Source organism: Salvia splendens, chromosome 4 (assembly GCF_004379255.2).
Source record: "Salvia splendens isolate huo1 chromosome 4, SspV2, whole genome shotgun sequence".
Classification (NCBI taxonomy): Eukaryota; Viridiplantae; Streptophyta; class Magnoliopsida; order Lamiales; family Lamiaceae; genus Salvia; species Salvia splendens.
The window spans coordinates 11,025,476-11,150,059 of record NC_056035.1 but is presented as its reverse complement, the minus strand read 5'-3'; the positions used below and the strand labels follow the sequence as shown (position 1 = coordinate 11,150,059).

Genomic DNA, 124,584 nt, shown 5'->3' with positions numbered 1-124,584 from the left:
TAATGGTATATACTTTTATAAGGGAATAATTTGGAGAGTAGAGTATGGGGTAACTTACAAAAAAATTATTTGATTGGAATCTGAATTGCTCAAGTTATAATTTTGATCACGGGAGGAGTAGGACCTAGAATAATATTTTGAGAGAAACTGAAATCAAAATTTTTTGACAACATGAAGATGCTAAAATAGAAAAAATAAACACTAAACGTACAAAATAGTATCCACAATCGATCGTCACGATCCACCATATATAGTGATTCATTTCTTATTTCAAATTTGAAGCAATGGATTATACTAATATGAACATCCGCGAGATGATTATACTATGTTTAAAAGTGAACCACAAAAAAAGACTTCGAGATATTTTGGATTTAATTCCCACGGTTGTTACGATGGAATATTCGTAAATATCTAGTGTATTTTCATGAATAATTAATGTTCATAAATATCTAATTAGAGATATATGATAATGATATGTAGGGGTTGTGTACTAGGTTTTCAAGGTCGATTTTAGAATACATTGTCTTCTATTAATTTATGAATATTTTAACTCAAAGTTGAGTAGATATTAATTTTGTACATGCATATAACACAACTAATTCTGCTATATTGGTGAGTTCAAAGGCAATTTAGGACTATTTAATGGGTATTAGTGAGTACTCGATTCAAAGAAATAGTGTACTCGATCCCTAAAAAAGTCCCCTACCTATGAACTCGAATTCAGAATTGCTTTGGGTATTCGATTACCCTATTCAAATATTCAGTCCCAAAATTCAAGTACTCGAAATATACGATCCTGTAAAATTCAATTTAATATTTGAATAAAGTGCTCAATGGGGAGGACGCTAATTAAATTATACTAGTAGTTGTAATATTAATTATGTTTTCGTAATGTTAAATTATTTTTTGTGAGTTGCAAGATTCTTTAATGCTCTTCTGAGTCAGCTGTGCTTTTATTGGATTAACAGGTGCACATTAACTTTTGGATGCATATATTCGTATTGAACGTTGCCCTAATACTAACTTTTTTCTTATGGAACGTATTTTTGTCGAAATTAAAATTAGAAGATAAGTAATACTGTTTCTTATCAGATTCATATTTTTTTGGATGTGGAAAGTAAGAGTTCTAAGGTTATGCTTTAGTCTCCAACAAATCTCAATAAAGAAAAAACAACTAGCTAGTGACAAATCGATAGTTTACAGATGAAAAATCAACGAAAAACTGACAACTAACATGTCAAAATACAATGACAAAATGACTATCAGAAGTTAAGTTCGTCATCCCAAAGTTAAGTTTGTCATCCACAATGAAATCAACAATGCGATGGACAAGACACTAACAACAACATGTGGCTAGACGAACAATAAAAAGGTTACCTGCAAAAATAATAGTAATCCATCCACGTTGTAAGCTGGATAGTCACTTTTGTGGAAGCATTGAGCTCATGCAAACCCTGAAGGTGTAGAAATTTTTATTCAATGTCACGATAAAAATGAAATTCCGAGGATCACTTCTCATCCAAGTTATGAGACTGCGAAAATGTCGCTTTTTCTAAACTCCCAATTGAGATTTTGTAGTTATTGAATGCATACCTTATTATGAATGTCCTTTGTCAACCATGATAATGATATAAAACATGGAGGTCTAAATTCTCTTGTCAAGTTATCTGAGGGAGCATTGAGCCAAGCGGGAAGACTAGGTTTGGTTGATTGAGAAGACACGCGACACGTGTTGATGTACTATCATTCTCTTGAAATTGAAAAAGAGATGTTCGATAGTTCTCGTTTTCTCATTACATAGCATAACACACATCGATCATCACTACTCCATGATGACTCCAAACATGTACAATATATATTAGTGTTAAGTCTACGTTGGAGAATAAACTAGTATATACTCCAGACATATGAAATAGCATTTCTCAAAAGGAATCCTCTTCCCATATAAACAATTTTGTCCTCTATTTAAACATGCAACTCCAAAAATCATTTCACAATTCCATATTCTCACTAAGACCATCCTTGATCAGCCTAGATAACTCGAATAGTTTTGGAAACAATCTTGACGCCCCATCCAAATAAGATCATCTTTGTGCCTAGAGGTTATATGTTATTCCATATATTCTTTTCACTTTTAATTTGTTATTCCAAATTAATACTGAAATTTAACCGGTAATAGTAAAAAAAAGTAAAACGCCCATTCAGAAATGATCGCTTATTGTATATACTCATATTTTGATGCAGCATTCTACTCAACACATTCCTAAATGCAACCTTCCACGTGGCCCTCCATCATTGGTGACTAGGGGTGGGTAGGTACGGTATACCTTACCGAAACTACCATACCGTATACCTTACCGTAAATTCGGTATACGAAAAAATCATACCTTTACCTTACCAAAATTTTCGGTATACGGTAAGGTATCATACCGTACCGTACCGAAAATCACGGTATACCAAAAATTCGGTATTTTCGGTATTTTTTCTGTACGATAAGACCGGTATTTCGATATTTCGATATTTTTCCCCAGCCCTATTGGTGACCCCACTCCCCAAGTACACAATTATTCGTCCTACAAGAATTTGGAATTAAAGTTCCACCAATTTTAATATACGGAAAATTTAGTCCGTCGACTTTATTATTCTTATTCTTCAGTGATCTTCACAATGTTAAAATCAGAAATTATCGAAGGTGATTATTAATTGATGTTTTATCAGATTGACATGGGAGCCGATAATATACATTAAAAAAAACTAAAGACATTTAATTCTTCAATGATGTCAATTTATATTATCAACGCTTTTAAAATAATTTTAATTTTAGTATCTCAATCAAAAATATAAAATTATAATTGATAAAATACAAATGAAAGCATTCTAGAAAAATAAAAATATTATAATTTGTCATAACTTGACCGTATCATAATTTTTTTGTTCTTAAAGTTTTTGTTAATGCACACATTTCTTTTTTATTGAAAAAGGAGTCTGCGCGATCTAATACTACGCCAACCTGTTTCTATAGAATTATATAAATAATTAAACAGGGAGCATAATTTATAGAATTTTAAAACTAAAACAAACGAACTAATTAGTAGGAAAACGTGTTGCTCCAATGGAAGTCTGGCGTATGTTAGTGAAGCAGATAGCCACACAATTAGCGATTGGATATTACAAGTATTACAAGCGTTGATATGAATATTTATATAGGTATGGAGTTCGAGTAAAAACGATTAATTTTCTAAAGCTCAATAATTTTAATTGTATAATTAACTTAATGAATTATATATACGATCTAGATTTTTATATAAAAGAAAAAAAAAGTAGATGATGATGCATACATTCCTTTTTATATTGAAAAAGTAGGAGTCAAGATCTAAGTTCATGCTTATAAACGAATAGTGAAGGTGTGAGCTGTATGTTTCTGTTGGAAAATTAGATAAAATCAAAATAAAATAATTATCGCTAGTCTCAATGTATTTTCAGATATATACTCTGTCAGTTTACATGATAAAAGGAATTTAAACAATAGATATATACATTCAATTGTGGAATCATTAAAAAAGACAATTTCTTTTCATCAAGTTAGTGCGTTTAGGTAGGAAATAAAAACACATGCCTTGTCTCACCACGTTTAGGTACGTTTACTAAGTGTGATTCGTTCATGAGAACAAACCAATGATCACATTTCAAATATTTGGGTAATGCTCAAACCGCCTTGGAGATCGGTGAGCAAAGGAACCAAAATTCAGTAACAACAAATTGATTCAAAAAAAATAAGAAAAAATACCTCAAACCAAAAAGCAAGCTAAGCAAAGGAAAAACACCCTCCAAGCATAACAATGAAAACAAAGACTAAACAAACAACAACCAAAGCCACCAAGCAAAAACTGACCAGGAAGCAGGGCGAGCTACATTGCACCTTTATGTTTATCAGAGTTGCTTCTGTAATTATGCTCCGTCCATCTTCTAGAAAAGTTATCATTTGGAGTACTTTTTTACTCAAAGCTACTGTCTATTAACTAATTATGGGTTACTCAACATGGAAAAGTTCACTTTATTTGGGAAATTATAATATCTGGTAAAATAAAAGTTTGGTGTGCACGTCCGCAATTATATTTAAATTAATTAATTAAGTAATTAATAATTAAGAGTAATCTAGAATTTCATTTAGGGTTTATTAATTTTAATTCTAATTATTTATCATAATCAATATTTCATTATAATGGTGTTCTAAAAATATTTAACTCAGAATACAACGTGTATTCGAATCCACAAATGTTTGCCTAATTTGCAGTTATATTTCTATACAACCGTTACTTATGAGAAAAGAATATAATCAATTCCATTATACTTTCAATTTGATCCAACAATCAGTGAAGGAATTAGGTGGATTGGCCTAAGTCCTAATTGAATATGGAGGTGGGGGCCCTTTTTGTATGAATGTATATATATAGTAGATGCCACACCTACACGACCCGTTGTTACTACACTCTATTTTCTTGAAGAGTTAATTATTGACTGAAAAAAAATTAGATGAATTATGAATATGCATTTATTTTCAGCCAGAGGTGTAAGTGATATTCACACTTTTTCATTTTTAGTTAATTAATTCAAATAATCGGCTACATTTAATTCTTAATAAATAAAACCGCATAACAGTTGTTATGCTAAAGTTGAGTTAAGACCAATAATATGCCGACAGCTGGACATACCATTTATTTTGAAGTCATTAATTTAAGGAGACATACTATATATCTTATGGATTTTTAATACTTTGTAGTTTACTTTAAGGCCATGTTTGGTTGTCAGGATTCTGTCTGGGAAAGTAATCTGATTCCTTAAATTTTAAATTCCTGTGTTTGTTTCCGTTTTTAATCAAACTGGGAAAGTAATCAAAATCCTAAAACAAGGAAAGTTAGTACAACTTTCCAGGATTCTGAATCCTAACTTTTCTTAGGTATTCTTTTTCTCAATTTTAGGATTCTTACATATTTAATGCAATATAGTACAGTTTATTATTATTATTATTATTATTATTATTATTATCATTATTATTGTTATTATTTATTACAATGTTTTAAAAATAATTTAAAAGTATAAACCATACTTAATTTCAGGATAATAAATAACTATAATTCAAATTATCATAATTATAACTATATTATTAATATTTATTTTTATTTTTATTATCTTAATAATAATAATTATTTATAAATGATTAAATATAATTATAATTATATAATAATATAATAATTATTAATTTATAAACTAGTAATTAACAATAAAATTGTAGTGAAATTTTAAATTATAAAATTTACTCAATTAAAAATTTAGTAAATATAATGATAATAATAATAATAATAATAATAATAATCTTATTTATTATTATATTATTATATATTATGATGTATAATCCATATTTAAACTATCCATCGTAATAATAAATAAAATAATATAATTATTATCATTTGTAATTAATAATTTATTAAATAATATGTATTATTATTTTTTATAAATAAAAAATTATAAGTATATTTTTAGTTTAGTGTTTAAATCAAATATATACTTTCAAATCTTGATATTTTCCAAACACGGGAAAGTAAAGTTATTAGAAATCATATTCCCGGGATTCATTTTCCTTGCCAACTTTACTTTCCCGTCAACCAAACATGGCCTAAAAGTGTAATTAATTACAATGAGGGATAGTAGTTTTGAGATGATAGGTAGGAGTGCCTCTCATATCGAGTATATTATTATTATTATTATTATTATTATTATTATTATTATTATTATTATTATTATTATTATTATTATTAACTCTATTTTAAAAAATAAACCTGAAAATACATTTTTAAATCCTTTAATGCGTAGTATATTCTACAGCAGCAAAAATATAGACGTTTCAATTAGATATTGACAGTTAAAAACTTCTGAATAGTGATCTGATTTGGAGTTCCCCAAACTTCATATTATATACAGATCAACCTCTCTTTTAAAGAATTTTTTAACGTAATTATGCTAGAATTGCACATGCAATCATCAATTCCCCATCCGCTGGGAATAAATTATCTTCAATAAATAGGTATTATATACAAATAAAAAACAGCAATATATCTATTTATATTTAATTGGAGTTTGATATTGTTAATAACATGTTAAAGTTATCCACCAACTAATACTCTTATGACAAGATCCTTATTTAGGGGAGAACCGAGATCACACCATTTTAAAATTGCAATATTATATGAAAATTCCCATAACAAGATACATAAATACAATAAAATTTAATATAACAACAGAATTAGTATAAAGTATTGGGAAGCCCCTATTCTGTAGACATGTTGGTGCACAAGGAAACAATTGAGTATGTGAACTACTAAAGATTCCCATTTTCTTAAAGATAAGCTTCTCAATTTTTTATCCTTTGTTACTTATCATTCAAATACATGCAATACTAGCCCTAAAATATTGCAAATACAGTAGTGAAGTTAACTCTAAGAATAGATAAACATGATAATGATTTGATTTTAAGAGATGCTTAAAATGACATTAATTAAATTGGGAGTTTTACTTATGTTTTTTATTCCAAAGAAACTTTAGCGAAAAAGAAATCAAATACTCCATCTTCTTGGTGTCAACATGAAATGTCTAGCTTTGTCATTGAATAGACTATTTTTGTTTCAAAGATTGACAATGCACAATTGGTGGATGTGAAAAAGAAATCAAATATCTTCTTGGTGTTAATGTGAAATGTCTAGCTATATCATTGAATAAACTGTTTTTCTTTCGAAGATTAATAATGCACAATTGGTGGATGTGAAAAAGAAATTAAATATCTTCTTGGTGTGAATGTGAAATGTTATGCTCTATCGTTGAATAGACTGTTTTTCTTTCTAAGATTGACAATGCACAATTGGTGGATGAGTTCCAATAACTACACTAGAAAAATTAACGTCACTAAAGCTTGATTTTCCATTGAAATATAAACAAAAATAAAATAGTAAAAATAGAAAAATAAATTAAACCAAGAAGATATGGATAAAATTGATGGGATAAGTTAGATCTGTGGATGAGGCAATCTAACTAACATAGAATTCCATCACAACCTAACTAATCCTCTGATCAAAGTCTGAGGTATTTTCAGTTGCAGAGAGGAGCGCACGTGCCTTCTGCCTAAAACTTCACGTGCCCATGTTCTCAAAATCGTGCAAGCCACAAACTCACTATTATCAACAAATGCCAGCCTCATTTGGGTTGTGTAAAATCAAATTATATTTCACTCAATAATTTTTTTTATTACAAGCTTGTATTGTAAACGAGTCCAAGTTTTTATTCCTAGTGGTCACTAAATATAAATAGTAGAAACATAGTGTAATTCAATTTGTTCTTGTCTTAAAAAATTTAATCATTGAATTCGATCTTCAGTTAATCTTTTTTTTTGTCAAATATAATATGATCCAACTTGAATGATGGAGATGCTCTTTTATATTCTACTTATTTGAGTATCTTGCTATTGCTTTATAATCCCCACTCCCATCTTCTCTCCGTACTTACCCAAATTAATTATGATTATTTTTGGGTTATTATTTATCAACAATCAACTCTATATGTAACAGGATCCAAATAAGATAGGGTCAAACTCATATAATAGTATGGCATTAATTCCCTTGAATTATCAAATGAAAATATTCTACTCGTACGATTAATGATGAAGAATGCACATCAATTTCCTTTCTTTACTTTATTGGCAAAAAAATTTAGTTTCCTTTTTTTGTTGCGTATGTGTGGGAGAATCCAGGTTAGCTTAATTTGGAGGTAAAACTACTTCATGAACAATAATTTGCAAGATACGCAGCACATTTAATTGAGAAACCATTATTTAGAGCCAAATTTTATGTATTACTACTATAACTTAGTATAAGGTGTCTTAATTATCATTTTTTAAATTGTAATTGTAGGGATTAGACCACCATAGCACTAGTTACTAGGACCGACCTCTTTTAATATTACACCGCTTACTGAGTTGGCTAAACTTAGAGATAACAAGCCGCAATACAAAAGAAGATTACAAGATTCAGAAACCCTAAGTACAAGGTACTAAACAGAAAACCCTAACTAATAGTCAATCTTCTACCAGATTGTACATCTAGCTCCAGTGCACATGAGTACCTGCACACTTAGTAACACTATTAGTATAACAAGGAAAGGATCCCGAAGGATCTAATCGACTACTGAAAGTAACAGAACAGAATCAGAGAATTCGGTCACAAATGGCTCAGGTCATAGCAGTGATTGCACTAGGCCTTGGACCTCCCCAATCCTCACATCAAGTCACAAAGATGAACACCATTGAACGGACCACCCAATCAGAGATCTGTGGAACCCTAGATCTCACTGATTCCCGTACACCACGGCCTTCTCAACACACGGATCCACCAACACCTCTCGGGCACAGCCTTGCACACAAGAACCTCTCACACAACGCTTTCAAGCACTCGGGAATTGGTCACAGAAGAAAGACCAAACCCTAGTTCTGAGAAGGAAAACTGAAGAAGTGACCTAGCTCACAAACTACACCGATAGATCTCTTTAGAACTGAGAATCATCGGTGGAAACAAGAGCTTGAAGGAAATCGTCGACTAAAACCGCCGGAAAACTAGAGAGAAGTTAGAGAGAAGGGGAAGAGAAATTTCAAGAGAGTGTGAGAGAGAGAAAATATCTGAATGAATGAGTGAAGGAGAGTAACCGTCTCCTAAACAAGCACAATCAAACAAATCGGACGACCCGGATGCTGGATCCGCGTGGAGGTGTCAGGTGTCGGCGATCCAGCGCATCAGGTAAGTAAGACGCGTCCTCTTGGGCCACCAGGGATTGGGCCCTGTATTAATCCAGTTGGGCTCCAAATAACATTGGCCCAGGCAAATATTAACAACAGCCCACAACTAGAAGTGGTCCAACTTCAACAGTAACGTTATTTTCTAGTTGTGCACATAATATTAATTTGTATTTCTACATCGAACATTCATGATTTAGCACTCCATGACTAGTGATGAAAATACATGTCATGTCTAATTGACTTAGTGGAACTGAACCTACATTTCATGACCATTAAGTTTGACACTCAAACTACTAATGATACAAGTACGACATTTGTAAATGACCAATTATGTCGGAAAAAGCTAGCATTCGAGGACCATAGAATTAAAATTGCATAAGCATTTTCTAAATTTGGAGGGATTGTATATGTTTATTAATAATTGATGAGTATGGACTAGGAAATGGACAGCAAAGTCAATAATATTTTTGGAATTATCTCACAAAAATCAACAACACTGTTTTATGGGATGAATTGAATTATTTGAGTCCCTTTGACTGCAAGATAAGCGTCACGAATATAGACAATACGTAGGCCTCAAATTAAAAAACTAATTTCATAGGTTTGTAACATTACAAAAAAATGTGTCATTGTGTACCAATCAACGGCCATAGTTAGTGATTGCAGATTAGCGAACACAGATTAAATTCAGAGTGAATTTGGTAGAGTAGAAAATGCACAAGTGTAAACAATTAAAGCTTAAAAGTTAATAAAAATATTGAGGGAGAGGTAGTAGGACTAATAGTTTAAGAATTTTTTATTGAGCCCCAAAACTAAATTCTGTGTACTTAATGCTAAATCTATGAAATTTATGCAAATAGAGTTGCAATTTTTTAAAGACTAATATACCCTTAACTATTAAATATTTATGTAATAGTAGAATATATTATATCCGCATCTACAAATATAAATAATATTGGTATATTTGTATTCAACCAATAATACGAAAATATAAATGATATTGATATATTTGTATCCAACCAATAATACGATAGTTGGACTCCAATTTTAGAAACGTAACAGTGGGAATTGGGATAGCCTCGCAACTCGTTAAAGTTGCCCGCAATTTCACATTTCCTATTATTGCCTAATTAGTAGCTAGGAGATATTTTAAACCCTTTACATCTATATTTTTAGGTAGGATAACCAATCACAATAATAAAAGGAGAAAGGGAAATATTAGCATGTAGCTGTAACATTACCATTAAATCTTTATTCGTTTTCTATTACTCAAATAAATGAATAAAATTGCAAATCAAAATTTAAATTACGCAATTTAATTAATAATCTCAATAATAAATTTAAAAATATTAGAATCAAATTGAATAAATAAATAAAATGTTGATTGAATGAGATTTTGTGTTATATATCACGTATTATTATTATCGCTGCAAATTGCAGCTGTTATATATGATACCGCTTTGTTAATTAAATGATACTTGTATAGTGTACATAATTAACACGTATTCGAACCTAACATGACATTACCGATTAAATTTGATTACATTTTTGTTGCTAATTAATTGTGATTTGTATTTTAAATACGGACTCGGTGATGTTTATATTTGGAAACATGGGCCTGTAAATCTAAGATTTGTGCCTCTTTTTAATCTAAGACGGCCCAATATCCTAAATTGCAACACTTTTTACAAATATCACTCTCAAATATTTAGTCCAGTATGATTCTGTAACGTAAAATAGAAATTTATATAGAAATTAAAATGAAACATTCAACTAAATTATACTATGTGTTACCAATAATTAATGACTATTTTTTCTTAGGAGTATAATAATTCAATACAAATATGCTAACTTTCAAGACCGTGTAAAGCCATTTATAAATGACTGAAAGTCGATACCATATTACAATGTTACAACTCTATAGGTAGTAGAACAAGCCTAAAAAAACACTAGCTAGCTTGCTCAAATTTGCGAGATCGATAGGTAGAATAAATGGATTTTTAAGGTTCAAGCCTTCCAAATTAAATATTGTTCCATTGAACTATACTACCATCAGTATCAGATTTTAACATGTCAAATCTTTGATTTCACAAATTAATAAAAATATTGGGCAAAACAGAGCGGATTTAGATGCCAAACATGTAATCCTAGGTTAAAAAATAAAATGATAATCACGATTTGATCAATTCTAGATTTTACGAGGCTGAAGAGACACAGTATGTGTAGCATCGCCAATATAAAGTCCATGCTCTCCCATGGGAATCCGGCGGACGCCTCCACTATCCACCACGCTAAGATGTTTACAAATACCGACACTCATAACAACTCGTTGCTTCCCTCCACTAGGAATGCCCATTGTTTGGAAACCAACGAGTTGCTTCTGGGGTGCCCAATCATCTCCCGGTGGAGAGGCAAACATGAGCAATGTGTGGGTCCCGTCTCTGGACCCCACGTTCTCCACTTCCACGTGAACCTTGAGTGTGAGTCTCTTGCAATTGGCACGAGCCACTCGGACTAACTTATCCGAAAACGTGGAGTTGGCTCGATGGCCGCCTCCCATTGGGACTGAGAAGACTTTTGGTGCCTTGGCAATGGTGTGCTTGAAACTCGTGTAGCTCAAACCGTGCCCATAAGGATAGACGACCGGTCCTTTGTAGAATCTATAAGTCCTTCCAGGATAGTTTTTCGAAGGGTTAGCCCTCATGTCCATTGTTGTCATAGGCAAGTTGTTGAGGTACTCTTGAGGGTACCATGTCATCGGAAGCCTCCCACCTACGAGCATTCATTTAGATAAAAAACTATACTATGTCTTGCCCCAAAATTAAAAAATTACTAATACATACCCGGATTGTGCACCCCAAAAATAACATCAGCAATCGCGGCACCTCCAGCCTGCCCCGGATAGCCGGCCCATAGAATTGCCCCAATTTGTGCATCATTTTGGGCAAATGAAACATCCACGGGCCCACCACTCAGCAACACCAATATGGTGGGACCTTTGGAGGCCGAGGCGACCTTAGTCACGAGCTCTTGTTGCCTCCCAGGTAGCAAGAGGCCCTCCCTATCAACAAACTCGGCCTCAATAGATTGATCAAGTCCCATCACCAAAATAGTCGCATCTGCCTTGCTGGCCGCCTCAACCGCTCCACTAAATAAGTCGTCATTGTCACATGCCACGCCATCACAACCCTCATTGTGCACCGTCCTTGTATACTTGCGTATTCCTTGCAACGGACTTGTATATCCACATGGAACACCTACGCTCAACCCCCAAAACCAAACCAAACAAAATAATTAAATTCAATTCCTCGGTATTTTAATAACAATATAGAAAATCTCACCAGCATAATTCCCAATCATTGTCCTAGTCGCATTCGAGTTAGGCCCAATCACAGCTACCGAGCCCAAATGTTGTTGAGAGAGAGGGAGGACTGGGACATCGTTTTTCAACAAAACGATGCCCAGTCTCGCAGCCTGCAGCGCGAGCTCCTGGTGGCTCGCGCTGCAGACATCTTTAGGGCCAAGCTTGGTATAAGGCTGCGAAGACAGCCCACCATCGAACATGCCCAGCCTCATTTGAACTGAGATGGTGTTGGTGAGCGCAGCATCAACATCCGCCTCTTTCAACAGCTTCTTCACCACCGCATTTTCGGTATGCATAGCAAGAAAAGGCCCACAATCCAAATCCAAGCCTACAAACACAAAACAAATACTCCCATTTATAATAATTATGTAGTACTACTATCTTCAACTTTATTTTTTCTATTTTTAATAAACCTGCTTTGATAGCGGCGGCGGCGGCTTCTTCCGGCGTGCTTGTGTAATGCTGAGTATTAAAGAATACTCCAACAGAATCACAATCCGAAACGATGTAGCTGATAAAAAAAATCAAGAAATTATATATGGTTGTGAAAGATGAAGTGAAGTTTGATAAGTTGAAAAAAAAAGCGAACCCATTTAAACCCCAAGCGCCTCGAATAGTTTTCCGGAGAAGCTTAGGATCGGCACAAGCAGGAATGCCATTGACTTGATTGTAAGAGCACATAACACTTGCAACTTTGCCTTCTCTTACACAGCTTCTAAAAGGAATGTTAAATGTATCTTCCATGTCTTGCACGCTCACCTGCACACATTAAAAGTAGTATTTTTAAAAGTGGAGTATATATTTTGTGAAATGTGTAAAAATATGATATGTACCAAAGCGTTGAAGTGGAATCTATCGACGCCATTCCAATTATCAAGATCGTAGGCGGTGTAATGCTTGCAAGAGGCGGCAACCTTCAAGCGGTCGTTGGGGTTGTTACCTTGTAAACCTTTCACATAGCTGGCCGCGTATTTGCCGGCGACCACTGGATCTTCACCGGGAGTCTCCTGTCCCCGGCCCCACCTTGGATCGCGGAATATGTTTACGTTTGGGCTCCAATACGTTAAGCCCGCTTGCCCCCCGTTGTACATTGCCCGGGCCTCGTCCGACACCACCTGCATATATAATATGCCCTTCATTATGTTATTTCTCGCCCTACTTAACACAATTTTATTCATATACAATACATTTTCCACTATGACTTAATGACCCCAAAAAATAAATTCATAATAATATGTAACTCTTGTATTTTTTTATGTATAGTACTCTCCCCATCTACCATTTAAAGAGCTCTTTTGACTCGGCACGAGTTTGAAGATGACTTTGTGAAGAAAAGTTTAAGGAGAAAGCTATAGTGGAGTGCGAGACTCATTTTTAGTACTCCCTCCGTCCCTGAAATTTTGTCACATTTTTCCATTTCCGTCCGTCCCATAAAATTTGTCACATTTCACTTTTTACCATTTTTGGTAATGGACCCCACGTACTATTAACTTATTCTCACTCATATTTTATTATAAAACTAATACTTTAAAAATAGGACCGACATCCTATCAACTTTTTCAACTCATTTTCCATCATATTTTTTAAAACCCGTTCCTGATCAAACTGTGACAATATTTAAGTGACGGAGGGAGTACTAGTTTTATAATGGATTGTGAGTGTAAAAAATTAATGCACGTGAAATCCGCATATTAAAAGTAGAAAAAAGTAAATAGCTCTATCAATTGTGGATAACTCAAAATAATAAAGACTCTTTAAATAATACTTAGACAATTTTTTTTTAATTTATAATAAAATATGAATATAATGAATTATTACATAATCTAGTATTTATTAAAAACATTAAAAATGAAATAATATACTTTAATGATTGATCACTGGAAATGGCGATGCAAGACATTTAGTTGCGACTATAATTTTGGTTCAGAAACAATAAATTAATTCCTCGCATCTCATTGGTTGCAACTTGTAGAATAAAGTTTCGTGCTTTCCACTTTTAACTGTTTTATCGAAATCTCATGCCGCCTTATTTTATCTTTCTTTTTATCTCTTTAAAATTATACATAAATCTAAAATGCATTCACGAGTTCATCATCTTTTTTGAGTAAAAAATCCTTTAAATTTATCCTCTCTTTTGACTTATGCCAAAACCTTCTTTATTTCGAAACTTCTAACTTGCTAGTGTTTCTTTTTACCAATGAGAAGATTAAAGCATAAAATGACAATTTTGTAATGTGTATACAATCTTATCTACACAACTTTTGTATGACAATAATAATATTAAGTGTTAGTCTATACTACTCCCTCCATCTAAAGATAATCAAGTCGTATTCCTTTTTGGGATGTTCCACTATAAGGGAGTCATTTCCATTTTTAGCAAAAAACATTTCTCTTACTTTATTTTCCATCAACTTTATTCTCTCTTTACTCCTACTTTAACTCTTTAAATATCAATTCTTTAAATCTCGTGCCCAAGAGAAATGTTTCGCTTATCTTGGGAAGAAGGGAGTATGAAATATTGATCTACAATTACTATCATTCATTCTTAGTCAACCAAGAATGATGTTAAAAATCTAATTATGACTAGTAATGTTCTACCATATGCAAACTTGTACACCACAATAATTAAAACAATATACTATTTGAAATGGGTACACAAATTAATCCATGCAAATACTATAATTTGAAAATGATATAAACGCAACTCATTTGGTAAGACGAAAAACGACGTCATAAGTATTCACGAGCAAAGGAATAAAAAAAAGTGTACCTTTCCGATCTGTTCCCACAAGGAAGTATTGAAAGAGGCGGCGGTGGTGATGACCTGCGGGAAGCTGGTGGCGCCGGGGAATTCGCCCCCGAATTTGGTCCCCGGCCCCACATCAGAGACGCCGTGAAGCCCCTCCGACCACCACTCGTACCCCATGATCCCCAGCCTCGGCACCGCCGCGGCATTGTTCACCAGCAGCTTCACCTTCTCCTGCAATGTCAACCGTCCGATCAAATCCTTGGCTCTCTTCGCCGCCGATAAACCGGTTTTGCAAAACGGCAAGTGTTTGGTGTTGGAATCGGAAGGATCGCAGGCGAATGCCTTTCGAGTCTCTGCACCTACGGCATTTGTAAATATGAAAAAACAAATTAATAATAATGCAATAGACGATACTAATCTCCTCATATTTTTTTGGAGACAATATTACTATATTATTAATGTTTTGTGTGTTGTGGAATGTGATAGTGAAGTATAGGTTTTTATAGAAATTTTATAGCTACTGAGAAATGATGATTTGCAAGATTATTTTGATGGAGTATAATAATTCGACGGTTTCAACTTTTTCTTTTTGGGAGGTAAATTCTTTTGCAAGGATGGGAGATTATAACTTTTTTTCTAAAACACTTAGTGATTCTTAATTTTTATATTTGTGCTCTGTTTGTAGGATATGTACGAACAATTTTATTTCAATCTTCAGATCATCAAAATATGAAAAATATTAAGTGAGTAGAAAACTAAGTAATAGGACGAATTGAAACGGAGCTTCCATACGTTGAAGAATTATAAAATCATAGTAATAAAAAAAGTAATACTCCATAAATTCCCCTTTTTTTTGGTGATTGTTAAATTTTATAGTATAAGTTTCCTAAGTTTAATTAAGTGGAGCATCACCTCTTCTTAAAAGTTAATGGGGAGTTATTTAGTTCACCCATTAAAGAACTTTTAAGTAAAGTAAATTTCATTTACCATTGCATTAAGAAACAATGCTTTGATTAAATTCGCTTCCATAACTCTCAACTAATGTTAGTCGTGGTATTTAAATCGGGAAAAAGAATTGAATTGGCAAGCTATAATTACCATGTGGGATTAAAGCAGGAATATTTCTTTTCCACAATTTATAGATCAAAACTTGATAGAACATTTCCTACGTTATTCCTTTTAAATGCAACAACGTTTTAAGGCTCCGACCAAACTCGTGTTAAAGGAGTATGCAAATTAATTATGTATGGGATGCTAATTACTGCTAATTTAATCTTCAAACTCTGCTAGATTGTGTAAGAATTCAATACTTTTGTAACACAAGACGCGATCTATGTGTGTTATGATGTTGAATTAGTAATTAATAATAATAATAATAATAATAATAATATAGTACATTTATCTACATAAAGTAGACAATAAATATGTGTTTAATTGATATAAGAACCTAGAAATTGACAGTGAAATTCGACATAATGGTAAATTGGTGAGACGAAAATAGGATAGAGTGACATGTATAGACATAGTACTCCAAATCATATTTATGCCTTTCTACAAATGAAATCTTCAATGACTTTGCTTGTAAGTGAGAGGAAACATACAAATACAATTATCTCTCTCTCCAACTTGCATCTTTCATCATTGCATTATATACTTTTCATTCCTTAATTTATTAAAAAAAACATTTTGCAAATAATAAAACAATATTTCATTCATCCACAATCAATAATAGTATATTCTTCATTATAACTGTTTTCTCTGTATCATTCATATTTCATTAGTTTTATAATTAAAATTCAAGTTATCCACCAGAATTCAAGAAATTTAATAAATTCCATCGGTTAAAATCGTTGTTTGCAACTTCTGTGGGTTTCGGGAAGATCTTGATTACTCCGTATTTATCTTGCCAAACTTTAACACGAAGTAATTTGGGATTTTCAGATTATATGTTAATGTAGAGATATAATATGATTTGTTTGATATTTGTAGTATCTTACATAAGATGAACTTAAAAGAAGTGGTTTTCTAAAATCTGTAATTACAATTTTTTGGCCAGTGTTTGATTCTATGTCAATAGCAATGAGGTCTTTTTTTTCTTAATTTGTTCTTTGTATATAAATCTCACAATTGGAGTAGTTAACTTATTCAACTAACAACCTTTTGCTATTATATCAACCTGATGATAATTATTGTCTAAGTCAATATAATTGGCGATTGAAATTAGCATAGAAAAAACTCTAATTGAGATGCAATTATATCCCTTTCACCAAACGGCAATAATTAGATGTCAAAATCAATAAGTTTATAATTCGATTAACAAAACGGACCTATGGGGTTTTGCAATTCATTTGCATTTTACAGCTATATATCCAAGTGAGGTTCTATAATTTTTATTTCATTTAGTATCATGAGATATATCTTAATGTGGTGTTAGTATTTTTTTTTGTAAAATTACTTAAACTACAATCTATCTAAGGCGATTTTTATATCCTCGTCCTTTGCAATTGGATTTCCAATATGTTGAGACAATTAATCCCCCTAAAATAGAATTTAAGCAAAATAGTCTACTAAATAAGACTTATATGGATGGTGACTCATGGGATGGGATATGAAATCATTTTGTCAACTACTATGAGAGAAATGACAATATGACATTGTGGGCCGTGGTGAAAAAGATAAGTAGGTTTTTATGTACGCATTTAATTTATATCCATTCAAATTGGTGCCTACTATCGAGATTATCCAAACCCATCTTAATTCTCAAAGTTCGAATCATACTTTAATTTGCTTTTTTTTAATCTACGAAACCAAGTCATATATCATACTTTAATTTGTTTGTTTGTTACATATAGAAAGCTTATTAAAACCAATTTGGTCATTTGTAATGTGCAGCCTAAAACCTATGATTATAATTGATTTGTTAAACAAAATAACAATGAAATAAATACGAAATAAATCAATTTTGTTGATGATGATTAATTTTATTTTTGGGTGATGTGAGATAGACAATCGTGAAATATAGTAAAATCTTATTACTCCAATATAAAAGAATTCAAGATACATTGTCTCGAGCAAAAAAAAATAGCTCATGCAAGAAAAAAGAGTAAACATGTTCTTTAGTCATGGGCAAATATTGAAATGATACTTAAGTAGATACAATACAATATCGACAAAAAATATGTTATTTACATTTCAAAATATACTACATTCGTCCCAAGTTACTTAAATTGCTTATTCTTGGTATGATACAATATCATTATTTATAAAAACCAAAATCTTTTTCATTTCATAAGAGTAAATTTTATTTTCTAAAATCATTCTATCAACCGCACAACATAATACCACTATTATTGAATATCAACATCCTTTTCCCTTCATCAACATAGTATCATTTTATTAAATACACAATAATATCATCACAGAAAACCAATACAGTAGCATTTTTTATGTCACAATCTTGTTTTTCCAACCTTTGGTATACTATCATGCAATTATAATTCCATTAGAATTTTCATAAAATTCTCTATATATTTTTTAAAAATATTTTAAATTAAAAAATTATACATTAGTTATATTAGTCTTTAGAAGAGAGAATGTTTTGCTTAATATTTTGTGAGGAAATAGGAAATAGCTCTGAAAACTCATTCTAAGTCAAAATTAACATTTTTAAAAGAAAAGAACGATCTCCGTCAAATATCAAATTATCAAAATAAGAAATTGTATATTACTACCTCCGTCCCACATTAAGTACCACATTTAATGTGGGCACGAGTTTTAAGAAATGTAAAGAAAAGTGAGTTGAATAAGTTAGTGGACTATGAGTTTCACTTATATATATTAGTTTTATAATAAAATGTGAGTAGAATTGGTTGATGGTATGTGGGTCTACTTACCATTTATGATTGTGAAATGTGACTCTTATTATGGGACAGACCGAAATGGCAAAATATGACACTTAATGTGAGACGAAGGTAGTAGCATTTTAAAAAAGGGGTTCATTTTATTAGTCTCTTTGTTTCTAGTAAGTGAAACACTTCTTAATACTCCTTCATCTCCTTAAGATGACTATTTTCCTTGAGCACCACAAGATTTTATGTTACTTTATTTTATATGTTAAATAGAGAGAATAAAGTAAGAAAAAGAAAGAAAATAGAGATAAAAATATTTTCATTTTTAGTAATGGATCATTTTAGTTGAAACAAACCAAAAAGGAAAGTGAATCATTCTCGATAGAACAGAGGGAGTAGTAATTTGTACCCCCACTGTTAAAATCCTAGGTTCGCCGCTAGTGTCACTGACTGGGACGGAAAGAGTACAAGGAAATTAATTCCTTTTTTTTCTCGAGGATATAAAAAGGGTGGAATTTTGATTACGACCTTTCAGTTGCACAATACATGTCCCCACGTGCAATTTTAAAAGGGAAACACTAGAGTCAAGAAAAAACCATGGGTTTTATAGGTGTAGGTAACGATCACAACGAAGAAATACTATATAGCAAACCACCCACGTACCCACTTGCTTATCAATACTATATGTTAGTCCTCTTGTAGAGTCCTAGCTGCTTTGTTTTCTAAACCCAAAAAAAAGGACTTCTACTATAAAACAAAACTAGTAAGTACATTATACACATCACAATACATATAGATGTGAATAGGTAATCAAAATGTAAATGCAAATCTAATAACGCAAATTTAATTGAAAAAATTAAGGGGGAAAAAGGACTGACTAAATCACCTTATGAACCCTTTCTACAACTACGCAGGTCTACTATTACCCTTGCAAAAAAATCTTAGTTATAACCATGAAACGGCCTTGTTTCCCTGTTTGCTCACCACCATACCCAATTAACATGGTGAACTTTGCCAGCACTTCCAAAAGCTTCTTCAGCTTTTCATCACTCATATGTGATGACCACACATTTATTATCATGAAAACTTCGTCACCACCATTTCAACGTTCAAGCAAGAGGTATTCATTTCAAAACTACATGAACTCAGTGTTAATGACACAAGTAACACTTCTTAAAAGCTATAACATCTAAGGAGGAGGCATCTCACCCAACTAATATACTAATGGATTACTCCATCAACAGCTAAATAGAATGACACCGGCAGCTCAGTGAGTGTTGTTTCCAAGAGGTTTCAGTAAGAGATTCAAACAGAAAAACAACAGTACTTTCTAGAAACAGTCACAAAGATATGATATATTCCATTTATCTAGCATTAACTCCCCATACACACCCAAATTTCAGATAAGAATTGTACAGAGCAGATGCAGAGGATTCTCACCTTACAAATTTGAAGGACAATGTATAAGTTTTAACAACTATCAAATCAAACCAACCTGAAAGAAATAAATCTTCTGTCCATTTCATATTCGATCCTTTCGGAGAGGAGCAGTTCTTCCCATCTTCTTCAAGAAAGAAGAGTTTATGGCAGCAAACTTAATTAATATATTGAGAAACCCATTTGAAACCATCACCATAACCCATTTTGCGCACAATGCTGCACATGAATACCTCCAGAGGGCGCACATTAGAATCTGCAAGATTAACCTTCCCTTTACCAGTTGTTACACCTGTCAAGCCAAGGTGATAACGCAATTCATCTTCAGATGCAGCATACGGTATGTCGATCTTGTTTCCTAAAATGAGAAACGGGACAGTGGCAAGGGCCTCATCAGAAAGTAGTGCATCTAGTTCTTTCTTAGACTCGGCAAAACGCTCCTTGTCATAGGAATCGACTAAGTAAACTACTGCATCAACCTGCAGGACCACAACGCATGTTTGTTATTATATACTAATAGATCTCCTTAAGTTTTAAAGTGCTTGAATCATCAATATTGACGAGAAGAGCAATCTTTTTGAAGCTTAGCACTTCCTTACATGGTAATATAGTGAAATGGTTTGTGCTTTCCTATTCAGTAAACAAGATTTAGATTCACTTACAACTGTAGATCCATAGGTTTCCCATGACCACATTTCACAACTCTATATAAGTAGTGAATTGAGCCTCAACCCCATCACAACTCAAGGCTTCTAATATTGATTAAACTGCACCAAATATGAATAGTCCAATCTCATTAACTAGTTTTGCACTCAGCAGTGTGACCGCTGTACATGTCTTGGTTTCTATCTTTCACTGTACATGTTGAGGTATTACGGGATGTAAGCTTAACAAAGAGAAGCATCTCACGAAGCCAATTGATATATGTCTATAAATTACATCAGTGTAATCAATTTTAGTTACAGATATTATAGAAAAGCCTGAAGGTAAAAACTAAAAGAAGAACAAAGAGCTTATAACTGTTAAATTGACAAATTATGTGTTTCCAACATTTTAGCTTATTATTGTGATAACACGGGAATGAGAAAAAAGACATATCTTAACCTTAGAAGTTCCAATACCAGAGGTATCTTAAATCAGGGATAATCAACTCCACTAGCAAGCAAGGGATAGACAGTTTCAGGTAACCGAAAGTAGAGAACTTATTTCACAATACAAAGCCCAAATATTCAGCAAACACTAGTAGCTTCAAAATTAGGATCCTTCACACCATGGAAATAATAAGTAAATCTTAATCAAATATGACTTGACGAATTCCAGGAAACACAGCTGAAACCTTAAGAACAATCCCTTCTAATTTCAAGCAAAACCTATAAAAATATACCGTTTACTTATTGATCGGAAGATGGAGAACCCTCCCTACTTTAGCATCATAAGCACACTAAGCAAAACAGACTGAATGAAATCTACCTTAGCATAATAGTCCTTCCACACTCTACGAGCGATCTGATGGCCTCCTAAATCGAAAGCTTTGAACTTAATTTTGCCAATACTGAGCTCCTCCGAGGTCGGATATTGCGTAGGCTGATGCTGCACTAATCTCTGAACCAAAGCACAATTCCATCATAAGGATCCATTAATCGAACCAAAAAACCTGAAATAGAAAGAGAAAAGGAATGAATCAAAAAAAGAGGAAGGAAGAAGACCTCATCCTTGAGCATGTGAAGGAGGGTGGTTTTGCCGGCATTATCGAGGCCGAGGAACAAGATCTTAGCTTCCTTCTGCCATAAACCGAGCGAAGCCAAAACGCCGTAAAACCAGTCCAACAGAAACATGGATGATCAGGGGCGGATCTCGTTTGATTGAGGCGGAGAAATTGATGGTGGCGACGGTGGCGGAGGTACTGCCGTAGTGGTAGTAATCTCGTCTCACAATTTGGGGGAAATGAATAAAAATAACTAATTAATTAAATAAATGAATTACATGGTTCACGTGTGACGTGTCCCTTTCATGGGTTGGACTTGGATCGCTTGGTCGGGTCGGGTTGTTTTTCACCAATACTAAGATTATTACTAAGAACATCTCCAATGGCGGCTAGCGGACCGGTTAGCCGATTCCCGACGCTAGCCGGTTCGCTCGCCGAACCATTGGAGTCGGCTAGCGCCAAAGCGGCGAAAAAATCGGCTAGCGAACGCCGATGCGCTCGCCGATCGGCTGGCCGCCATTGTAGGCGGGCGATCGGCGAGCGATCGACCATCACTATTTTTTTTAAACACTATATATATGGGATTTGCAGGCCCTTTTCATTCGCACCGCTTGTTTTAACGAGTTTTCTCTCTCACTTAATTTCTGTACAAGAGCAATAAAGCAAAATGAAGACCAGTGGCCAAACTAACGAGGACTGCAGGAGGATAGTGGAGAAAGCCTTCCCCGTGCCCGGGCTTTATAAGGAGTTCACCTACTGGAAACTGCTATGAGGTCCTGATGGACTCCGAGAAGTTTCGGGTAGGTATCGATGCTGGCTGGCCGAAGAAGCAGCGACTGAACTATGCCAGTGATTACAGCGGCAGCAGCGGCGGTTCCCACGACCTCCCCGAGGCTGTTCAGGAGTTCCCGTCCCCTCCATCGTTTACTCGCCTCACTCGCCCGGTTGGTCAAAGGCGGGTGCAACGGGTAGCGAGGGGGGTCGCCCACAGGTCCCAGGAGGTCCAGTCGGCATCCCCCCTGTTGGCACGTCGCCAATCGAGCTGGCCTTCTTCGCGCGTCAACAAACGCGGGCTCAGATGCACAAGATCTTAGTTGAATGGAGGGCGGCAACTGACCTCGTGGAGAAGAGGTTTCTTCACTCAATGCTTGAGAGTATGCGGGTCGATTTGGATGCCTCCGTGGCACGGTTGGGGGCACAGATGCGGGCTCAGATGCCGCAGAGGTGGGGGCCCGGATAGCGGCGACAACGGCGACGGCCACGGCCACGAGGAGTGAGGCGCGGGCTCGTGTGTGGAAGAGGGGTTTTTTTTAAATTAATGTAACTTTTTATATTAATTTATATTTTTTTGTAATTAATGTAATTTTTTTAATTTTACTATTATTATTGAATTTTCCCGTATCTGTGTCGTAAATTTAATTCCGTATTTTGTGTGATTGTTAATTATTTATTTTTTATAATTTTGTTTATTGTGGCTAGCCTATTGCTTGTCCAGTTGCTTGTCCTGGTGATGTGGCAGAAGGAGTTTTTAGTGCTGATGATGTGGCAGAAGGAGTTGTGACTAGCATGCTTGCCTATTACCATTGTGGAGGCTCTATCCGTTTTGAATCCAATATTTTCCATTTTTATTTACATTTTAATTTCCTTATTTACATAAACCACGTGCTGATGCATTATTAATACCTCTACAATAGCTTCATTATAACGGTCTCCATTACTAATCAATTGACTCCTATTTTTTTAACCAAAATATTTAATTCACATTACATGGGAGTTTTACAATTATAATTATTCGTTAGTGAGTTTTAAAATTTGATAGTTTATGAAAGAAAAATTACCATGAAAATCGTGATTTTTTTGTTTAAGTACTGATTTATTTAACAAATTTGGTTAAGTTCTGATTTATTTAAAAATTTTAAAAATAATTTGTAAAAATAATAAATTTTAACACTTTTCTTAAAATTTTCAACGAATCTATTTTGGGTGATTTTATCTATTTTGGTATCCAAAATATTCTAAAAAAATAATTTTAGTCATTTTTCACAACATACTTAATGAATAACTTAGTCATGTCATCAATTTGAAACATGTGTATGTCAAATCAACAACATATTATAAATAGAAAAATAAGATTTTTGTAATAACATAATTGAGAAATATTAAAATTCATAGTTTTTACGTATGATTTTTAAAGTTGCAAGACGAATAAAAATTTAACCAAAATTCGTGATTTTTCTTTCACGAATGTACAAAAAATTTGATGACTTTCTTTAGATACTCTAGTCACCAAAGTCATTTCAGAACTTTTCTTAAAGTCAGAACACATAGCTATATCAATTAATAAATATTTATTCAGTTGACATAATAAAAACATACTTATTAGTTTTGGACTCAATATTGATTCGATTATTCATGAATATCAATTCCTAACTCAATATAAGTTATTGACTAAATATCTGGAACTGATATATTTTGTGATGTATGATTTTCAATTTCGAAGCTCTCATTAAAAAAAGTTCTTACTGAAATCGCTCTCTAATTCTCAACTTATATATATTAAATTGATATTAAGAAAATTCACAAAACCATCCAATGACTACGAAGTTTAAACGAAGATAGAATAATAGGTTGAAAAGTGACATTGATGCACACACACATTACACACTTAGGAAAAATTTTATTTTTACACTACATCTATATGTTAACTACTTAAGCAATGAATTACACAATCATATAGTAAATTGCATCATGATTAAATATTTTTGCATCTCATACGGTGATTAGTGGTGATATGATATCAGTGATGCAAATCCTACACATTAATTTAGTTTTTTTAAAACTAAAATTGGTTATAAAATTGCACATGAGAAAATGAAGATACTAACTCTGTATTTTCTATTATTTGACTGAAAATAATGATTAATGAGAATCATGTAAAGGGCAGTTTTGGGATTTTTCACTGCACTACTCTCCTTGCATATTTAAGTTGACAACTCTCCCCCTAAGGTGAGAACACAACACACCAAGCACTGTGTGAAACAAGAGTTTGAAAGTAAATATGAGTGGTTCTATGTTATTGATAGATGATGGCTACAAATGTTGTAGAATTTGCCATGAAAGAGAAGTGGAAAGCTGCAAGACCTTGGAATCGCCTTGTGATTGTTCTGGAACACTCAAGGTTTTCTTTATAAACTCAGTCTTTTTTTCTGTGCGTGTATTTTTTTTAAGGTTTAACTGAGTTTGTGTTTTTCTGTTTGCTCACAGATATTGCATACAGAGATGGTGCGATGAAAAGGGCAATACTACTTGTGAAATTTGCTTACAGGTAAAAAAAAACATATTTGCTTATTTTTGTTATTTATCATGATCATAATGGAATCAACCCTACAAAGATCTTTCTTTTATTTGGGTGATTTGGGTTAAAATCATTTTGACTCTATATTTCAATGGGAATTTGTGTGTGTGTGTGTGAGTTTCCCAGCATAAACAGAAGTTGAAGAAGAGAATAGTTTGCTTTTCTATCTACATGTCATGTTAGGTTGCTTTCTTGTAAGTTTTTCATTATTTGCTGTCAAATTTGAAATTAAAGCCTTGTGCTGTTGTGAATACTATATTTTTCATTTACCATTTTTTTACCCTTTATTATTGCTTTTTGGTAAAAAATCCAGAAATTTAAACCTGGTTACAGTGCTCCAGCTAAGAAGCAGCAGGAGATAATCCACACAGCAGAAACCATAAGGTACAATCAATTTAATTTCATCCAATATTTCATTAATGCAGTCATTAAATGTGTTTTATTGTTGAAGTTTGTTTGTTGCAATAAACGACGGCGAAGTGGACAGCATTGAAGAAATATTTGAACCTGAGCACTGCAGGAGATGTGTTGCAGCATATGCTGGTTGTCGTAGATCGTTGGCTCTCGTTGTAAGTCTTTGCTATTATGTCATATTCATGATGTGTTTTTAACCGTTTCGTTTGGTGCTGTTCACAATTCTGCTTCTGGTGAAGAATTTGTTTGATGCAATAATTGGAGGAACACAAGGCTACCCGTTCTCAGTCGTTACTGTGAGCACCTGTGCTATAAAAGCTCGGTTTCTCTGTCTAGTTTTCATGCCACCGACGAACTGTGGTATTTGTGCAGGTGTTTCTAGTTAAGGCCACAGGCATAATTGTTCCAATGTACATGCTATTTTGGTTAACAGAAGTAATCCACAACACCATTATCAACCATAAATACTATTATCAGGTAAAACTACATCTCAGAATCAGAGTGATTGTTCCGAATAAATATTTTTGACATCTTCTGTTTCCGTGTTTCAGAATCCTGGCTCGTATCCATTGAGCTCTAGTGATGAAGTGAGTGAAGATGAACAAGATATACACGAGGATGAAAATGTATAGACGAAAAACGGTATACGGATACAAGGAAAATTGGAAAGAAAGAATGAGAGAAAAAGGAATATGTTTACCTTTCTTATATTGAAAAAATGCTATATTGCTATCAGTTGGTTAGCAATAGATATGGAAAATGAGAGGCTACCAGAAATTTAAAAAGGGGACTTGAAATGCAAGTTAATTAGAGCCCTAAACACTTTCGATTTTCTTTATAACAACCTGTCTGGCACTCAACAAACTGCATGTGATTTCACTTTTATGGAGAATGAAAAATTAATGCTCACATAGGTTTAAACCCTACATATCATCAATAAGTTAATTGTCATTTTTTTTTAAATGTAAACAAATTCCATACATGAATATTTAATCAGAGTTGTTAAACTTGTTAGGGATAGCTCAACTGCATTCGATTAATCTAATTGAATGATTAAGGCTGAATTTATTATTCAACCATCTTTCAATTGATTCAAGTTCTATCAATCTTATCTCCCTCATCCACTAAATCAAATGACTTGTTATAATTCAAGCATCTACAGAACATCAACTTCTGGCATCTACAATACCTATCTAGCCAAGCTTGCTGTTTATAACATTACTGACCAGCAATAGTCAGACAGTTATGTGTAGCAATACATAACAAACTAAGCATCAATGAAGCGAATGTCAAAGGTGTTTGGATGGATCTGCCACACGTTTAAGGCTGCATATTCCTCTAAACATTCTTTTAGATGGGCTTCGCTGTATCCCTGGTTAAACCAAGATTCAAACAATCAGATAGATTAACTGAAACAGTATGAGTTACAAGAAGAGAGAGGCATAATTTCTAGTTCTCATTATAATCAACTCAGGTACTGCAGGTCACATTTAGACTAAAGGTGTCACAGGTTAACTTGTCAAAAAGGAAGAATAAAATGGGGGTGGGGCTTGGACCTGATACTTTTACTGATGTTCTAATTTGGGAAGTCTAAGAGCACATGTTACTAGATTATAGAAACTGACCTTTCTTGAGATCCAGTTGAGGGCATGGGCATATCTTACATCCGTTTTGTTAGCTCGTGCAGCCTCATCACGTAAGATCGAATAAATATCAGATAATGCATCCAGGCCAGACCGTTGGCGGTCATCTGAATACAATGAGAACTTTGACATTTGCATTAATCTAAGAGCCTCGTCCACATCACTCTGACCTACATCATTAGAGAATCGGAGTCTAGCCAGAGCCTGAATATAGAAAAGCAACATCTGCCATGTTAGAGATTATACTAAAGTCTACAATTTAAGTGTTTTAAGTTTGTGGTCTATATTGAAAATATAGTGAAACGAAGAGTTTCTAAGGTTGAAAACTGCATTTTATTAAGCCACAAAACAAGATTAGCAGCAAATATTGTTTATTCATGGGCAAAACTATTCCAAAGATTCCCCTTCTTACAGCATTTCAGCTGTCAATAAAGAAACTTACAGCTGATATCCTCAGAATGCTGAGAAGAGTTCTGATTGTTGTATACGTGTGTGGAGCGTTTTATTTCGCTTCTTCCTGCCTGATACTAGAATATGCACTAGCTATATATTCCTCCAATTCCCTTGGTACAGTAGGAGATAGTTTTCTTGCTTTCAACAGATATGAGTCAGACATATTGATGTCTTTGCATCCTAATGTACACATAACATGGTTTGCAAATCTTAGCTCCAGGTGAGTAACTAACACAACTCATTTTTCATATTTACAACAAAGTTGACTGGAGAAATTAGAACCATCTCCAACAGGGAAGTTACTGCAACACTTTTATAATGTTTATAGCATACTTACCTAAGGAGAGATGGCTCAAGAGGAGTGAACCCAAGATCTGGAGATTCTTTTGCTTGGTGTACATGGAGAACATGCCGAGCCATTTCAAGATCAGTATCCATATCTGCTCGATCTAAGATCAACCACAGAAGATCAAACCTTGACAGAAGAGCTGGAGGAAGATTAATATTCTCAGCAGGTGATCTCCTTAGATCATATCTACCCCTGCAACAAAAAGAAAGTTAAGTTGCAAAACATCGAAGTTAACATCTGGAAATGACTATTAGAAATAACCTGATGATTAGTTCCATATGATTTATTGAACTAACTTAAATAGATTCAATACGGAATACAAACTGCATTGAGTTTACAAATCAGGTACCAGGCAGGATTAGCAGCAGCTAGAACAGCAGTCCATGCATTCAAGGATGTAGTGATTCCAGCTTTAGCGATAGTAACTGTTTGCTGTTCCATTACTTCATGTATTGCTGTACGATCAGATTCCTCCATTTTGTCAAACTCATCAATGGCATAAATACCCACATCCCCTAGTACCTGATAGATATGGTAGTTAGGTAATAACTGTACAATGAAAGAAAGAGATAACCTAATGGTTTCAATGACAAAGCACTCGCCAGAGCTCCGCCTTCCAAAACCATTTCATTTGTCACAGGATCCTTCTGAACAGCTGCAGTCAGACCAACTCCACTACTTCCCTTGCCAGTCGTGTACACACCTCTTGGTGCAACATTGATTATGTGTTTCAGAAGCTGACTCTTTGCAACACCAGGATCACCCATCAAACATATGTGTAGGTCTCCTCTAATCTGCAATATAAATGAAGGAACTTCATTGTACTAAAGCATGATAAAGTAAAAATAACATTAAAATATGCAGACATCATATAAATTTTGATATATATCGGTGACAAGAAGGTTCATACACCCACTTGAATAGTTGGAACATAATGGAATTTAGTAGGTGCAAAGTGCATCTACACTGGTACTACCTTCATCCCATCTTTTAATTTTCGATGAGGAGCACCAACTAGGAGAAGAAGAAGTGCCTTCTTAATATCTTCATGTCCAAAAATTTCAGGGGCTAATGATCGTGACAGTTTGTTATAGATATCACCATCCTCAGCTAATCGAGCAATTTGCTCCTCCTCCTCCTCCCCTCTAAGATCATAGCTGCATTTAAAAGATTAAAATCAACATTTAGATTTTCATGTTCTTTATTGTGCTCACTAGATATTTAACTGACAAATGGAACATCACAATGTTCTTCTGAACAAACTGGTAAGAATGATTAGTAAAATATCTGGTAAGGCAGTTGATTTTTAATTAGATGATTCCTCAAGTTTCTTATTCAACCCAGAATCTGGAGTGAGTCAAGGATAAAAATTCAATAAAAAGAATATTGAATTGCTCTAGTTACTCATTTTCACGGACATGGAATGAAGGTGGCATGACAAGGATCTCTGTTCAATAATGGCTAACCTATTTTCTTTCAATGTCCATTTGGGTTTACTAATTTATAAAAAAAAAACTCAAATTTTAAAGAATCTGTAATTACAGTGCATTGGCTGTACCTGCTACCTATCCGTGTAAACAAAAATAAATTATTGGCCATTAACCTTAAGCTATTGAGAAGTAATTCTTATTTTAATGCGTTCAGTGCACATGCATGCAAGCGAATTACGCTGTACAAAAACATTGAACTAGGACAAGAAAATTTATGAACTTGATGCAAAACTACAAAAACTTACTCTTCATATTTTTTCTTAAAGTGGGTGACAGACATTGCTTCCAAGTAAGTATCAGCAATTAGGCCAGCTCGCATTGCCTAAACCCAACATATGGAATTGGAAGAAATATTCCTGATAACTCTACAACATCACCAGGAGAAACCTGAAGTATTACAGATATTATAGAGTATAAAGGTTAATAAGATGGCGAAAAACAAAACAAAGCTGAAACAAAAGTAAAGCTAAAGAGAAGGATAATATAAAAAAAGAAACAAAAAGGATGTTGTACAGCCAAATCTATCAAATTGTCATTAAAGCGAACAGGGATAACAGAATCTTATAGAAATGGGTCTTAGAACTTATACTTTGAGAGAAAATCTGAAGTGGATAGTCCAGTTTATAGTTAGGCTTGAACTAAACAGTTGTGCTTTTGAACTCTTGTCCAATGTCTTCATTTCATATATAAATATGCCACAGAATGAATATGCCCTCTGTAACACTTTAGAAGACATCAACTAGTATGAGCTGTGATTTCCCAAGTTTACATGCAAAATGTGAAATTCAAATAACCTAGGCACTCATGTCTGTGACAGCTGTCATAAAAAATCCCAAGAAACATATGACACACATAAATAAATCTTGTACACTATGTGCACAAATCAGGCTTACTACTATTAGTCTATTACAATGCATGTCTGATATAAATAGCTTGTAAGTTTCACTTTCTGACCTTTCTGGTAAGCTCTCCTCTAAAATGTATAGTCATTGATCGGGGAATGTGTCCTTTTGGAACATGTTCAGCTAGCTCTTGAATTTTGGCCTGAAAAGTATATTAGAACATTTAGGGGAAGAAATCCCTTCAGAGGAGTATGACACCATAAACCACAATGAAATGCAGACCTCCTGAAACTTCCAAAACTTTGATGCTCTGAGTTGGGGGATGAGCTTCCCTTTTGCATGGTTTGTTCTGCATTGTAAATTAACAAACAAAACAAAGAGACGCACGAAAATGCTAAGACGGGGGCGGGTGGCTTGCCTCTATCTTGCTTGAAGTCAAGTTCGTTCATGACGGCAGCGTCCGCGTTCGCTCGATTGTGCGTGTGAGAGAGAAAGAGGTCGAGCGATGAGCAGCAGTTGGATGTTGGCGGCAAAATGACGAGCGGCAGAAGGTATAGATAGGGGTGGCAAATTGTGCGTGTCGGGTCGTTATCGTGTCGACACGATAACGACACGAACACGATAACAGCAAACACGAACACGACCCGTTAAGAAAACCTCAAACACGAACACGAACACGACACGAAATCCTCAGACACCAACACGACACGAACACGACACGAACCCATTAACGACACGAACCAATTCGGGTCAACACGACACGATAACAACACGTACACGAGATGACACGATAACGACTCGATAACAACACGACCTGATAACGGTTAAACCTATTAAAAATGAAAATAATAAGAATTAATAATATTAAAATATTATTTGTTAACGGATAACACGAACACGACACGAACACGACACGAACACGTATTGTTAACGGGTCGACTCGATAAGGACACGAACCCAATAAGCTCTGACCCAAACCCATTATTTTCGTGCCGGTTCGTGCCGTGTTATCGTGTCGTGTCAAAAATTGTCAGCTCTAGGTATAGACATAGTAATATAGGGCGGAGGTTTTGGCGGGAAGAGAGTGGTAAACAAATTGCAGCTAGGTCCCCATATTACTATCATTTTCTATAATTGCAGTGTTTGTACTACGAAGTCCTTAGATTTCTGGAAATTATAGTTTGGTGCAATTTGTGGGAATGAATTCCAATTCCAAAAAAATTTAGGCATTACATTTTTAGAGCATCTCCAACCAAATAACTAAACTCAAATTTATTAGAGTGTAAATGTCATATCAAATATAATTTTACTTCAATCATTTACACTAAATCAAATCTCAAAAGAATATTCTTTATATTATGCCATTTTTATTCACAAATTTTGAAAAAAAATTTGATTTTAGTTAAGTTTAAACCCAAAGATAGGTACTACGTACTATTTTACTCAAAAATAAAAAATGGAATTGATTTTTGAGTGCCATTGGAACCAATTACCTATCTCATTTTAGATTTTAGTGTATCATTGGAGATGCGTTTTACACCCCTTTCTATCCATGAAAAATAGTCTTGTTTATGAATGAGAAAGTTTAATTGTACAACTAATAAAATATGAAGTAAAAAAAGAAAAGTGGATAAATATGAGATAAAAAAAATGATGAAAAAATTTGTATGAATAAAAATGGATGGAATTTTATTGAAGACCAAAATAGACTAATATGAGTAGTTTTGTTGGATGAGGGAATGATCATATTTATAGAGTCCTCTTGGGGCTAGTGGTTGGATCAATCGGGTTAATCCATAATTAGCAACAAGTGATTATGTGTTCAGTAACGAGCGAATCTTAGTAGGAATTTGCATGCTACTATTATTCCAACCATTCATTTTCATTGTTGTATGAAAAAGTAGAGAAATACTCCAGAGTCCACGGTCAAACAAGAGTAGCGTTGATATTGAATTCAAATAAGTCTTAACGATGGTAATCGAGAGAATCGGAATAGCTACGCATATTGAAAGCTTTTTGGGAGTGAAGAATTTGTTTATTTCTTGTGTATCAATTCCATCGATATCTCTTCCTTTAAGTAGAGAAGAGTACAATGTATTTTAGGTAACAAATCAACCTATTCTAGGGCAATGTATTACAAATCAATTTCATATTAATTACAAATCTTTCTCCTCTAATCATGCCTCTTGCTTTTGGTAATTCTTCAAGTTTGGTATGTTTGACACTCCCCCTCAAGTTGAGCAATGATATCCCCGATACTTAACTTGCTCAATACTTACTTGAAGACCTTTGGATGAACCGCTTTGGTTAGTATGTCTACCAGTTGTTCTTCAAGCCGGACAAACGGGAATTCAACAATGCCTCCTTCCAGTTTTTCTCTGATAAAGTGCCGATCAACTTCTACATGTTTGGTTCTGTCGTGTTGCACCGAATTTTCTGAGATGCTAATGGCAGCCTTATTGTCGTAGAACAACTGACTCTTCCGAGTAGGTAGAAAGCCAATTTCTGTGAATAACCTTCTTAGCCAAAAGATTTCCATGAGTCCATTTTTCATTCATCGGAACTCAGCCTCGGCGCTAGATAGAGCTACCACTTTTTGTTTCTTGCTCCTCCAAGTAACCAAATTCCCCCCGATGAAGGTAAAGTAACCTCCCGTAGATTTTCTATTCACGGGATTGCTTGCTTAGTCGGCATCGGTGTATCCATCAATCTCCAAGTCTTCTCTCTTTGCTAGGAATACTCCGTATCCTACAGTGTCTTTCAAGTATCGCACAATTCTCAATGCAGCTTCCATGTGATTAGCTTGAGGTTGGTGCATGAACCTACTTACAATGCCTACGGTGTATGCAATATCGGGTCTAGTATGTGAGAGATATAAGATTTTCCCGACAAGCCGTTGGTACCTTTCTCTGTCTGCAAGTTCTGCCCCTTCCTCTATCTTCAAACCATGGTTGGGAATCATTGGAGTGTCTGCAGGCTTGCACTCGAGTAGACCTGTTTTTGTCAATAGGTCAAGGACGTACTTTTTCTGCCTTAGGAATATTCCGTATTTGGATCTCAACACTTCTACCCCTAAGAAGTATTTCAATGCCCCTAGGTCTTTCATCTCGAATTCTTTGAACAGATTATCCTTCAATCTCTGGATTTCCTCTGCATCATCTCCAGTGATAATCATGTCATCAACGTATATAATCAGACATGTTACCTTGTTATCGCTCCTTTTTGTGAAGAGTGTGTGATCGGAATGACTTTGTTGAAATCTGTGCTTGAGCATAGCCTGACAGAATCTTCCGAACCAGATCCGAGGTGACTGTTTCAACCCGTACAAAGTTTTCTGAAGTCGACATCCCTCTCCTTCTCCAAATTCCTCGGAAAAACCTGGTGGAACCTCCATGTAAACTTCTTTGTGTTCTTCTAGTTCCCCATAGAGGAATGCGTTAGTCATATCAAACTGGTGCAGTGTCCAGTCTTTGCATGTTGGTACAGATAAAAATGCTCGCACAGTCTCCATCTTACCTACTGGGGAGAATATCTCTCCGTAATCCACTCCATATACCTGTGTATATCCTTTTGCCACGAGTCTTGCTTTGTATCTCTCGATTGAACCATCTGCTCTTCCTTTTATGGTGAATATCCATCGACATCCAACTGGCTTCTTTCCTTTTGGCAACACACACTTCTCCCAAGTGCCATTTTTCACTAGGGCATCTATCTCCTTCTTCATGGCTTCTCTCCAGTGCTTATGCTTATTCGCCTCCTCAAACGTCTGCGGAATATCTTCTTCCTCATTAAAGCAGCTTCGAAAGCCCGAGCCATTTATGATAAGTGACCTTGCGCAATATTGGATACTGCGTATTTTGCCTTTCTCCCTCTCCAGTCTGGTGAGTATCGTCGGGGAGGTACTCCTCTTGTTCTCCTTGGGGGCAATTCGTATGGATCTCGTGCATCTCCACCCGTTCCATAGTCCGCATTATTCCTATCAAGGTTAGTATCAACATCTGAACTGATTACCTCGGGAATCGAAGGCGGGGTTGACGGTTGGGTAGTGTCACTTTGTTCTTCGTTCTGTATTACAGGACTCGACAGCCCGGCGGTGTTGTTAACTTCCTCAGGTGGACCAACGTCTGTGACAGGATTTGGCTGTGGATCTCCCCCTGTCTGTGGTTCCCTTGTGGTTTCCTTGTCTGAGGCTCTCCCCCTAATTGGTGGTTTTGGGTACTTGGCAGCCAATCTAGAATGTCATTGTGAGGACTATTATCTGAAGGCTGTGTCCCCCCCTGACTACTAGATTGGGTGTAGAAATATTCTCCTTCCATAAAATCGCAATTCATTGTGGTGTGTATCCTACGGGTTTTCGGGTCATAGCAGCGATAGCCTTTCTGATTTTTTCCGTAGCCAAGGAACACACATTTAAGGGCACAAGGGTCGAATTTGGAACGGTCTTGCTTAGGGATATGAATAAAGACCGAGCATCCGAAGACTCTAGGTTCAAGAGATAGGGATGATGGGATGTCAAAAAGTTGGGAAAAAGTATCTAGGGGAGTTTTAAATTTAAGCATGCCGGTCGGGAGACGGTTTATGAGGTACATGGCGGTGGAGACAGCTTCGGGCCCGAAAGATTTTGGTACTTTGGACTCAATTAAAAGAGCTCAGGTAATTTCGAGGATGTAACAGTTTTTTCGTTCGGCAACCCCATTTTATTCCGGATTGTATGTACATGAGGTTTGGTGGACTAGCCCTTTACTCCTAAAAAACTCTTGCATTTTATGATTGACAAATTCCCCCCATTGTCGGACCTAAGGATCTGGATTGTGTGTTTATACTGAGTATGAATAAGGTTATAGAAGTATACGAACTTATCAAACACGTCATGTTTATTTAAAAAAAAATAAATCCAGGTCATGCGGGAGTAGTCATCAATAAAGAGAACAAAATAGCGAAAACCTTAGCCCCAGCGATTGGTGCTGGACCCCAAACATCATAATAGACTAAAGCAAAAGGAGATTTTACTCTTGTATTGTTTAACTTGAATGAATGTCTATGGTTTTTGGCTAACACACAAGTATCACAATGAAAAGAGTTCAACGATCTAGCTAATTTAGGAAAAAGGGGACGAAAATATCCCAAAGATGGGTGTCCTAACCGACGATGCCAAAGTCAAGCCTGTCTGTCAGTCGGTCCGGGAGTCAGCATCATTGCGGCACTCTGCTGGGCTATCTCGTCCACATAATACAGTCCGCTTCACTCAGTGCCACGCCCAACTATCGTCCCCGTCTTGATATCCTGTAACATGCAAAATCGATGTTGCATTAGTAATTTGCAGTTCAGTTCTCTAGTCACGTGACTAATTGATAACAGTTTATGGGACATAGGTGGAACAAAAATGCAATTAGAGAGGCATAGTGTTGGTGAAATATTTATTGTGTCTGCCCCCATAACTTGTGTTAGGTCCCCACTGGCGGTTCGGACATAGGATTTTTTTGATTTGGCAATAGATACAAAATCTGAGGCTTCGAATGAAATCCTATCGGTTGCCCCACAGTCAAAAATCCAATGAGGGTCTTTTTGGCCGGAATTGGATGTGGAGGAACAGGCTAAGGCGTCGAAAGAGTTGCGACATGGTATGGTGGGGTTGTTTTCGAGGTTTGTGGAAGACTGGGGTGATTTGCAAAGTTCTTGCAAATGAGGGGTCTATTTGTAATTTTCGTGTCATGTGGGGGTCGGTTTTGATTTGTTGCTTTCTGCGGGGGTGAAATTGGTATATGTGAGAGTTTGGGGATTGAAATTGAAGGGTCTTTTTTCTGTGGGGTAGATTATGGAATAGTTGAGGGTTTGGGGATGGATTGTGAGAGGTATTTCTCCGGTGGGGTGAAATTTGGGAAAAATGAGGGATTTGGGGTGGTTTTGTTATTTGTGGGAGTTGGGCGTATAAGTTGTGACTGGCATAAGTTTTATCGACATATGATGACAGAATGTGAGACGCTAATAATTTAGAGCGTAGATTCCGTCATTTATTTATTAGCTGTCTTTTTCTTAGTACGTATGTACGACGCCACGCCCCACGCACAATTTCTTAATTCACCGACGCCACTTTCTCCTTAAAAATTAAATCCAAATTCAACTCTTCTATATTTTCAATTTTCTAAATTTAATTTCAAAAACCCCATAATCACGTAGCTCTGTACCTATAAATACCACCCTCCTCTACTAGGCTAAACTTCTTTCGCCAGCTTTTGCATCTGCACCTACGGTTAGTCTCATTTCCCCTTTCTTATTTCTTTCTTTTTGTTTGTTTGTTTGTTTTAATATTTGAGTTTCTGGTCGTTTTATTTTTATTTATGCGCCTAATTCAATTATTGAAATCTGGTTTTGATTCTATGATCGGTGTGTAATTTTTGTTTCTCATTTCATCTGCAGATTGGTTTCTCATCGGAGCTTCTGATTTGTGATTTAGAGATTTTATACACTTTTTTTTAATTGGATTTCCAGAATTTGAGATCTTTTTCGATAAGGTTATGAGGGTTTTAATCTAACATAGGCCATGCTGATGCATAAGATTAGAATTCTTCACTCATTTTCGGTAGTTTTTCTCTATTGGTTCTATGAATTTGCACGCTAAGCCCTAATTTTGTTCTGTTGTAGTATCACTTTCATTTCATTTTTTTATTGCTTTCTTCAATCATTCAATTCCCGATATTAGCGGATTAGATCCAGTGAAAACTGCTATAGGGGTTAGTAAAAATTACTCTTTGATTGTAAATAACATTTGAGGAATGGCTTCAAAAAAATTGCCAACGAGCCCGGGCTCTGATTGTGATGAAAGAAAAAGGAAGCGCAAGCTGTCTAATCGCGAATCAGCTCGTAGATCTCGGATGAAGAAGCAGCAACGCTTGGATGAGCTGAATGGAGAGGAGGGCCGGATAAAGGAGGAGAACAAGAAGCTGATTCAGATGATTGATGCCACTACTAATCTGCACTTAGACGTTGCATCCAACAATAATGTGCTGAGGGCTCAGATTTCCGAACTCACTGACCGCCTCAAGTCGCTCAATTCTGTACTTCAGATTGCATCTGAGGTGAGTGGCCTCATGATTGATATTCCGGACATCCCGGATACATTGCTCGAGCCGTGGCAGCTGCCTTGCCCGATTCAGTCTGCCCCTGCTTCTGTTGATATGTTCCAATGCTGAAATGGTTGTGCCGTTGTGGATGAAGTTTCTAATTGTGAAGTTGATGTTGTACTTGCCCTCTTACTATTAGGTGTAATCTCTTATTTTGGTCCTACAATTGTTATCTCAACAAAGATTAGGTTGTGTTTGAATTTGATCATTTGCACTGTTCTTATGGAATCTATTAAATTAAGTTCGTCTTCTTTATGCTACTGATTGATTGATCTTTGTGAAGTTGAAAGATCCAAAAGTAGTAGTATTCGGATAGCTGCAATTTTGTCGTATAGGTGCACTTCTCTTTCGTGTTTTTGATGCTAGCAAGTAGCAATGTTGCTAGCCTACTATAATATGTTTGTGCTTATGATGCTTGATTCTCTCGTTGTGAGAATGTGTTATAAAAAAGAATATGTATAAAAGTTAAATCTAGAGTTTTGATGATAGCAATGTTATTATTCAGATGCAGCAGGTGTGTTGCCTATGTACACTTTGTGACCTTAGCTAAAATAACGTATCTATGGGGTCGATGCTTTCGATGTAGCATTGATAAATCCCAAATCATGATCCTTGTTTCATTGAAAAGCCTTACTAAAATCTTACAACATTGAAGCATAGGTCGAGAAATCAAGAAACACAAGTTAGTCATCATAAGTTCTGCACTCATCTGTTTCAGGATTATCCTTGCAGTAGTTCTCCAATGGATCGGCTTCCTTCTGCTTGTCGCCGCACTCAGCTCCTCCACCTCGTCCCACGCAGCCTTACATTCCCCGCTAACAGGATCCTCCGAGCAAGCCTCCTGTGCATTCTTGATGCTCTCCTCGACCTTTCCCGACAGCTTGTCAGGGACGGCTGCTGCTGGCCGGATGTAAATTTGGCGGGCGGTGCACCTCCTCCATGGGGTGGTTGGTAATGAAAGGTTGATGAGGTGAGAGTTTGATGAATCTGTTGGTTTGGAGAAGTTTTTTGGGGTAGTTGTGATGCTCACTCTAGAGATTTGTGCTGCCATTGCAAGATTTGGTATGAATTGCTATTGTACAATGGTGGTGATCTTGATGAAAAAGAAATATGGAGTATGATATTTAGGTAAAGATTATAATTCGTAAGATACATAAATGAGGCGTGGGAAGAATTGTGAACACTAATTTCTTATCATATCTGCGCCAATCATAGGCTTAGACGTATACTTTGTTGGGTGATAATATTATATAAAAGTGTCGTTTTTAATAGTCAGTTTTCATAAACCTAACTTAGGCTATTCACGGATGGATTTTTCTAGTGGTGACAAATGGGCAACATGAAGTTTATAAATCACGCCGTTATCATTTTTGCTTTTAGATTAATAATTAAATCTAGAGTAAAGGTCAATTTTGGTCCAAAATATATGGCCGATATACGAATTTGATTCAAAATATTCACTTTTTTGAAAAATGGGTCCATAACAAATGAAATTCGTGTCGATCCGGTCCATTTTTAACGGTTCCGTTAATTTTTTACGGTCAACCGTCGATTAGTAAAATTTTGACCCGATTAGGCTTAATCTCAAATTATTAGTCATCTAGTTATTGCAAATGATCAGCACGGATTTGATATTGATATAGAATATGTTGGACTAGTTTGACGGTATTTTGTTCTATTTTTCTGCTTCATCTTCGACTACATTGTAGTCCATAATGCTATGTGATGTTTCAAATCCAGTTTCAAAACTTTAATATGCATTTCAACGTTGTCGGAATTCAGGAACATAGATTTAGGGGCTTACATTCAAGATTCAAAATTCATAATTCAAAAGTCCAAAATTCAAAATTGAAATTCAATTGCTTCGTTAGAAACGGCAACTGAGGTTGACGCTAACGGCTCCGTCTCGTCGATGGGCCGCCGGAACTTCTGCAACAGTCGACCTCTCCATATCCAACAAGTCCGACGGGTTTTGGACCAAGTTGCAGAGAAAGAAAATTAGGTTCTTGATGGTGGGGAAGAAGAAATTAAAGAGAGGGAGAATTAAAAAAATGGTTTTGATTCATGTTTTTATTTAAGGGTTTTCTATTGTGCAAATATTTCAGAATTTTTTTTAAAAAAATAAAAAATTAGCTACAGTGATACAAAAAAATGGCTAATCCGGTCAACAAAATACTAATTAACGGTTGGCCGTCGGAAATTGACGAAACTGTCAAAAAAGGACCAGATCGACACGAATTTCATTTGTTATGGACCCGTTTTTCAAAAAGTGAATGTTTTAGACCAAATTCGTATATCGGCCATATGTTTAGGACCAAAATTGACATTTAATCTTAAATCTATAGCATATACGGTGAAATTATTGCTTTGAGCTTTGTAATATGAAAATATCCATTCCAAATGCCCACCCCAGCGTGATAATCAAATTAATGAAATATGGAGTAATTTGAAATTGGTTTTGTAGTATCCACCAATTGCAACAAATAACTTTTTTATTTTATTTTATCCCTACTAAAACTGAAAATGGTTCAAAATGGTGTAGAAACGATTCAACACATGAACAATAGTAGTACTTTTCTATTCAAAATTGTTGTAGAATCAGCATTAATATTTCTCTTCTACTAATGGTTGTAACTTATAAGTCATTTGCAAATTATGCGTAAAATTTTCTTGAATGTAATCATTTAAAAGGAGGATCATGAGTGAATAACAGAGGAGTATGAACGGATCATACTTTGCATCAGAAGACGTATGATTTGACTAAGTAACTCCTGAATACGAACTAGTGTGTAACAGAAAACGTGGTCTACGTATATCTATCTATGTGATGATGTCTATCTCGAATATTCCTATACGTGTAATAGCTTAGCCTCACAATAAATTTAATTTCATCGATTTAGTCACAACATACGTGTATATCTTGATTCATTCACTATGATTAATAATACAGCGATAACTATCATAGTCCATGGGCTTCATTGTTGTAAATTTGACCCATTTATGATTTGTTCTAATTTCATATCATATGTTTGGTTCTCTTCATCATACCTTCTACTTTGATTTTAGGGATCTAAGTGTTGAATTCACATTAATTCGAACTTTGTCAAGAATATTGCTGTATATTTAATCCTTTTGATTCAAATGTATCATCTGCCCTTGTGTTATTGTATACTGTATCAAAATATGTGAAATTATGAAATGAGAAACATACATCATTTTTCTATACAAGTCCAAAAAACATTTATTCTGAGACAGTGTATTATTAATACACTTATTTGGACAAGGGTGTCTATGTTCAACTTGAAATACACTGAAATTGTAAGATTAAACATAGTATCAGCTGCTATTTTTGAAATTAATAATTGTGTATGGAGTTGTATGTTTTCTGTATGATTGTATTGGTTTCATTTTATACATTATGTTATTATTATTTCATGACACAAATTCCTCGGAACCAATCATGCAAAAGTTTTGGTGGCGGAAACTTAATTAATTGATGCACATGCACATGCACATGAGACGACTTTAGTAAAAAATTTACCAAAACCAATTGACAACATCAGAAATGAATGTGTGTTGGGCTTGCCAAAAATCAAACACAAGCTGGTGGACTCTCAAATTGAATGAACAACTAGCTTGGGACAAAAACAACAACAACAAAAGGCATATGTTTTTTCAGTTGAAAGAAATGGATTGAGCCTATATATACAGTCCAGCCATACATCTTTGAACCACTCTTTTCTTCATTAAAGAATCAGACAAACAACCTCAACAGCTACATCTACTCTCAATAAAAACATTTCCATCACAATCCAATCTATGAAAACTTCCAAGCTGTAACAGACTGTATTGGTGTCCCTTTCCACCCCACAATCAACCCCTTCCCATCAAACTCAAGATCACAACACCTCCCCTTCCCAAACTGCTCCAGCACCAGACTTGCCTGATACTTTGACGAATCACTCAACGCGATCCCCACCATCCCAAACCTCGTTAAAAACCTCCTCCAAACACTCAGCTTCACGTTCCTCGTCACCCTCTCCCACTATGTTCATGATCCCTTCCCCGAAGAAACACCCCTCAAGAATCGCCCTATACTCATTGCCCCTCTCCATGCATTCCTCCAAGCAGTCAAAATATGCGCTGTAGAACAGTAGGGCCTCCATGAAACGGTCTATGAACGACGGGGAGTTGTGGTTGGCCTCAACCTCACTCACCACCATCACAGCTGGCCTAATTCTCGCCAACACTTTCATCACAGTCTCTAACGACTTGGGCTTTGATATCATGGACCTCAGCATCAAGAAGGAGTAGACTGCAACGGTCTCATCAGGTTCGATGCTGAAGAGGTCCTCACTGAATGCATCCATCTCTTGCAAGTAGACAACCTCAAACAAGAAGGGCAGGTTCATAGACTGAGCAAAGCTCTGTAGCCTGCTGCCGGTTTTCTCCATGTATGTTTGATCGGCTGTGCCTACTGCAATTATTCTGAGACGTGCACCTGCGAGTCTGAGAGCCCTTGCATCACAGCCGTCCATTGGATCCCACTCCTGATCTGGAGATCAATCAGGTGGACCTTCCCACCACCTCTCACTTGCTCTATGATGGCCTGCATTACATGGCCAAAGGGCAGCTGCTGGTAGGAGGCCAAGAACGCGTTGCCTGTGCCTAATGCATGCCCTACATGATGAACACCGCCGTCTGTTTTCCTCGTGGTGACCACCATGCCACATTCTCTGCTGATCTTTTGCTCCAGGGCTGCAGAGAAGTAGCAGGCAAGGCGCTGCACGGGGGTGCCTGATACAGACACCATCATCTGACAACGAGCAAGCAGCCTAGCTGCTTCATCAAACTGCTTCATCCCCACATTATCTGCTGCAGAGAGAAGGCTGTGCATGATCTCCACATCTCTCTCATCATCGGAAAAGCCCTGAGATTGAAGAGCCATAAGGGTGGAACAGCATAGACATGCCATCAATTCTGTTGGTGGAAAATTGGATGAATTTTTCCCCAGCAACCATCAAGATCTCCTCCATTGACAATCTCTGATCGAAGCTGTTTTCATCTTTGAGTCTCCTTCTCTAGGCCTCCTCAACCTCTGATTTTCCTTCACATCTTTGCTGACTTCTGATCTTCCTGGCTCCACACCAACCATGTTCATCTTCTGCACCGCATCACAAGAGGCACTTTCTTGTCCAAAAACGGAGGAAAACAAGTCCATGAACGCGCTCTCATCCATGTCTTGTTTGATCCTCCAAATTGTTGAAGTTTGTCAAATTTAACAAATTGTATATCCCACATCGGTGGGTATTGAAACATTGGGGGGGAGTGGCTGCCTATAAAAGGAGCACTCCTCCCTCATTTGTAATTCATCCCAAATTTGTATTCTTTTCTCCGTCTATATATAAGTGGGCTCTGCAGAGGGTGCTCGGAGACGTAGGCAATTTGGCCGAATTCCGTTATCAAAGTTTTGGGTGTGTTCTTTCTTTATTATTTATTTTGTTCCGCATTTATTTCTGGCTTTATTTTCTGTTGGGATATTGTATTCAATATTATTTGCGGGTTTGGTAGTAGTGTTTTGTACGGTTCTTTTGGGTTTTTTTATATTGTGATAAATACACCGACTGATAAATTCTGTTAGGAATCTGGTATTTAAGAGGTCCTCACCAGTCTTTCTAAAGAATTTATTTGGAGAAGTAATTTTATTGAGTAGACCCCATTGGGTTAACTCTGAAATTACTGAATCGGTTCATTTCACTATTTGAGAGAAAATTATCCGATTTTCTCAACACAAATTGCATCGTGATCATGATCACTCTCGTTGGGTTGAAAGACGACGTTTTCCATCAGCCCTTGAGAAAACAAATCAAGGAAATAACAAGATTTGATATTTTTTTGCAGACTTTATAAACAGAATTAAGAAATGCAGAAACTAATTAGGCCAGCTTAGGATAATAAGCATATAATACAATATAACTGTTTAATTATTGGATCATATTAAAGAATTTGACACAGGAAAAGGACAAACAGAAGCTTACAAGGAAATGAAGCCAAAAATATGAAAATGATCTTGTAGAATGTCTCTGGTTTTATATGTTGGCTAATACATTATGCACTATACACGATTGTGTCTATATCTGTAATGTCAACCGATATCGGAGTATGATATTCAATGCGAGCCTGCAGATTTCTCTATGCTTGGTGTACAGTGATGGCTACATATATTTCACAATCAACCTCAAATTAAAAATTGCAGAAATGGAAACACATATATCATTAAAAGACAAGGTTGTGTAATTGATAATAACGGTGAATGACAATAGTAATGGAAATAATGATAAGGGGCAACCAAAAGCACACTTCTTTAACTCTCCTCTTTGTACTCATTCACATTCCAAGAATATACTATGATACTATGTTTTAATGAAATGAAATATGTTACTCCATAGTTGAACTCAAAGTTGGTATGTGACTTCAAATTCACAATACCATAATTATTCTAGTTGGATTTAAGTTGAACTCTCCTCTTTGTACTTTTTGTATAACAATCTATTGATTTTTACGCATATATTATGAAATGAAATAAGTAAGTAACTTGAAGATGTTTGGACTCTAGTTTTTGTTTGCAAGTTTGCAACTCTTTTGGGAGAATTTTTAGTATTACATAAAAGAATAGTCATGTATAATACACTGCATCACTTCAAGTCTTTTAAAGTGCCTTGGATTTTCTTTATAAAGTTATCTTAGTTTTGTGAATGGTTGAAATTTTCGTGACGAAAATTATTCGTAATTTTGGAAACAATACATCACTAAATAATTATTAATAAGATTGTGAAAAAAGTTGACTTAAAGATTTTCACTTGTGCATATCCTTGAAAATCTGGATAAAGTAATCTCAAATATATGTATAGAGATAGAATTTCTCTCTCCCAAAATTCAACAAGACATAATAAAAATAGTCATTTTATCATATGAATCGGTGAATTGTCAACAAAAGCTACTACAGAGCTGAATTTTAATCATGGTGACAAACAAATATCAGTCCTCTAGAAAAAAATAATCAACCATGAGTGTTTTTGAATTTTTCCACGCGTATTTCTTAAGAAATACTAATATTAAAAGAATATAAAATGCATTCTTTTCGAATTAAACTTGAAAGAGATAGCTCATATTTATCCAAAAACCAATCATACTAAAGTAGTTATAGAATTTTTTACTCGTCCGCAGTAATATGAGACAAAAAGTAAATGTCATCTTCAAAATATAAATTTTAAATAACAATTTCCTCATCATAAATTGAATACATCATCAACCTCCGAAATTTCGCAGTTACCATCACATGAATTAATGTGATTATAATAAGATATGACAGCAGAAATTTTCTACAAGCAAAAAAAAAATGAAGCAATAATTGGAGGATGAAATTGAATTTAATTGAGCCACTCTCCCGTGCACCCGCACGGTGAGCGCAAGGAGGCAGGACGAGACACTGTGCGCGCACCAAAGTTTTTGTCTAATTTTATCGAGGCCGGTCCAAGTCAAACCTTCTCGTCATTAGGCCGGCTCTCTCGCCTACGTACCAAGATCGCAACCGTCGAAACCAAGGCTCTGACCATCCTAACCATTCCGACCGTCACCGTCACGTAATACAACCAAAAGCCAAGGAAATCCACCACCCCAACCCCCATCATCATCTCCCTCTTCACCTCCGCCACCATCACCAGCGCCTCCACCTCCTCCCTCAGCCTCCACCACCACAGCCCCCCATAGCTCAGCCCTACCACCGCCTTCTCCACCCGCCCCTCCGCCCTCCACCCCCCGAATATCGTGTCGTCCACCACCGGCTTCACCACCGTCCGCCACCAAAACAGCATTATTTCATGCAGCCCAAAAAAGAAGACCAGTCTGCATATAAAGCTGCCATCCTGCCCGAAATTCGAGCCCTCGACGCTGGCGGCGATGCTGCCTTCGATCCCAACCCCCACGCAGAGTTGCAGGACCACGAGAAACAGCCAAGCAACGTACAGCCGCGCTGGCGTCAGGGGCTCTGCTGGAGACCGGCTGAGGAAGGTGGTTTTTCCGGTGACTGCATTGGTGAGGGATGAGACGCTGATGATTGAAACTATTAAGTGGAGGATTGTGGGGTTTTTGGAGTATATGAAATATGAGGTGATGAAAGAAGCCGGGGGCGGCGGGGGGTAGTCCTCGGAAACGGATAGGAGGTAGTGGGCGGTGGCGAGGCGGGCGAGGAGGAGGAATGATAGGGGGAGGAGGAGGCTGAGGAGGGTGGTGGTCATAATTTGAAATGGCTGCCTCACGACAGCAACGACGGCTGTGGCAGCGCAACGGACTCTGGTGGTGGTGGTGGCGGCCGCATTTTCTTGAACATATTCCGATGGATTGAGCTCCATTGGATTTGGGTTTCTAATTGGCTTTGAACAAGATAAATTTTGGGTTTTAGATATAAACGAGAAATGCATATTTATATATACTACGTTAGATGGTGTGATAATAAAGTGGCGGGCACGACCTGGTTGACGAAGGATGTTAGGACAGGGTCGCATGTATTACTTTTTTTTATTGAATTAGACTTTTCTAGTACCGCTATAATTTTGAGAAAGGCTTGGTACACCTAAATAATAATGGCGAAATCATGAAAATAATAGACAAGTTTAATTTAGGTTAGTGGGTATGGAAATGGGAATCAATATGAGTTTGAAGTATTCCTTCATGATGATATTATATTATGAGACACAATTGACAGGTTATCAGCTGTTAGACAAGAGGATTTTTATATGTCATATATTAGTAGTAATATATTATTGAAGACAAACAAGGTTCACCAATTACTCTATCTATTCGGAATAAGTTTTTCATACCATAAAAAATAGTATAGCATCGAAGACAGTGTGGTAAACTAAAAGTTTGGCATCATTTATCTATATAATTTTAAACTATGGCACTAACTAATTAGGAGAGACATTTTTATTTCAAATATGAAGAGAGTATTACACAAGGACAAAATGTACCCAATGTATCGACTGCTACTTAGGACAATGATAAGTTCATCAAATATAACTAAATAATGATCTTACATGGATGCGTCTGGATAGGAACAATTCATAGAATCTTGTTGATTCTAAATTTTCTAGCTGTATGGTTGAAATCAACAAAAACCCATGTTTTTGGTTATGAAATCAATCACCAACCAAAAAGAGGTGGGAGCTTGAAATAAACCTTATAGTTATTCTGCTACAGCTGCAAGCGGCTGGAGGGCTTTGAGTGGGTTCAAGATAACACCATCTATGAGACCGTACTCTTTGGCTTCTTTAGCACTCATGAAGAAATCGCGATCTGTGTCTTGGTTGATCTTCTCTAGGCTTTGACCAGTGTGGTACGCCAAATATCCATTCAAATTTGCTTTGTGATGCAACATTTCATTTGCCTGCAAAAAAGAACATTGAGGACTAAGGAGTGATTTTCATATAAAAAAAGAATAACAAGAGGTGTTACTGAGTGACTGAGTCTGCAATATAACAGATCTACCATATAATCAGGTTGGCCATGATATAACAGAATCTCTCAATCGAAATGTTAGACAACCATCAAAAAGCTACCCAATTAGAGTGTCTATCAGCATTACTCATAGCTCTAATCATAAAGTCAGGGTTTCTGTTTTAGTGCTTCTTCACATATCGTAGAGCGATAAAGGATATCTTGACAAAGAAACAAACCAATAGTTACAAGCTAATGGGTTGAGTCTCTGGAATCTGGATGGACAGAAAATGAAACATAATTTCACAGTTTCACACCTTGCACATTTCAATCCTAACCTCCAAGCTTTAAACCAAAGTTACAAACACAGAAAGCAAACATCATCTAGCTGAGAGTCAGAATATTGTGATAAGAAACCTTACTTTGTGATACCGACAAAAAGTTGATAAGAAACCAACAAAAAACATTACTTTGTGATACAAACGGCAATGCAGATAAAATAAAGCTTCATGCTTAAATTACTTTGGCATGATTTAAGTTGGGAGCCTTAAACCGTGTACGATCACCCATTAAGAATTCAACCAAACATATAAAATATTCACAACGATTGTAAATATGTAAAGAAACCAACAGAATTATATAACCTTAAAATAATTCACAAATACAAACTAAAAGTGATAAAAGGCAATGTCCATCTCATTATAAGGTTATCATCCACCCAATACCAAAGAAGATGAAATCACCTGAATATCAATATCAGTCTGCCCGCCCTGTGCTCCACCAAGGGGCTGATGGATCATTATCCTTGAGTTAGGAAGACTATATCTTTTTCCTTCAGTTATAAGATCAGAATATAGTACTCTCACTTAAGAAAATGAGAAAAACTGTTGTAGAATCCTTAAATAACCAAAAGAAATGAAATAATCTACCTTTGGTACCACCACTTAGTAGAAAAGCTCCCATACTGCACAAGAATAAAGATACGATATGACTTCATTAGAAAGACATCTAATGGCAATAAGAAAATGCACAAGCAAAATACCCATAAGCAAGTGGAGCATTAAAAGTTTTGGGTATAAAAAGACATCTAGACCACATGATGACAGGGATCAGATGGGTTTGAAATGATATCCTAACAGCTAATCCAAATATTGGTGGTGCATGCAGATTGCTGAAGGCATAGCCAGCCCTCTCTTTCACTACTGCTAAAACCCAAGGGAAAAAGGCATCATCAACATGTAATCTATGAATTCCTCAGTCAATATAACTAAAAATATCTAATCACCAAGTAAAATGACTGTATGCTTGCTGAAGCTCGTTCCTTTCATTGATTATTCCAGAAATGGATAATTAAATGTGAACATTAATTTTGAAGTGATTTCCCAAAAGCTATAGTTGGCCTCACCTAGCTGCCAGCCCAACGCATACGGTTGAAACATCAGGCCTTATGTGCCTCATGGTATCAAAGATAGCCATTCCTAGAAAGTTAAAAGGAAGCAGATAAGATATTTGTACACTCAGCTAACAGGTAATGGGCATTTTAAACAATATACATACCAGCTGTAACTGATCCACCTGGAGAGTTCACATACATGACTATATCCTGTTCAGTACGATATAAATTAAATAATAGATTGTCAGAGGTGAACATAATAGGAATATATTCATTACACTGCAAAGAGGCCAGGAAAACCCAGACTACCAGATATACCAATGGGACAACACATTGCTATGAAATACTTTTGAGTGAGTAAGCTGTAAGCAATCATTATCATAACCGTTCCTTATTCTAATTTCCTAATATCACACCCCAGGGAAACTACTAATGTAGCTAACACCGAACAGACCTTATCTGCTCGTATGTCGCGCAAAAAATACCACTCTAAATAAAAGGACTATATTATCAGATGAAAGTAAAACACACCTTAGTTGGATCAACAGCATCAAGATAAAGCAATTGAGCAACAATGATGTTTGCCATATCATCATCAACGGCTCCTCCACATCGTATTATTCGCTGAAATATCAATAGGGAGTTACAACTATAGCAGAGTAATTGATAGTTAAACATATTCTAAATGAAAATTTCAGCAAATGTCTCACGTATTGGAAAAGCTGGCTAATAACACTCATAAAACGCTCTTGGACCATGGGAGGCGGGCCCTGCCCGCCTTGAGCATAAGCTGGGAAGTATGGCGATGATGGGATATGTAAATCATCCCTAAAACACAAGAGGAACTCAGTTACCACCAACTAGTCAAATACTCGCTACAACAATTAAATAGACTATATTATTCGTTGGTGCTAGAATAGATTTGCAATCAAATTGGCATTGGAAACTAAACCAGGACCAAGGGAAAATCAAATAGCGCACAAACCCCATCGAAATATATAAAAATAATTATTATCCGATAAACAGCAGTAGTGTGTAAAACCCTTACCTAATCGACCAAATACCATCGCGTGAGGTCCTTTCCGGGGCATAAAACTCCGGAGAGTACATAGCCTTCGCCGACGAACTCCGGGGGTTGGAACTCTTCAGCTTCCTGGAACGGAGAGGTTGGAAGGGAAGAGATACGATTTTGGAAGAGGAAGAAAATGGGTTTGGTGAAGAGAGAGAAAGCGATGAGTTGAATCTGAGAGAAGAAGGAGATACGCATGAATGCGCCATTCTGCAAAGGATATGTGGCAGAGGACGAGGACGAGGACGGGGACGAGAACGAGGAGGAGGAGAATCGGAGGCTTATCCGTTAAAACGGCGGCGACAGTGAGTCGACCAGAAGACTGTGGCGTGTTGAGACCTCTCTCCCTCTTTTCTCTTAATTTTTTTAATTTCTTTTTTTGTGGGAGAGTCCAATTAATATACATAAGTGGAGTACTATACTATAAAACCTTCGCCTTCAAATCTGTAATGGTACTCCATCCGTCCCAATTAACTTAATAGTATAAAACTTTTAGCTACATATATTAAGAAATTGGGTTGAATAAATTATATGAAAGTAAAATAAAATAGGAAAGATAAAAAAGTAAGAAAGTAAAGTAAATGATGAAATAAAATAATAAAGTAATGTTGATTGGATGTTTTATTTTTTTGTCAAAAAGAGAAATGACTCAATTTTAATGGGACGGTGGAAGTATCATATTTTACGGAGGACACATTTTTCGTGATTAAAAAGAAGTAGAGTAAATGTTTTTCTTTCTTAAATGTGTAGATGAAACAATAAAATTACTACTACCATCTTATAGTAGTAGTACTCCCTCCGTCCCGGGCTACTCGCCCCTTTCCTTTTCGGCACGGAGATTAAGGAATGAGTGTATAGGAAAGTCAAAAATTACGGCTTTAGGTGAAATTTTTTACTAAAAATGGAAAGAGTGCAAGTAACTTGGGACGTCCAAAAAGGAAATAAGTGCGAGTAGTGCGGGACAGAGGGAGTATTACATTAAGTACAACAAATTTGGTTCCAGATTTTGTTAACACTGTCAATGAAACTTTATTACTCAAAACAATAACAATAATTTTATTTGTTGCGGTTGTTTAGACTATATGGTACCTAAATCCTGATATAAGATCCAAAATTGGAACATTTTTTTCATAGGGTGGAGATCCGATTACTAATGTGGAAATAAATTACTACTAATAAATATTGTTAGGCTAATCAACTATACCAGAACATAAAAAAAATATAGGAGTAATAAGAACTTATTAAATGGTTTAAAATAGGATGAACACCTTAACTCAGTAAAAAAAATTGCAACACTCCAATCCATACAAATATCAACATATAAGTAATTCCAAAGGTAGGTTGATCAGAAACTTGCTGCTAATTTTAAACATAAAATCACAAATTCACCCATAGCACCCGGTGCTGTATATAGTGAAAGATGGGATGAATGTAAAAAACAAAGAATATTAACGACCGGTAGGCATGACAATTTGCGAGAAAATCTCATCTGGATTATCACTCCCGTTTTGTGGTTTCCTTGCTGCCTCTTCATCATCATCATCATCATCATCATCGTCCTCAATATTCAGAATGCTTCTATGCATAGCCATGATGCTATTCTGATCAATCTGTCCTTCGAAGTCGACGCTCCCTGTCGTAGTGGAACCGCCCCTATTGTGATCGGGATTTTCATGCACCTGTAGAGCGAACTCCAAGTTCCACAACACATCGCCCATGGAGGGGCGATCCGTGCCGTGATCGGCCAAGCATTTCTCTGCGGTTACCATGAATTTCTTCAAACTCTCTTGGCCCACTTTCCCCTGTAGTTGTGGGTCGATGATGTCCTCAAGCGTGCCGTTTCTCGCACACCGCAGTGCCCAATCAGCCAGGCTCACTTGCTCCTTTGGCAAGCTAGGGTTCAACACTGGCCGAGCGCATAAAACCTCAAATAAAACCACTCCAAATGAGTACACATCAGATTTTTCTGTCAGTTGCTGCCTTCTGAAATACTCTGGGTCTAAATATCCGAAGCTGCCTTTCACCACTGTGCTGACATGGCCTTTGTTCATGTCCGGGCCAGTCTTGGAGAGCCCGAAGTCGGACATCTTGGCCACCCACTTGTCGTCAAGGAGAATATTAGTGGTCTTGACATCGCGGTGGATGATGGTGTATCTAGCTCCGGTGTGGAGGTAGTGTAGGCCTCTGGCTGCTCCGATGCATATCTCTAGTCGTTGTTTCCATGATAAAACTATTTTATTCCCCTTGTAGAGATGCTCCCTTAGTGTTCCTTGCCCCATGTAGTCATACACAAGAATCATCTCTCCATTGTCCTCGCAGAATCCGATCAAGGAGACTAGATGTCGGTGTCTCAGCCTCGACAACATCTCAATTTCTGTTTGGAACTCGTTTATGCCCTGGTCGGATGAGGGGTTGGATCGCTTGACAGCCACCATTGTGGTGCCGTCGACCACACCCTTGTACACTTTTCCGAAGCCTCCCACGCCTATCACATTGGACTCGTCGAAGTTCTTGGTGGCACTCAAGATCTCCGACAGGCTAAAGTAGCGGCAGTTGCATGCGGCGTCGGATGAGATGCCCGCGCCCGCGCCCTGGCTCCTGCCAGACACGGAAGATTTCATTGTGGTGGAGCTCGAGTTCCAAGAAATAGGCAGCCATGTGGTGGCGCCGTCTCCCTTAGGGTCTCTTTGTTTCCTCTGGTACACGAAGAGACACGCGACAAAGGCGAGTCCCACTGCGCATGCCCCACTTGCCCCGGTGATGATCACCGTTGAGACTGCGGATTTCTCAGAGGCAAACGAGGCAGGCCCATCCTGATACTTCCTCATCAAGTCAGAGATGGAAGGATTGGGCCCTGCCAGGTTCTTCTTCGCGACGTCGCTCAACTTGAAAATTTCTAGCCCGTTAAGCAAAACGTCTACGAACTGTGATTTTGTGGCGTCTGTAGGGCGCAAGGACACCCAGAGCTGCGAGGTCGATTCAGCGACTCGAGCTACGTAGTCCTTCTTGATCGGGGTGGACGTTGCCATGGTCATAGCAAATACGTCAACGTCGTATTCAGCACTTTTATTATTGATGAATACGTCGAAGACTCTTTGATTAGGCTTGGTCATCTCGGAATCGCACCAGTGGAACCTCAACATGTACATGAAATTGGGATCAACTTGGAAGATCCATGTAAGATTTGCATTCTTGTTCACATCCTTGTATGCGCCCATTGATCTATAAGTGGAGTAGACATCGAGTGGGGCCATGAAAGAAGGCATGCTTTTATAAGCAATGCTCGTATTTGCCGCCACCGCAACTCCTACGCCCGCTCCGTACAAGTAAACACTATCATCATACCAACTCCGCATTAGTCCGTTAGAATCATTCACAGGCGACACATATTGCCCGCCTACATTCAACCTAAACATCGTCTCCATGCTGCTATCGCTGATCGGCACCGTCGTCGCCCCCGTCGCGTCGACGCCCGCTCCCACGGTGCCGGCCAATGCAGGATCTGAATCGAAGATTGCAGGAATCGGCAAAACCTCAATCCCGTTCACAAACGCGAAAGCCTGCGGCTTGAACGTGACATCGAGCGTCGGGGATTCCGACGGAGCGAGGAAGAATTCTTTGATGAAGTAAGCTTGGGAGAGCGCCTCCGCTGATATGAAGGCGCTGAAATTGCTCAGCAACGTGACCCCGCCGGCCACGACGGCGAAGTAGGACTTGGAGATGTCGAAATTAGGGTAGGATGAGGGGTAGAAATGGAGGCGGAGCATAGTCCGAGAGGTTGAATCTATGAGGGGGAATTGGTACTTGGCTTCGGATTGGAAGATTCTGGCCGTCATGTAAGGAACCTCCGATGGCAACGATGGATCCTGAACGTCGGCTTTAGCGACGACGAATTTGGTACCGGCAGCGAGGAATTTGTCGTCGGGATCCCAGGAGCGGCCGTCAGCATCTTTGGCGGAGTTTGGGGAGCCACAATTGAGAATAAGAGGTTTGACTTGTGCATGGGTTGTGATAGAGAGAAGGGAAATGATTGCTAGAGAGAGAACAACCTTCTTACTAATGGTGTGGTTGTAATGTTTAACCATGGCTGCGTCAATACATGAGATGAGATGAGCGAGAAACTTTTGGCATACAGGAGACAAAGAGTTTGAATTTCGGATTTTCCTGTATGCCTAGTTTTTCAATTCCCTGTTGTGCTTTTTCTGATTTCTTTTTCTTGTTGAGATTTCACATTATTTTCTTAAATTTGCTGTTATGAATTTGAGGTCGACGTAGATTCATATGATTTTGTGTTTTGTTCATTAACTTCATTTTTGATGGTTTGTTTTTTCTTAGGAAATTGTAGATGGGTGGAGTTGAGTGAATGTCTCAATGTGGGAATATTTACACAAATAAATTACATAATTTTTAAAATTTTAAATTGATTCATTTATTAGCAATAAGTGAAACTCTGGGTAAGTATTTGGTAAGAAATATAGTCACTCAAAATATCTTATTTTTCTCCATTATTTCTGTATCTACTAGAGAGATATATATATAAAGTGGCGTGATAGTGAAAATTCAGAGATAATACGAAGGATCTCAAACTGTAGTTGCAAGTTTTTAATGGGCAAATTGCCTATAAAGTCACAAACTTTTACCATAGTTTAGTTTTTCTGGTGAACTTTAAATGTTGCATGAAAAGTCATGAATTTTACTGGATTGTGTAAATTTCCCATCCGACCTGACCCGATAGATTTCCGACACAAACTTATCCTACGTGGCGGCACCGGGGGCGTGACTTGGCAAATGACAAATTTAGTGTTCAATTCGAATTGTGGAATTAATGCTAGTTTTATGCTGAATTCGATTTGTAGAATTCGATTTGAATGTTTATGTCAATTTGTATGTTGAATTCGATTTGTGGAATTCAATTTGTATGTTTTCATTTATTCTACTTGTATGTTTGTGATTAGCCCAGAGTCGGAGATTGCAAAGATAGAAGAGAAACAATCAGAATTAGTGGAGTTGTCAAGTCACGCTTCTGGCGCGCCACGTAGGATAAGTTTGTGTCGGAAATCTATCGGATCGGGTCGGATGGGAAATTTACACATTCCGGTAAAGTTCATGACTTTTCATGCAACATTTAAAGTTTAAAGGAAAAACCAAACTATTGTGAAAGTTCATGACGGCAATTTGCCCTTTTTATAATTAATCATCTACTTATTTTATACTTTTAATTCAAATATTATTTAGGGTTAAGTTCTTTTTATTTTTAAAAAAGCTACTCCTTTTTTCCTTAACAAATAAATAATATATTAAATAGCACATATTTTAATATACAATTGGTAGAGTAAGAGACAGATTGAAAAACAAATTATTGGATTATTGAACTGGTGACATCTCAAAACGATAAATGCAATTTATTTTTAAGGGAATTTGTGTTCAAAAGTTGTGACTACACATGTTATTGCAAAATATCCATGTTGCCATGTACATACATGGAGTTGCTTAATTAGAAGTAATTTTAATAAATTGATCTTCCAAACTAAACTACTACTCCTAGTTTTGTTTTGTAATAAGCTGGTCTCATTATGGATCTGTTATCTTATTTATTTGTGCTTCTTTTGCCCAAATAATTACTTGCTAGTTATAAATAGCTAATCTTACTATCTTTTCTCTCAAATTTTTCCTTTCACCTTTATTTGTAGGTTGTCTTCTCCTCTTATTACTTGCCAATTTTCTTTTTTCTTTTTTATCTTCATTTTTTTCTTTTTAACGTTATTTGTGTATTTTGCCAACAAAAGGCATTATGTTCTATTTAATTTTTAATTTATTCTTTTTGCTTATTTCTTTGCATAGTAGTACCTAGTTTTCCATTTTCTCAATGCATATAAGACCATAAAACGAATAAAATAGAATTCAACATTGGATATACGGAGTATAATTTATTTTGTGTTGTCTGAAAGTTTTTAAAAATTAATAAAATCATGATAAAAAATTACAATGATCATAACATTGCATTGACTTTTTTTTTCTCTATATACATCATGTTGTTTTTTTAACCACTTCAACATTGGATGTACGGAGTATAATTTATTTTGTGTAGACGGAAAAGTTTTTAAAAATTAATAAAATCATGATAAAAAAATTACAATGATCATAACATTGCATTGACTTTTTTTCCCTATATATATCCTATATTTTTTAACCACATGTGTACCGAATCCGCCTTCGGCAGAATCTGACTAATCCTACTCGATCGGTTTGCCGATTAAGGGCAAAAGTCTCTCAGCGGGTTGCCGGATTTGAACCCGTGACCTCAAGGACATCACAGTTCCGCGCTGTCTACTATGCCACGACCTGTTGGTTTGAATTTTTTTTCTTACTACTAGTGTTAAAATTTTCATACCTCATATGGAGTAGTGTTTAAGTATTATTGTTTGATGAATAATTGTAGTTAATTGGTACTCCTTCCGTTCGATAGTAGTAGAGTCATTTTGTCATTTTGGTACGTTCCATAGTAGTGGAATCATTTCTTTTTTTAGTAAAAGTCAACACAATTCTTCTTACTTATTTTACTCTCTCTTACTTTATTCTCTCTTCATCTCTCTACCTTTTTCATTTCCTGATTTATTCTTCATTTACTTACCTCACTTAACACAATTTTTCTTAAACCGCGTACTGAAAATAAATGTTTCTTTTTTTTATGAATCCATGAATAAAATAACGAAAGGAAACATACAAGCATTACTCGGGCAAACCCGAGGGATACAACCAACTAGCCTAGACTAGCGAGCTGGGGAGGGGGAAATAACGAAATACACACAAACTTGGGCATTCCCAAGGGCTTGTACTTAGCCACATTACAACTGCAACATGAAGACCTTGAGGTTTAGAGTAGGACCCAAGCCAGCCTAATGGCTTAGACAAACGTCTTTGCCATGTAAAGATTACACAAAAACATAGGCATACCTATGTGAGATAGTCCGGGTCTATCCCGAAACCACAACAAAGACCCTCCAACGGTGGAGGGCGGGCCTCGTTAAAACCTCTTGAGGCAAAACCCAAATGGGAAAAATCCCCAAGAGGAAAAATAGTACCCTAAATGGGGGGAATGGGTTGGTGGGTCGCTTGAAGCAATTATGAGGCTCACAAGCCTAGATCTTGAGAACATTTGTTAACCATACAAGGCATTGCCAATCCGACTTCCAAGGGTTAGAAGGGACTCAAAATAGCGGGGGTGGCTAAGAGATGGCTCGGTAAAAATGTAAAAGGATGTCCAGTGGCTCAGGTCATGCACATGGTAGGGATACGGCCGGGCCATTCAAGAACCAGTTTGTGCAATGCTTAAGCCTTTGGTCAAGAATTATCCCAGGATGTCCCACGGCTCGAGCCATGCTCGGAAAAATGGTTCTGAAGTAGTTGGGGAGAACTTAAGTTTATCGTGCAAAATGATTGTCATACCGATAGAGTCGGAAAACTAGGGATATTCTGGCTTGGGGAGACCGAGACAAGGAAAAGAGTGGGGCGCCATGGGCTGAGCCAAGCACTCATCCTCGGGCATAGCGACACAAAAGATGAAAGAAGGAAGCATTGCACGGCCAATCGGTCGGAAGGGTTATCTTTGTGTGGACTAAGGCACGTGTACATGGCCGGAAATCGAAGCTGCTTCTCGGACGATGAACTTTTGTTTATTATATGAAGTAACCCCATTAAGATTGGCATGGGATAGTAGGGACAATCTGGCTTAGGAGGTGTCAGAAAAGGAGAGAAATGTCGGGAGGGACCCATAAGGATACACAAGTAGCCATCCTACCTCGGGGTAACCCCGCGCAGGCAGTGGCAAACACACCGAGCCAAGGGAAATCCCTTGGTGCCATTTTATAATTCATCATGCATCAATGAGCTGAGGTACAAACATAAGGAAAGAAACGTAATACATAGAGGAAAGAAAACCTTGCTATCTCTTGTTGACCCCTCACGTCCCAAGGTATCGCTGGTCAAGCTCTTGCGGGTATATGGAATATAGTATGGCATAAGTGGTCTTCTTGACTTCGAAAATAATGTGTCTTGGTTCGAAGGTTGTCCCATCATGGACAAGGGCATTGCGAGCCTTCCAAATTAGACTCATTGTCGCCATAAGAGCTAGTCCCCTAGCCTTGCGCATAATCGCTGCTCCGTGCCTCTCCTTTGTCATCCACTTAATCGCCATTGGGATGGAGCTCAATAATGTACGCATGCCCACCCATCCCTTAATAACATTACATACCTCTTTTGTCTTATGACATTTGAAAAAGAGGTGGTCCGCTGATTCGAGGTGCAAGGAGCATAAAGGGCATTGTTGGTCAATGTTCAGACAACCAAGTCTGTCCCTAGTGGATAGCCAGCCTTTGATCGCTTGCCAGGTCGTGAAAGAGAACTTCTATGGCACGAAGTCTTTCCACACAAATCGCAGCCATAACTTGCGCTCGCCTTTTGGCCTGAACCAATCATATGCCTCTGTTGTTCCATTTGCAGTGTACCACTTGGCCAAGAGGGCCACGACCTCACCCTGTGGATGATTGATGAGCAGACTGTCCCGAATCTCCAAAATTCTCTTGAGCAAAGGTGAATCTCGTGGCTTTGCTATCCACTCCCATAGCGTCTTGTCTCGAAGGAACTCACTGTGAATCCACTTGATCCATAGGGAATCTTTTTTTATGTGAATGTTCCATAGATTGTGTCCAATGAGGGCTTTGTTCCATGCACCTAAGTTTCTGAATCCTAGGCCCGTATTCGTCCTTCGGTAGGCAAAGGTCCTTCCATTGCAAGGGGGTATTTTGTTTCCCAAATGAATTGACGGCAAATTGAGGTGATGCGGTCAATCACATTTGATGGGAGTGGGAAAATTTGTAGCCAATAACATTCAACACCCTGTAGAACCGAGCGAACAAGTTCAGCTTTACCGGCATATGTGTGATTTTTACCTGTCCACCTGTTTGTGATCAAGGCAATCTTTTCAATTAGCGGGGAGTAGTGCATGATGTTAAGCTTCTTCGATTCGAGGGGGTGCCCAAATATTTGACTGGAAGGCTTTCAATTGGAATCCCAAAGACTCCTTTGATATCCTCCAATTCAAGGGTTGGAGGAATTCCGCAAGTGAAGAGTTGGGACTTATCCCGGTTGATATCCAGACCCGAGCATTTTGTGAACTCGTTCATCGTGTCGCTCAGGATCTCCATGGACATCAAATCGCCCCTGCAAAATAGCATAAGGTCGTCCACAAATGCTAGGTGGGTGATCTTCTCTTTAGTACATTTTGCATAATAGTTGAAGTTGATGTTTGAGGTGCGTGCTGCAAGTAGCCGCAACAGATATTCCATGCAAAAAATGAAAATAGTGGGTGACATGGGATCACCTTGGCCGATGCCTCTCTTGCCGGCAAAGAAACTATGTGGGCTAACGTTAATGGCAATGAAAACCAAGGTGTGGTGACACATTGCATCACCCAGTAGGTAAACTTCGGGTGGAAGTTTAAACCCATGAGGACTGCTCGGATGAATTCCCAGTCTACAGTGTCATATGCCTTGCGGAGGTCGATTTTGATGGTACATCTTGGAGAGTTCTTCTTGTTAGCATAACCACGCATCAACTCTTGAGCCAAATGGATGTTATCTGCAGCTTCGACTTCATTCATAGTTTCGACTTTGATGATACCTCCGCTTGACTTCAACCTTCTTCTTTGATGCTCGTTGTAATATCCCAATCTTAGAAGAATTAGATATTAGAGATTAGGATTTATAGTTTAGTTAGTGTTTTTTTTTATGTATATGTTTTTGTTAGGAATAGAATTGTTAAATATAGGAATTAGAAATTAAGAAAAAGAATGAGATAAAGAAAAAGAAGAAAGAAAAAGAATAGAGGAATGTTGATGTGTAAGTAGGGAATTTACGTGGCTTGTGGAGAAAAATTAGGAGGAAAATTTAGAAAAAAAAAGAAATAGAAACTTAATATTCATCCTCATCTTTCTCCTCTCTCTTTTTCGTTCCCTCTCTCTACGCTACTCTCTCCCTCTCTGTAAATTTTCATCAGCCTCTGCTTCCTCCGTTCAACCACCAAGCTTCCACCGTGACAGGTCCGATCACTCCATCGTGTAACATGTAACACACTTCATCAATTCAAGCTATCAATTCCCTCTTTTTTCTCTCAATTTTAGAGCTTAGGTTGCAAACCCACATCCACTTATCTTTGGAAAATAGTTGAAATTAGAGGTTAGATTCCTCCATAACCTCTTCAATCATGTTTCTAAATATAGTAGTGATGTTAATTTGATGTGTTTCTTTTTGGTTGGTTGAAAGTTAGGGTTCATAGAATTGGGGATTTTGTTGTTTTGATGCTTTGGTGTAATTTGGCTATTGAATTATGCAATTGGAATTATGATATGATTGTTAAGCATGAAAGTGATAAAAAAAAATCTGATTTGTTTTGGGATTTCTTTTGTTGGATAAATAGCTTGTTTGTAGGCTGTTCTGGTGTTGCTGTACTGATCAGTTTCGGCCCCTTTAACATGCTAGAATTTATGTTCTAAAAATTTTAATGCATACTATCAGGTCTCGGGAAGATGTCTGCAAAATTTCAGATCATTTCGTCAACGTTTGCTATTTTTAAAAATTCATGCTAAACAGTCGCCAGAATCTGCCACAAACTGGCAGGCTGTAGTAAAATGTTCATAACTCCCTAATCCCTTGGAATTTTGAGGAAAACCTTTTTTGTAATTAAAATAGACTCTTAGAGGTTTATTTTGGTGTAGGCTCGACCCCTAGTTATCTCCGAGCTAAGTCAGTTTATTATATGAAGTTGATGTAATGCAGTCAATATTTTTTTAAAGCTTTAAAAGTTGGGAATAAAGGTTTTTATGCTAAAAGGGAGATAGATAGATGTGATATTTGTGCTTTAAGTGTTTATTTATAATTTGTATATGTGATTGTTTGAAAAATTAGGTGAACCGAGTGCAAGCACAAGCGATAAGGGAAAAGGGCACCTCCAGGGTTGACTAAGCAAGTAATAGCGGTTTTTTTTTACGTGTACAGGTAGTGTACGCGTGTTCTAGAATTTAACTCCTTTAACTTCGATAAATATTACTATTTGTTTGTGTGATTCGTATGCTTATGCCATAGAACTTAAAAAAAATGGTTGTGTTGAATAATGTGAAAGTTGATATGAAATAGTTGCGTTGTGCCCCATTGCTTGAGTGAACCACAGGGTATAGTTGGCATGCCATAGGACAACAGTACTGCACACATGTTGATCACTCGTCTTCTGGATAACCGAAGCGATGGTCTATATGATATATCGATTGTTGAAATGTACCCTATATGGGTAATATATGACAGTTGCCTTGCATAGGCCATATGGAAGATTACAGTGTCTGATACGGACTAACATGATAGACGCCCTCATAGGGCTACAGATAGTGTCCGTGTACCCGTGTCCATCACTAAGCATAACTTGGGGGCTGAATGTGACTTTCTATTTTTTTGAAATAATATGGTTGTGCTTTGAATTCTTTAAACAGTTATATTTTCCTCAGGTATTATGTTATATATTGTTTCTGATTGATACGTGATAGATGACTATTATTGAAAGTATAACATGATTAAATTGAATATGTGTTGTACGACATTCCAGGTAATAAAGTATTTACTTGTGATAGTGATATGGTTTGAAGTTGTAGAGGTTTTATTCTGGAATGCGATTACACTACGAGCTTTTCGAAGCTCACCCTCTTTCTTCTCCCTCTTGCAGAGTATAGAAGCGAGTGAACTCGCTAGTTGGCAGCAGCACGTGTCAAGTCACCACCTCCCTTTTTGCTGGTACAGTCGTAGTTTACACGTGGCATGCTTAAATTATCTTTTGGTTGTAAATAGTTGATTACAAATGTAAGGTTATAACCTTCTTTTTGCTAGTGGAGTTGTATATATGTCTATATAAACAGGTTAATGTTATTTTGTTATGCATAGTAGTAAATAGTTGTGTTATCAGGTTCAGTTTCTTTTATGATAGTATTGTATGTTGAGTGTTGCAAAATGGTTAAAAAAAATAGGCAGGTTTTGTTTATCGATCGTACCGAAAGGTAACGTCACTTATTTGGTTAAAACTAACCGAGTAAGGGGTGTTACACTCGTCCCTGTCTAGTTGATGCTTCTGCAACTTCGACTTCATTCATAGTTTCAGCTTCAACCACGATCTCGGATGCTTCTGCCTCTTTGTCCGTTGGCGGGTTCAGATTCTCATTCTCATTTGTCTTGTCGCCATCTGCTGGGTTGTCTTGTGCTATGTCCTCATTCAACACATCGTCCTTCTCCTGATTTTGGTATTCAATGGGAAGGGTGTCTTTGGTTGTTGCTGGCCCTTCCCCTGTCGGTGTAACTACTCTTGACGCAAGTCTGGGGTCTCGATTTTTACTTCTTCCCCTTTTCTCATGAGCTTCCTTCACTGCAAGTTGGAGAAGGACATTGACGCAGTCATTGAGAGTAGCGGGAGGGGCTCCAGGTGGTCCATCTCATTTTCGATCGTGAGGGCATCGAACTTATTTGGCATATTAGGGAAATTCCCTAAAACTAATTTGCCCTTGTCAGCTTGGTGATACTGAGATCTTGGTGTGTTAGCTCCCTTTTGCTTCCACTGGTTCCTAGGGCGGGACCATGGTCCGTGGCTAGGGCCTGGTTGATACGTGGGGTGAGTTGGTTCTCGCCTTTGGTATGGTGGAGCATATGGTTGGACGGCTGGACCCTTGTCACACTTCTTGACCGACCCCGAGACTTGGACCTCTGGATTGTCCCATTTTTCCCAACAATCTGCCAATCCTCCTTTCCTAGGCAACAATCCTCTTCAAGGTGACCGAAGTTTTTACATGTTGGGCAATAGTTCGGAAGGAACTCATACTGGATCTTCAGATCAAGGAACTCCCCAGATGGCATCTTGATGCTGATTGCATCCCGGGGTCTCTGAGCCTTGTTCATAATAACTTGGATGCGTGGTCCGTCCAATGATTCTTTTCTAAGCTTACGGAAATCTGTAGTGAGCGGTGTCCTGAGGTATGATGCGATTTTGCAAACCGCCGTTAGATTCCATAACTCCACCGGAAGGTCTACGAGCTTGAGTCATACCGGGACTCGGACTTCAGGCTCCATGTCGGAGTGAAATTTATCAGGCATTGATTGGAGGACAAGTTGTGTACCAAAAACGTCAAATGATCCTTTTTTGCCTTGTTTTCTCCATATCCTCCTCATTGCCGAATTGGAAGAACATCCATCCACGACTATGGAACGTTACTATAGCTTTGTACGGCCACCGTTTCATGAGCCCATACGCTGCTTCCTTCCCGGGGAAGCGGCCGACGAACCGACCAAGAAGACAGTGTCCCCAGCCTCGGCGGAAAGGGGTGATGTCAGTTTCCATTCTAGTGATAGACTACTATGTAATGGAGGAAGAAGAAGTAGTATATACCATATAGTAGTACTCTAGTATTATGTAAAGTAGTAATTTGTAATTAAACGTAGTATTACCATTCCGTCTTTGTTGTTTTTACTTTTTGTATTTGTAAATTGTTTGTGCACATTTTACTGACATTGAAAGGATGTTGCATACCAAATCATTCCAAATAGCAATATTGAGTAGATAAGTTTTTCCAACAATTTTATCCTCAGTCTCTTTGGGAAAGAAATTCCAGCATATAAACAATAGTTAAACTCATCCAAAATTATATGCGAATAACAGATTAAGCAAATAAGTTATTTTAATACGGAGTATATACTATATCGCCTTCTCAGCCAGAACAATATGCCCAACCTTCTTTCCCAAGATTTGGCATCTCTTTCTGTTCCAGACCAGTGTAGTGATGCGTTGTCTATGATCCACAACTTGTAGAACAAATTATACCTAAAAAATCTAATAAGTAACAATTATTAATCTGATATAAAATTGTATAATGTTTTTTATACCTTTTAATAGCAATGTCCTGTTTCTTTTAGCATCTGCTGCATTCATATTCTGGCTTTCTCATGCGTCATGCAAGAATAATAAAACCATTCCCCAAAATAAGGGTGAATTGAATGTATTTTGCAATACCCATTTTTGTCCGTGCTGTTGAATACAAGCACCAACAAACTTTGTTTCAACAGTTTTTCACTGCCCACTTATATTTTTATCACTTATAATGATGCACTAAATATATATTATATTTTTATACTATAATAAAATCTTCAGGCAAAATACATCCTCCAACATGGCTAGCTTCATATTATCAAAATTATTATGAACCTCTTGATGATACTTCCAATTTTGGACATAGAACAATCAAACATAGAATCAGTTGAAAATGTTTAATGAAAAATATGAAAAAAATCTAAGCATGTTATGTATCAATATCTAAATTATGCAAAATACAAATATAATTACCTATTGTTTAAATAGTGCACCTTAAGTATCTCATAGTTCAACAGAACCTTGGAAACACCATGGTATGTCCTGCAACTAACCTCACCTTTATATGTATAAAGAGAGAATATGAAATCAGGGTTGCGATATAAGTAAAACTAATTCTTAATGCCGAACCGCAAAACTAAAATATATTAGCTCATTACTAGACAACACATAATTAATCTTAAGATCATTTTAGTTTAGTCTTTTCTGCAATGAAGTAGAACGATCAAATAATGGAATTCGTATAAAACGAATAAAACTATCTAAAAATGAAGTATATATATATCCGTTGCTTGATTTATTTTACCTACTAGATTAGAGAAATGGATGGCTGAAATTTGGTTTCTAGTTCGGTCTTAATTATAGTGGTACGAGTATTAATATTTTTTTAAAGAAAAAACTGAATCTTTTATACCTTGTGTGAAGATAAGAGTTTTGATCTATGCAAAATGTAATGCATAACAAAATCATACGTAGGACATTTTTAGGTCATTGTTAGTTTATTTTTAGGTAATTCTAACTAAGGATGACCTAAAATGATTTTAACATGACATCAAATCTGAATTTTATAATATGACCTAAAAGTGCTTAATAATGACCCTCCCGTTTTTTTAGTTATTTATTGACCATTAGATCACTTAATACTAGGACCAATATTTGAGCTACATTTATGAATTTAGATGCATTCTTGTTTTGATCATATCCTATAGATAGTCTTGGCCCGAGACATTTTTTCAAGCCCTCATTTTTTGTGTTTTGATATGTTAAATGAATCCACCAAATAAAAGAATTAATTAATCTACATTTTATAATCCAATCATGATGGATAACTCAAATTACATGATTGATCTCAAACTTTTTAGTTTTCACCCATCCTAATTTTATTGAAATTTACTGGAGGTATTTGTGGAAAATTACAAACTAAACAAATACTACAAACTAATACTATATCTATTTATTTATTTAATATACCAAATACCCACTCATGTCAATTGGTTCATATAAAATTAAATTAACTTATCTTATTTATTAACTAAAATAGTTAATCTAATCAACTATCAAACGGGGTTTATTCTAATAACCATTTCGATAATACTCTGAAAAGGGTAAAATGATAATCATCTTTATCAATAAATTAATGATGCATCATATCGTGTATCATATACTAGTATCATACACATATCATAGATAAAAATACATTGTTTTATTAATTACTCTGTTCAAGGATGCTAAATTTTGACAATAAATTTTTCATCTCGCAAAGAAAATGCAAATTTTACGTTGACTGGTCTTGTAAAATACAGCTATATTTACATTAGTGTGACCTAAATTATTAAAGCAGAAACAGAACCATAATATTAGAAAAACCATAAACCCTCTCATATATAGTAGTGCCCAGAACCAGTCGATATTTTACCAAAATCCAAAATCATGCGCCATTGAGATCTGAGAGTCTTTGATTCTAGATCTCTCCGATCAAAATTTCGAGATGCCTTCCGCCATTTACTTTCTGCTCTTCGCAACTGCAATCCTTCACTGCTATCGATTCAGCGTAGCTGATTCTATCCAAGGATGCGGCGGATTCGTTGAGGTTTTTGATCCAGGATTTTTTGCCTTTTTTTTCTGCAGACTTTTGTCTCAATTCATTGAGAGCGTGGCTGTTTCTAGTTCAACTAGTGAAAGATAGTAGTAATTTGGAAGTGGATTTTTCACCTGCAGGCAAGTTCGGAGTTGATAAAGTCGAGGAAGCCTACTGATGGCAAATTGGATTATTCTCATGTTACGGTAGGAGAGCATTGTTGGTTATGATGCATTCCGGATTTGCACCTGCAGCTTTTCTAACTATAGCTACATAATTTGACATAGGATCTTGGTTAAAATGCAGGTTGAGCTACGGACAATGGATGGCTTGGTTAAGGACCGGACACAGTGTGCTCCCAACGGCTACTACTTTATTCCTGTTTATGATAAGGTTGCATAATAGATTGCTTTCTTCTCCTTTCACCTCTATGATTCCTCGGTATAATGTGTAACTGGTGTCGTTGCTTTGGATTTCTCAAATCAAATATACTGTCTCCACAATAACTGGTTACAGACGGTACTTCATGATAGTTTAAATGGCTATTCTGAGGATGAATACCTCATTGTTTTCGTTCCATCAATAAACATAAAATCTTGAAGATGAAATGGGTTTGTCAGTCCAACTTCTGGCTTTGGGAATCAACTCTAGGATAGAAACCACGGGGACGGAAAAAAAAAACTCTGTTGTTTACACATCCTTCCTTATATCAAGATAAAGAGTGTCTTTTTTTTTCATTGCACTTTTCTGTATATATACTTCAACTCCTTCACTTGCAATCTCAAAACCTACAAAATAGAAGAAATTTGTCCATGATATTGGCTTAGAGATTTGCAAGCCATATCATATCAAAGTATAAGAATGGTTTCTATTTTAAGCAGTTGTTTTTTATATCTCGAGCTGCACTCGGGTCCTTTCTGTTCATTTTCAAAGTCTACTGTTGTTGCTCTTGTACATATTCTTGTCATCTTGTGTTATCTCTCCTAATTGTTATGTCATAACATTTTGGCAAACTTGGTATCATCTGGTTTTAGGGCTCTTATGTGATCAAAATCAAGGGCCCTGAGGGATGGATGTATGCCCCGGAACAAGTTGAGTTTCTTGGTTACTCTAATAATGTCCAACTTCTAAGTTAAGATATCAGACATTTTGTTTCACATGCTAACTGCAACTTGCTTTTATAGGTTCCTGTCGTTGTTGATCACACTGGTTGTAATGCCAATGAAGATATTAATTTTCGATTTACTGGGTATGTATTCTCAATTTCTCATTAGAATATTATTTAGACAACACAAAACTTTTCTGTGAACCATATCCTTTGTTCAACACCTCAACCTTTGTTTCACTATCTTACTGCTACTGCAGCTTCACCTTATCTGGAAAAATTGCGGGAGCAGTTTCAGGCGATAGTTGTTCACATAAAGGCGGTGGTCCATCAAATGTGAAAGTTGAGCTCATATCTCAGAGTGGAGATGTTGTCTCTTCCGTTACAACAACGTCAACTGGAAGCTACTCATTCAATAATATTATTCCAGGTCTAGTCACTATTTCTATTGTTTTACAGTGCACTTAGCATTTAAAGCCCTCTCAAATGCCCTGCATACTTGGCTGGTCAGCTGAATCCCTTGCAGAAGTTGCAATATATTTAACACTTCCCCTGTATGGCTTGCTTCTCGTAACATACATTCTTGTTTACTGTGCAATGGAGTTTTCCTTTTTCTTCTCTTAACATTTGAACTTTTATGCTATACAAATAAGGATAGAAGTGGAAAATGATGCCAAATCTGTTATTCTAATCTACTTTTAGAACAATATGCTTATTATATATGGCGTGCAGAATCTATGGTGTAAAAATTTTCATTTTTGTGATGTGGATGTGGTAACAGATGATTACGTTTTGGCTCTGTGATGGGGGAAAATGACCTTAGGTTTCAATTACGTCAGTGGAATCCTTACTATGTTTCATTAGGCATGATTCTTCACCAGCAATGTTACCTTTGCTGATTTACTAACAGTGTCTGTACTTGAATGCAGGAAAGTATAAAATTGTTGCTTCACGCCATGATTTAAGTATTGAGATCAAGGGTTCTCAAGAGGTTGTTGATTAATATCTTTATATGTTCCCCCTTTTCAATTCATATGATCGGTCAATTGTTTCTTTTTCGTAGTGCGGATTACCCAGTTTTTTCTGATTCACGTATGGTGAATTGATTCGAGTTTATATATGATTATTGATTATGCAGGTTGAATTAGGGTTTCATAATGGCGTGCTCGATGATATTTTCTATGCATCTGGCTATGATATTCGTGGATATGTAGTTGCACAGGTAATATTTGGCAACATCTCAAATTCGCAATTCAATTCTTAAACAACATCAATTTTGCTTCCAAAGAGTTTAAAACCCCGGTTACCGCTAAGAATTTGTACTACAATCTTTTTCATGATTCCATAATGCCTCTTGAGGCAAATTATTTTGCTTATCTAACTTGGACTATATTCTTTTGAATTTCTGTTCGCTTTATCCAGTTACAAGGTCTGAGATTCTAGAATAAATTGTTTTTGACACTATGCAATAAAAACCAATATTATGACAATTTTAATGCTCTCTGATGCAATAGGGAAATCCCATATTGGGAGTTCACTTTTATCTGTATTCGGATGATGTTTTGGAGGTGAATTGCCCAATTGACTCTGGCAATGCTCCTGGGCTGGGTAAAGCTCTGTGTCATGCTGTATCTGATGCTGATGGGATGTTCAGATTCACATCAATTCCATGTGGTACATTATCTATTGCTTGCTTTGTACGCCCCCTTTTGATTATTTGAAGTTTGATAAAACTCCTGTATTCTACGTGAGAAAGGCCACTGTCCTATATTTTATGTATAAAACTTTACCATGAGTTTTTCCATAAAGCCATGCCTTTGTTTGCTTAAAATAGTATATACGATGGGAAAACTGTCTTTTTGAGTCTCCTTCCACCTATTCTACGTAATTGCTGATGTTACGAAGAGGTTTTAATTTTCATTTCTCAGCAGCATTTCTTATGCTATAAGAGTTCTGGACGTTCAGTTTTGGTACTGGACAGGAATCCTCTAGGCCTCCTCCATACACTGGAATTGCTTAGATGGGTCTCATATCTTTAAATCAAAATCTTCGTATCAGGGGAGTAAATTAAAGATGATCTATTCAAATCCTCAGTCTTTGTGTGTTGTTCAGACCTTCTACTTAGTATCAAATGAATACTACAAGAAATTAGCACACCTTTCTTATAATTCCTAATAAATTTGTTTCTACATGTAACAATTGGAGACTTGTTTGCTTGTACCTAGGTGTGGTTTAAGTCCTCTCGCATTCTCTTAACTATGCAAAGTTATTGCTTGAAGAAGATTTTTCATGATACTTAGTCAATGATGTGGTGAAATGTTTCAGGAACCTACAAGCTCATACCTTTTTACAAGGGTGAGAATACTGTATTTGACGTATCACCTCCTTCACTGGTGGTGTCTGTCCAGCATGATCATGAGATAGTTCCTCAAAGGTTTCAGGTAGGATATTTGGTGCTTTGTTGCTTGCCATGTTTGCTTCCAGCTAAGAATGCTGATTAAGGCATGCTTCTATTTGTGGATTCTAAAAAAATCATTCATCAGTGATTGTGATTTTATGTTTTTGATATATCTTCTAGGTATCACACCTAAAGGCTAAAGCCTTTTGTGGTATCTCATTTTCGAACAAGATATTTAACTGGAAGCAGTGTCTAGCTAACTTCTATTAGTGTTGGTTATAGTTTATGGCTTGACCTTTGGGCCGAATTGTAGAAATGGCCACTTTTGAATAATCGCAAAAATAGCATGAACTTTGGGGTTGAGTTGCAAATATGGCCTGAACCAGAATTTTTGGATGAAAGTCAGATATGAAAGGCTTGAAATCAATGAGCATATTCTAATTTATTATATTATATTTCATGGAAAATATCTTTTCCCTTGAGCATCAAAATAATGTTGTTTTGATGCCCGGATTGTCAGCTTGAGCATCAAAATGGCGTATTTTTGGGCATCAAGTCGAAAATATATTTTCCATGTAAATTAGTAGTATGAAATAAATTAGAATATCCACATTGGACTTGAGCCTTCCATGTCAGAATCTATGTTTTGAAAACATAGACCTGGGCCATATTTGCAACTTCCACCCAAAACTAACACTATTTTTGCAATATTTCAAAAGTCGGACCAATTTTGCAACTTAAACCAAAGGCCATGTCATAAATTATAATTAACCATTCTATTACTCCCTCCGTCCCACAATATCAATAAGAGTCCTGCTTTGCCATTTTGGTCCGTCCCACAATAAGAGTCCTATTTCACTTTTTCCATAAATAGTAAGAGGCCCCATATTCCACCGACTTATTCTACTCACATTTTGTTATAAAACTAATATATATATAAGTGAGACCCATATTCCACTAACTTATTCAACTCACTTTCTTTACATTTCTTAAAACCCGTACCATAACTAAATAGGACTCCTATTATAGGAATCCACAAAGAAACGATCCAATTAATCAAGATACACAACGAGGATTCCGGGACGGATGGAGTATTTTATAATAATTCTTCTATTTGCTGCTTGAATAGAAAAATTGAGTTATAGAAAGTTGTTTGTTTCTTGAAAGGGATTCTTTATATATGAATATTACTATATCAACTGACAGACTGTTGTCATTTGGTGCTGTTAGTTTTCCCCCCTCTTTTCTTTGGTTCATGGGAACCGCAACCACTAGCTTCGGTGCGAACTGGGAAAACCCATGTTCCTGTGTACTAGCCTACCAACCACACAAGATGGGTAAAGCACACTGTGTGACAGGTCCAGACCTTTAGAGGCATTAGTGGGATCCGAACCTTTGGCCTCAAGAATATGCACTTTACCAATAAATCGGCCTGGGGGCATTTATCCCTTTCTTGTCCTTAACCCTTGTCTTTGCTGAACATATCTGCTGTTTATATAGTCACTGGGAATGTATTGCTGAGGATGACTAAAGTACTTAAAAGATATTTTCTTGAGTCAATAATCTGTTTTTCTTGTAAGAGTACTTTGAATTGTATCTTTATTTTTTGGTCACTAAGATCTGAAATGGAACCACAATTTGTCATCTTCATATGACTTAGGTTACTGGTTTTTCTGTTGGGGGTCGTGTTGTCGATGGTAATGGCGTTGGAGTGGATCATGCAAAAATTATAGTTGATGGCCATGAACGATCAAAAACTGATAGAGAGGGCCATTACAAGCTTGATCAGGTAAAAATGATGTTATTCTTTATAGTAGCAATTTTCGTGTTAAGTTCCTATTATAGCATGTAATGAGAATTATATAATCACAAGCCTACTTCCAAGGCAAAAATATATTATGAGCTAAACTGATCATTGATAAAGATGTCGATTATGAGCATTCAATTCAAAGGTGCCACAATCCTTGCATAGGACTTTTGGTAATTGGCATCATGACTCATGAGACAATATTCATGTGAACAGTGGATGGAAGAATGAACTCTGTTACTTGAAGAAATTATTCTCTATGATAAATATATTAAGCTAATCTCAATATCTCATACAATTTCACTGTTGCTACTGTGTCATCACATTCTGAAGTTTTGCGTCAACCTTCTCTTGAAACTTTAGAAGAGGAAGTTGGTTCTTCCATCGCCTTCTTGTGAGTTCTGATTTATGAATGCTTGATCTTCTTAGGTAACATCAAAAAGATACAATATTGAAGCTAAGAAGGAACATTACAAGTTTGAAAGGCTGAGTGATTTTTTGGTGAGTCAAACTTTAAGTTCTATTTTGCTATTAAGATCCTTGTATAAATTTTAAAAAAAAGATGAATAGAGGGAGCTTAACACCAAAGCCTTATCGGCTTTGGATGTTCACATCCACCTATATCTTTCTTGTGCTGATCCTTTTCCTTGTAGGTCTTACCAAACATGGCTTCAATTGCTGATATCAAAGCAGTTGCATACGATATTTGTGGCATGGCTCTGACAGTTGATTCTGCTTACAAGGCTAAGGTAATTGTCTGTCACCTCATTTAATTTCTCAACAGCCCTGGGAAGCCTAGGAAGAAGAAACTTGCTATGTAGCAATATGGCTGTATCAGAGATTTGTGACCGTGGCCCAATTAATATGTTATCTTTATAAATTGATTTTTGATGGTTTATGTGTCTTATTAATAATAATAATGTGGAGGAGAATCTTTTAATGGAGACCTAACAAATTTAATTGCCTTGGATTGGTAGTAATGCTGAGGGTATTAGCCCCAAATAATTAATGGTTGGTGGTTGATTCTAGACGTATATAATCCAAATCTTTTTTGAACTGCTTCATGAGTACCTTTAAGTGGCTTTTAAGATGCTAACGCCCTTTATAATTGTTCTTTTGTGTCCTCCAGGTTGCTTTGACCCATGGGCCAGAGAATGTCAAACCCCAACTGAAACTAACTGATGAAGGTGGCAGGTTTTGCTTTCAGGTAAGATCTCAAATGATGGGTTTCCCCAGTTGATGGGATTTATTTTCAGTTTAACTGTCCCTTGTACGGCTGTTTTATTTCAAACCCCAACTGAAACTAACTGATGAAGGTGGCAGGTTTTGCTTTCAGGTAAGATCTCAAATGATGGGTTTCCCCTGTTGATGGGATTTATTTTCAGTTTAACTGTCCCTTATACGGCTGTTTTATTTCTAATATGATATAGAACCAATGTGTAAATAAAGCCATGAGGTGGTACAAAGTGCAGATTTCATTTATGAATTATAATTTGGTTCTTTAATGTTCTTCAGGTTCCACCTGGTGGTTACCGCTTATCTGCTATTGCAGCAGCACCTGAGAGTGCCCCAGAATTGCAGTTTTCTCCGCATCATATTGATGTCGTTATTGATAAACCATTGCTAGATGTTAAGTTTTATCAGGTATGAGATCACTATTGGGAAGACTGTTCATTTTTTGTCTTCTGTACATTAAAAGCTTTGTAAATAAGTAGTATTTGATTTCTGGCAGTTGACAATTGCCCCTTTGGCCTGTCCATTCATCTGGGGGATGTTTTAATTTTATTTGATTCTGAGGACTTCCTACCAAGTAGTTGTTCAATTTCACATTGGATGCTAGATGCGGTATGTAAGATTTTCTGAAATCATCTTTGTAATTATGCCCTTTTTAAAAACTCAGGCACAAGTCAATATTCGTGGATCTGTGGTATGCAAGGATACATGTGGGCCTTCTGTTTCTGTTAAGCTCGTGAGACTGGATGGTAAAAGCAAAGAAGAGAGGACAGTTAATCTAACTGATCAGAGTAGTGATTTTTCATTTTCCAGTGTACTCCCTGGTAAATATAGAGTTGAGGTAATGCATTGAGGCTTATATTCATTTTTCCTTTTAATGGAGAAGCATGCTCTTGGTTCTCTGTTTCTATTGCGCTACCTTGTTTCTTCCATTATTATGTTGCCTAATTCTGTGGATTTCTCATGATTTTCAACTGCTGGTATTGGTTGATCATGGATGTGGAAGTTTGGCATACTGGGTTTTTGTGTCCTTATCATATCTTGTCTTGTCTTTTACTAATTGTTAATCTTGTAACCACTACTTACATGCATGAGCCTTTTACCTGTGGTTACCTGGAAAACTAGCGATCTTACCATCTAAAGCAGTCATTACTAGAGATTAGAGACTGAATATATCCTATGGTCCATTATTTATTCTTGATGCTTCTGCAGAATATAGGTGGTCCTTTTCTTCTTCGGAACTTGTCCTAATGATAATTATTTTGTTCCATACCAGGTCAATAACTATTCCCCTGGAACCACATCGGGAGAAGATATATGGTGCTGGGAACAGAACTCTATAAACGTGAATGTTGGTGTGGAGGATGTTGAAGGGATTACTTTCATTCAAAAAGGTTATTGGGTCAGGATAATCTCCACCCATGGTGCAGATGCGTACTTGGTACAAGTTGACAGTTCTCGGATGAACTTGAAAATTAAGGTCATATCATCATCTCATTGTTGAAATCTCACCTATCATTTTTCATGAAACCATTGTTATAATTGCTTTCAACTTGCAGAGAGGTTCCCAAAAGATTTGTGTAACGTCTCCTGGTGTCCATGAACTCCATTTTGTCGACTCATGTATTTCTTTTGGGAGCTCCAGTGTAGGAGTTGACACGTCAAACCTATCAGTATGATATTTAACAAGGCTACCCGCCTCCCTTTGCATTTCCTTATCTTATTTCATCTTCATTTTCTTTCTTTTCTTTGTGCCGTTGGTGGTTAGAGTGAGTGGGAAGAGATGCTGGGAGGGCTACTTGATTCTCTGTTTTTCTCTCCTTAGGATTAATATTATTTTCCTGTTTCTGCAGCCTATTAATCTAAAGGGTGAAAAATACCTGCTTAAAGGACATGTGCATGTTTTGGATAAGAACTTGCCTGATGACATACTTGTTGATATATTTGACAATCAAGAAACATTGGTCGGTAGTACTCCTGCCAGACTTGTCTCCTCTGAAGTTGATCCATCAAGAGATGCCGTCTATGAGTATTCTGTTTGGTCTAAGTTTGGAGAAAAACTCATTTTTGTTCCTCGGGATTCACGGTAGGTATCTTTTGATTTTGGTGCTTATAGCTCATCTTGTTTCAGCCTGCTTTTGTTATGTTGAAGTTCTCCTATCTGGAAGAGTATGTCTTGCCTTTTTATTGTAGCATATATTTTTTTCCTGAGATTTGATCTTTTCATGATTTGACATCTATCCATATTATCTTTTAATTAGGTCTATGTATTATCTTGTTCTATATGTTTCTTTTTCGATTTGCCTATCTGGAAGGGTAGGATTAATTTAATTTTCATTTTCTATGTCAATTGCATTGAAAAGGTATACTATTTTATCTTTCCTAGTTTCTGCATGTATTAGAAGCTATTTTACCACAATCATTACAACATATAGAAATTAGAAAAAGAAGGAAAATCTAATAAATGAAGTGGTGTTTTCTACACTTGAGAGTTTTTAGACTGGTGATGTTTCTGCAATTGATATTTACATGAACTTGTAATAAGTTGATTCAGTTCCTGTAGCTTAGTCAGTTAAGACATGTCATCACTGCTGCTGAAATGAAGGTTAATCGGGATATAATCCGATTTTTCTAAACATTAGTGAAGAAAGCAACTTGCTTTTTTTTCACGTGTCAATGTGTCATCATGCTTGCAGTGATGCGGAAAATGCAATATTGAGCAGACTATTCTCTTTTAGGATGCTAAATTTTTATGTTACATCTCTTTCAGAATATAAAGATATAAGCCTATATTGTCATGTTTTATTCAATTGCTGCTATGGATTTCGTGTGCTCAGTTTTTGTCATGTCTGCTCTGCTGCAGGACTGGTATCCAAAAGAAGTTATTATTTTACCCAAGAAAACAGCATGTAAGAGCTTAAGCAGTTCTTCCAACTAAGATCTTGTCTGCAAAAATTTAAAATTTCAGTATGTTTAAGGCTTCCATTATATTTGTTTAGGTCTCAGTAGAACAAGATGGCTGCCAAGCTCCAATTGCTTCGTTTTCTGGTCGTTTGGGACTATATATTGAAGGATCAGTTTCACCCCCTCTTTCAGATGTTAACATACGAGTTGTTGCTGAGGGTGACAGCCCTGTTTCTCATCTCAAGCGAGGGGACACAGCACTTAAAACCACCACGAGAACAGATGGTTTATTTGGCGCAGGACCTCTCTATGATGATATAAGTTACAGTGTGGATGCATCTAAGGTTTGAACTTTTTGTAGATTTAGTTCAAGAATTTGTGCTGCTTATATTCAGCACCTTCCTTCGATAAAATATTAGTCTGTTTGTTGAATAATATTGATCTTGAATGTTCAAGTGTGATCGGTTTTTGACTTAATCTAGAAAAAATTAGCATTTGGAGCGTATTAAAGTTAGCATTTATTAGATAGTCTATGTTTCTTGAGTTCTCTTCTGGGCATATTGAAGTTAGCATTTGTTAGGTTTTGGATACTAGAACGTGCATTTTTTCCTGACCTTCACTTTCTTTTGAAAGAAAAGGAGACTTCTTAGTTGTCCCTGCATTTTTATTTGCCTTTGCCTGGAGGAGATTCTCGTAATAATCAGTTCCTCTTTATGTCTGCATTCCGAGAATAATACTTAATAAGTGACCTACCTTATATTTTTCCTTTACGGATGCGACAAATGTGTTTTTCAACTGAGTAGATGGAAGCAATAATCATCTTCAGATTAAAAGTCAGCTGAATAATGAATATAAAGTTGCTAAGTTTGCTTCTAGGTTCCAGTTTGTGCAATCATGTTTGTTCATCAATGATATAAACAGAAAAAATCCATCTCCCTATTAGTTTTAGCTAATTCAAAAATAATATTTTGAAATTTATTTTTAAAATACATACGGGAAGCATTTTTAGATGATTCCAGTGTAGTGTGCTCTCTTGCAATCAACATTCTTGATCACTGATTTTCTCTTCCTTGCAGCACGGTTATCATGTGAAACGAGTCGGACAGTATTCCTTTTCATGCCAGAAACTGGGTCAAATTTCTGTACGCTTATATTCTAGAGAAGACAGCAATGAGCCTTTTCCATCCGTTCTCTTGTCATTAAGTGGTGAAGATGGGTATAGGAACAATTCTGTTTCTGGAGTTGGTGGAGCTTTCATTTTTGATAGCTTATTTCCTGGAAGTTTTTACCTTCGACCTTTATTGAAGGTACCTGACCTTGATGCTATTTGTTACGTGCACTCGGTGATTCCTTAAAAAATTACCCTAATTAACACGCTTCCCCATTTGTGCATCAACATATGTTAGAACTTCTGACAACTTTCCCATCATATGCATTTATGGTTATGCTTTCACATTCCTGGGATATACTTAATACTTTTTATTTGTATTTCCAGGAATATGCTTTCTCCCCTGCCGCACAGGCAATTGACCTTGGATCTGGGGAATCAAAGGAAGTTGTCTTTCATGCTACTCGTGTTGCTTTTAGGTACCATTACCCAGAAATCTTCGTATATGTTTCTGCTAGTTGCATTTCCATTTCTCCAGCTATATTCTCCATAGCCTTTTGTTCATTCTTTTGAAGGTTTTCAGCTGTATCGTCTAAGGCTAAATATATTTTAGTTGAATATTCAGTCTTTTCCTATGTGGCACGTGTGTCAATATTTTTCTGTTGTATTGGAATCTGACACTTATTTACTCATTTATTCGCTTTATTACTCTTATACAACTTACAAGTGACCTAAAAAATCTCTGACAACTTCATGTCATGTTAAGAAAAAATGTGCAGTTCAGTGGTGTATCTGGGGTAGAAATCGTAGCATTTCTCTGATTTTTTTTTTTGTTTTGTTTTAAAACCTGACTTTCAATGTATCCCTGTTTATGAAGTTTCTAAACACCTATTAGCTTTAAGAGGGCCATGGAACTCATTACTCTCTGTGCAGTGCATTAGGCAAGGTAACTCTGTTGTCGGGTCAACCAAAGGAAGGTGTTTCCATTGAAGCAAGGGCTGAGTCAAAAGGATTTTATGAAGAAACAGTAACTGATTCATCAGGAAGTTACCGGCTGAGGGGACTCCAGCCTGACACTACGTATGTAATAAAAATAGCAAGGAAGAGTGGGCTTGATGGTGCTCTTATAGAGCATGCATCTCCCATGTCCTTGACTGTTAAGGTTAGATTTACTTTAGATGGGAACTTCAAAATTGCATGCAATTTCTTCATATTAAATGTGACCTGCAGATGGATACTTCATGGTATCTCTAGCATGGGTTAGAATTGTATGTCTGTTTTTCACATTGTTGTTGGTCTTAAGACGCTACATTTTTCTCTTGCATATGCATTCTGACTCAAACAGAGTAAACCATAGAGTTACAAGAGACCCAAAAAAAAAATAAAAAAATAATACTAATAATATCAACATTCCTCCATAAAAAGATGACCAGTGTTGCTGTTTATTAACTTCATACTCTGTCTCCAATCTGAATATTTTTCTGATATATGTCGTGCTAGGTTGGCAATGAAGACATCAAGGATCAAGATTTTGTGGTCTTTGAACAGCCAGATATAACTGTTTTAAGTGGTCATGTTGAAGGCAAGGATATCATGGAACTCCGTTCTCATATCCGGGTGGAAATTATATCACTACCATCGAAGGTTGAGACCGTTTTTCCATTGCCAATTTCAAACTATTTCCAGGTGAAGGACTTACCCAAGGGTAAGCACCTTGTCCAGCTTCGATCCACCGTGCCATCCAGTACTTATAAATTTGAATCTGAGGTTGTTGAGGTCGACTTAGAGAGCCAACCACGGATCCATGTTGGTCCAATAAGCTATAGAATTGTAGAGGACAACTACAAGCAGGTATTTTCACCTTGTTTTTGCAGTTGGGATGCAACTATATTGTAACTCCATTATGGCAATGCTGATGTTATTGCCCTTCAGGAACTGACTACTGCACCCTTGTATCCTCTGGTTGTCGGGGTTTCTGCCGTTGCTCTGTTCATAACCATGCCAAGGTAGCTGACACACACCTGACGTTTTCTGCGAGTTTTAGTTGTTTATCTAATATGTTGATGAGGAATTTTGTTGGCTTGTAGATGGAAAGATCTTTATCAAGCCATGGCTGGGATGTCCACCGTAACCGCAAAGAAGGATGTGAAGAAGCAGCCTCTTAGAAAAAAGACATATTGAAGATGTTGCGCATAACTTATTAATCACTAAACTCTTGTTTATTTGGCCATGTAGTCTTCATAGTCTGTGAAATAGTTGGAATAGTTTTTGACTAATACTTCTTGACATAAGTTTTGTAGAAATTCTTTCCAAGTGAGAAATGAAATAGATAAGCTCAAACAAACTAGAATGATTATCATGAGAGGTTTGATGCTTAGTCAGAGAATATAAACCTAGTGAAATCTTGATAGCATTGGAAAGTGGATTGACAAGCTCAGTTAGTTATATCCCTCACTTCATTTTATCTTATTATATACTTATTGCACCGCCAGTTATTTGTCATGATTTCATTTTCAGTCTGTCTATACAAGATTTTTCATGCCCATTTCATAATTGTAGACACTTAAACCTATTTATCTCGTTATTTGCAAAGTATGCGATGCATTAAAGAGATTACAACATAACACAATGTTTGAGGTGCAACTGACATAAATGACAACTGAAAACCCAATTAATTAGGCTTCAGTTTCATTTTGTAACTGTAAATTCGAACAGCCTCCCAAAAGCCTAGATACAGCTTACATAGAGAACACAACAGTCGGAAAGGAATAATAAAATGAAATGAGGTCTTCAGAATCAGAAACATCTATTCACAAGAAATTCATTCAAATCCAGAAAAAAGAAAGCAAGAGCATGATGACTACTCTCTTAGTCAAATTCGAGGGTAAAATCATCGAAACTACTGTGACAAATAAGGCCAATGTGGCTGATGATTGGATACAGAGTATCAACAGGTTGTTGAAGCAACATCAAGGTCATAAAATAATTGGAATGAGCTGCAAATTCATCCATCATCCAATTCTGTCTATGAGCAACAAAACTGCACTCTTGCAGCTATGCTTCCAAACAAAAGCCCTCATTCTTCAACTCCTACACATTGATTCCATTCCTCAATCTATAAGGGATTTCTTCAGCGATTCTAACACTACGTTTGTTGGCATTGACATTCAGAACAACTCACGAAAACTTCTAGAAGAGTATGCAGTCCGCGTGAGCCGTATGGTGGACATTCATTTTCTTGCTAAGAAATGGTTTCCTGTGAGCTATAGAGGTATGCCTAGCTTGAGGGCTCTAGCTTATTGCATTGTTGGATTCTCTGTGAGGAAATGCAGAAGCAATGCTAACAAAAAAGGAGATTGGGAATCGAGAATCCTTGATACAGAGCTGGTTGAACAAGCATGTGTTGATGCTTACACGTCTTACATCATTGCTCACAAATTGCTTAAACATGGCTAGCTATAGCATCATCAATGTAGTATTCATTTTTCTTTTATTATTTAAAAATATGCAGTTTTAGTTTTGGTTGACATGGCTACAAATGTTGCAAACACATAATTAACTCAAAAACAAACCTGAAATATAAATCCAACAGTTGTGTTTAAAAAGTATACTGTTAATAGGAAACTAAGGGAAATAAGTTAAAACAGAGATGTGTATATATAGGTAGGTACCTACTGCCTACATCTCAGAGACCTTTCTCGAGCATAGCACGGACACGCATAGGCAATCCGTAGAGGCGGATAAAACCAGCGGCATCTGCTTGATTGTAGATGCTCCCGCTCTCGAATGAGGAGATGTCTTGCCTGTAGAGACTGTTGGGACTTTCTCTGCCTGTCACTGTAACAGATCCTTTGTAGAGTTTCAGAGTCACGGATCCAGTAGTTGTCTTCGTGACTTCCTTCATGAACGCATCTATGGAGTCACGGAGCGGATCAAACCACCGGCCAGCATATACCAACTCAGCATACTTCAACGCGAGGAAGTCCTTGGTTTGGATGGTCTCACGGTCAAGTGTTAGAGACTCGAGTTCCTGTGCTGCAGTGAAGAGGATAGTCCCGCCTGGAGTTTCATACACACCACGGCTCTTCATCCCAACGAGGCGGTTCTCAACCATATCCACACGGCCAATCCCATGCTTCCCACCAATCTCATTCAGCAATGTGAGTAGAGAAGCAGGAGAGAGCTCCTTTCCATTTACAGAGACTGGGAGACCCTCAACTATACCGATCTTCACATATCTGTATGGAAACTAGAAGGATAAGCATATCTCTGAAACAAAATAATTTGCAATTGCAAACAGGAGTTAGTCACAGCAGTTTACTCTGGTTTGTTGGGTGCCTCTTTCGGGTCAACAGACATCATGTACATGTCCTCCTTTGGCTCATTTGCTGGGTCCTCCAAAATGTCTCCCTTTAAGTTTAGATATTACAAGCTTGTTAACATTTGGTAGCCGGAGAAAACGTTCAAGTTCAAACCACAATGTGCCCACACAAGTGTAATCATGTAATAAGCAGACTTTAGGGAAATGTCCCTTTGGTCCATATATTCATAGCTCATCATTCAATCAAGTCCATATTTATGACATGTTATATAAATCTGATAACCACAAAAATAACACTATATAGAGCATTGAAACAGAAAATTTGTAGAAAATTACTTCATGACTGAGATGCCAGAGATTCCTATCTCTGCTGTAGATTGATTTCTTAGTGACAGGAACAGGCACATTATGCTTTTTAGCATATTCAATTGCATCTTCTCTTCCAGTAATTTCCCATTCCCTCCAAGGAACAACAACAGTGAGCTCAGGATTCAGAGCAAAGAAAGTGAGCTCAAAGCGAACCTGCAACCGGTGAAGGTTAAACAGAAAGTGCACAAATGAATAGGCAATCAACTATCTCGAAAAATTCCAAGCATACCTGATCATTTCCTTTCCCTGTACATCCATGAGCAACAGCATCAGCTCCTACCTCTTTGGCAACATCCACCATTGCCTGCATTGTTTCCAAACACACTTCACTGCCTAAAACAATTGCCTAAATTTGAAGCTAAAATCTTCGAAGAAATGCTGTAGGAATAAACCACGTCTCATGAAAGATAAGCTAACAATGAGGAAACACAAACATTTTGAAACTCAATGACTAAACTTCATCTGACAGCAAGGAAAACTAAGACTGAATATCCATCATTAGACTACACCTTAGCAATAACTGGACGAGCCATTGAAGTCCCAAGCAAGTACTTCCTCTCATAGATAGCACCAGCCCGCAAGCATGGAAAGATAAAATCTTTGACGAATTCTTCCTGGAGATCCTTCACCACTAGTTGACACGCGCCGCTAGCCTTGGCCTTCTGTTCCAAACCTTCCAATTCTTGCACCCCCTACAGAATATCATATATCCAAAGGCAGAAAGGACCACAACAAACAACTAGTTACAACAATAGTATCAACAAACTATTTCACAACTGAATAATTAGGGTACTCAGTTTTGATGAAGGCGTGCAATTTTTTCAAAACATACTTGGCCAACATCTGCAGTGAAGCAAACAACCTCACAGCCATAGTTCTCCCTGCAATGGACACAACAAAAATCAAGATAAAACACAATGAAAAAAATTAATGTAATGCATTGGAGAGAGAGAGAGAGAGAGAGAGAGAGAGAGAGAGTAAGACACCTAAGCCAAGGAACAATCACAGAGGTATCCAAGCCTCCACTGTAGGCCAGCACAACCTTGTTCAGTTTCTTCCTATGCACATTTCCATCCACACTAATGGAAGCCATTGATCTTTAATTACTGCATTCGATCATATTAGATTATATTAATGTGATGTGCAATTTGTTTGTATGCCTATTCTATACAAATGAATAAAAGCTTGCAAGTTTTCACACAACACATACAACAAAGTTTAAAAAAAAGTGATGGCATGAGCAGCAGAGAATTACATTCGAACAAGAATAATAGGAATGCGCGAGAGAGTGGGCGATTGATTACCGGTGAAGGAGCCAAACAGTGACGGCGGAGAGTGAGAGAAGCAATCCACACTGGGAGAGTGAGACGATTTGCACAAATGAAAATAAGGGAAAATCGGGTTTCTAGGCCACTTGGCCTTAGAAATAACGGAAATGTACCGTTTTGTTATCTGTTCCATATATGGGAAAAACGCCAACCGTGTTGGCGTTTCTTTAAGTAAAACACGCCAACCGTATTGGCGGGTTTTAATTTAAAACGCCAATCACGTTGGCGTCTTTTAATTTCAACGTATTTTAGTCGTATTTTTATAAATACAGTATTTGGTGTAACACGCCAATGGGATTGGCGTTTATACTTTAAAAGACGCCAACGATATCGGCGGGTTTTTGGCAGAAGACGCCAATACCAGTGGCGGGTTTTTAAAGATCTGATATATCCTCTTCTCCTCCCCCAAATCGCAAAAAACGCAGCTCCCACACACACACAATCGCGATTTCGATTTTATTTGCTCCACGCGAATTCGCCCTCCATCCATCTATCGGTGCTATTTTCCCCCAAATTTGTATATTATTTTCAGTTAGTATGCTTATCTTTTACATTATTTGAGTAATTGTTGGATAGTTAGATAGGGTTTGTAATTGGTTGTGAATTGAGTTGAAATATTGGGTTGAAATATTATGTAGATTTATTATTTAGCATATTTGATTGTTTGGATGACATTATTGTTGCTTAATAGTTGAGATATTGGTGTTGAGTTAGGGTATAAATATGGATTAACAACCTAAACCCTAGTGTTGTTCTTGCTTAAAATTCGGGCAACTTGTTATGATTTATATGAGTTTTAAAGTGTATTGCATTATTTGGGTTCAATATTAACAAATTATTGAAATTGTTTATGTCGATGTATATTGGTTAGTTTGTTTTGTGTAATATTGTGTAGGCGAATTGTTATTAATTTTGCGTAACTTTGTGTAGGCGAATTATGACATCATCTTCTAGTGCTCGCAGAAGACTATTATGTGGTCCTGAGGACCCATCTGTACTATATTTTCAGAGACAACACGTCTCTAACAATATATGGGCTGGAGAACCCTCACAAGACCTACGCTGCAGAAGGTACGAAGGTATCATTTGGGATGTTCCCATACATCCTCGTGTCTTGGCGGTTGTAGACAGGATGGGGTTTGGCGGGATGTTGAGGTGTGGTAAACCGAAAGATATTGACCACCATCTCATCACCGCTTTGATTGAACGCTGGAGGCCAGAGACGCACACGTTTCACTTTCCAGTCGGTGAAGCGACTGTGACATTAGAAGACGTGGAGGTCTTGTGGGGCCTCAACACTGACGGTGAAGCTCTGACGGGTTACATCCCACTAAGGATGTAAACCATTGGAAGGAGGTTTGTCTGGATTTTCTTGGCTTTATTCCAGATCAAGTTGATTTGAAAGAAATGAACTGGAAGCAGACAGCCTTATCAGCTCAATTGAGGATTGAGTTGAGTGATGACCACGAAGAGTACATATACGCGCAACGTGCTCATGTGTATTGTCTGTTGTTACTTGGTGGTCTGTTGATCCCTAACGCATCTGGTAATAAAATTCCATTTTTCTACATTCAATTTTTCATGGATATAGAACGATGTAGTACCTATAGCTGGGGTGGTGCGACTCTTGCATGCTTGTACCACAATTTATGTGAGGCTGCACTTGGTAAGAGGACCGATGTTGGGGGTGCTCTTACATTGTTACAGTTGTGGGCTTGGGAGAGAATCTCAATTATTAGGCCGAGAATGCTAAATCCCGTGAGTATCCATCCTTGAAAGAGCATTCGGGCAGTTGCGCCTGTCGTGACCTGGTTGACGGCAATGTTTACATCGGCGTCGGGCTCGTGGCTCGTCAGCTTCTCGGACATCCATCTGATTAGGAATCCTAGTAGTACGGTATCGACCGCGACTTTTAGGCATTAACTGAGCTCGTGAACATTGCAAAGTCCATTCAGGAACGGCCCAATAATCTTGGTGTCTTAGTGGATTGAACACCGTAGAATATTGGTGTACACTTGTGCGGTACTCTTACCGAGTAACATGTCAGATCCAGGCCATTCCACAATTGGATTGACTGGGATCGTTTCTAAACCGCGCAACTGCCGCTGCATGTGAACATGGAAGTCTCCACATCTGCCACTTTTGACATTTGCACTTCGACTCCAAGTACTTTACCTTCCACTTGTTATCACCCTTTCCACCAAGTCGACGTTTTGTTCGAACCACATAAATCCCTGCAATTGCGTTTGTTGCTGTACCAAGCAAAATCTGTGATGACCTAAAGGTTCTTCCTTCCATATGGGAGAATTCATTGCATCTATGATTCCCACATGCCTATCAGATATGATACATATTTCATGCTTTGCTACATGAAGTCTAATGCGTTCCATAAACCAATTCCAACTTTCTTTGGTTTCCTCATCAACAATGGCATATGCAACAGGCAAATATTTCTTATTAGCATCAAATCCAACGGCAATAAGAATTTTACCTCGACATCGTCCACGTAGATGAGTTCCATCAACCGTTAAAACTGGTTTGCATAGTTGAAAAGCCTCCACAGCTGGTCCAAAAGCCCAGAATACGTACTTGAATACCTTGTTCATTCCTTATAGTATTACTTGGGAAAGATATATCTTAATTATGATAATTAAATTAAGAGAAATGATTTTTAGCCATAATAGTAATTGTACACAATAATTTGTTTTTAATTAAATTCATATTTTGTATGTTTACTTTGTTACCCTTTACATTGAATTGTGCATATTAATTAGATCTATCTAACGGTACAGCTTAAGCCTTGGAGTTATGTACGAGAGTAATTTGCTTTCTTGAGATCCACATTGTTTATGATCTACACTTTTAATTTTGTTGCTTCCTTATATTGTATTTATTTATGAATATATATTTAAATAAAATAGTATAATGTCATTGTGTTTATATATTTTATTGTACATTTTGTTTACGAATAATTTAATGACGTACTATCATCTAGCAAACGAATAATGATGATAACACTAGTCTTCATAGATTTTAGTTTAAACAAATTAATATTTAATAAAAAAATATGGTTCTTAGTTTGCTCTAGTTTTTCACTTCCAGTTTGATTTCATTAATTTGTTACTCTACTATTTATGAAAATTTTTTATTCTTGTGTCAAGTTTTATGTATACCATAAAAACTGTTAATTTCTTATTAATTGATAAATCAGGGTAATTTAAATTTATATTGAAATATTTAAATAATTATATTTTATTTATAAAACAATAACTTTTATGTGTTATACGGAGTAGTTAAAATTATTATCTACTATCAGAAACTAAACGTTTATTTTCATGAATTCGTAACCTTTATTTTAAAAAAAAAATTTATTTTATTCGAAATAGCAATAAATTTATTCTGAATAAAATTAATTTTAAATTATAAAACTAACTCTTTAGCAAGAAAAATATTTTTTATTCTCAAGATCAATGACTTTCATTTATTACAACAGAATTTTATACATAAAAATAATAATTTTATAAAAAAATTTGTAGTAATTTTTATTCACATAAACTTTAGTTTACAATAATTGTAAAATTTTTTTTATTAATTTGAACGAATAACCTTTTTTTTTATTATTAAAACACCAACTTTATTTACAAGAAAAAGGACGTTTCTAGAAAAAAAAGTAACTTTCGTTAACATCTTTTATTCACAAAATTAATACCAACATTTTATTCATTAGAACAAAATTATTTATCCATAAGAATAATAACTACTATTACAAAATAATAACTTTTATTTGCAATAATAATAAATTTTACTCACAAAACCTTAACTTTTATTTACAATTACAATAAATTTTACTCATAAGAATAATAACTTTACTTATTGGAGATAAAATTATATTTTACTAGAATTATAACTTTTGTTTGTTATAATAACCCTTTTTTGATAATAACAATAGTAACATTTTATAATTAAAATGACTATTTTTTTCGCAATGATAATAACTCCTGTAAAATAGCAAAAATAAATAACTTTATCCGCAATAAAATAACTTTCGGTTGCAGCAAACTATATTAGAGTAATAAATTTTATATATTAAACACTATGATTATTCATAATAAATATAAATTTTATCCCCAAAGACAATACTCATGATTCGATGATGAAGTGCAGTTAAGCAAGTAACAAACTCCATATCTATCCAATAGATTAAATGGTTTGAGTCATATCATGTTTAATACAAAACCATTATCGATCCTCTGAAACAATAAATTTTTTGATTATAATAATAATTTTTATTCAAAATAATAATAACTTTTTTGAAAATAACAATATTTTATTAAGATAATAAATTTTATAAATAAAAGAAACAATAACTTTTATTATTTAAAATAATATTATAATTTTTATTCACAAGATTTATAAATCTTATAAATAAATTAGTAAATTTTTATTTATAAGAACAATCATTTTTAATTTATATTTTTTCAAATTACATGAGTATTATCTCATAAAATTAAATAGTATGTACAAAAGTACTCTAATTATAATTTAAATAATCTAATTAAGATTATTTAAATACTTTAATTAAAACCATGATATAATAAATATGTGCATAATAAGCATGCTTTAATTTAAGGGTAGTGATTTAGAGACATAATGTCTCCATGCCATAATACCCCTATGTTTTTTTGCCATAAGTATAGTTTATATCTTGACTAATATATCCTTCACAATACAATTATGGATGATTCTAATTTATGGGATTTTAATGTAAAGAAAACTATAATTAATATGGTAATTTAAAGTGATACTTAACTAATGTTACTATATAATTTTTCATTTTCTCTATATTCTATAAGTTAAAACAATTATTCTCCTTATTTGAAATGTTAAGAATTAAAAAAATCACGATTAAAAAATTAAATTAAAGTAATGAAATTAAATTTAATTTGAGTTTACTATATATCACTCAATTAGAAACTGATCTGTCACTAATCCGTCACAATTAATATTACTATATATCACGACTATAGAATTAATTAGAATTAAAAAAAATCACGATTAACATATCATAAATGTGTTGCATTTTATGTTGAATTGGGCCAGAATTCTAATATTTTATAACAAAAAAATATAACATACGAATTATATAGTTTTAAAATATTAAGTTGATGAGTTAAGAACATGTTTATTTTTTTTTATCGAAATTCAACTATAATATTCTAAAAAGTTAGGAATTTAAAGAAATTGTAGTTTTGGAAAGTAAAGAATTCAAATCAAAATTATGAAATTCTTAAATCAAAGCTAAAAACTCAAATAGGATTAACACATCGTATATCAAATTTTCAGTTGTTTCATAATATTATGAATTGACCTAAAAACTGTAGAAATCATGGTATTAAATATGCCCGGTCAATGGATTTTGACCAAATAATAAATGTGACGAGACATTTAATTTTGTGAAATTAAATGACATAGCGTCGATCTACATTTTACGTAGATAAATGTAGTATATTCACTTTCTCAAATCCGATTTCCGGTGAGTGAGAAATAGTGGATTAAAGTTGGGCATAATTAGCTTTTATTAAAGCTTGGAGTTGGAGCTTAGGGAATAATTAACTAGTGTTAATTATCCCACATTGGAGGATTAACACATCTTTTAATGTGTATAAATTAAGTGATTTTATGTTACTTAATAATTATAGTGAACCAAGATGGGTGAAAGAGCCCACACGCGCGCCGCCCGCCCGTGCTCGCGGTCGCGGGCCCGGGCCCGGGCCCGATCTTGGATCTTGGTCTTTGGGTGGTCTTTGGGCTTGGGGCTTGGCCCAAACTATTCTTTTTGGACCACCGCCGAGTCAGCAATCCAAGTGGCTTGACACGTCGTCAAGCGAGGCACAGTCACGGCTGCCACGTGAGAAATCCACACGCTCCACACACGGATGGCACACTCCTGCCACACGCTCGTAACCGTCGGCGGTTACAAATCTGCCATGATGAGCCTTCTTGGTTGTTGACCCACAGCAGTGGACTGAGCCTATAAATAGGCTAGCCACTCCATGCATTACACATCATCATTCACAAGCATTACAGCATAAGCTCTCTCCCTATCTGCATTGTCTTTCTGTCGAAGCTCTGCCCTCTCCTACATCCAGTTCGCCGGAGCTCTACTGATTGCGGTGCTGCATCAATAGTGACGTAGCCGTTTTACCTTTGGGGACGACACGCCAAACCGAAGAGCACTACCGGGGCGTATCTCGTCTTGCGGGAAGAGGCCTCCTCGACTCGGCTCAAACTTTATTCACGGTTACTGTTTCGTTTTTACATTTGTAATCTCATTCTAGTTCAGTTTCCTCTTTTGTATTCCTTCTTTTGGGTTGTATTACGCCCGGCTTTTATCTCTTGTAATCCCAGAAACCATCAATCGCAAGACGAGATAACTAGCCTTTGAAGGGATTTGGACCTCCTAAACTGAACTAAAACTTTCGAAACAATTAAAACCTTTGCTGGAGATGTCGACTGAATCTAACACCACTGCTGCCGCCACCACCACCGCCATTCCCTCCACCATGGCGACCACTGGACCGGTCAATACGTCGTCAATTCTGACGATGATGCCCACTCCCGGGCGCTATCCCTCTTCATCAACAACCCCTTGGGAGTTCGTTAACCCCCTTGGGCTCACTGGTGGATCCACCTCGAGTGGATCGGTTGGTTCCACTTTTAGTGGTTCCTTCGGTTCCTTTAATGGATCGAGTGTTGGGGCTTTCGGGCCTCACACGAATGCTGGGGCCTTCGGGTCTCATGCGAGTGCTAGTCCCTTCGGGGATAGTACGTTCATGGCGGGCTCTATGCCTAACGTGAATGGTGGGGGCTCTATGCCCAACCACGTTGTTGGCTCCTTCGGGGGCAACGGAATTGGTTCCTTCCAAGGACCAACTGCGGCACCTTTGGCACCAAGAATGATGCCACCGGCCGAGAAACCACCCAAGTTTGGAGGATCAGTCTTCAAGAGGTGGTACCAAAAGATGTTGTTCTACTTGACAACATTGGGCGTCGCCAACTTCCTCACGGAGAACGAGCCGCCCGCGCCAAGCGACCAAGAGACTAGGCTCGAAGTTATGGCGGACTATGAGGCTTGGAGAAAAGGGGATTATCTATGTAAAAACTTTATTTTAAGTGCATTAGATGATAGCCTCTATAATATATACTCCAATGTAACCACATCTAAACAAATGTGGGAAAGCCTAGAGAAGAAATATAGCATAGACAATGCTGCAGGGACTGAACAGGTTGTAGCATCCAAGTTTATGGACTACAAGATGGTCGACTCTCGACCCATCATGGAGCAAGTCCAAGAGCTCCAAATGATCATCCACTCCTTAGTGGCTGAAGGGATGACCTTGCCCGATAAGTTCCTAATGTGCACGATCATTGACAAGCTCCCTCCAAGTTGGAAGGACTTCAAGAGTTATCTCAAGCACAAGTGAAAGCAGATGACCCTTGAAGACTTGATCGTGAAGTTGCGCATTGAGGCCGACGTGCGCAAAAGTGATCAAAAGGCTAAGGGCTTCACCCCAAATGAAGCCAAAGCCAACCTGTTGGAGCGGGGCGGTCCCTCCAACAAACGCCCTCGCCCAAACCGTCCAAACGACAAAGGGAAGGGAAAGCAGCCTTCAAAGAAGTTTGAAGGCGACTGCTACAAATGTGGCAAACCGGGCCACTTTGCCAAAGATTGCCGCAGCAAGAAGAAGAAGCTGGCAGCCCACGTCGTTGAGAAGGAGTTCAAGGACTGGGATGAGAACGACCTCATTGCAGTGGTCACTGAAGAGGTTAACCTTGTTGATAACAAGGGAGGCTGGTACATCGACACCGGCGCTACTGCTCATGTTTGCTTCGACAGGAGCAAGTTTGCCTCCTACACGGCTGTTGAAGGAAGGAAAATCAACATGGGGAATCAAGCATCGTCTGAAATCCTCGGCGTTGGCAACGTGATTCTCATGATGCCGTCTGGCGTCACAATCACTTTGAAGGATGTGCTGCATGTCCCGGACATCCGCAAGAACCTAGTGTCAAGATCAATACTAGTTAATAAGGGGTTTAAACTTGTATTTGAGTCTGATAGGTTTGTCTTGTATAAGTTTAGAAAATCCCTCGGAAAAGGTTATGTAACCGATGGGCTTTTCAAGCTTAGTGTAGCAACTCGCAGTGTTGCAAAGCCATTGGCTAATAATAATAAAGCATCTACTTCCTCTTATTTGACCGAGTCTTCAAATTTGTTGCATTGTAGATTGGGACATGTAAATTCAAAAGCCATTAAAAGATTAGTAAATTTAGACTTACTAAAGGCTAATGAATTGGATATCCAAGATAAATGTGAAATTTGTCTTGAAGCAAAAATGACTAAGTTGTCGTTTCACTCGGTTGAACGAAGCACAAAACCCCTTGAATTAATTCACACGGATGTATGTGATTTAAAGATGGTGCAAACAAGAGGTGGTAAAAAGTACTTTATCACTTTCATAGATGATTGCACAAGGTATTGCTACATTTATCTTTTAAGAAGTAAAGATGAAGCAATAGAAGCGTTCAAAAATTATAAGAACGAGGTTGAGAATCAACTTGGTTGTAAAATTAAAATGATTCGAAGCGATAGAGGAGGCGAATATGTAGCCCCGTTTGAGGAGTTATGCAACGCAAGTGGTATAATTCATCAAACAACTGCTCTATATTCACCACAATCTAATGGTGTTGCAGAACGCAAAAATCGAACTCTAAAAGAGATGATGAATGCACTGCTTCTAACTTCAGGATTACCACATAACATGTGGGGGGAAGCTGTTTTGACAGCCAACTATATCTTGAATAAGATCCCTCTCAAAGGAAAAGATGTCACTCCTTACGAGTTGTGGAAGGGAAGGAAGCCATCCTACAAATACCTCAAAGTGTGGGGGTGTTTGGCAAAGGTGATGGTTCCTCCGCCCAAAGAAGTTACAATCGGACCTAAGACGGTTGATTGCATCTTCATTGGGTATGCACTTAACAGTAGTGCATATCGATTTGTTGTTCACAAGTCTGAAATATCGACTATCACAGTAGGAACAACAATTGAGTCGAGGAATGCTGTATTTCTCGAAAATACATTTCCTTGCAAAGACAAGGAAAAAGTCTCAACCAATTCTGAGACAAGAATTGAAGAAGCCACTAGTTCTAAACAAGTGGAAGAAGAAGCCACTAGTTCTAAATCAGCAGATGCGGAACCTGAATCGCGCAAGCGTGCAAGGCCCGATCCAAAAGATACAGTACTAAGACGTGGTAATAGAGTCAGAACACCAAAAACTTTTGGTCCTGACTACATTGCTTTCATGTTGGATGAAGAACCAACATCGATAAAAGTAGCCTTTCCTGGCCCAGAAGGGCTGCATTGGAGAGAAGCTGTTCAAAGCGAAATTGATTCAATTTTGCTAAACCACACATGGGTGTTGGTTGATTTGCCCGAAGGTGCTAAACCTTTAGGATGCAAATGGGTTCTTAAAAGAAAGTTTAAGGCCGATGGAACAGTTGATAAGTATAAAGCCCGATTAGTAGTAAAGGGTTTTAAACAAAAGGAAGGACATGACTTCTTCGATACCTATTCACCTGTAACAAGGATTACATCTATACGAGTGCTTCTCGCTATTGCTGCATTGCACAATCTTGAGATTAATCAAATGGATGTAAAGACCGCGTTTCTAAATGGTGAACTAGAAGATGAAATCTATATGGAACAACCCGAAGGGTTTGTAGTACCTGGACAAGAGAAAAAGGTATGCAAGCTCGTAAAGTCCCTATATGGATTGAAACAAGCGCCATTGCAATGGCACTTGAAGTTTGATAATGTGATGTTATCAAATGGGTTTAAAATCAACGAGTGCGACAAATGTGTCTACATCAAGAGCACTAATAACGGTCATGTTATAGTGTGTCTCTACGTTGATGATATGTTAATCTTGGGTAGCAACACTCAAGTAATTAACGATACAAATGCCATGTTAAAGAGAAACTTTGACATGAAAGACATGGGTCTAGCCGATGTAATTCTTGGAATGAAGATTCTAAGAACGAATGATGGAATCATCTTAACACAATCACATTATGTTGAGAAGATATTGAATAAATTTAAAGCCTATGATGGCGCGCCGGTTAAGACTCCAATTGAACTCGACGTTCACTTGAGCAAAAACAAAGGCGAGCCCGTTGCACAAGAAGAGTATGCACGGGTCATCGGGTGCATTATGTACTTGACTAATTGCACTCGACCTGACATTGTTTGTGCCGTGAACAAGTTGAGTCGTTACACGAGCAATCCAAGCAAAGAGCATTGGAGAGCTCTTATGAGGGTTTTGAGATATTTAAAACACACTCAAAATCTTGGGCTACACTTCTCGAGATACCCCCCGGTACTTGAAGGGTACTGTGATGCCAATTGGATATCCGATAATAGAGACTCACTTTCAACAAGTGGATATGTCTTTACTATTGGGGGTGGTGCTGTATCGTGGAAATCCACAAAACAGACCTGTATAGCCCGATCAACAATGGAATCGGAGTTCATTGCCTTGGATAAGGCTGGTGAGGAAGCCGAGTGGCTTAAGAACTTCCTTGAAGACATTCCATGTTGGTCTAAGCCAGTGCCACCAGTGTTGATCCACTGCGATAGCCAAGCAGCTATTGGAAGGGCAAACAATGGCTTCTATAACGGCAAGTCTCGACATATACGTCGACGACATAACACCGTGAGACATTTGATCACAACAGGGGTGATTACAATTGACTATGTGAAGTCAATAGATAATCTAGCGGATCCGCTAACCAAAGGGTTAAACCGTGATCAAATAAATAAGTTGCTAGAGGGAATGGGTTTGAAATCCACAAACTAAAGAATTATCATAGTGGTAACCCAACCATGATGACTGGAGATCCCAAGAACTTGGTTCAAAGGGACAACTAAGCTATGAGAGTTCATGAGAAACACTCAACTATATCTATTCCCTAGAGAACAATAGAGTGTTGGAGAGCTTGCCTAGTGGTAAAGGCTAAGTCTATGACTTTTAATGGTTCTTAAGGATCTCAAAGAGATGGAATTCTCAAAGAGATGGCAAGGTACTTTGACTAAGAATCACCTATGTAAGTGCGAAGTGTGGTCGCTTCATAAAAAACGCACTTATGAATCCAAAGTGGTGTCCAAGACCGCAATGGACACAAAACGTGAGAACGGATGAGGTTGAGGTGTTTAAGCGTTAACACCATTGTCTCGGTGCACGCCGTGGGGGATTAGTTCAAAGCATCGTGCTACTAAGCCGCCTGTGTATCCGATGGTGTCGACTATGGAGGGTTCAAAGTCAACAACTACCTATCCTTATGCTTATATACCTCTCGAGGGTTGAGCTTGTGTCTGCATGCATATGCATTCGGCTATTTCCACTCATGTGGGGGATTGTAGAAATCATGGTATTAAATATGCCCGGTCAATGGATTTTGACCAAATAATAAATGTGACGAGACATTTAATTTTGCGAAATTAAATGACATAGCGTCGATCTACATTTTACGTAGATAAATGTAGTATATTCACTTTCTCAAATCCGATTTCCGGTGAGTGAGAAATAGTGGATTAAAGTTCGGCATAATTAGCTTTTATTAAAGCTTGGAGTTGGAGCTTAGGGAATAATTAACTAGTGTTAATTATCCCACATTGGAGGATTAACACATCTTTTAATGTGTATAAATTAAGTGACTTTATGTTACTTAATAATTATAGTGGACCAAGATGGGTGAAAGAGCCCACACGCGCGCACACGCGCGCGCCGCCGCCGCCGCCCGCCCGTGCTCGTGCTCGCGGTCGCGGGCCGCGGGCCGCGGGCCCGATCTCGATCTCGATCTCGATCTCGATCTCGATCTTGGACTTGGACTTGGACTTGGACTTGGATCTTAGCAATTGGTCTTTGGGTGGTCTTTGGGCTTGGGGCTTGGCCCAAACTATTCTTTTTGGACCACCGCCGAGTCAGCAATCCAAGTGGCTTGACACGTCGTCAAGCGAGGCACAGTCACGGCTGCCACGTGAGAAATCCACACGCTCCACACACGGATGGCACACTCCTGCCACACGCTCGTAACCGTCGGCGGTTACAAATCTGCCATGATGAGCCTTCATGGCTGTTGACCCACAGCAGTGGACTGAGCCTATAAATAGGCTAGCCACTCCATGCATTACACATCATCATTCACAAGCATTACAGCATAAGCTCTCTCCCTCTCTGCATTGTCTTTCTGTCGAAGCTCTGCCCTCTCCTACATCCAGTTCGCCGGAGCTCTACTGATTGCGGTGCTGCATCAATAGTGACGTAGCCGTTTTACCTTTGGGGACGACACGCCAAACCGAAGAGCACTACCGGGGCGTATCTCGTCTTGCGGGAAGAGGCCTCCTCGACTCGGCTCAAACTTTATTCACGGTTACTGTTTCGTTTTTACATTTGTAATCTCATTCTAGTTCAGTTTCCTCTTTTGTATTCCTTCTTTTGGGTTGTATTACGCCCGGCTTTTATCTCTTGTAATCCCTAGAAACCAACAAAAACTCTATTTTTCAAACTAAGCAACAATATTTACTATATAGCATAAAGGGATAACTGTCTTAAAAGTCATCAACTTTGCCCGAATTCTGGTTTTTCTCACGAGCTTTAAAATTGGCGTATAAAGTCACGAACTTTGCATTTAGTCGCCGATTTCCCATGATTGTTTTTCCGGCGAAATGGTGAGCTGACGTGTCGTTTTTAAATGATGTGGCGTCTCGTGGTAGCTTACATGGGCATCATGTAGTGAATGTGAAAAAAATTAAAGAAATAAATTTAAAAAACAAAATTCAAAAAATAGAAAAAACTTAAAAAAACTTAAAACACAAAATTAAAAAACTTTAAAAAAACTTAAAACACAAAATTAAAAAATTAAAAAACTTAAAATTTTAAAAAAACTTAAAACACAAAGAATCATACAGTAGTATATTGTTTTCAATTTTTATAGATTGAAGTAAGATTAATGAGAAAACTCACCAGCATCAAAGCCACTACACCGCAATTGCGCCATTAGCCGCCGATTGAATTCCGGCGACGAATCCTCACCGCCGACGACTTCCATCGCCGCTCTCGAACGACCTATCTCTCGACATATCGGCGGAGTGCTCGCTGCCGCCGCTCTCGAACGATCTATCTCTATACATCTCGTCGAAGGCCGCCGCCATCCTTCCGAACCTCGCTGGAATATTCACCATTTCTGCGATTCCGATTACCCGCTGAATTCAAAATTGTGTCTGTCTCTAATTTTTTTTACTGATTCTAGTAGAAATTTTAAGAGGGAGAGAGTGTTGGAATAGAAGAAGACTGATGAAGCTTTTATAAAGAGAGAAATATGTAAATATGGAGTTAAAGCGAATGGTGAAGATGTCGTGATTATGTTACGATAATGTTTACACCTTGGCTACGAGCGGGAGCCCGGAGGTACGATTGGCTGAGGAACGTGGCTGGGAGGATTCAGACTGCGGTGGGGGACTTGGTGACACAGGGAGAGGGACAATGGCAGATCCAGGAATTAAAAATGGTGGGGTCGGACGAGAAAATTAATATAAAGAGTAATATTTAAATATATAAAATAGTAATAAAAATACATTGCAAACGAAATATCTCTATTTTATATTAAACGCGATAATTGACTTCTACAAGTATTCATGTTTTGAAGCTAACTTAAAGTTATTTCATTGGAAATAGCTATGAATATATCTTTTAGTCGTTGTTCGTGTTCAACATTAGTGCTAGAAGAACAGATGAAAGCGCCAAATCTTTATAAAAGAAATGTATCCATTAATCTAAATGAAAAGTAATTAAAATCAATGATCAAAAGTAATCATTATATTTATTAAAACTAGATAAAAATTTTATTAGTTACTACTCCTACTAGTTTAAAATAAAAGTAAAATATAATAAAACAAGATTAAAAGATAATCATTAAACTACTAAAAAATAAAACTAAAAAGTAATAAATCATGATTAAAAGATGATCAATAAACTAGAAACCGAGAATTCTTATTTATAAATAAAGTTTAAACACTTATATAAGATAAAATTGTTAAAAAGAAAAGTATTGATTGTATTTTTTTAATTAATAAAAAGCTCAAACCTAAGCCAAATACATAAAAAGAAGAAGGGAAAAGCTGCGCTGCTGATGTCATCGTAAAAGCTGCCTTTATAATTATTTGTGGTAAATGAAGGAGATGTTTTATGTTGCAGGAGTTTGTAGTGTATTGTAAGATAAAGTGAAGAAGCGCGGTTTAAACGCTTTAATTTCTGATGTCGCTGAGGATAAAAACAGTTGTAGACAAGTTGTGCAGGAGTTGAAGGAGGCTCTAGATGCAGATATACAAGATAGGATCATGAAGGAGAGGGAGATGCAGAGTTACATCGAGGAACGTGAGCGTGAGGTTGCCGAGCGCGAAGCTGCTTGGAAAGCGGAACTCTCACGCCGTGAGGTACCTGATTCAATCGTCTTGTTTGTGAAATGGGGATGACTAGTTGTTGGTTTTCTTTGCGCTGCTTGAGGTCTGAGGATGAATGGTGGGGCGGAGTTCCGGATGCCGTGGGGTCGGGGGCTGTTGGGAGGAGTCTTCCGGCTGTTCTCCGGGGATGGTGGTGGGGTCGGCCGACCCCGCGCGACCTCACCTGCATCCGCCGTTGGAGAGGGGTTTCAGGCGTTGCTGAGCTGGTGGTGGCGTTGTCGACGATGAAGCTGGTGGCGGTGCTGGGCGGCGGAGGAAGAGGGCTGGCGGAGGAAGGGAGGAAGCAGCTGCGTAAAACAACGTCGTTTTAGGTGTTAGAAATGACGTCGTTTTACGATTTTCCGATGCCGGACACGTCAATATTCAGGCATGCCATATAGGATTTTGAGTTGCCGGAAAACACATGGTCGGGTCTAGTTGGGAAATACCAGACTAAATGCAAAGTTCGTGACTTTATACGCCAATTTTAAAGCTCGTGGAAAAAACCGGAATTCGGGCAAAGTTTGTGACTTTTAAGGCAATTATCCCTAACTTAAAATGTTAAATACATGAGTTAAGAACGTGTGATTATTTTTAGATCGAGTTTCGACCGTTACACTCCAAAAATTAAGAATCAAAATATCATAAGTTGGACAAAATAATACTCCATATTTATTAAAAACTGCTGCAGAAGCTACATAGAAAAATGGTCATGTTAGCCTATTAGGAGTATTGTAATTGTAATTTACATAGAAAAATTTAATTGAGAAAAAAAAACAATACAAAGAGAATTGATCATGCATATTATATAAATGTACTATGAGACAAAAATGTGTTGTTATAAAAAAAATCAGAATTGAACAAATCGAGACATAATTTATTAAGACCATCCACAATAGGCGCCCAGCGACCGCCCAGCCGAGCGCCGGCGCTGGGCGGTTCGCTGGGCGGTCTATTGCAGCCGCCCAGCGGCTGAATGGAGAGAGAAACCGCGCAGCGCTGGGCGGTTATGTGGCGCTGGGCGGTCGGCTGGGCGGTCCGTTCGGCGCTATTGCAGCGCCCGGATCGCCCAGCGCACCGCCTAGCGCGAAAATTAATTTTTTTTCCGAAACACTATATATACGTGCTTTGCTCGTCATTTTCATTCGCACCACTTTTTAAAATTTTAATAGTATTATTAAACTTTTCCCGTATATGTCTCGTAAATTAAATTTCGCATATTGTGTGATTGTTAATTATTTCATTTTGTATATATTTGTTAATAGTGATGTGGATAGTATTATTAATGTTTCCCGTATATGTCTCGTAAATTAAATTCCGTATATTGTGTGATTGTTAATTATGTCATTTTATATAATTGTTATTAGTGATGTGGCTATTGATGTGGCTGGGCTATTTATGATGTGGCTAGGCTATGGCTGGGCTATTTATGATGTGGCAGGAGGATTTTTAGTGCTGATGATGTGGCAGTGGCTAGGCTATGGCTGGACTATTGCTGTGCTATTCCTATTGTGGATGGCCTAATGGAGAATCATAATTGAAGAAGAAGAAATACAGGTTAGACAATAAATAGTAGTAAGAGATAATTCTTTTGGAAATAGAGTTAGATGCTGGCGACGCAAAGTTTTACAAATCCTATAAACCTTAACTAAAAGAAATAAAAATATTTATATAGAGGGGTCAAAAATATATGCTCCAAAATATAAATTTAATAAAAATACTGCTTAAAATCAAAATTATGAAAATTTAAAATCAAAATTATCTACCCAAACAATATTAATTGTTATATATTCAATTTTAGCTTGTCGCATATTACTATAGTGAATTGAGCTAAAAATTCTAATATTCTATTAAAAAATTACAAAAATATTAATAATATATCTTTATAATAAACATACAAATAGAAAAGAAGAGAGAGAACTTGACTACTAATGAAATAACAGTCTTTAAAATGTAATTAAATGCTAGGGACTTAATTCAACAAATCTCATTACACAGTCACATTCCTTTATTAAAAGCAAGACAAACGTTCATTACCATAAGGGTAAAATAGTACTTGAGTAAAGCATATATTTAATTATAAATATAAATATAATGTAATTACTATTCTAACCCTATTATTGCAATGCCATTATGTCTCTAAATCATTTCTCTTATAGTACTCCTATACTACTTTCCATAAATTGGTTAATGAAACCGTTAGATTAGTGAATTGATGTTAAATAAAATGTGGTATGTGGACCATTTTATCAATGAATTATTGGTGAGGTATACCAAATCATCATGTCACTTGGTATGGAAGGACCACCAAATTTTTACTCGAAAAATAGAGATGATGTTATTTCTATTTTAGAATTGTTTCATTTTTAATAAGATACTCAAATAGGAAAACGTTATATTTTTTATGGGATAGATGGAGTATATAAAAGTGACATCAAATTACATTAATTTTTTTAACTCATTTTCTTTTATATTTCTTAAAACTCGTGTCTGAACCAAAGCGTGACAATTATTGAGTAATAGAAGGAGTATAAAAAAATATCATGGACTATTGGGGTCATCCATGAAAGATTAGAGCATCTGTAATGCGCTGGGCCGGGCCGCAAGTCGCGAGTCCCCGCCCGTCCCATGCATTACACGGAGGCGAGTCACGGCCTAGACCGGTCCCGGGGCCGCGTTCCCGGCCTGGCGAGCGTCCCGCGTCCCGGCCTGGGACGGCGTTGCACGGTGACGGGCCGCAAGTCGCGAGTCCCGGCTCAGCGTTACACGCTCTTTGGGCCGGGCCGCAAGTCAAATTTTTTTTAATTCGATGTCTATAAATACAAGCCTTTGTTGTGCATCAATCTTACGTGCATTCCATTTCAATCCTCTATTATACCCTTTGTTTCGGCGTCAATGGATTGGTTCAACAGCGATGAACGTCTAGTAATGTAATGTTAATTTCGAATGAACAATGAATTTTCCCGGTTTCAATTGTTCAACGAATTGCGTTTTCGAGTTAAATAGGTTGGAGTTGTGAATAGTGTCATTTATTAGTTGCGGCCTGATGCGAAGCATATTTCCTATACTTTTCCCCCTAAACTACACACTTTTATGTTAATTATAACTCATCAAGTTGTATTCGTATTGAAGTTCAGGAGGGTTGGAAGCTGGAAGTTCGCCGGGTGAAATTGGCAAATCAAGTAGAGATCAGAAACTTCGCCCGGTCGGGCGATTATGAGCTTCAAAACGCCCGGTCGGGCGAAACGCGTAAAAGCATGAGGAGAGTCCAGAAAGTTCGCCCGGTCGGGCGATTCTTCAAGACACTAAACGCCCGGTCGGGCGTTTCCTGCGAAACCATGCAGCAGACTTTCGCCCGGTCGGGCGATTCCATCTTCTAATATCGCCCGGTCGGGCGTTCGGAATGTCAAGCAGTTTTCAGCAGTTTCAATCGACGGTTGAGTATAAAAAATAAGCGAAAGAGGGAGAGAAGGGAGGAGACATAGAAAAAGACAGAGGGAGAGAAAGGAGGAGAGGAAGAAGAGAAGGAAGGCATTCCGACCATTATTCCAACCATCAATTCCCGAATCCCGACTCTACTCGAAGAGAGCATCACACCTATGGTTTTATTTCTACATTCTACTATGTGTGTAGGCTAGGCTCTCTTCGTTGCTCCAAGTTGTAATCTAGGCTTGTGCATTTGTTTTAACACCTTGAATCGTATGTTCGATACCAACAATGTGTTTGATAATTAAAATGCTACGTTTTTGGCTAATGATGTAGTGTTGTTAAATCTTAACTATCGTCTCTTTAACATAGCTTGGGATTGATCGTTTGTTGGTATGCTATCGATTTAGAACTGTTCAGGGGATAAATTGATAGTGGATTAGGTAAGTAATTATAGTAGACGACGTTTGTTCCCGCGCGTCTGCAGGAATTAAATGTCGTTGAAAGCTGGTTCATGGAACAAGTGTTCAGCTGACTGTGAACTATACGTCGTAGACATGTTCAGTGCACGCGATTAGGTTGATAATTCTAATCCCGTCATAGGGTTCGTTGTAATGGTGTGTAACAACGCAAGCTTAGAGAGCAACTTGGAGTGACTTGTCTTTCTCGTGTTAAAAATCTCATTTTAGTAGCTTAAGTTAGTTAACCATTTCAAAATCAAAACAAAATCTTTATATGCTTTGTGTAGTCATATTAAGTGTAAGCAATCTCGACAACGTCAACATTCCACCTCACTACATTAGTTTGGTGAATGGAGGAAATCTTTTCCACGGACGGGATGAAGAAGATCCGGTGAGCCACCTCAATGCCTTTTATGAGCTGACAAACTCGCATAGACCTCCAAATGTGGAGCATCATCGGATTAAGAGGGCCCTATTTCCGTTCTCGTTGAGGGAGAACGCAAGAGCGTGGTATGACTCACTCCCGGGCTACAACATAGCAACGTTCCAAGAGTTGAAGACGTTGTTCCTCTTGGAATACAACTCTCCAATGAAGATTGAGAAATTGAGAGAGGAAATCACTTCATTCCGCCAGAAGTATGACGAGTCCTTCGCGGAAGCTTGGAAGAGATTCACAGAGTTGATAAGGAAATGTCCAAGTCACGGACTAGCTCCGGGGCATGACCTTTTGAAATTCTACAAGGGACTCAACAGTGAAGGCACGGGATTGGTGACTGCAGGTTCGGATGGGAACCTAGATGATCTAACTCACGATGAGGTGAGGGCTTTGTTTCAAAGGCTGGCCAACAATCAACGGAATTGGCACAATCCAAGGCGAGGGGCTGATAGAGCAGGAGATACATTTGGTGCTACAAAGGATGCGGAAAGAGTGACCGCAATTGAGGCTCAACTGGCGGACATTAGCACTCAAATGTCGTCGATGACAAAGGCAGTTAAATCCCTTCAACTGACTCCTCAACCCAAGCTGTGACGGTGATGAGATGTGGGTTGTGCCAAGGCGGGCATCATACTGATCAGTGCCCAAGTCTTCAAGGACCACCTGTGGAAGATGTGAACTATATTGGCAACAATCGCCAAGGGTTCAATCAGGGTAACCAATACAACAATCAGCAAAATTGGAGGCCTCAACAAACGGGATGGAATCAGGCTGGTCCTAGCAACAACTCGGGAAATCAATGGAGGAACAACACTCAACCACCGGGTTATGAGAAGAAGCCAACCGTCGAGGATCAGTTGGGGCAGATTCTCTCTTTCATGACTAAGAGTCAAAAGGAGAACGAAAATTTCAAGGAAAGGACGGTGGAAAAGTTTGGGCAAATGGATGCGACAATGAGGAATCTTGAGACTCAAATTGGGCAGCTTGCCACGGCATCACACACGAGGATTCCTAACACTATCCCGAGTAATACTGTACCTAATCCGAGAGGTAATGAACAGTGCAAAACAGTGGTCTTGAGAAGTGGTCGTGAGTTGGATTCGACACCATCAATGGACGGCCAAGGTACTTCCGGCATCTCACACGCAGGGGCGGATGAGATGTTAGGCTTGCATTCCTCGCACGCAGGGGCGGACGAGGCATGTAAGGGAAGTCCCGCGTTGGTGCAGGGTGCCCAACATGGTCAAGAACAGGCTGCATCCGGCAGCAAGGAAAATGGTGTAGAATCCGAGTTAAGCGAGAAGTTTTTGGCAGAGAAGAAGGGAAAGCAGAAAGTAGAGATGGGATCAAAGGGACAGCTGATGACAAGTCCGGCATTAGACCCGAAAAGCAAGTTCAACTTCCCTGATCACATTCCTCCTCCACCATATCCACCGAAGAGGAAGAAGAGAGCTCCAAAGGAGAAAAGCTTCGAGTGGATGATGAACGTGATTCGAAAAGTGAATGTGGATGTATCGTTGGTGGACCTCTTCACTAATTTCCCCAAGTTCTCCAAATTTTTCAAGGATATGATGGCAAATAAGGAGAAATTGCAAGATGAGGGGATAGTGGCTTTGAGCATGAATTGCTCACAACTGATTTCGGGAATGATGCCCATGAAGAAAAACCGTCATCATTGACTCATCAAGCACTACTAATCACATAGACTCGCAGATTTCAAACCGAACTTCTTTAACTCTACCAAGCTATTTACACACATCCACAAACATCAACGATTAGGTCCAAGGTCTTATTTCAAGGTTGTAATGGGGCTAGGGACGAGGTAGGATAAGTATGGATAGTGAGCTCAAAGGCTACACATTTGAGTGCCAAAATCTTCCCTCCTACAACATCCTTCCAACGATCGAACAACCAAAATTTTACAACCCAACTCACACTCCCCCAAACTTGAGATCTATTCCAGACGAGATTACACAAACAAACATAGAAGCTCTATCTTTACTTCATCAACTTATTCTTTTTTTTTTGTTCTTGTAAAGACCTCGACTTTTGTGAATTTGGAGGTCGTCTTTTTCTTTTTCTTGTTTTTTTTTCTTCTTAGAACTTCATTCTTTTCACCTTCTATCAAGTCTAGAAATGTCTATTCTTTACAATCCACCACCTCACACTCACAACTCAAAACACAAAGCTCAACTTGTATTTAGCACCCAAATAGTAGCAAGGTCTATTGATGAGGCTAAAATTAGGCTTATTTAAGTAGCTAAGTGTTTGGCTAAGTGTTTACACAAAGAATAGGTAATTAAGCTCAAGGTGGCATCTAGGGGATCATTTGATGGACTAGGCATGTGATCATTTGGCCATAGAGTTCATCCTAGTGCCTTATCCTCCCAAATCGTTAACACAAACGAACGCACGCACTTCACTCGATAAAGCAAATCAATCCAAGATAATTTCCACAAGTCATGCGATTTTCATACTCTTCTCAACTTAAGAAATCGGATGTAATCACAACATGCTCTTTCAAATAAATTCATGCACCCATTCCATTCATCCTAAGCTTCAAAGTTCAAGTAAAATTAAGTAAGATGTCCTAACCAGAAAGCCGAAGATAAAGCATGCACCCGTCAACTACATAGATTCAAAACATCTTTATCACGCAAAACACCCAAAAACATACATCACAAATCATTCATAACCCCCCCAAACTTGAATGCATCAGTGTCCTCAATGCATGCAAAGAAGACAAATAAAGTAAAGGGAAAGGAAACTCCCCCAAACTTGGCATGACGTCCATAGTGCATTCGGGTGGGAGGGTGGGTGTAAAAATCCTTTGCAGGTGTGCTTCCTCCTAAGCTCCAATCCTAACTCCCAGTTGCTCCTACAAAAAGAACAAAAACTACAAAAAGAAACACTCAATTCAAAAAAAACGTTAGAGGAAAGAATTGAGCAAACAAAACCTCCAACAAAAAAAATCAAAAATAAAAACAAAAAAACTTGGGTTGCCTCCCAATCAGCGCCTTTGTTTATAGTCGTTGGCTCGACCTTCTTCATCCTTGGCTACCTCTATCCAGGCTCCAATAGGCGCTTCCCCGCCTTCTCTTGCTTGATCACCACATTCTCTCCATCTACTCGAAACATGACCGTATTTGTCTTGGTCTCTATCACAACATCACCGGTTGCTAAAAATGGCCTACCAAATAGGATAGGCATATCCTTGTCCTCTTCCATCTCTAGGACAATGAAGTCAACCGGGAGTACAAATCTATCAACCTTCACCAAGACATCCTCGATGATACCTTTTGGTTTCACAATTGAATGATCCGCCAATTGTAGGTCAATGTCGATTGGTTCAATCCTCGCTTCTAGACCGATTGACCGTGCGGTTTTCAGAGCCATCAATGATATTCCCGAGCCTTGATCAAGTAGGCACTTTGGGAACTCCTTATCTCCCATCTCACATGGGATCACACAGCTTCCAGGGTCTCTTCTCTTTGCCGGCATCTTTCCCTTCACAAATTGTGAGCAAAATGCGCTCAATATCACCACACCATCGTCTTGTATCTTCTCCTTTTTCGCAATAAGATCCTTAAAAAACTTGGAGAATTTAGGAAAGTGTAGGAACAAATCCACCAGGGACACATCTACATTAACTTTCCTGATAATGTTCATCATCCAATCGAGTCCTTTCTCTTGAATTATTTTCCTACCCTTCTTCTTATTCTCGACTGGGAAAGGTGGTGGCGGGATAAAATCTGGAAAATTAAATGGACACTTCGGGTCCATTGCCGGACTTAGTGGATTCTTCTTGTGGATATCACTCATGGTTGACTCTTCTTTTTCTTGTTGACATTCCCTAGCTTCGGTAGTAGCCCACTCAATCCCCTCGTCCGCCCCTGCGTGCGAGGTTTGTGAGCCAAACAACTTGTCCGCCCCTGCGTGCAAGATGTTCGAGCCATTTTGTGCATCTAGCATGATTGGAGACTCAAATTGGGCAGATTGCTACAACATCTCACACAAGAATTCCTAATGCTATCCCGAGTGATACGGTGCCCAATCCTAAAGGTTTTGAACAATGCAAGGCAGTGTGTGTAACAACGCAAGCTTAGAGAGCAACTTGGAGTGACTTGTCTTCAATGACAAAAGCAGTGAAGTCTCTTCAACTGAATCCTCAACCTCAAGCAGTGACTGTGATGAAGTGTGGACTGTGCCAAGGTGGACACCATACGGATCAATGTCCAAGTATTCAAGGGCCACCAACGGAGGATGTGAACTACATTGGTAACAATCATCAAGGGTTCAACCAAGGCAATCAATACAACAATCAGCAGAATTGGAGGCCTCAACAAGCAACCTGGAATCAAGCTGGTCCTAGCAACACTTCGGGGACTCAATGGAGGAACAACACTCAACATCCGGGTTATGAGAAGAAGCCATCAGTCGAGGATCAATTGGGACAGATTCTCTCGTTTTTGACTAAGAGTCAAAGGGAGAATGAGAATTTCAAAGAGAAGACGGTGGAAAAGTTTGGACAGATGGAAGCTACAATGAGGAACCTCGAGACTCAAATTGGGCAGATTGCTACAGCATCTCACACAAGAATTCCTAATGCTATCCCGAGTGATACGGTGCCCAATCCTAAAGGTTTTGAACAATGCAAGGCAGTTAAGTTAAGAAGTGGAAAGGATCTTGAGTCTCCAATCATGCTAGATGCACAAAATGGCTCGAACATCTTGCACGCAGGGGCGGACAAGTTGTTTGGCTCACAAACCTCGCACGCAGGGGCGGACGAGGGGATTGAGTGGGCTACTACCGAAGCTAGGGAATGTCAACAAGAAAAAGAAGAGTCAACCATGAGTGATATCCACAAGAAGAATCCACTAAGTCCGGCAATGGACCCGAAGTGTCCATTTAATTTTCCAGATTTTATCCCGCCACCACCTTTCCCAGTCGAGAATAAGAAGAAGGGTAGGAAAATAATTCAAGAGAAAGGACTCGATTGGATGATGAACATTATCAGCAAAGTTAATGTAGATGTGTCCCTGGTGGATTTGTTCCTACACTTTCCTAAATTCTCCAAGTTTTTTAAGGATCTTATTGCGAAAAAGGAGAAGATACAAGACGATGGTGTGGTGATATTGAGCGCATTTTGCTCACAATTTGTGAAGGGAAAGATGCCGGCAAAGAGAAGAGACCCTGGAAGCTGTGTGATCCCATGTGAGATGGGAGATAAGGAGTTCCCAAAGTGCCTACTTGATCAAGGCTCGGGAATATCATTGATGGCTCTGAAAACCGCACGGTCAATCGGTCTAGAAGCGAGGATTGAACCAATCGACATTGACCTACAATTGGCGGATCATTCAATTGTGAAACCAAAAGGTATCATCGAGGATGTCTTGGTGAAGGTTGATAGATTTGTACTCCCGGTTGACTTCATTGTCCTAGAGATGGAAGAGGACAAGGATATGCCTATCCTATTTGGTAGGCCATTTTTAGCAACCGGTGATGTTGTGATAGAGACCAAGACAAATACGGTCATGTTTCGAGTAGATGGAGAGAATGTGGTGATCAAGCAAGAGAAGGCGGGGAAGCGCCTATTGGAGCCTGGATAGAGGTAGCCAAGGATGAAGAAGGTCGAGCCAACGACTATAAACAAAGGCGCTGATTGGGAGGCAACCCAAGTTTTTTTGTTTTTATTTTTGATTTCTTTTGTTGGAGGTTTTGTTTGCTCAATTCTTTCCTCTAACGTTTTTTTTGAATTGAGTGTTTCTTTTTGTAGTTTTTGTTCTTTTTGTAGGAGCAACTGGGAGTTAGGATTGGAGCTTAGGAGGAAGCACACCTGCAAAGGATTTTTACACCCACCCTCCCACCCGAATGCACTATGGACGTCATGCCAAGTTTGGGGGAGTTTCCTTTCCCTTTACTTTATTTGTCTTCTTTGCATGCATTGAGGACACTGATGCATTCAAGTTTGGGGGGGTTATGAATGATTTGTGATGTATGTTTTTGGGTGTTTTGCGTGATAAAGATGTTTTGAATCTATGTAGTTGACGGGTGCATGCTTTATCTTCGGCTTTCTGGTTAGGACATCTTACTTAATTTTACTTGAACTTTGAAGCTTAGGATGAATGGAATGGGTGCATGAATTTATTTGAAAGAGCATGTTGTGATTACATCCGATTTCTTAAGTTGAGGAGAGTATGAAAATCGCATGACTTGTGGAAATTATCTTGGATTGATTTGCTTTATCGAGTGAAGTGCGTGCGTTCGTTTGTGTTAACGATTTGGGAGGATAAGGCACTAGGATGAACTCTATGGCCAAATGATCACATGCCTAGTCCATCAAATGATCCCCTAGATGTCACCTTGAGCTTAATTACCTATTCTTTGTGTAAACACTTAGCCAAACACTTAGCTACTTAAATAAGCCTAATTTTAGCCTCATCAATAGACCTTGCTACTATTTGGGTGCTAAATACAAGTTGAGCTTTGTGTTTTGAGTTGTGAGTGTGAGGTGGTGGATTGTAAAGAATAGACATTTCTAGACTTGATAGAAGGTGAAAAGAATGAAGTTCTAAGAAGAAAAAAAAACAAGAAAAAGAAAAAGACGACCTCCAAATTCACAAAAGTCGAGGTCTTTACAAGAACAAAAAAAAAAGAATAAGTTGATGAAGTAAAGATAGAGCTTCTATGTTTGTTTGTGTAATCTCGTCTGGAATAGATCTCAAGTTTGGGGGAGTGTGAGTTGGGTTGTAAAATTTTGGTTGTTCGATCGTTGGAAGGATGTTGTAGGAGGGAAGATTTTGGCACTCAAATGTGTAGCCTTTGAGCTCACTATCCATACTTATCCTACCTCGTCCCTAGCCCCATTACAACCTTGAAATAAGACCTTGGACCTAATCGTTGATGTTTGTGGATGTGTGTAAATAGCTTGGTAGAGTTAAAGAAGTTCGGTTTGAAATCTGCGAGTCTATGTGATTAGTAGTGCTTGATGAGTCAATGATGACGGTTTGAGTTGTTTGATCATATGCTCGGACTTACTTTGAAGTGCATATTGACTTGAAGTTCTAGGGGGATGAGTGATTGTTCTTGAGAGTGGGAAATCTCGATTGGAAATGTCGGGGGTTTAGATCTTGTCACTCACGTCCCTACATGATTCTTGTTGATGAAAATCTCTTTGCGGGTTAGACTTGGTTGAGTTTTTTGTGCTTAAAATGTATCTTGCTCGGGGCGAGCAAGAGCTTAAGTTTGGGGGTATTTGATGCAAAGCATATTTCCTATACTTTTCCCCCTAAACTACACACTTTTATGTTAATTATAACTCATCAAGTTGTATTCGTATTGAAGTTCAGGAGGGTTGGAAGCTGGAAGTTCGCCGGGTGAAATTGGCAAATCAAGTAGAGATCAGAAACTTCGCCCGGTCGGGCGATTATGAGCTTCAAAACGCCCGGTCGGGCGAAACGCGTAAAAGCATGAGGAGAGTCCAGAAAGTTCGCCCGGTCGGGCGATTCTTCAAGACACTAAACGCCCGGTCGGGCGTTTCCTGCGAAACCATGCAGCAGACTTTCGCCCGGTCGGGCGATTCCCTCTTCTAATATCGCCCGGTCGGGCGTTCGGAATGTCAAGCAGTTTTCAGCAGTTTCAATCGACGGTTGAGTATAAAAAATAAGCGAAAGAGGGAGAGAAGGGAGGAGACATAGAAAAAGACAGAGGGAGAGAAAGGAGGAGAGGAAGAAGAGAAGGAAGGCATTCCGACCATTATTCCAACCATCAATTCCCGAATCCCGACTCCACTCGAAGAGAGCATCACACCTATGGTTTTATTTCTACATTCTACTATGTGTGTAGGCTAGGCTCTCTTCGTTGCTCCAAGTTGTAATCTAGGCTTGTGCATTTGTTTTAACACCTTGAATCGTATGTTCGATACCAACAATGTGTTTGATAATTAAAATGCTACGTTTTTGGCTAATGATGTAGTGTTGTTAAATCTTAACTATCGTCTCTTTAACATAGCTTGGGATTGATCGTTTGTTGGTATGCTATCGATTTAGAACTGTTCAGGGGATAAATTGATAGTGGATTAGGTAAGTAATTATAGTAGACGACGTTTGTTCCCGCGCGTCTGCAGGAATTAAATGTCGTTGAAAGCTGGTTCATGGAACAAGTGTTCAGCTGACTGTGAACTATACGTCGTAGACATGTTCAGTGCACGCGATTAGGTTGATAATTCTAATCCCGTCATAGGGTTCGTTGTAATGGTGTGTAACAACGCAAGCTTAGAGAGCAACTTGGAGTGACTTGTCTTTCTCGTGTTAAAAATCTCATTTTAGTAGCTTAAGTTAGTTAACCATTTCAAAATCAAAACAAAATCTTTATATGCTTTGTGTAGTCATATTAAGTGTAAGCAATCTCGCCTCCCTGTGGATCGACACTTGAAATACTACTACGATACTGTATTCTTGCAGTAGTGTATTATTATTAGAGTTTAAATAATTGAACTTGATAATCTTTATACATTGATTAAGAACTCTAAAATATCGCATCACGGCCCGAGTTGCGGCCTGCAGGGTTACAGCAGTTGGGGCCTGGGCCGCAACTGTAGAGGAATGATGACGTGGAGGAGATTTGGGGCCGGAAATGGGGACGGGGTTATTGATGCCCTTAGGTACCCTTCCACAGTTAACAATGCAACAAATTAAAAATTTAATGTACGTATATAATAATAATTGAGTTCACATTATTAATTATAAGAATTTTATAATTTTATTTTATAATTTAAGTTTTTAAGTTTTAAAATTTTGATTGCTTTAATTCTTAAAATTTTAAATACGGAGAAAAATTGTACAAAATTATAGAATATATAGTACTTTTTAAATTACCAATAAAAACATAAAGGAAAAATGCCAAAAAAATACTATGTGCCATATGGTTACATTAATTAGATATCACTTTAGTTTACCATATTAAATGAAATTTTCTTTATATTGAAAATTTTCCAAATTAGAGTTCTCCATAATTGCATTATTAAGGATAATTAGTTTAAATATAAATTATATTTATGAAAAAACTTTAAGTATTGTGGCATCGACACTAATGTCTCAAAAATTCAAAATCACTACCTTATAAAAATATTGAGAATTTTAAAGAGAAAATATAGACCGTAAATAAATATGGTAACACAAGTAGTAAAAGAGAAAGAAATCAATTTGAAAATATTGAGAATTTTAAAGAGAAAATATAGACCGTAAATAAATATGGAAACACAAGTAGTAAATGAGAGAGAAATCAATTTGAGAAGGAAACACTGCGATTCTAGGGATTCATCTTCCTACCGTCAACAATACTGTTTCTGTGAGTAACCTATATCTTCACGGTGTTTTGTAGTTTTGCACGCGTGATTAATTTTGATTCATTCTTCTGTTGTTAAAATTTGCAGGAATTTAAGACGATTGTTTACGCACAAATTGAAACCGTAAGTAAGAGATTTATAGTTTTTTTTTAGATTTGATAATTGAATGTCAACGTTTGTTAAATTTTGCTGTTTGTTGTTGGTTTTTGTGACCTAGGTTTCTCGAAATTGTCTGTTGAGTTTCTCAAAAATGCTTATCGAAGAAATTAGGGGTGATGCTGAGGCGGAAATCCGTGTTCTTATTGTTGACAGTGACCCAAAATGCATAGAAATATTCGAAACTTTACTCAGGACACGCCACTATAATGGTTTGTTGTTCTTAATCTACTTCTTGAAAAGTTGGAATTTTGAGTTTAATTGAATTGTTACTTGATTTACTATGGATATTCTTTTTAAATTGTTTGCTTTTGTTAGGAACTGTTATTCAATACATGCTTTCTTTAGTAGAGTGAACTGTTATTGAATTCGTTTTAAAGTGTTTTTTTTTGTTTTAAATTCGTTTTAGGGACAATATATTGCGACTCTCATAAACATTTTCTGCCTATAACAGCCATCACCGGTCCTTGATTGCTCAAAAACAAGTTAAAATTGGCTGCTTTTAAGAGTATGAGATTGGAATTGCACCTTCAAATTGTGATGTACAGATAATTTATGTTTGATAATTGTTTTTTCTTAATGAATCTGGGATTTTGATTAATTCGATTTTATAAATGAAGTGCTGAATCCATGAATGACATTTGTTGATTTCCACAGTCACTACAACGAACCAGGCAAGTGTCGCATTGAAGATGATTAGGGAAAATAAAGACGGATTAGACTTGGTGATTAGTGATGTGCACATGCCCGACATGGATGGCTTTAAGCTTCTAGAACTTGTTAATTTCAAAAGGGAGGATCCACCAGTCATCAGTAAGTCCATAAAACCAGCTAAATTATGGTTTATGTATATTTGCTATTTAAGATTTTTCTGTCAGCTTGTAACTTGTTCTGATGATATATATATGGGTTGCAGTGATGTCAGTAAGTAGTGATCCTAAGCATTTAATGAAAGTGACTAACGATTTGAGGAAGCTTTGGGTTGAACAGCTGAGTGATTTTTGGCTGTATATAACAAGTAGAAAGAAGTTCGACTCTATGAACCAGAATAGATCCAGTGATCAAACCAAAGCTCATCACTCAATTGGAGAAGAATCTACTGACCAAATGGGTAAATTGGATAGTAAAAGAAATGATAATGAATATGAAGACAATGGGGCAGAACATAAATTCCGGACTGGCTGGCCTATAGAGGTTCACAGGAAGTTTGCCGAAGCAGCTAAACAGTTGGGACCGGGATTTTATGGTGAGATCTTCTATCTCATACTCCCTCTCTGACATCCAAAAATTTCTCGTTTTGATATTACTATCTGATTTCCTTTTATTATGTTTCTCATTGCAGAGGCCTCTCCCAAAGAAATTCTGGAGATGATGAACGTCCAAGGCATTACCCTGGAATGTATGGCGAACCATCTCCAGGCAATAATCTTTCTCGATCTATGTTTTCTATTTTATTCTTCAAAACTACCTATAATCAGGCGCTCATCGTCTACTCTATTCTCCCTCTCGAATCTTTTTGCATTTTAGAGTTTAAGAAAATTAATCTTCCATTTTAATAATAATTCTTGTAATTATTCTTACTTTTTTTGGTTGGCCTGTAGATGTTTAAGCTTGCCTTGAAAAGAAAGTTTAGGAATGCTTACTCTCCTCCATCAAAGTTCTAGGAACTCTCTTTAAGACTTCATCAATAAACTGCTGTAGATTATATTTAAATCTGAATTGAGTATGTTAAGTTCCGGTCATAGAGAGACCATTTTGCTGCTATTTTTTTGCTTTAATGTTAATTTGAATTCTTTACTTTCCAAGTGCTGGAGGGAGTATGATAATATGTACTCCTATTGTGGGATGGAAATAGTAGTGTACTTATTTTGTTTCATCAAACGAAGTTTGGGTCTTTCAAAATGATTTTTTTTCCAATATAAATTATATTAGAACGTAGAAATTGAAATTAAACTCTAACAAAGCTTCGACACCTTAATTAATTAATTGTAGAACTAAAACCCAAAACGTACACACGATACAATAAAAAACAGAAATCAATAATAAAAAGTCAGAAAAATGAAAAATCTCAAATGCTAAATAATTCTGATTGCTTCAAATTCAAAAAGAATGAATTATATCTTGCGCCAAATAATGAACCAAGACACAAGAACACCAATATAATTAAATAAAGAAGCAGTATCTTGTGCCAAATAATAAACCAAGACACAACATCTAGGGGTGGGTTAGACACAAGAACACCATACAGCATATACCGTATCAAAAATTGCGGTATGTAAAATATCATACTGCGGTATATATCGTATTGCGGTATACCAAAAATTTGGTAGGTTAATTTTTAATACCATTACCTTACCGTTATTGCAATATATCTATATATGGTACAGTATACTGTAATACTGCTATGCAATGAAAAAAACTATTTTATACACAAAATATTTAAAAGTAGGATTTTCGGAGATTTTTTCGTTTTAATTCTATTTTTTATATAACTATATTAAATATAATATAATATAATATAATATAATATTTCTACATATACCGATTTTTCGATATGCATCGAGGATTCAGTATACCGTGGTATACCGAATCTATGGTATATACCGAATATTCAGTATACTATGGTATACCGCGATATAGGAAAATTGATAACCGTACAATATCATACTGTACCAAAAATTCCGATATACCGAAAATTCGGTATTTCAGGTTTTTTTTTATATGGTAAGTGCGATATTTTTGTATTTTTCCCCGCCACTAAGAACACCAATTAAATGAAGAAAATTCATCTTAAAGTCAACTATTTGCGAGAACTCATTTTTTCCTAAGCTTTTAATCAATGAATTCTTGAAGATCCACGGCATAAAATTAAACACATAAAATAATGAATGAAAGAATTAGGGCTTTGAATTGTGGATTTAGCTTTTATGTGTCACATTTAACAAACAAGGCAGCTATTGATGATGTAAGATCAAATGTTGAATCGAATTGGAAGTTGAAAAACAAATCAAAACCAAAACCAAATGAATGAGGAGATTGTATGTTTATTTAACTCTTACTTATAGATCTATTGATGAAAAAAGAAAATATTTAACTACCGAAAAACAGTCTTGAAACGAACAATAGGAGTATAATTTAAAGATACAACAAAAATGTCAGCGTAGAAGTAAATGAAAAATAATTTGCATAAATTTAAAACTAAATTTATTAATATTACATGTATATTTATGGGCTTTAAGAATTAGTTTTTATTCTTATATTATAAAGATCATTGTTATATAATTTACAATAACAATGTTTATACAAATGAGAAAATAAACTAGAATTACATAAAAGAATTAATTACTAATTAAAGAATTAATTTAATTTACAATAACAATGTTTATACAAATGAGAAAATAAACTAGAATTACATAAAAGAATTAATTACTAATTAAAGAATTAATTTAGCTATAAGAAAATCTACTAGTGTGAACAAAAACATAAATAGACTAATAAATAAAATATAAACCAGAATTACATAAAACTGAAGCAAGCAGCGGGAACATGGCACGCTAGAGTGTTTGAATAAGAGATATATTCCCAATTTAGGTCAAACATCATATTTAGTTTCATCAAACTAAGTTTAGGTCTTTCAAGATGCATAAAGAAATTCAACACTCGTATAACTTGGTCTTGTACCTGATATTTCACACGATCTTCTTCAGCTCCAACATCCGCCATAAACATTGGAGGAACAACTTTTGTATCGGATGGATATAGATAAAAGGTGGCGTTGATTTACATTGTTGTTGTTTGCTTTTCTTATATTATATTATACATATACGTGATTATAGTTCATTCGAATAATCAGACATTAAGGCTTAAATTAATCATATAGTAGTAGAAATTATATTACATATATATATCATCACTCAAAGAATAATCCCATCGGATCAGGAATGCCTCACCCTATCTCGCCATTTGATATTCCACAGTAATGCTGCTAATAACTAGAGCAAGGATACTCGACTCATTGAAATTAAAACAAACACCAGAAATGCACGAACCGATCACCCATGCTCCAATCATCGTTGAGAAGGAGGTTCGAGTTCATACTCAACAAACCATACCAAAAAAATATATATAAGTTAAATTGTTTGTGAGAAGGAAGTATGCAAAAAAATGTTGGTTACTTAAAAATGTGCTAAATAAATTGGTAAAACACCTTTAGAAGTATGCCGAAAATTACTAATGATCATATCAAAACAACAATCACTGATAGAGGGCTAATTCGTTGTTAATACTAATGCTAATGTTGAGTTTTATATGAAAAAAGAAGACTTTTCACAAGGATAGAAATCAAGGCAAAGTCAAGAATTCACAAACCTGAACCGCACATACTTGTATCTCAACTTCACAAACAATATATTTTGTACTTGGTCAATTTATGGTTTGGTTGTTTTCGCATTCATATTCCCGTGATAAGACCGAAACATATCAACCTAACCGGTTGAGTAGCACATCCATCTTCAGCATCATGGGGGATCTGCGATAAAGCAAGAAACAAATGATCAGACTAGAAGTACCAAGAGCTAGAGTTAAATCATAAGTTAGAGATGCAACCTGTGCGTGCAATTGCAGGAATCATGCCACAACGTACTGCAAGCTCAACAAACAAATCGAGCAGCCTCTGCAATATCTCCTCAGCAGTTTCTTCATCACTGCGATATACAGCATATGCAGTTAACTAACCAAGCCACAGATTTCAAATTGTCATGTTCGGACATTTCTGAAAGAGATGCTACATGATTTCCCAACTAATTTTGCATATGGATCGAAAACTTTTAATACAACGGAGTATAATTTTCCATAGAAATGAAGCCAAGCAGCAAAGGAGAAGACTTACAAATACAACTGATCCTCCAGAGCACTGCGATAAATCAAGAGTGCCTGATATTGGGATCAAAGTACAAGCAATAAATGTACAGGAAGCATGTAATAGAAGAAAGTAACAAACAAACGGAAAGGAAGGCAATATTACATATTTTGCATTCCGAGAGATATCACAAATGATATAAAAATATTAACTATACCCCCTAATGCAGCCAAGTCGGATAAAATACCAGGATTTTGTAATATCATTGCAAAAGAAACCAAAGAATGTCACCAATCCAGAGGTATATAGTGTGGGTCAGCGTCTTACATTCACAATCTCAGGGGTAGCTAACTGATGAACAAACTCAGGATTATCCATCAAATCTCTAATCTGAGGGTTGGAATCGAGTACGCTCCTTAGCCTTTGGGTGATGGAGAAAAACTAAGATCCATACAGTAATGAAATATAAGTTTCATATAAAATTGTATCTTATGTAAAGTAAAGAAGGAAAATAGTCCAGTTTGATCTAACAGGGAGAGAGAGAGAGGGAATTAGCATAACCTGAATCAGATAATGGGGTTCAACAAGCATAAGACGAATTGTTTCTTGGACCATTTGGTGTACCCGATGCTCAGCGCCTACGATATCTAGTATAGACACCGGCAACCTCTCAAGATCAAGTACACCAGTCATGGTGCCTTCAGGTCCAGGACCCCCCTGCTGTTGAAGTTGTCTATCTGTCCGTTCCGTATCTATAGACAGCCCTGCAAATTCGTCTACAGTTTGTTGATACAATGATTGTTCGGTCTCAGAAGATTCACTGGCCTCTGCATGAAATAAGTCCCAGAAGACTACTATTAGACAAAACATATCAACCTCTAACAAACATTTAAAAAAAACTAATCAAACTTACTCTAAAAACAAGGCTGATTGCAGAAAAATATTCAAAGAAGATCATTTATCAAAGTCTAACATAACTAAGGAGTCTATGTTGTGTCAGCTTCTATAAAGACAAACAAACTAATACCAATGTCTGATCTGTTTGACACTGGCACTTCATACATAAACCACAGATATGGAATCAAAGAAGCATCTACCATTCTAGCCTGCTGGGGTCCACAATATTTCAAACTGAAGATCCCACACCAGGGCAATGAATGTCTAAAAACAAGTGCAGATGCAGAAAACCAATGGGATTTGCATGAACTATATCCAGACGAATCAAGAGTATATAAGACCAAAAGATATCACCTAACCTAAAGTCAGGCAGAATCAAGAACTAGAGTTAAATCAAAAAGATGAAAAGATACTATAGGTCAAAAGATAGCCATCTAACCTGAATTTCGAAGGGTCCTTAATGCCCTTGCAGTATTGCCTCCAGAGTCAATCAGTGCTCGGATGTATTCTTCGGATGTATAGATACCCAATGTATATAAATCGTCCAGTAGAATAGCATATGCATCTTCAGGTTCAGGTTCAACGTGATCAGCATGATATAAAGCACCGGAAGAATCAAGAGCATATACGACCAAAAGATATCTCCTAACCTAAATCTGGGATGGTCCTGAGTCTAGATTGAGCATTGCTTGCCATGACAATCAGAGCTGTGGTGATTACATGAGGTGAAAGGATTCCCAGTTGCCGTAAACGGCTGTGTACATTACCATATTCTGCTTCAAGATCAACGATAAAGCATAAAAATAAAGCACACAAAGAATCAAGAACTAGAGTTAAATCGAGAATATCAACCGAACCTAAAGGTCGAAGGATCTCAAATGCAAGTGGTGTACTGCTAGCAGTGGGGGCTCTCAGTTCTAGGATGTTTTCTAGGATGGTAAGCCCTGTTAATAAAATCTGGCAAGTTGAGTAGCATAATACTCTAACATGAACATGTGTATAAATTGAGACTTACCAGGAGTGTAGGCCCAATGATTTGGAAGTGGGTTTGTATTTGGTGTTCCAGGGGGATTGACTGTAAGTTCAGATACACATTCCCTGAGATCCTCAGCAAATTGTATAACAGGAACAGGATCTGATAAAGCATAAAATAAGCACCATTCCAGAAGAATCAAGAAATAGAGATAGATGATGAGATAGAGATGCAACCTGCCGTTGCAGTTTTAACAATTATTCCAGCCGTCTCTGCAAGCTCACTAAACATGGCTATCACTCTCTGCAATGTCTCAGCGGCAGTCACCTGACCTGCTTTTTCATATTTCTTTTTAATTTCCAGGCCATTAAACACTAGTTTTACTGAAATCAAATATATTAGTACTAGTTTTTGTGTGAGGCTTTTCTTTCTATAAAGTTCTGCATAATTTAGCTGATTGAGTTGAGTAAAGGGGATCTCAAGGATGCAATTAGCAAAACGAAGATGAACCAAAATGGAAAAAAAAATAGCCCTGCTAGCTTACAGTTCCCTAACTAGTTATTTATATAAGAACTTTGCAATGCAGGTTACTTAAAAATGAAAAAATCTTGTTTGAACAGTATCAAATGGACAAATTGTCTATTTTTGCAGAAAACTTTAATCAATTAAGCAGGACTCACAAAAAATGGATTTAAAATAAATGTACCTGTCCATCCAGTGTATCTATTTATTGCGTCTCTGCAATACATAAAGTATGCAGTTAATTAACTAAGCCACAAATTTTCAACAGGCATTATGGAAACTGTTATACTGTGATGTGGAGACATCAGAAAGAAACCAAGATGCAACATGATTTCCCAGCATTAAAGGATCTGAATCACCTACTTTTGGCATTTATTTTCCTAGAAATGAAGCCAAGGAGCAAAACAGAAGACTTACACTATGACCTGATCCCATAAAGCTTTGTGCAAAAGAATGATCGCCTGAAAGGGGAGCAAGCATTTGATAAGAAAGTAGGTGGATGATTTTAAACTGGCTGTAAAAGAAAAATCACAACTCACTTTAAATTATTAACTATACTCCCTACTACTAACTACTACTACTACTCCTACTAATATATATAGCATTATAGGCAACTTAGCTTGCCCAACTTTGTATCATAACAAATAAACCAAAGAAGTCACCAAGATATCTAAAAAAATTACAGAGATAAATTGAGGGTATAACATCTTACATGCGCAATCGTAGGGATAGCAAACCGACGAACAAACTCAGGGTTTCTCGTCATACCTCTGAACCAAGAGGAGGAATCGAGCATGTTCCTTAGCCTTGGGGTGACGGCCAAATACTAAATCCATACAGGAGACAGATCAGTTTTATATAAAGATGTATCTTACTTCTTAAGTAAAGTGAAGAAGGAAAATAGTCCAGTTTGATCCATGAGATAGAGAGATAGAGCTAGCATAACCTCGATCAGATTATCAGGAGTTTGACTCATATCTTCAATCAGTTTTGATATCATGGGATCCTGATTAAGGGTAGAAGATAAGGGATCGTGAGGATGAGAAGGAGGAGCTCTTTCCTCAGGATCGGTTCTGAGCAACGCCGCATTCAGCACCTTATGCATTGTTGAAATGCTGTAAGCTGCATCCAATATGATCCGGAGGGTTGCAGGATTGTTAAGAATAGGTTCCAAATCCACGTCAGGAATCTCTCGAATCCCATTCATCAGAAAATAGCAGACCCACATAGCAGTATTATTGCTTTGATCGAACAAGTTCTGGATCTCGGGTATGTAAAACAGGTATCTAACGTGCACGGGGTCCTTGAGCACTCGATCAAGTTGATCCTGCATGTCTTCGAGCTCTCTTTGTTGCATGTCAGGGTCCGGTCCAAGCATTTTCAGTACAAAAATAGGCGTCCCCTCTCAATAAATATGTACGGGTTACGATCACAATAGACGAAGGGGAGGAACGCCAGCCAATAATAGGGGACAATATCTAACAACCAACAGAGGGACTTCAAAATGGATATAATATGAAAGTAGAGATTCATTGCAAATAGTAGCAACAGTTAACATATTTTTGGAGATACAGATTTTCCTATTCCTAATTTAATAGAGAGAGATCACATAGAAGCATGAAATGTATATTTTCGAAGTCCTAATTTAATAGAGAGAGATCACAGAGAAGCATGAAACGCATATTATCGAAGTCCTAATTTGATAGAGAGAGATAACAGAGAAGCATAAATTCATATTTTCGAAGTCCTAATTTAATAGAGAGAGATAACAGAGAAGCATGAAATGCATATTTTCAAAGTCAGAAGAACAAACCATAGCTTCCAAGAGTGCGTGTATCATCCATGACTATATTGTGGTAGATCATACGTTGCTGACTTTCGAGAATTCCACACCGAGGAGCGATGCGGAATTTCAATTCACGGACAAACATCGCCAAGGATGAACGTGTTGGTTTCTGGGATTACAAGATAACAAAACCGGGCGTAATACAACTCAAAAGAAAGAAAAGGAGAAACTGAACTAAAGAAATTACAATAGAAATCGAAACAACTAAACCAGTATGAAAGCCGAGTCGAGGAGGCCTCTTCCCGCAAGACGAGATACGCCCCGGTAGTGCTCTTCGGTTTGGCGTGTCGTCCCCAAAGGTAAAACGGCTACGTCTCTATTGATGCAGCACCGCAATCAGCAGAGCTCCGGCGAACTGGATGGAGGAGAGGGCAGAGCTTCGACAGAAAAACTATGCAGGGAGAGGGAGAGAGCTTATGATGCAGAATGCTTTTTGAATTGTGTAGTGATGCATGGAATGACTGGCCTATTTATAGGCTCAGTCCACTGCAGGGGGTCAACAGCCATGATGGCTGTCATCATGGCAATTCGTAACCGACGTCGGTTACAGACGTGTGGCAGGAGTGTGCCATCCGTGTGTGGAGCGTGTGGATTTCTCACGTGGCACCCGTGACTGTGCCTCGCTTGACGACGTGTCAAGCCACTTGGATTGCTGACTCGGCGGTGGTCCAAAAAGAATAGTTTGGGCCAAGCACCAAGCCCAAAGACCAATTGCCAAGATCCAAATCCAAGTCCAAGTCCAAGTCCAAGTCCAAGATCAAGATCGAGATCGAGATCGGGATCGGGATCGGGCCCGAGGCCCGCGGCCCGCGACCGCGACCGCGAGCGCGAGCACGTGCACGGGCACGGGCTCGGGCTCGGGCTCGGGCGGGCGGGCGGCGGCGGCGGCGCGCGCGTGTGCGCGCGTGTGGGCTCTTTCACCCATCTTGGTCCACTATAATTATTAAGTAACATAAAGTCACTTAATTTATACACATTAAAGATGTGTTAATCCTCCAATGTGGGATAATTAACACTAGTTAATTATTCCCTAAGCTCCATCTCCAAGCTTTAATTAAAAGCTAATTATGCCCAACTTTAATCCACTATTTCTCACTCACCGGAAATCGGATTTGAGAAAGTGAATATACTACATTTACCTACGTAAAATGTAGATCGACGCTATGTCATTTAATTTCACAAAATTAAATGTCTCGTCACATTTATTATTTGGTCAAAATCCATTGACCGGGCATATTTAATCCATGATTTTTACAATCCCCCACATGAGTGGAAATAGCCGAATGCATATGCATGCAGACACAAGCTCAACCCTCGCGAGGTATATAAGCATAAGGATAGGTAGTTGTTGACTTTGAACCCTCCATAGTCGACACCATCGGATACACAGGCGGCTTAGTAGCGCGATGCTTTGAACTAATCCCCCACGGCGTGCACCGAGACAATGGTGTTAACACTTAAACACCTCAACCTCATCCGTTCTCACGTTTTGTGTCCATTGCGGTCTTGGACACCACTTTGGATTCATAAGTGCGTTTTTTATGAAGCGACCACACTTCGCACTTACATAGGTGATTCTTAGTCAAGTACCTTGCCATACTTGGTCTCTTTGAGAATTCCATCTCTTTGAGATCCTTAAGAACCATTAAAAGTCATAGACTTAGCCTTTACCACGAGACAAGTTCTCCAACACTCTATTGCTCTCTAGGGAATAGATATAGTTTGAGTGTTTTTCCATGAACTCTCATAGCTTAGTTGTCCCTTTGAACCAAGTTCTTGGGATCTCCAGTCATCATGGTTGGGTTACCACTATGACAATTCTTTAGTTTGTGGATTTCAAACCCATTCCCTCTAGCAACTTATTCATTTGATCACGGTTTAACCCTTTGGTTAGCGGATCCGCTAGATTATCTATTGACTTCACATAGTCAATTGTAATCACCCCTGTTGTGATCAAATGTCTCACGGTGTTATGTCGTCGACGTATATGTCGAGACTTACCGTTATAGAAACCATTGTTTGCCCTTCCAATAGCCGCTTGGCTATCGCAGTGAATCAGCACTGGTGGCACTGGCTTAGACCAACATGGAATGTCTTCAAGGAAGTTCTTAAGCCACTCGGCTTCCTCACCAGCCTTATCCAAGGCAATGAACTCCGATTCCATTGTTGATCGGGCTATACAGGTCTGTTTTGTGGATTTCCACGATACAGCACCACCCCCAATAGTAAAGACATATCCACTTGTTGAAAGTGAGTCTCTATTATCAGATATCCAATTGGCATCGCAGTACCCTTCAAGTACCGGGGGGTATCTCGAGAAGTGTAGCCCAAGATTTTGAGTGTGTTTTAAATATCTCAAAACCCTCACAAGAGCTCTCCAATGCTCTTTGCTTGGATTGCTCGTGTAACGACTTAACTTGTTCACGGCACAAGCAATGTCGGGTCGAGTGCAATTAGTCAAGTACATAATGCACCCGATGACCCGTGCATACTCTTCTTGTGCAACGGGCTCGCCTTTGTTTTTGCTCAAGTGAACGTCGAGTTCAATTGGAGTCTTAACCGGCGCGCCATCATAGGCTTTGAATTTATTCAATATCTTCTCAACATAATGTGATTGTGTTAAGATGATTCCATCATTCGTTCTTAGAATCTTCATTCCAAGAATTACATCGGCTAGACCCATGTCTTTCATGTCAAAGTTTCTCTTTAACATGGCCTTTGTATCGTTAATTACTTGAGTGTTGCTACCCAAGATTAACATATCATCAACGTAGAGACACACTATAACATGACCGTTATTAGTGCTCTTGATGTAGACACATTTGTCGCACTCGTTGATTTTAAACCCATTTGATAACATCACATTATCAAACTTCAAGTGCCATTGCAATGGCGCTTGTTTCAATCCATATAGGGATTTCACGAGCTTGCATACCTTTTTCTCTTGTCCAGGTACTACAAACCCTTCGGGTTGTTCCATATAGATTTCATCTTCTAGTTCACCATTTAGAAACGCGGTCTTTACATCCATTTGATGAATCTCAAGATTGTGCAATGCAGCAATAGCCAGAAGCACTCGTATAGATGTAATCCTTGTTACAGGTGAATAGGTATCGAAGAAGTCATGTCCTTCTTTTTGTTTAAAACCCTTTACTACTAATCGGGCTTTATACTTATCAACTGTTCCATCGGCCTTAAACTTTCTTTTAAGAACCCATTTGCATCCTAAAGGTTTAGCACCTTCGGGCAAATCAACCAACACCCATGTGTGGTTTAGCAAAATTGAATCAATTTCGCTTTGAACAGCTTCTCTCCAATGCAGCCCGTCTGGGCCAGCAAAGGCTACTTTTATCGATGTTGGTTCTTCATCCAACATGAAAGCAATGTAGTCAGGACCAAAAGTTTTTGGTGTTCTGACTCTATTACCACGTCTTAGTACTGTATCTTTTGGATCGGGCCTTGCACGCTTGCGCGATTCAGGTTCCGCATCTGTTGATTTAGAACTAGTGGCTTCTTCTTCCACTTGTTTAGAACTAGTGGCTTCTTCAATTCTTGTCTCAGAATTGGTTGATACCTTTTCCTTATCTTTGCAAGGAAAGGTATTTTCGAGAAATACAGCATTCCTCGACTCAATTGTTGTTCCTACTGTGATAGTCGATATTTCAGACTTGTGAACAACAAATCGATATGCACTACTGTTAAGTGCATATCCAATGAAGATGCAATCAACCGTCTTAGGTCCGATTGTAACTTCTTTGGGCGGAGGAACCATCACCTTTGCCAAACACCCCCACACTTTGAGGTATTTGTAGGATGGCTTCCTTCCCTTCCACAACTCATAAGGAGTAACATCTTTTCCTTTGAGAGGGATTTTATTCAAGATATAGTTTGCTGTCAAAACAGCTTCCCCCCACATGTTATGTGGTAATCCTGAACTGAGTAGCAGTGCATTCATCATCTCTTTTAGAGTTCGATTCTTGCGTTCTGCAACACCATTAGATTGTGGTGAATATGGAGCAGTTGTTTGATGAATTATACCACTTGCGTTGCATAACTCCTCAAACGGGGCTACATATTCGCCTCCTCTATCGCTTCGAATCATTTTGATTTTACAACCAAGTTGATTCTCAACTTCGTTCTTATAATTTTTGAACGCCTCTATTGCTTCATCTTTGCTTTTTAAAAGATAAATGTAGCAATATCTTGTGCAATCATCTATGAAAGTGATAAAGTACTTTTTACCACCTCTAGTTTGCAACATCTTTAAATCACATACATCCGTGTGAATTAATTCAAGGGGTTTTGTGCTTCGTTCAACCGAGTGAAACGGCAACTTAGTCATTTTTGCTTCAAGACAAATTTCACATTTATCTTGGATATCCAATTCATTAGCCTTTAGTAAATCTAAATTTACTAATCTTTTAATGGCTTTTGAATTTACATGTCCCAATCTACAATGCCACAAATTTGAAGACTCAATCAAATAAGAGGAAGTAGATGCTTTATTCTTATTGGCCAATGGCTTCGCAACACTTCGAGTTGCTACACTAAGCTTGAAAAGCCCATCGGTTACATAACCTTTTCCGATGGATTTTCCAAACTTATACAAGACAAACCTATCGGACTCAAATACAAGTTTAAACCCTTTATTAACTAGTATTGATCCTGACACTAGGTTCTTGCGGATGTCCGGGACATGCAGCACATCCTTCAAAGTGATAGTTAGGCCAGACGTCATCATGAGAATCACGTTGCCAACGCCGAGGACTTCGGACGATGCTTGATTCCCCATGTTGATCTTCCTCCCTTCAACAGCAGTGTAGGAGGCAAACTTGCTCCTGTCGGAGCAAACATGAGCAGTAGCGCCGGTGTCGATGTACCAGCCTCCCTTGTTATCAACAAGGTTAACCTCTTCAGTGACCACTGCAATGAGGTCGTTCTCATCCCAG

General features: G+C 37.4%; 14 protein-coding genes, 1 long non-coding RNA gene and 3 pseudogenes across 18 annotated transcripts; 8 read left to right on the top strand and 10 right to left on the bottom strand.

The window, feature by feature from the left end:
- Positions 1-10,850: 10,850 nt before the first annotated feature.
- Positions 10,851-15,508, bottom strand: LOC121798556 (probable beta-D-xylosidase 2). Of its 2 annotated transcripts, XM_042197620.1 has the most exons (7): positions 14,971-15,501; positions 13,034-13,315; positions 12,790-12,959; positions 12,614-12,711; positions 12,178-12,528; positions 11,680-12,093; positions 10,851-11,608 (listed from the first exon to the last, which is right to left on the bottom strand). In XM_042197620.1, the coding sequence occupies exons 1-7, from the start codon at positions 15,373-15,375 to the stop codon at positions 11,025-11,027; spliced, it is 2,304 nt and encodes a 767-aa protein (XP_042053554.1). In that variant the 5' UTR covers positions 15,376-15,501; the 3' UTR covers positions 10,851-11,024. The 2 variants fall into 2 exon arrangements, with proteins under 2 accessions (XP_042053554.1, XP_042053553.1); XM_042197619.1 differs by having other exon boundaries at positions 12,614-12,959; positions 14,971-15,508.
- Positions 15,509-20,124: 4,616 nt separating this feature from the next.
- LOC121801445 (GTP-binding protein SAR1A-like) lies at positions 20,125-22,166 on the bottom strand. The gene is made up of 3 exons (XM_042200935.1): positions 21,941-22,166; positions 21,705-21,836; positions 20,125-20,713 (listed from the first exon to the last, which is right to left on the bottom strand). Exons 1-3 carry the CDS (start codon positions 22,067-22,069, stop codon positions 20,393-20,395), a joined length of 582 nt encoding a protein of 193 aa, XP_042056869.1. The 5' UTR covers positions 22,070-22,166; the 3' UTR covers positions 20,125-20,392.
- A 2,803-nt stretch (positions 22,167-24,969) lies between these two features.
- Positions 24,970-26,468, top strand: LOC121800289. Its single transcript, XM_042199864.1, has 7 exons — positions 24,970-25,117; positions 25,204-25,264; positions 25,608-25,678; positions 25,746-25,863; positions 25,948-26,004; positions 26,081-26,185; positions 26,260-26,468. Exons 1-7 carry the CDS (start codon positions 25,023-25,025, stop codon positions 26,338-26,340), a joined length of 588 nt encoding a protein of 195 aa, XP_042055798.1. The 5' UTR covers positions 24,970-25,022; the 3' UTR covers positions 26,341-26,468.
- A 360-nt stretch (positions 26,469-26,828) lies between these two features.
- On the bottom strand, positions 26,829-33,024 carry LOC121800648 (annotated as a pseudogene).
- A 2,532-nt stretch (positions 33,025-35,556) lies between these two features.
- LOC121798553 (bZIP transcription factor 53-like) lies at positions 35,557-37,866 on the top strand. The gene is made up of 2 exons (XM_042197617.1): positions 35,557-36,735; positions 36,903-37,866. Exon 2 carries the CDS (start codon positions 37,259-37,261, stop codon positions 37,673-37,675), a length of 417 nt encoding a protein of 138 aa, XP_042053551.1. The 5' UTR covers positions 35,557-36,735; positions 36,903-37,258; the 3' UTR covers positions 37,676-37,866.
- A 217-nt stretch (positions 37,867-38,083) lies between these two features.
- On the bottom strand, positions 38,084-38,822 carry LOC121798554 (annotated as a pseudogene).
- A 2,370-nt stretch (positions 38,823-41,192) lies between these two features.
- Positions 41,193-42,845, bottom strand: LOC121800647 (annotated as a pseudogene).
- A 2,299-nt stretch (positions 42,846-45,144) lies between these two features.
- On the bottom strand, positions 45,145-46,017 carry LOC121800646. The gene has a single exon (XM_042200171.1). The coding sequence runs from the start codon at positions 46,015-46,017 to the stop codon at positions 45,145-45,147; it is 873 nt and encodes a 290-aa protein (XP_042056105.1).
- A 556-nt stretch (positions 46,018-46,573) lies between these two features.
- On the bottom strand, positions 46,574-49,955 carry LOC121798552 (ATP-dependent Clp protease proteolytic subunit 5, chloroplastic-like). Its single transcript, XM_042197616.1, has 8 exons — positions 49,543-49,955; positions 49,205-49,322; positions 49,026-49,118; positions 48,659-48,704; positions 48,507-48,579; positions 48,031-48,065; positions 47,845-47,933; positions 46,574-47,051 (listed from the first exon to the last, which is right to left on the bottom strand). The coding sequence occupies exons 1-8, from the start codon at positions 49,770-49,772 to the stop codon at positions 46,851-46,853; spliced, it is 885 nt and encodes a 294-aa protein (XP_042053550.1). The 5' UTR covers positions 49,773-49,955; the 3' UTR covers positions 46,574-46,850.
- An 855-nt stretch (positions 49,956-50,810) lies between these two features.
- LOC121799287 (receptor-like protein kinase ANXUR1) lies at positions 50,811-53,746 on the bottom strand. The gene has a single exon (XM_042198608.1). The coding sequence runs from the start codon at positions 53,646-53,648 to the stop codon at positions 51,012-51,014; it is 2,637 nt and encodes an 878-aa protein (XP_042054542.1). The 5' UTR covers positions 53,649-53,746; the 3' UTR covers positions 50,811-51,011.
- Positions 53,747-59,529: 5,783 nt separating this feature from the next.
- Positions 59,530-61,571, top strand: LOC121799892. The gene is made up of 3 exons (XR_006050386.1): positions 59,530-59,795; positions 60,525-60,614; positions 61,330-61,571. It is a non-coding gene; the product is annotated as an uncharacterized LOC121799892 (long non-coding RNA).
- Positions 61,572-65,371: 3,800 nt separating this feature from the next.
- On the top strand, positions 65,372-78,614 carry LOC121798549 (nodal modulator 1-like). Its single transcript, XM_042197614.1, has 27 exons — positions 65,372-65,599; positions 65,728-65,793; positions 65,894-65,980; positions 66,622-66,678; positions 66,772-66,836; positions 66,953-67,122; positions 67,622-67,683; positions 67,831-67,914; positions 68,207-68,366; positions 69,018-69,133; positions 70,751-70,879; positions 71,327-71,398; positions 71,551-71,646; positions 72,027-72,104; positions 72,413-72,541; positions 72,798-72,971; positions 73,407-73,610; positions 73,690-73,803; positions 73,984-74,216; positions 74,994-75,039; positions 75,130-75,378; positions 76,111-76,341; positions 76,530-76,621; positions 77,076-77,304; positions 77,643-77,993; positions 78,075-78,148; positions 78,230-78,614. Exons 1-27 carry the CDS (start codon positions 65,498-65,500, stop codon positions 78,321-78,323), a joined length of 3,564 nt encoding a protein of 1,187 aa, XP_042053548.1. The 5' UTR covers positions 65,372-65,497; the 3' UTR covers positions 78,324-78,614.
- A 309-nt stretch (positions 78,615-78,923) lies between these two features.
- On the top strand, positions 78,924-79,598 carry LOC121800645 (Werner Syndrome-like exonuclease). Its single transcript, XM_042200170.1, has one exon. The coding sequence runs from the start codon at positions 78,924-78,926 to the stop codon at positions 79,596-79,598; it is 675 nt and encodes a 224-aa protein (XP_042056104.1).
- Positions 79,599-79,615: 17 nt separating this feature from the next.
- LOC121798169 (argininosuccinate synthase, chloroplastic) lies at positions 79,616-82,240 on the bottom strand. Its single transcript, XM_042197036.1, has 8 exons — positions 82,137-82,240; positions 81,819-81,938; positions 81,665-81,713; positions 81,342-81,524; positions 81,062-81,136; positions 80,800-80,985; positions 80,464-80,552; positions 79,616-80,380 (listed from the first exon to the last, which is right to left on the bottom strand). The coding sequence occupies exons 2-8, from the start codon at positions 81,923-81,925 to the stop codon at positions 79,828-79,830; spliced, it is 1,242 nt and encodes a 413-aa protein (XP_042052970.1). The 5' UTR covers positions 81,926-81,938; positions 82,137-82,240; the 3' UTR covers positions 79,616-79,827.
- A 19,396-nt stretch (positions 82,241-101,636) lies between these two features.
- On the top strand, positions 101,637-102,716 carry LOC121800644. Its single transcript, XM_042200169.1, has 2 exons — positions 101,637-102,162; positions 102,352-102,716. Exons 1-2 carry the CDS (start codon positions 101,637-101,639, stop codon positions 102,714-102,716), a joined length of 891 nt encoding a protein of 296 aa, XP_042056103.1.
- Positions 102,717-105,569: 2,853 nt separating this feature from the next.
- Positions 105,570-106,646, top strand: LOC121800643. Its single transcript, XM_042200168.1, has one exon. It carries the CDS (start codon positions 105,570-105,572, stop codon positions 106,644-106,646), a length of 1,077 nt encoding a protein of 358 aa, XP_042056102.1.
- Positions 106,647-110,269: 3,623 nt separating this feature from the next.
- LOC121798265 (two-component response regulator ARR12-like) lies at positions 110,270-112,303 on the top strand. Of its 3 annotated transcripts, XM_042197183.1 has the most exons (7): positions 110,270-110,385; positions 110,471-110,506; positions 110,601-110,751; positions 111,197-111,352; positions 111,456-111,785; positions 111,882-111,958; positions 112,141-112,303. In XM_042197183.1, the coding sequence occupies exons 3-7, from the start codon at positions 110,634-110,636 to the stop codon at positions 112,201-112,203; spliced, it is 744 nt and encodes a 247-aa protein (XP_042053117.1). In that variant the 5' UTR covers positions 110,270-110,385; positions 110,471-110,506; positions 110,601-110,633; the 3' UTR covers positions 112,204-112,303. The 3 variants fall into 3 exon arrangements, with proteins under 3 accessions (XP_042053117.1, XP_042053116.1, XP_042053118.1); XM_042197182.1 differs by having other exon boundaries at positions 111,882-112,303; XM_042197184.1 differs by lacking the exons at positions 110,270-110,385; positions 110,471-110,506 and adding an exon at positions 110,949-111,081 and having other exon boundaries at positions 110,627-110,751; positions 111,882-112,303.
- Positions 112,304-114,764: 2,461 nt separating this feature from the next.
- LOC121800476 (ubiquitin domain-containing protein DSK2b-like) lies at positions 114,765-116,035 on the bottom strand. Its single transcript, XM_042200046.1, has 5 exons — positions 115,959-116,035; positions 115,725-115,838; positions 115,428-115,471; positions 115,145-115,242; positions 114,765-115,067 (listed from the first exon to the last, which is right to left on the bottom strand). Exons 1-5 carry the CDS (start codon positions 116,010-116,012, stop codon positions 115,057-115,059), a joined length of 321 nt encoding a protein of 106 aa, XP_042055980.1. The 5' UTR covers positions 116,013-116,035; the 3' UTR covers positions 114,765-115,056.
- Between the last annotated feature and the right edge of the window lie 8,549 nt (positions 116,036-124,584).

What these genes read in the sequence shown, in the direction of transcription:
- LOC121798556 (XM_042197619.1), bottom strand. Translation starts at nt 15,375, where the DNA reads ATGAGGAGATTAGTATCGTCTATTGCATTATTATTAATTTGTTTTTTC. An exon ending in CGCCGCCGCTATCAAAGCAG is followed by an intron (nt 12,529 to 12,613) that starts GTTTATTAAAAA and finishes TTGTGTTTGTAG; the next exon opens with GCTTGGATTTGGATTGTGGG. An exon ending in AATGATTGGGAATTATGCTG is followed by an intron (nt 12,094 to 12,177) that starts GTGAGATTTTCT and finishes GGTTGAGCGTAG; the next exon opens with GTGTTCCATGTGGATATACA.
- LOC121801445 (XM_042200935.1), bottom strand. Translation starts at nt 22,069, where the DNA reads ATGTTTCTGTTGGACTGGTTTTACGGCGTTTTGGCTTCGCTCGGTTTA. An exon ending in TTCACATGCTCAAGGATGAG is followed by an intron (nt 21,837 to 21,940) that starts GTCTTCTTCCTT and finishes GCTTTGGTTCAG; the next exon opens with AGATTAGTGCAGCATCAGCC. An exon ending in GGAAGGACTATTATGCTAAG is followed by an intron (nt 20,714 to 21,704) that starts GTAGATTTCATT and finishes GTGGTCCTGCAG; the next exon opens with GTTGATGCAGTAGTTTACTT.
- LOC121800289 (XM_042199864.1), top strand. Translation starts at nt 25,023, where the DNA reads ATGATGGCTACAAATGTTGTAGAATTTGCCATGAAAGAGAAGTGGAAA. An exon ending in CTTGTGAAATTTGCTTACAG is followed by an intron (nt 25,265 to 25,607) that starts GTAAAAAAAAAC and finishes TAAAAAATCCAG; the next exon opens with AAATTTAAACCTGGTTACAG. An exon ending in ACCATAAATACTATTATCAG is followed by an intron (nt 26,186 to 26,259) that starts GTAAAACTACAT and finishes TCCGTGTTTCAG; the next exon opens with AATCCTGGCTCGTATCCATT.
- LOC121798553 (XM_042197617.1), top strand. Translation starts at nt 37,259, where the DNA reads ATGGCTTCAAAAAAATTGCCAACGAGCCCGGGCTCTGATTGTGATGAA.
- LOC121800646 (XM_042200171.1), bottom strand. Translation starts at nt 46,017, where the DNA reads ATGGAGCTCAATCCATCGGAATATGTTCAAGAAAATGCGGCCGCCACC.
- LOC121798552 (XM_042197616.1), bottom strand. Translation starts at nt 49,772, where the DNA reads ATGGCGCATTCATGCGTATCTCCTTCTTCTCTCAGATTCAACTCATCG. An exon ending in TTAGCCAGCTTTTCCAATAC is followed by an intron (nt 49,119 to 49,204) that starts GTGAGACATTTG and finishes TTGATATTTCAG; the next exon opens with CGAATAATACGATGTGGAGG. An exon ending in ACTAAGTGGTGGTACCAAAG is followed by an intron (nt 47,934 to 48,030) that starts GTAGATTATTTC and finishes TTATAACTGAAG; the next exon opens with GAAAAAGATATAGTCTTCCT.
- LOC121799287 (XM_042198608.1), bottom strand. Translation starts at nt 53,648, where the DNA reads ATGGTTAAACATTACAACCACACCATTAGTAAGAAGGTTGTTCTCTCT.
- LOC121798549 (XM_042197614.1), top strand. Translation starts at nt 65,498, where the DNA reads ATGCCTTCCGCCATTTACTTTCTGCTCTTCGCAACTGCAATCCTTCAC. An exon ending in TGGATTATTCTCATGTTACG is followed by an intron (nt 65,794 to 65,893) that starts GTAGGAGAGCAT and finishes GTTAAAATGCAG; the next exon opens with GTTGAGCTACGGACAATGGA. An exon ending in TAGAGGACAACTACAAGCAG is followed by an intron (nt 77,994 to 78,074) that starts GTATTTTCACCT and finishes ATTGCCCTTCAG; the next exon opens with GAACTGACTACTGCACCCTT.
- LOC121800645 (XM_042200170.1), top strand. Translation starts at nt 78,924, where the DNA reads ATGAGGTCTTCAGAATCAGAAACATCTATTCACAAGAAATTCATTCAA.
- LOC121798169 (XM_042197036.1), bottom strand. Translation starts at nt 81,925, where the DNA reads ATGGCTTCCATTAGTGTGGATGGAAATGTGCATAGGAAGAAACTGAAC. An exon ending in GTGATTGTTCCTTGGCTTAG is followed by an intron (nt 81,714 to 81,818) that starts GTGTCTTACTCT and finishes TGTCCATTGCAG; the next exon opens with GGAGAACTATGGCTGTGAGG. An exon ending in CAGGGAAAGGAAATGATCAG is followed by an intron (nt 80,986 to 81,061) that starts GTATGCTTGGAA and finishes CACCGGTTGCAG; the next exon opens with GTTCGCTTTGAGCTCACTTT.
- LOC121800644 (XM_042200169.1), top strand. Translation starts at nt 101,637, where the DNA reads ATGAGATGTGGGTTGTGCCAAGGCGGGCATCATACTGATCAGTGCCCA. An exon ending in ACCATCAATGGACGGCCAAG is followed by an intron (nt 102,163 to 102,351) that starts GTACTTCCGGCA and finishes AGTTTTTGGCAG; the next exon opens with AGAAGAAGGGAAAGCAGAAA.
- LOC121800643 (XM_042200168.1), top strand. Translation starts at nt 105,570, where the DNA reads ATGGAAGCTACAATGAGGAACCTCGAGACTCAAATTGGGCAGATTGCT.
- LOC121798265 (XM_042197182.1), top strand. Translation starts at nt 110,634, where the DNA reads ATGCTTATCGAAGAAATTAGGGGTGATGCTGAGGCGGAAATCCGTGTT. An exon ending in GGAGGATCCACCAGTCATCA is followed by an intron (nt 111,353 to 111,455) that starts GTAAGTCCATAA and finishes TATGGGTTGCAG; the next exon opens with TGATGTCAGTAAGTAGTGAT. An exon ending in GTTGGGACCGGGATTTTATG is followed by an intron (nt 111,786 to 111,881) that starts GTGAGATCTTCT and finishes TTCTCATTGCAG; the next exon opens with AGGCCTCTCCCAAAGAAATT.
- LOC121800476 (XM_042200046.1), bottom strand. Translation starts at nt 116,012, where the DNA reads ATGGTCCAAGAAACAATTCGTCTTATGCTTGTTGAACCCCATTATCTG. An exon ending in AACCCCATTATCTGATTCAG is followed by an intron (nt 115,839 to 115,958) that starts GTTATGCTAATT and finishes TATGGATCTTAG; the next exon opens with TTTTTCTCCATCACCCAAAG. An exon ending in CTGGAGGATCAGTTGTATTT is followed by an intron (nt 115,243 to 115,427) that starts GTAAGTCTTCTC and finishes TGTATATCGCAG; the next exon opens with TGATGAAGAAACTGCTGAGG.